The following is a 144,179-nucleotide window of genomic DNA, read 5'->3' as shown; positions in this document are numbered from 1 at the left end:
GCGGTGGGCGTACACCTCTGCCCAGGTGTACACCTCACCGAGCTTGTAGTCCACCGTATCTCGTCGTAGCTTTCTAATTTTTCTCTCATTCACCTCCTGGGTGTGTTTTGCTAGTTGGACCTTAATATCCTCCAATATCTTTGCCCAATCCTCAGGTGGTGTACTTTTAGAGAGCTCTTCAGTGACTGCTTCTATATGTTTTTGTAACTCCTCCAAAATGCTGGATAGTTCCTCTATTATGAGAAGGATGAGGTCTAAAGAACACTTGTTCAAGATCGCGAACCACTTTTCCTTGAACTTTACTGAATTTTTACAAAGAGAGGGCTTAAGGGCAATCCTTAAGCCCCGAGGAATTCGAAGTGCTCTATGGTACTTTACCAAAGTACTCGCATGTAGTCTTTGATTAATTGCCCGTTTTGAAAGGTAGATTAATTGTTTAATGCTCTGTTCTTTGTTCTTGTGAGTTGTGGTCTCTGATACATCCTCATTGATTAGAGAATAAATTCGAGACGCTTCCTCTGCGGAGAAAGCAAAAGTATCTGCTCTTTGGTCAGTGATATTGAAAATATCGTCGTATTGCATCTCCGTCGTGGGTGCCAAGCGAGTGGAGTAGGAAGAAAATGACAAAAATGATTTAATCTCGCTTGCACTCCATATCTCCTTAAGTTTAAAGTTGTTGCGTGCCCCAGGGTGTACCCTCCTTCAGAGTACCCTTTAGAAATGATAAATGCGTGACCCTCAACTGAGCAACGTCCCCTGGTCACAGCGTGAGACCCATACACTGGGCTGTAATAGTTTCACAAAATGTAATCCAAAACAAGTTCGAATTCTTTTCAGAAGTCTTTATATTTATTTCTTCATTTCACCAAAGTTGCGTCTTCAAAATCAAAATCAACGGTCCAGCCTTATGAAAATCACTTTTTGTGTGTCCAATGCATTTCGGCTAAATGCTAGCCTTCATCAGGGACTGGATTCTAAAAACAAATATGAGGATATATCAGGGACTTCAATGTCTTAATCTTAACTAAATTCGTAATCATAACAGATAAATACGATTAACGTAAAAAGCGGATTCAACCGATTGATTGTTACACGAAGTGAATCAATAGAATATACACAATGCAAAAGTGCGTCATTCAAACAAATCTCATGTACGGTCTGATTAAGAGACTGAAAGCAACAAGGTTCAAGTGTGAAATATAACAGTTAGCCTCCACCAAAAAAAACGAGCTCTGAGTGAAAGCAATAGTTAGGAAAACAGTACGCTACTAGATGAGGATACCGAGTGAACCAAATGGTCTAATTAGGAAACTGAAAGCAACTAGGTTCAAGTGAAAAGTAACATGTAGCTTCCACCAAGATAAATGGACTCCGTGTGAAAACAATAATTAGAAAAATAGTGCACTACTAGATGAAGATACCGAGTGAACAAAACGATAAAAAAACGCTGTAGCGTGGAGCGAACCCTGCGCATGCAAGATCCGATAGTATTATTCTGGCCGCTTACCGGTAACATTGAAATAGCGTGCCCGTAAGCCGCTTCACGAAGGAAGTTACCACGGCGTGTTCGAAAGCCCACGTTAAAACAAATTTACTGAACATAAACGACAGACCAAGGCCCTCTGTGGTTAGTAAAGATAAAAAACGGTTGAGAAAAGGTAGGAAAGTGGGTGAAAATAGGTAGCCATGATAGAAAGGAGTAACGCAAGGCATGTGTTGAGTGATAAAGAGTAGGGTGAAAGAATTAAGAAAAACACGATCTATCTAAAGAAGAGATTGAGTGGTGCTTACAATAATAAGAGATAAAAAAAGCAACTAAAATTGGAAAAGTTATGAAAGTACCCAGCTAACCAACGTTCCTGTAATCTGGCACAAGAGGAAGGTCAGTAAAATGCTAACATTGTTGCAAAAAATGAATAATTATAAAAAACAAAGTACATTCCAATTGGTTGTCTCATGATCATTCTCATGAATAGCAAAAAAAGGGCAATTATAAGAAAACATGCAGAGTACATATAGATTAATTATCTTATGATCATTTTCATAAATAACATTTGAATTCAGTCCTCTCATTCATTCCAGTTGGTTTCAGTGTTTCAAGTTTGAAAATCCAGAAATTTTCTCTTCGTAGCAAGTTGTTGTGGTTGTCAACACCCTCACTTTTTCGAACAATTTCAAGAATGGTAAATCTGAGTTGACTCACATTATGCGAAGCTTCACAAAAATGGGTTGCGACAGTAGATTTGGTCTGTTTGTTACGAATGTTAGACTTATGTTCGTTAAGTCTCACTTTCATCTTTCTTTCAGTCTTACCCACATATCCTTGTCCACAGGGACATTTCAAAAGGTATATAACATTCGTGGAATCACAGGTTGCTGAAACGCGTAATTTGATCTTGTAACCCTTACTAGGATGGGTGATTACATTCCCTCTAATAATGTTGTTGCAGTGACTGCAGTTGTGGCAAGGCAGTGTACCCTTAAAAACTTCCTCAGGATTGTTCGTACAAGATTTAATCATGTTCCCCAGATTCGTGCCTCTCTGGTATGCGAAAAAGTGAGGGTGTTGACAACCACAACAACTTGCTACGAAGAGAAAATTTCTGGATTTTCAAACTTGAAACACTGAAACCAACTGGAATGAATGAGAGGACTGAATTCAAATGTTATTTATGAAAATGATCATAAGATAATTAATCTATATGTACTCTGCATGTTTTCTTATAATTGCCCTTTTTTTGCTATTCATGAGAATGATCATGAGACAACCAATTGGAATGTACTTTGTTTTTTATAATTATTCATTTTTTGCAACAATGTTAGCATTTTACTGACCTTCCTCTTGTGCCAGTTTACAGGAACGTTGGTTAGCTGGGTACTTTCATAACTTTTCCAATTTTAGTTGCTTTTTTTATCTCTTATTATTGTAAGCACCACTCAATCTCTTCTTTAGATAGATCGTGTTTTTCTTAATTCTTTCACCCTACTCTTTATCACTCAACACATGCCTTGCGTTACTCCTTTCTATCATGGCTACCTATTTTCACCCACTTTCCTACCTTTTCTCAACCGTTTTTTATCTTTACTAACCACAGAGGGCCTTGGTCTGTCGTTTATGTTCAGTAAATTTGTTTTAACGTGGGCTTTCGAACACGCCGTGGTAACTTCCTTTGCGAAGCGGCTTACGGGCACGCTATTTCAATGTTACCGGTAAGCGGCCAGAATAATACTATCGGATCTTGCATGCGCAGGGTTCGCTCCACGCTACAGCGTTTTTTTATCGTTTTGTTCTCTCGGTATCTTCATCTAGTAGTGCACTATTTTTCTAATTATTGTTTTCACACGGAGTCCATTTATCTTGGTGGAAGCTACATGTTACTTTACACTTGAACCTAGTTGCTTTCAGTTTCCTAATTAGACCATTTGGTTCACTCGGTATCCTCATCTAGTAGCGTACTGTTTTCCTAACTATTGCTTTCACTCAGAGCTCGTTTTTTTTGGTGGAGGCTAACTGTTATATTTCACACTTGAACCTTGTTGCTTTCAGTCTCTTAATCAGACCGTACATGAGATTTGTTTGAATGACGCACTTTTGCATTGTGTATATTCTATTGATTCACTTCGTGTAACAATCAATCGGTTGAACCCACTTTTTACGTTAATCGTATTTATCTGTTATGATTACGAATTTAGTTAAGATTAAGACATTAAAGTCCCTGATATATCCTCATATTTGTTTTTAGAATCCAGTCCCTGATGAAGGCTAGCATTTAGCCGAAATTCATTGGACACACAAAAAGTGATTTTCATAAGGCTGGACCGTTGATTTTGATTTTGAAGACGCAACTTTGGTGAAATGAAGAAATAAATATAAAGACTTCTGAAAAGAATTCGAACTTGTTTTGGATTACATTTTGTGAAACTATTACAGCCCAGTGTATGGGTCTCACGCTGTGACCAGGGGACGTTGCTCAGTTGAGGGTCACGCATTTATCATTTCTAAAGGGTACTCTGAAGGAGGGTACACCCTGGGGCACGCAACAACTTTAAACTTAAGGAGATATGGAGTGCAAGCGAGATTAAATCATTTTTGTCATTTTCTTCCTACTCCACTCGCTTGGCACCCACGACAGAGATGCAATACGACGATATTTTCAATATCACTGACCAAAGAGCAGATACTTTTGCTTTCTCCGCAGAGGAAGCATCTCGAATTTATTCTCTAATCAATGAGGATGTATCAGAGACCACAACTCACAAGAACAAAGAACAGAGCATTAAACAATTAATCTACCTTTCAAAACGGGCAATTAATCAAAGACTACATGCGAGTACTTTGGTAAAGTACCATAGAGCACTTCGAATTCCTCGGGGCTTAAGGATTGCCCTTAAGCCCTCTCTTTGTAAAAATTCAGTAAAGTTCAAGGAAAAGTGGTTCGCGATCTTGAACAAGTGTTCTTTAGACCTCATCCTTCTCATAATAGAGGAACTATCCAGCATTTTGGAGGAGTTACAAAAAGATATAGAAGCAGTCACTGAAGAGCTCTCTAAAAGTACACCACCTGAGGATTGGGCAAAGATATTGGAGGATATTAAGGTCCAACTAGCAAAACACACCCAGGAGGTGAATGAGAGAAAAATTAGAAAGCTACGACGAGATACGGTGGACTACAAGCTCGGTGAGGTGTACACCTGGGCAGAGGTGTACGCCCACCGCAGACAAAACAGGCCATACACTCAAAGTACAGACACATCGTCGACTGGCAGTGATCAATCTTCTAGACCGAAAGCAAGTAGAAGATTCCGACAACAACAACAACGACAAACAGGTGAAGAACAGATCCAAGAAAGTTCGGCATCTGGTCAAAATTTGTCTCACACAAGTAGAGAGGAGCCTTTTTTAGAGGAGGGCCGGCAAGAAAAAGAAGACCCAGGAGGGGCAAAGGGAAGAGAAAAAGAACCACCAGCTACCAGGAGTGTAATGGCAGAAAAGAAAAGGGAGAAACCGAAGAAAACCGTGACCTGAATAATCTTGTCATCAACATTTCCAGCATTAAACTGGATCACATAACTGTTGAAACCTTACAGAAGGGCATGTCGTTTGTCCCCACGACTGAAACAAACAAGTTGGAATTAGAAATATCTTTATACAAACTGATGAGGAAATTACGCTTGAGGCATTTTTTTGATAACGTGGTTACCGAAAGAAGAGACATGAAAAATGATCAACTACTAGGATTGACACCACACAGCACCTATGAGGCTCCCGTAACACACAAAACACTGGATTCCTTTGAAAACCTAGTAAGAACAGATTTATCTAAACTAAGCTTCAAGAATAAAACAAGACAACACAACTTGACTCAGAAACAGATCCAAGTACTCCGCAAAATTGCGAATAACCCTCACATCATCTGTCAGAAAGCTGACAAAGGGGGAGCTATCGTGGTGATGAACACTTCTCACTATGAGCAGGAGGTGGAAAAGCATTTGGGGGACACTCACACATATTTACTTTTGGATTATAACCCGACAGACCAGTTTGCAAAGATCAAAAACAGTATCATTGACAAAGCCTTTGTTGACGGAATCATAAATGAAAAAACTAAAAAATTTCTGATCACGAACCATCCGAGAAGTCCGGCAATACACATGTTGCCGAAGATACATAAAGATTTGGTTCAACCTCCCTTTCGACCCATTGTATCGACAGTTGGGAGCATACACCAGCCCATAGGTCAACTGTTGGATAGACATTTGCAGGCAAATGTAATGAGGATGAGAACATTTGTGAAAGACACGACCCATTTTTTGGAAAGACTAGGTACGGTTCAACTAAAAGAAAATGATGAAGTTATGTTATGTAGCATGGATGTCAAATCCCTTTATACTTCTATTCCTCACCAGGATGGAATTGAGGCGATAGAGCATACATTGCTCAACACAGAAATGGATTCAGACTTCAAAGTGTTCCTTATGGAGCTACTTCATTTTACTCTCTTCCACAGCTACTTTGAATGGCAAGGTAAATATTATTTGCAGTTGACCGGGACGGCCATGGGAAACTCGGCGGCTCCGGTCTACGCAAATTTGTACATGGAATATTTTGAAACTGAATATATTCTAAATCGAGAGCCATGGAAGTCCAATGCAAAAATGATATTGAGATATATAGACGACATGTTCGTGATTTGGTCAGGTTCAGAACCTGAATTAAGGAACGCCATTACCGAACTCAACACACGGGATGAACGTATCCAATTCACATCTGAGATAGATGCTAATAAAATCACATTTCTCGATGTAGAAATACGTAGGAATGGGTTACTTTTTGAAACTGATGTTTATCGGAAACAGACAGACTGTTGCATTACAATAGTTTTCACAACAACCCATTGAAAACTCACTTACCTTACTCACAAATGTTGCGAGTGAAAAGGATTGTTTCATCTCCAGGTACATCAGAGATTAGAATCCATGAAATGGAAGAAAGATTTAAAAAAAGAGGATACCCCCAAAGAATATTGGATGAGGCTAAAGCAAGATGTGCCCAAAAAGACAGGAAAACTTTGTTGATTCAAGCTCCAAAAAAAGAGAACACAAGAATTGTGGTGGTTTCGAAATATTCAACAAAGAGTAAAGCTTTTAAAAACATCATCACTAAACATTGGGCGATCTTAGCTCAAGAAGTTGATTTCAACAAGATATTCAACGAAATGCCCCTTTTTGCATACCAGAGAGGCACGAATCTGGGGAACATGATTAAATCTTGTACGAACAATCCTGAGGAAGTTTTTAAGGGTACACTGCCTTGCCACAACTGCAGTCACTGCAACAACATTATTAGAGGGAATGTAATCACCCATCCTAGTAAGGGTTACAAGATCAAATTACGCGTTTCAGCAACCTGTGATTCCACGAATGTTATATACCTTTTGAAATGTCCCTGTGGACAAGGATATGTGGGTAAGACTGAAAGAAAGATGAAAGTGAGACTTAACGAACATAAGTCTAACATTCGTAACAAACAGACCAAATCTACTGTCGCAACCCATTTTTGTGAAGCTTCGCATAATGTGAGTCAACTCAGATTTACCATTCTTGAAATTGTTCGAAAAAGTGAGGGTTTTGACAACCACAACAACTTGCTACGAAGAGAAAATTTCTGGATTTTCAAACTTGAAACACTGAAACCAACTGGAATGAATGAGAGGACTGAATTCAAATGTTATTTATGAAAATGATCATAAGATAATTAATCTATATGTACTCTGCATGTTTTCTTATAATTGCCCTTTTTTTGCTATTCATGAGAATGATCATGAGACAACCAATTGGAATGTACTTTGTTTTTTATAATTATTCATTTTTTGCAACAATGTTAGCATTTTACTGACCTTCCTCTTGTGCCAGTTTACAGGAACGTTGGTTAGCTGGGTACTTTCATAACTTTTCCAATTTTAGTTGCTTTTTTTATCTCTTATTATTGTAAGCACCACTCAATCTCTTCTTTAGATAGATCGTGTTTTTCTTAATTCTTTCACCCTACTCTTTATCACTCAACACATGCCTTGCGTTACTCCTTTCTATCATGGCTACCTATTTTCACTCACTTTCCTACCTTTTCTCAACCGTTTTTTATCTTTACTAACCACAGAGGGCCTTGGTCTGTCGTTTATGTTCAGTAAATTTGTTTTAACGTGGGCTTTCGAACACGCCGTGGTAACTTCCTTCGCGAAGCGGCTTACGGGCACGCTATTTCAATGTTACCGGTAAGCGGCCAGAATAATACTATCGGATCTTGCATGCGCAGGGTTCGCTCCACGCTACAGCGTTTTTTTATTGTTTTGTTCACTCGGTATCTTCATCTAGTAGTGCACTATTTTTCTAATTATTGTTTTCACACGGAGTCCATTTATCTTGGTGGAAGCTACATGTTACTTTACACTTGAACCTAGTTGCTTTCAGTTTCCTAATTAGACCATTTGGTTCACTCGGTATCCTCATCTAGTAGCGTACTGTTTTCCTAACTATTGCTTTCACTCAGAGCTCGGTTTTTTTGGTGGAGGCTAACTGTTATATTTCACACTTGAACCTTGTTGCTTTCAGTCTCTTAATCAGACCGTACATGAGATTTGTTTGAATGACGCACTTTTGCATTGTGTATATTCTATTGATTCACTTCGTGTAACAATCAATCGGTTGAACCCACTTTTTACGTTAATCGTATTTATCTGTTATGATTACGAATTTAGTTAAGATTAAGACATTGAAGTCCCTGATATATCCTCATATTTGTTTTTAGAATCCAGTCCCTGATGAAGGCTAGCATTTAGCCGAAATGCATTGGACACACAAAAAGTGATTTTCATAAGGCTGGACCGTTGATTTTGATTTTGATGACGCAACTTTGGTGAAATGAAGAAATAAATATAAAGACTTCTGAAAAGAATTCGAACTTGTTTTGGATTACATTTTGTGGAACTATTACAGCCCAGTGTATGGGTCTCACGCTGTGACCAGGGGACGTTGCTCAGTTGAGGGTCACGCATTTATCATCTCATTGATCAAGACTGCCCTGACTTTGAAAAAGCAGAGATCCACTTGTATTTTGAGGTGAACCAGGGTACAGTGGCCTCAGTCAGAACTCTCTGGGCGGCCAGCAAACTTACCCTTAGGGGACAGATTAAGGGGTTGGTCTGGGGTAAGGAGGCACACAAACTGTTGTAGACTATGGCTCTTGAGACCCAGATCCTCTCCATGGAGCTGTGGGTGCACTGGTGGCCCTCGGCTAACCTGGACCGCAAGTTGACACTGGCAAGGCCTAGCCTACAACAGATTTCTCTGGGAGAGGCCAGACAGTGATTGAGGGCATCGATGCAGCATGTAGATGAACAGGGGGATAAATCCAGGAAGCTCCTGTACTGAGAATTGATCCAGCGGCCTATAGAAAATATATCATAAACAACGCTACCCAACTTCATAACCTATAAACAAAATTCTATACTAAAATTTTGGACCCATTTATAAACCTGACATATTTTGGGCCTACTGAATCAGGTGGTCAGATTAAATCTATATACACATTATCTACAAACTATATACATATTTATACATCTGCGGAAAGAATATTGTCATTAGAATAAAACTTGACCATTTAAACGACCACCATTGGCGACGTGATCTAGCTAATAGTAACCTACACTCCTGAATAACCAAGACCAGCTTGTTTATCAAAGTAAGATTTTATTTACTAAATTATGGTATATAAGTTGATAGTTTTATAAATGAATTTTATTAGCAATAAAGCAAGCATGATTGTAAAGAAATATGAGAAAATACAATTTAAGCAAGTAAATCAAAATTAAAGTGAATATATAAAGTTTAGCAATTCTAAAACCTAATTCCCTAACTGAGCTAAATAGATAGAAATTAAAGTAAAGTTCTTTGAGGATTCTTACGTGCTCCACGCAAAGTCCGTCAGCACTTCACCCTCATCGGAAAGTCAGAAAGCAGCAGCCAGCCCATCCCTAGGGGCATGACTTTTTATACCTTTCTACGCTAACTAAACTACTCAAAGGAAAGTTTTCAGAAATCTTCGACGTCCCATTGGCTGAGAGTGACAAGTGACATGTCACCCACTTTTCAAAAGTTCCATTAGATCATGTTTCATAAAGACCATTGTCTCTTCCACGTGAAACCAGGAGCTTCCTGAGTTTGCAACAAATGTTCAAATTTGTTCTCACTACGTCCAAGCAACTTCCGCGGATGCCAAGTTAAGGCTGACAAAATGTTCACTTTCGACCTTGGCCATGTCCGACAGAATGATGACAGCACATCAGTTTTTGCTTTGTGAATGCAGCTTTGATAAACGCTTTAATTCAGAATGGGCGTCTCGTGACTTTTGCAGAATTACAAGTCAGCTCTTTTCTGCGACTCAAGTGACTAGGCCCAAAAGCAGGCAACTTAAGCTTTCTAGTATAAAACAAACACAAGAAAAGTATTAATGTAAGAAATAATGTAGATTCTGTATCCACCCCAAGATTTACTAATTAATTAACCCACCCGATTAATCTAAATGTTATCTAGCCATTGCAAACAAATAAAGCAGCGTTTATATCTACCAGTCTCCGTTATTCCATGAGACTTATATGCACCTAGAATAGTAGAAATGACATCACACAGACAAGGAAAAAGCAAAACAAGCACATGCTTCTTTTAAGTTTGCAGCAGTTAATAATGACAAAAACGAAAACAATAAATTATTTTATTATTTTGCACGAACAAAAAGATGCAACAATTATGCACGTTTATGAGCACACATGTTAGTCCCCCCATGTGTAAAGTTTAATCTAAGTTGTATTAGCACGACATATCACAAATCATTAATATTATTACTCATGTTATGGAAATATGACTTCACGAGTTTAAACAAAATTTTGTTTTCTATCTCGCTCCATCAACTCCCTCATCTGGTGATTAACAAATCACCACACCAGCACTCAAAATTTTGATAATTTAAATTTCTAAGAAATCGATTCAAATTCATTTGTATCAGTAAACCTAAAAGTCTGTTTCTGCATAATCTTTGGAATTAGCATAACGCTCTCTATGTAACTCCTGTAATTCGATCTCTCTTTCTTCTTCTTTTCTGAGTTTATAGATTCTTTTCTTTTCTTTCAACTGTTTCTTTCTTTTATGTAACAAACAACCTATTTTGGTCAAAATAAAAATGAATACTATTATAATCAAAGGTGCCAGAATCTTGCCAAGAATTGAACTTCCGATATCATGAAACCAGTTTTTAATTGCTTGAAACCTTTTTGAAAGTTTCCCTGTAAAATCATCTTCTTCTAAAGGAATTATCTCTGAATGCATTTGTGTAATATTTTTAATATACATTTCAATATTCTTACTTTCATCAGGTATATATGTACAACAATGTTGTACATGTAAAATGCCACAGACTCCTCCCTCTTTTGCTAGGAGTATGTCTAAAGCAAGGCGGTCTTGTATTACCATAGATCTAATTGCAATAACTTCAACATTCACTAATTGAAATCCATCAGCTGTGTCAGTTGACAATCTATCAACTATAGTGGACAATTTTCTGATTCTCCCTGCATTTAGGGTTATACCAACAAAAGGTATTACAGCTTGAAAAATATCTCCCAGAACTTCAGTAAAAGTTTCTCTTTTAACTCTATTTACATAATTATGAATTTTAAACAATCCTTCTGAATCTCTGTCAACATGAAACACTTTAGGAAAAACAATTCCCACATAACAAGTTCCATACCAGTGGTCTGGAAGGTTGTAGTAGGCTTTGTCACCACAAACAAAATAAATCCCAGGAAAGATAGGATCTTTTCCACCTTTAAATCCCCAACCTCCCAAAATCTGATAAGTATCTTCACAGTTACTTGCACCTACAAAATAATTATCAAAAAGTGTATTATCTCTTCTAATGCAAAGTTTTCCACTAACTGGTTTGTCTATGTGAATTGCAATATTTTCAAGCATTTTGCCATTTAATTTCTCATCCTCTTTTTGCCAGAAACCTGACTTAGTCTGCTTGACTAATTCATTCCTCTTATAAATTGCTCTTCTCTCCTCAACCATATTCAAAAATTTCTTTCCTTCAGCACTTAATTTACATGTTAGATTATTCTTGTAAGCATACTCGTAAGTGAGTTCATTAGTAACAAGGAAAAATTCTCTCATTTGTTTTGCTTTCTTATGCTTATTTAAAGCATTATCAATCTTAATATTTGCAAAAATTTCATCATAATTTGAATAGTAATATTCTAAACGTCCAGTTTGATAAAATAAACTAGTTAATACATTACATGTTACAGCATAAGTGAGAGGAAGCATATTATATGTTACTCCCTCAGAAACAGAAGCAGGTAACTTAACGCAGACGTAGCAGTCTTTTGCATCCATTACCTTAACATATTCACTCAATAGTTTTGTGAATGTATTACTTGAGAAATCACCAATTGATTTATCTTGATGAATGTTAGGCTGATGATCAATAACTTTTGCAGACGCACTATGTTTAGTTTGGCTAACCAAAGCTTTGCTTGTTATGTTAACTTTGTGTAATTCTCTATTCATTTCCAAAGGGATAATCACAGCTAGAACCAACCAGAGCAGAACTAAAATGAGCAGACACACCAGAGTCATCTTACAGCATCTTTTAAAAACAGAACACTTTGAAGTGCTCTCCTTAACATAAGGCATTCTTGATTAATTTTAGCCTCAAAAAATAAAAATAAATTTTAAAATTCTAAATTTATATTTACACCCCCCTTTTAAAATATTTTTTTTTTTTTTTTTTTTTAAAACCCTAAACAAGATTTCTTCGACCTTATGTCATACATAAGTTTTCTTCAACTAAACAGTTTTTCTTCGACCTTGTGTCAACTAACAAATTTTCTTCAGCCTTTTGCCAATTTAATATTTCTGTACTTCAATCATTGTCACTAATTTCTTGGATTTCGTTTTCTTCTTCACTACTATCATATATGTCAATAACAGGTGGAATTACTAAGTAAGTCCACTCAGGAGATTTGTATTTTTGGTTTGGTCTTATTATTCTCTTCCCTTTTCTCGATATCACTTCAATTTTTCTTCCAACTCCAACTTCTTTTCCAGGACTCTTTTGACTACTAATTTCTTCAACTTGTTCTTTTGGCTTTTTGATCAATCTGACTCTCAATCTTCCACCTGGCCAGTAGTCTGCTTTTCTCACGTACTTCTTCTTTGGTTCAGAATTATTTGATTCTGACTTCCAAGTCCTTCTCTTTCTGTTTTCACTTTCACCTTCCACGTCACTTTCTTCAGTTTCGTAGTCTGAAATTTCAATTGACTCAGGAACTTCTCTATTCGGCAATTTCACTCCTTCAGGAACTTCACTTTGTCTTCCATCACTGGTACTCGGTAATTCGTCTTCCTCCTCTTCCTCAATTACCTCCAACTTCCCAGATTTCGGATTTCTGTTCCTTACTTCAGAGTTTGTTCTCTGCCTTTCGATACTCTCCTGGTCTGAAACTTCTTTTTGTTCTGCTTCTTTGTCTTCAATGGAGACAAACGAATCTTCAGTTATCTTTCCTTTTAACAGATTCTCTTCACCTTCAGAATCTATTTCAATTATTTCCAAGTCTTTTCTTGTCAAATTTCTATTCACTGGTACAGTTTCCAGATGTCGACTTTCTTGTCGATCTTCAGAATCTGGAATTATTTCACCTTCTGTTTCGCCTTCTGCCTCAGAATCAGAATCGTCTGTGGTATCACTTTCAACATCAGAACTCTCAGGAGTTGGTACTGGAATAGTATGACTAGGATGAATCCAACGTTTCAATCCTCTGCACTTTACAGCATTAGTAGTGATCAAAATTATCTGCCTAGGTTTCTGCCATCTAGGAGCTAGACAATTCCTTCTCCGATGTACTTTCGTTCTGACCCAATCGCCAGGTCTCAGATCATGTGTCAAAACCTTTTCATCTGATTGAGCTTCAGTTCCCACCTGATTAGACACAGAAGTTACCATATCAGATAACCTTTTACAGTAATCCAAAATTGCACTGTCATTTATGCTCAATAGTTTACCTACAGGTACAAAAGCTTGCCTCATAACTCTTCCCATTAAAATTTCATGAGGACTCAAACCTGTCTTTTTATCTGGTGTACTTCTTAATGACATCAAAACAAGTGGAAGAGCATCAGTCCATTTTATACCTGTTTCAAGACACATTTTTCCAATTCTGTTTTTAATTGTTCCATTTATTTGTTCAACTACTCCTGATGCCTCTGGTCTGTATGCACAGTGTATTTTCTGCTCAATGCTCAAAGCTTCGCAAATTAACTTCATCAGTTTGTTATCAAAATGGCTTCCTCCATCACTCTCAATAGTGACTGGAAAACCGTACCTTGGGATGATTTCTCTGAGCATTAGTTTTGCCACTGTAATTGAATCACAATGTCGTGTAGGGAAAGCCTCTACCCATCTCGAAAATAAGCACACAATTACAAGTACATATTTCAAACAATTGTGTAAGGGCATTTCAATGAAATCCATTTGTAATCTGGTAAAGGGACCACCCTCTCGACCAATTATTCCTGTCCCCACCACTGATTTTCTGTTTGGATTCATTTGTTGGCATGACAAACACCTTTGACAAAAGGATTCTGCAATAGTTCTAAACTTGGTATTGAACCATGTTTCTCTGAAAAGTCTAACCATAGAATCTCTTCCTAGATGTGCTGGACCATGATATAATCTGGCCATGTCAGCAATCAAGCAATTTGGTAAGACTACTCTGCCATCTTTGTAAACCCACACTCCATCTTCTTCACGTGGTCTACAATCTGATCTTAACCATAAGTCTTTTTCTTCATCTTCTGCTTCATTTTGTAAATCTCTAATCTCATGCCATGTTTCTACAACAGTTGTTAGCATTAACGAATTTGAATCAGTTTCTTTACTCCTCTCCCGATTGTATGAATAATTTTTCCTTGCGCAGTATTTAGCTGTTTCATCTGCGAAGGCATTTCCCTTGGAAATATAATCAGTTCCTCTAGTGTGCGCTGCACACTTAACAATGGCGATTTCTTTTGGCAATTGTATTGCTTCAATTAATCTCCTAATGAAAACTGCATTTTTAATTGGTGATCCTGCTGATGTCATGTATCCTCTCTGTGACCAGAGTTGTCCATAATCATGCACAACTCCGTACCCATACTGACTATCAGTAATGATGGTAACTCTTATATCCTTTGATATTTCACATGCACGAATTAAAGCAATCAATTCAGCCACTTGTGCTGAACGAACTCCTTCAAGACATGATGCTTCTTCAACATCTACGACTGTACAAACTGAATATGAAGCTTTTAAGACACCTCCTTCGGATCTTAAGCATGACCCATCTACAAAGTAGACAAAATCCGATTCAGACAAAGGTCTGTCTTTGATGTCTTTTCTTGGTTTAGTGCAGAATTCCATGACATCTAAACATTCATGTTCTGTTTCAATGTCATCAACAATTTCAGAATCAGGCAGTAATGTAGAAGGATTCAGATTTAAACATCTTGAAATCGAAACATTATCTGCTCCCAGTATGATTTTCTCATACTTTGTCAATCTACTACTTGTTAGATGTTGAGTCTTACCTCTTGTCAGTAATATTTCAACTGAATGAGGCACAAAAACTTTCACAGGAAATCCCATAATGATCCCCTCACTTTGTTCGAGGCTGATACTTGTAGCTGCAACTGCTTTCAAACAACCTGGTAATGCTTTAGCAATTGGATCAAGAACTGCAGAGAAGTATGCAATAGGTTTCTTTAAATTTCCGTGTCTCTGAATTAACACAGATAATGCACATCCTTCTCTCTCACTGCAATACAGTTCGAAATCTTTCTCATAATTTGGCATACCTAAAGCAGGAGCTTGGCATAAGCTCTTTTTCAGGTTCTCAAAAGAGTCCATCTCAGCATCATTGAGAATAATTGGATCTTTTACATCTGACTTTGTCAGTCTTTGTAGTGGTTTTGCAATTACTGAAAATCCACTTATCCATTGTCGACAGTAACCAACCATTCCCAAGAACATTCTGACCTGTCTTTGTGTTCTTGGTGGTAACATTGCTTGAATCATTTTTATTCTCTCTATTGTTACTTGTCTTTTTCCCTTTGCAATTCTGTGACCAAGATATTTTACTTCTTGTTTGCAAAACTGTAGTTTTGCTGGGGACACTTTATGTCCTTCTTCTGCAAGGCGATTTAACAGAATTATTGTGTCTGTTACACAATTTTCTCTTGTCTTTGCAGCTATTAACAAATCATCAATATACTGCACTAGCGTAGACCTGCCAGGTAAGTCTAGGTCTTCTAATGATCTTTTTAACAATTCGTTAAAGATTGAAGGACTTTCTGTATAGCCCTGAGGGATTCTTGACCATCCGAGGGTCTTACCTTGGAATCTGAAAGCAAAAATTTCATAACTGTCTGGATGTAAGGGAACAGTAAAGAATGCATTGCAAAGGTCAATGACTGTATACCATTCAGCATCATGTGGAATCTGAAATAAAATTACTGCTGGATTTGGAACCACAGGACAACATGGAACGACAATTTGATTAATCTTTCTCAAATCTTGTACGATTCTAAATGTTCCATTAGACTTTTTAACTCCCATAATTGGTGAATTACAAGAGCTACTCTCCATTTCCTTTAATACACCTTGCTTGATTAATTTTTCAATTATAGGTGTAATACCTTCAATTGTTTCTGTTTTCATTTTATATTGTGGAATGTTTGGAAATTCTATTCCCTGTTTCAATGTAATTTTTACTGGATCTACGTTTTTCATCAGACCCATCTCATTTCCAGTAAAATCCCATATTTCAGATTTCACTGTTTCTTTGAGTTCTTCAGGTAAATCTTTTTCTTCAAAGGCAGGAAACAATTTTGTTTCTTCTGCTTCCATCATCATCATTGTCATTCTGTATAAACCATCTTCCTCCATTGTTTGTAACTCAACTCCATCAGGAGAACAATATATTCTACAATTCATTTTACATAGGATGTCTCTGCCCAATAGATTTACTGGACTACTATTACAAACCACAAATCTGTGTTTATCTCTGTAGTTTCCAATTTCAACTGGTACTGGATCAGTTAAGTCAGTTTTAATTTGTTGATTACTTACTCCGACAACTTGGATGGTATCCCCAGAGAGAGGTAGGTTTTCAATTTCCACTGATCTAACAGTAGAACGGGTAGCACCAGTGTCCACTAGAAAAGTGATGTCTACATCATTAACTTTCCCGTTTACAAAAGGACCAGACTGGTCAACCTCAAGAGTGGCTCCAACAACACACTCTTCCTCCTCTCTCGGGCACCGTCAACAATAATCATCAGAATCGCTGTCTTGACTTTCTGCTAATAAAAATTGTTGTGAAGCATTTTGCATTTGAACCCTTTGCTGCTTTTGCTGTTTTTGTGGTTTTATTACCTGTTCACTTCCCTGAAATCCCACGTTTGGATTATTTTTTTGAACTCCCCCACAATTCGGAAAAGGTGGTTGTGGCAATTGGTCTTGACGATTATTCACCTGTTGTTGTTGTTGTTGCTGTAACTGTCGCTGAATATTAAATTCGTTTAACCCTTGTTGTATCTGTAGCTGTCGCTGCAGGTCAACACCATTCTGCATCTGTGGATTCAATAAGGGATTCTTTAAGTTTTTAGGAGGATGAGGACACTCGTCTCTCCAATGTCCAATTTCGCCACAATTAAAACAAGGTAATCTTTGCTTCAACTCCTCAATCTTTGGGCTAAATTTCTTTGGGAAATTATTATTTTTAAACTTTCCTTGTATCTGGTTTGTATTTCCAGTTTGAACGAAATTAGTGTTCTTATTACCCATGCTGGCAATCTGTTGCTCAGCCACCTTTACCTGAGCCCACATGGCTTTCTCCTTCAGCTTCTTCTGTTTTACTTCTATTTCATCGCTACAATACTATGCTTTTCTTAGAATATCATCTACAGATAGTGATTGCCATCCGACAATACTATTTCTGATCATTTCTCCAATTTCAGGTTTTAGTCCATAAACAAATCTATAGACAAAATGGCTCATGTCTTTTTCATCTAATTTTTCATAACCACTGTATTGTTTAAAGATTAACAGTAGTCTTTCATAAAAAGAATGAACTGATTCTTTTGTTTCCTGTTCTGTCCTTTCTATTTTAACCCAATCGACTTCTTTGGGTGGAATTTTGTTTTTCATCCAAACAATTACTTTTTCATAAAAATCCATTACAAGTGGATTTGGAGCACCTGTTTCTTTAATTCTCTCAGGTTCTGTTTTTGGCCAACTAATCGATATTTTACATTCTGTCCAAAGATCTGATGGAACAACAATATCAAAAAATCCATCTAAATCAATCCACAGAACTTTTGACACTTTGATGAATCTATCGACTTGCCTGTACCACTCAACTGGTTTCTCCCTTAATTTTGGAAAGTCATTTGTAAATAACAGAATGTCCTGTCTCGACCAAGGGACATGAACATATCCTCCACCTGCAATTTCTCTCATTGGAAATTGTTTTGACAATTTTTCCAATCTTTCATCTTCCTTCTTTTTCGTCCATTTTACTCTCCATTTATTCAGTTCTCCTAGCCTTTTGATATAGACAATCAAATCTTTAATGTGAACTATTCTTCCCATTGAGTTTAAACTCTCAATGTCACTTTCTGAAAAGTCTAATCTGTAATGCTTTGCAAAATTCTTTTGTTTACTCACATCGATTTCAAGTTCAGCTGCTAGATCCTCTAGTTGATCATATTTATTTTTTGTTTTCCACTGTATGCTTTTGCAAATGAACAGTAGTTCATCATCTCGATAGTAATTTAAACTATCTGGACCAATTGTTCCAATTATTAATTCTTCGATATTCGCTTTTAATTTGGCCACATCAAGTTTTGGTGTGGTTACCCTGACTTCAGGACTCCCTATATCTGATATAGCACCCATTGGTGTTTTTGGAGATAAATCCTCATTAAAGGTTAAATCAGGCATTCTCGATTTAGAAGAGTTTATTTCAGATAAGTCTGAATAAAATTTTTCAGCAGCCTTTTGAATTTCTGTATTTAAAGGAATAGTTAATCCAGTTTTGTTTGTTTCCTTTTGGTCAAATACGGGCTGAACAGGACCAATTGTTACTGGAACTGTCACAGCTTCCATGCCTTTTGTCATTCTTTTTATTAATTCTTCTTTTGATCTTAAATATTCATTATAATCAACATCTTCAACATTTCTTGCCTCTCTTGTATAATCTTTTGGAGGTTCTCTTGCTCTTGGAGCCATTGTAAAATGTCTACCTTCATTTCGAACATTCTCGAATTCTGGTCTTCTAGGAGTTTCAATGATTTCACAATTATTAGGATAAAGTTTAGGAGCTTCATTAATTGTAGGTGCACTCGGTGAAGTTTCAGTAGAAACCACCGGAGTAGACCATGATCTAGGAGGTCTCAAAGGCTGATTCTTTCTAGCAGTTGTATATATTTCTTCCATAACTGCATCCTCAGATTCACTTTCCATAGATTTCCCTGTAGGAGTACCCATTACCATTTCATGAATTAAATACAATCCTTCACTCATGTTTCCCTGTCTCCACATTCGTAATCTATCTTCATGAGTTTCTCTTCTCCAAGGTGGATTTTTAGAAGGTCTTTTAATTCCACTAGCTTCTCTTTGTAACTGATACATCTCGTCTTCCCACTCAACTAAAGCTTCAAATTGAGTTGGTCTCGGTTTCGGAACAAGAGCATTCATTTTCTCTCGTAAATTTCTTAAGACTTTTACATTAAATGAACCATCATCAGGCCAAGTTAAAACACCGTCGTTCTTAGTATAGCGTTTCCAACTATCGAACCATAAGACAGTATGATATCCATATTCACCTTCCATATACGCTGCAGGTGTTTTATACTTATGAAGTAGTTTACCACCTCGCGTTTCGATTTTCTTGTCAGGTGAAAATAAATTCTTAAACTTCTGAAATAATGTTGGCTTTTTCTCAACATGTTTAAAATGATAACTCATTTTTAAGAGTTAAATCTTAATTCACAAAATCGTTCGTAAAATATTTCCGGGATGTTCCGTAAAACAACCAATCCGTGCGCGAAATACACCAACAAGCCAATGACAGTTGAGCTACGTCACTTTTCTGCTCAACCAATAAAATTGGAGTTTTTCTGAAAGACCAATCAGCTCACAGGTCGTCAGAGACTCAAGGGCCAATCAGAATATAGCTTGTGACGTAGGTCACCCAATCTCAGCGCGGCTCTGTGACGTACACAGCAGCTGCGGTTTCTCGTTTCTCACTCCTGGCGCTTACCCCTCCTTCACAAAATCTTTTCACAGCGCCATTTTAAGAACACTTTTCAGTGTAAATTAATTCTTAACAATGACTATAAAGACAACATCTGTTCGTTTCACTATTTAGGATAGTTTACATACATTCAAGTATCCACACTTCGGAATAGACGGCGCTATTCACACTAAGGATAATATTCAATTGTTAGTAGAGTAACCTTACCCCACCCTTCTAACACGTATAATTATGAACTCGCTTTGCTCTGAACCCACCGCGAAGTGAAAGTTCTAAGAGTTCCACTTGAACATAAAATACAATTCAAACTCGCACTTTCACACTGAAATTTCCCTAATTTTCAAACACACATGAAATCCGTACAGGACTCTCACCTGTTTATAGAGATCATGCACCGTTAGCAAAATAACGACGTTATCCGTACAGGGCTCTCACCTGTTTATAGATATGAAACATGTACCCGTACAGGACTCTAACCTGTTTATAGATAATCATGCACCGACGCTAATTTACCCTTCACTCGAGCTCGGATATAACTAATACTTTTATCACAGTGAGTTTTATGGAAGGCGCTTTGTCCCTATTCTCATGCTGCTTTAATTTCTTAGAAAACCCTCACTTTACAAGATTCAGACCTAGCCCTAAAACTGTGCTGCTCGGCGACAACACTATGGTACACGGCGATACCTCTTGTGATACTCGGCGATATCACTACAAACAGAACAGATGGCTTGCGTGACTAATTTCTCGCCACACAATCTATACCGGTATAGCTTACAGATAGCACGAAAAACGAACTTAACATGTGTTAAAACATCGATCCTATTTCCATACCATAACACTTTAGTAACCCTTAGCAACCAACATATTACCTTGGTTACCCTTAGCAACCATCAATTTCTGCTACCAGAGAATTGATCCAGCGGCCTATAGAAAATATATCATAAACAACGCTACCCAACTTCATAACCTATAAACAAAATTCTATACTAAAATTTTGGACCCATTTATAAACCTGACATATTTTGGGCCTACTGAATCAGGTGGTCAGATTAAATCTATATACACATTATCTACAAACTATATACATATTTATACATCTGCGGAAAGAATATTGTCATTAGAATAAAACTTGACCATTTAAACGACCACCATTGGCGACGTGATCTAGCTAATAGTAACCTACACTCCTGAATAACCAAGACCAGCTTGTTTATCAAAGTAAGATTTTATTTACTAAATTATGGTATATAAGTTGATAGTTTTATAAATGAATTTTATTAGCAATAAAGCAAGCATGATTGTAAAGAAATATGAGAAAATACAATTTAAGCAAGTAAATCAAAATTAAAGTGAATATATAAAGTTTAGCAATTCTAAAACCTAATTCCCTAACTGAGCTAAATAGATAGAAATTAAAGTAAAGTTCTTTGAGGATTCTTACGTGCTCCACGCAAAGTCCGTCAGCACTTCACCCTCATCGGAAAGTCAGAAAGCAGCAGCCAGCCCATCCCTAGGGGCATGACTTTTTATACCTTTCTACGCTAACTAAACTACTCAAAGGAAAGTTTTCAGAAATCTTCGACGTCCCATTGGCTGAGAGTGACAAGTGACATGTCACCCACTTTTCAAAAGTTCCATTAGATCATGTTTCATAAAGACCATTGTCTCTTCCACGTGAAACCAGGAGCTTCCTGAGTTTGCAACAAATGTTCAAATTTGTTCTCACTACGTCCAAGCAACTTCCGCGGATGCCAAGTTAAGGCTGACAAAATGTTCACTTTCGACCTTGGCCATGTCCGACAGAATGATGACAGCACATCAGTTTTTGCTTTGTGAATGCAGCTTTGATAAACGCTTTAATTCAGAATGGGCGTCTCGTGACTTTTGCAGAATTACAAGTCAGCTCTTTTCTGCGACTCAAGTGACTAGGCCCAAAAGCAGGCAACTTAAGCTTTCTAGTATAAAACAAACACAAGAAAAGTATTAATGTAAGAAATAATGTAGATTCTGTATCCACCCCAAGATTTACTAATTAATTAACCCACCCGATTAATCTAAATGTTATCTAGCCATTGCAAACAAATAAAGCAGCGTTTATATCTACCAGTCTCCGTTATTCCATGAGACTTATATGCACCTAGAATAGTAGAAATGACATCACACAGACAAGGAAAAAGCAAAACAAGCACATGCTTCTTTTAAGTTTGCAGCAGTTAATAATGACAAAAACGAAAACAATAAATTATTTTATTATTTTGCACGAACAAAAAGATGCAACAATTATGCACGTTTATGAGCACACATGTTAGTCCCCCCATGTGTAAAGTTTAATCTAAGTTGTATTAGCACGACATATCACAAATCATTAATATTATTACTCATGTTATGGAAATATGACTTCACGAGTTTAAACAAAATTTTGTTTTCTATCTCGCTCCATCACTGGCCACTAGGGATACTATCTCTAGAGTAGTGCCATCGATTTGCAACGCCGAAGGTTGCCTCAGTGAACAGGCTCCAGAAGGAGCACAGGTCTTTGCATACTACCATCATGTTCTATACGCAAAGACACCCAGGCCTCCGTAAGAAGTTGCGCACCTGGTACTGCAAGATATTCCATTGCCCTTGATCCCCATGTCCCTGGCTAAGGATCTTGATCAACCGATTGCGTTGAGAAGATCAGGGAGGCGCTGTCTGCCATGAACCCGTGGAAAACCCCAGGTTATAATAGATTTCAACCTCAACTACTCCCCCACCTCCTCGTGCTGTACCATGAAGCAGCAAAACGCGGGGCGTTTCCGCCGGAGTTGTACACATCCACTATAGTCATGATCCCTAAACCGGGCCAGCCAGTGGATAGATTGTCAGGCCTAGCTCTCTTATCAATGCTGATGTTGAGGTGTTCGCAAAAGTCTTAGCTAATTGGCCCAGTCATACGTACCTTACTTAGTTCATCTGAATAAGTGTGGATTTATGTCAAACAGGAGCACTCGACACTGTATCCGAAGAGTCCAGATGGCCCTCTCTAAGGCCCACTGCCTCCAAGCTCCTACAGCACTGCTTCTAATAGATTTCAAGAAGGCCTTTGATGCCATCGACTGGTCCTTCTTAGAGGTAGTTCTACAAAGGGCAGGACTGGGACCTCAGTTCTGTGGACTGATTGGTCTACTCCACACCAGCCCAGCCGCCCAGATTAGGGTTAATGGAACCCTCTTACTGCCCTTTTAAATTCATAGAGGCACATACCAAGGCTGCCCCCTCTCCCCCCTTCGATTTTCCTTGGCGATTGAGACCTTGGTTCGCCTCATTCGATGCAACGATCGGGTGAAGGGATGGTCCTGGGATGGGGATCAGAAGAGTCCATAGAACTGTATGCTGACAACAACTTGGTGTTCCTGAGGGAACTTGCAGTCCTCAGGTCCACGCTGACTGAAAATCCTACGATTGTACAGAGAGGCCACCAAACTCCATGTCACACCCACCTTACTGCCAACCATAAACCACACGCCCACCTTACTGCCAACCATACTGTGGTATATAAAAGATGTTCTTGAGTCATGGATATATTTATAGTTGCTTTATTCAAGGTAGTTACAGATCCAGTTCTTATGATGGTAATTAAGAGACCCCACCAGGAGTGACCTCCTTGTCACTCAGCCTGCCTCCAAATGTCAGTAGGCTCAGGCATAACTACAACATTCTATGATGTCACTAGGATTTATCACATTGACATCAATAGAGCAACAAGGAAATACAAAGCTAAGAGAAAGGGACAAAGTCCCTGTACAACACATACACTGCACACCCACCTTACTGCCAACCATACACTGCACACCCACCTTACTGCCAACCATAAACCACACACCCACCTTACTGCCAACCATAAACCGCACACCCACCTTACTGCCAACCAAACACCGCACACACACCTTACTGCCAACAATACACTGCATACCCGTCTTACTGCCAACCATAAACCGCATACCCACCTTATTGCCAACCATACACTGCACACCTACCTTACTGCCAACCATAAACCGCACACCCACCTTACTGCCAACCATACACTGCACACCCACCTTACTGCCAACCATAAACCACACACCCACCTTACTGCCAACCATAAACCGCAGACTTACCTTACTGCCAACAATACACTGCACACCTACCTTACTGCCACCCATACACTGCACACCTACCTTACTGCCAACCATACACTGCACACCTACCTTACTGCCAACCATACACTGCACACCTACCTTACTACCAACCATACAATGAACACCTACCTTACTGCCAACCATACACTGCACACCTACCTTACTACCTACCATACAATGAACACCTACCTTACTGCCACTGCAAACCTATCTCTTACACTTCCTGGTGTGACCCATAACATGATAACCACACCTCTGTGGTCATCAAGCTCGACATGGAACCACTTTCCACATAGGTTCAAAACAAAGATAACCTATTTCCAACCACGCGCTCTACAAGGGCAGCGTGCTCTAATGCGAGCACACACTTCAGCGACTCACAGGGGTAGTAAGCGCTATGTAAATGTTACAATACTGTGCGCCTCTCTGTCCTGCGTTGTTGTGTTACTTCTAACCCATTCTATTCGCTTCTGCACTGTGATGTATCCTGCGTCACTTGATGTCATCCTACTTTATTTATTTATGCTTTTTTTTATAAAGCACGGACTTTACCCAAATGTGTTAGAGCGCTGTATAATAGAACCAGTTACGTTACATGAGAGAAATTTTACAAAATAGCAAGACACAGAATCGAACACAGCAGGCATTCACCCTATATGATGCACGGTCCCGCGAGGAATGCCCCCAGAGCAGCAGTGGGGGGTGGGAGGGATGGCAGAGGCGGGTCGGGGAAGAGGACAGACTGTGGCGGGGGGCTGGCTAGGTTGTGAGGGGGTGGACCCGTCATGCAGCTGGCGCACATCTGGACCCAATCTTTGGAGCCCCGCTGCGGACAAGCAGAAGCAGAGAAGTGGGACCTTACAAGCAGCGAGGCACGGGCCGGAGCAGGCAGAGAGGTAAGAAGAGAGACAGGACTCAGAGGAGCAGGAGCAGGCATATAGATAACGCGCGAGAAAGCAGGAGCAGGCAGAGAGGTAGGAAGAGGGAAGCCGGAGCAGGCAAGGAGATACGGGAACAGAGCAGGCAGAGGGACGGACGAGACAACAGACAGATACTTAGGAGTCTAGGAAGAACCAAAAGTAACGATGAAGTAAGGGAGATGTAGGCGCTCTGGCGCAGGTAGAAAAAAAGGGAAACAGAGGAGCCCCGGAGCAGGTATATTCGTGAGGAATGCAAACACATGTCCCGCGGTTGGAGGGGCAGGGTGCAGGTGTGAGGTCAGGCAGGAGTTGCTGAATTCCCTGAGGCACGAGAGTCCGCGGAGAGGGAACGTGGGAGGAGATAGAATACATGTGGCTAGCGCGGCCGACTTTGAAGCTGGGGAGCCAGGTTCAAGTCTGGCAGGAGGCTCAAACATCCTGTGAATCTGGGCAAATCACTTAATCTCACCGTGCCTAAAAAAAAAGAATGTGTCCGTCTGTAATGCAACTTGTGCTCATGTAAAGCGCTCTGATACCTTCGGGTCGAGTTCGTTCTATTAAAAACTGCAAAAAAGTAGGAAGAAAAGAAAAAACAGAGGGGCAAGAAGAAAGACGGACCAGCGTGTAACAAAGTGAAATAACCATAGAGGGAATATAAAGAGGGAGATAACGAAGGCAATTAGAGAGAGGGAGAGAAATCGAGAATTGTAGAAAGATTGGACAAAAGCACGAGAAACTGACGTGGCGAGAGAGGAGGGGAAGAGGGTAAGAATCAAAATTAGAGGGCGAAGTAACAAAGAGCGAGGACCGAGATGGGAGAGAAAGAAAGGGAGAAAAAAAGTACAGGAACGCGGAACAAGGAGCGTGGGACCGGACAGATAATACATTGGGAGACATCATGCTGGTAACGGAATAATAGAAATGTACAAATAAATCGTGTACATTTTAGAGGGGCAGAAGCGAAGGACAGTAAAGAAAAGAAGACAACAAGGGGTAAAAAGGATTTAAAGAAAGAGACAAATTAGACTGGTGCGACGTGGCAAAGGAAAGAGTGAGCAGACCAGACCTAGAAGAGGGAAGAGCAATCAGGGCAGACAGAGGTGGAGTGCAGAGGTAGAGAGAGAGAGGGGGAGGTGTACAAACAGATCGTGGCAAAGTAAAACAGCGTTGGAGCAAGGAATACACGAGGAAGGAGGCGTGGAGGAAGACCAGGTCTGGCTCCAGAATTCTCGATATGGGAGGGTTATGAAGAAGGCTGAGTGGACCATGAGGTTACATGGGGGAAGCAGGCAAAACCACCATAACAAGTTCTGTGGTCTGCTGTTAAGACTCTGAAAAAATCGGTATGTCTAAGAAGCCAAGGAAACATGTCTTTTTTCTTCACTGAACTCAGTTGTATCCCATAAGGATGATAATAAGGAGGTTTTATGAGGCCCTGGTGAAAGACTACTTGCGGGATTTCATTATTGATTCTGTGTGAAATTGCCTGTACCAAATGTTTCACTTTAATAGATATTGCAGTGCCAAAATTGAGAGCATCTAAATAAACCTTTTTCACTGGGTAGGACTGAGCTTTTTAAATCAGCATGGGTAGCACTAATCAAAGCAAAACGTTTTGTACCTATGGGGAGAACGGTACCCCCTAAGGCAGTGGTCTTCAATCTTTTTAATGCTGGCCCCACCAGTGACGGGAAAAAAATCATCGCCCCCCCCCCCCAACATTTTTCACAATTATTCTGTTTAGTTGGCAATGTTTAAATAGGTCTAGACTTATTATAACATTGCAGTTAAGTTCTATTACCCTTTTAAAACGGAATCAAATGCATGATTGCCAAGCTTAGTGTTCTGGTCAGGCAGGCCTTACTAACTGTAAATGTATTCACAGAAATGGAGGTGGGGGGTTTGGAGTCCCTTCCCTTTTAATACTTTCCCCCACCCAGAATATAAATGACAAAAGATGTTAGTGATGGCCATTTAGAGAGCAGCTTACTGCACTCATTTTTTTCAGCTGAAAGCAAAGCAGTTATTAGCTTAACCCCTTCTGCGCTCATGACGAGCTGAGCTCGTCATGAACCGCGGGGTTTTAAAAACTTCAGCGCGCAGCGGGAAATCCCGCCGCGCGCATGTGGTTAACCCCTTCCAAGCGGGGTGAATTCCCCCGTGGTGCGGTGGGAAGGGACCGAGCGTGGCGCCGCGGTGCTCGTGACGAGCCCAGCTCGTAATGCTGCACATTGGAGCTGTGCTCATGATGAGCTGAGCTCATCACGACTCTGCCCACTCCCATGGAACGCCCGCACAGGCGGGGAATTAGCCCCACGTGGGCCGTCCACGGCCATTATGACGAGCTCAGCTCGTCTTGAGCACAGCTCCACTGTGCCGCATGACGAGCTGAGCTCATCATAAGCATGCAAGGGGTTAAAACTTTTTAGGTCCCGCGTCTAGCGTTTAAGTGCGCAGCACTGCCCGCGCAGAGCGAGACCTCATGTAGGGGGTTCTGAAAGCTGACCACACGCTTGTGCGTGTGGTTTTTCTTTCGCCGGCTGCAATTGGCTTTAGAGTGTTTTTTTAAAAGAAATTCAGCACGCAATTTGGCAAAGGAGGGTGCATGTCCCACCTCTGCTCCGCCCATTCCCATCGGTGTCTATTACGCGCAGCAGGAGCGGCACAGACAACAGGCTCCCTTGCCCCTGCTCCTCTGTGGTGGGAGCGCACCACTAGTTCCGATTCCCGCTCCTCTGTGGTGCGTGCACACCACTGGGTTCGATTCCGTGCTTTTATTTTCTTTTGAAGTTGCATTAGATTCTTGTCAGTTCACAGTGTGATGACGCACTCTAGATGGAGGGAGAGGCGGCGGTCTTCTGTTTACCCGGGGATACATTTCTGGAGAGGTAAGGCGCATTCCACCCTATCTCAGGCTATTCTGAAATTTGTAAGGCGGATTGGTGTATATGAGAGCAAGATATAGCACTATGTATAGGACGCACAACACGTCCCAGCCATCTTTTAACTGATTTTCAAAATGAAAACCCGACCCGAAGTTATAGGAGCTCTACGCTTAACCACCACATACATTGCATGACAGCACATTAGAAAGAAAAAAACAGCATATTGATTGTTTAGAGTCTTGGGGATAATACTTTGCCCAAAAACACAGGGAATTGAGACAATGCTGAGATTAGAACCAGGCTCCTCATTTGCCCCATCAGCAGCTCTGGCCGCTACCCGCACCCCCTCTCCCCGGGAGACTTAAGAGTACGGACCACCTGCTCTATATTCCCGTTTGACAGTAAATGCCTACATATTCTTCCATAGACACGTGTGATCCTGAACGTACAGCGCTAGTATCGGGTCAGGATACAACAGCATTTCCAGGCGTTGGGTGGTGGCATTTAGGCGGGGTGAGGGGCAGGGGTGGTGTCTTCCCAGCTCGTTCGAAGATGGCGCAGCCCGACAATATCAAAACGTGGGACCCTGTACCACCTGCTATTGGTTGTGACTTTACTTACAAATGGGAGATGGAGGGTTAAGTGCATGGATTCTCCTTATATTACATATGAAGGAGTCTAATATTATCGTGAGTATTGGGACTACCTATGTCCCCTACTGCTTTTGTTTATCCCGTTCTAACATGGCGCCTACGTAGATTATGTAAAAATAAAAATGAACATCCATAAAATTTGGGGAAGGTGCTAGAGACTTCGTCTCACTGTAGTAGACAATCGAACCCCAATGTGACTTGGACTCCTTGATAAAAAGAATGGATGGACACTGGCTGCATGCATAGGCGTTACATGTCTCATGGAAATCTGAAGCACACCACCCCGTCTCGTTCAGCAGCAGGTGCGGCTGGACTGCTAGCAAGTTAGAACAAGCATTTGCAATTTGCAATGTAATAGGTCTCACATTTGCGAGACAATCTACTAGTATTGTAAATGACAATGCTTTTTATTTATGTTTCAAATCCCAAAACATAAATAAAAGGCATTGTCATTTACAATGCCAACAGCTCAAATGTACGTGATTGCGAGACCTATTGCTTTGCAAATGCATGTTTGGGATAGAGCCTGGCGCCCCGTGGGATTCACCTGAGGGTCCCCTAAGGGGACCCACCCCCAGTTTGAAGACTCCTGCCCTAAGGAATTTTCATGAAAACTCGTGAATGGTCATTTTAATGCATACAGGGCAAGTCAATTTGGTTAAAAAGGAAGAGGCTTTAAACAGGATTGCACATGGGACTTTCTGTCTCTCTCTAATAATTATTTACAGAAAAGGCATAGTGCATTTCAGGCACATAAAAAGGTGTGAGGAAAAAGCACGAAATAGAATGGTCTTTAAATGTACTTAGAAACAGGATGATTTTTAAGAAGTTGGTATGTATGAAAGTGATGATAAGTTGGGACTGATTCAACCGCATACAGAGTGGCAATTGAAGTATTCCCTGACGTAATTAACTCTGCTATGCCCGAGCAGCCTTTCAGAGACACCATCAGTAATGAATCCATACCATTACTCATCAATTGGTATTGTAGCATCAATATAGTCTTTCTGCATGCACCTCTTGTTGAGGTCTCAAGGCGTTCTCCAAGTGGGTTCCTTGGCAGGACCCAATCGTCCACACATGTGGATGGGTGTTAGTTGTGGTGTCATCTAAAGTGTAGAGTTTTCATGTTATGCATGATGGCCCTCAGAATGTCCTATAAGTGTGTCCCAGTAGCATGTAAATGGACCATGCACATAAGGCAGAATACAAAAGTGAGTGTGAGTGTTTTTCAAGGTCATCTGTTTTACTTTTTTGAAGACCTGCTCAAGTCTTTGTTGTTGATTTAAATACCCGTAGCTTTGACATTCATTTTTAGGTTTCAGCCTGCGATGGCTGAGCTTGCGCAGTCTCGCTGGCGAGATTTAATAGATAGAGAGAACATCACTAGCGAGGTTAAGCCCCACCCCTCTTCTCAATTGGCTGGCCTCCTAAACGGTGGCCAGCCATTGAAGAAGAGGTCCTAGTGACGTTCTTCTTTCTCTTTAAGCCCCGTCCTTTTCAGATTGGGTTTCTTGACTTACTGCTGAAGTAAAAGGTTTCTTATCTTCTTTATGGGTCCAGATGGCCCCATAAAGAAGATAAGGAACCTTTTACCCCAGCAGGAAGTCGCGGCGCCCAGTCTGAAAGGGACGGGGCTTAGACACAAAAGGCTTGTGTCATGGCGAGCGCTTGTTGTAGTCCTTTTCAACCCTTTAAAAGGCACCGAAAGAAAGTTCGTCGACAGGATCTACTATTCAGTCACGGAAGTGGCAGCGCTGACGTGGCTGGGGCATGTCGCTCCTACAGCCGCAGAGTTTTATCAGATTAGACTTTTTGACCCCCATCAAGCATATGCTCGAATATGGCGTATGACGTAACTTCACTGCCTGTCCCCAACTCCGGGACCCACCCTTCAGTTCCTGACAGCCGCTGGAAGTGTGTGGTTGCCATGTAACTTCCTGAGAGGCGGGAGCGGGGCGGAGCGTTGCTTGTGTATCCGTCCATCCGGGACTGTGTCCGTCGGTCCTGTCCGTGCCCCCCTCCCGTGGTCTGTCCATGCCCCCCCTGGTGTCGTGTGTGGGCTCCCCCCTCTCTTGTTTGTGACCCCCCAGTCTCTGTTCTGCGGCCCTGGGTGTGCCCGGCTTAGGGAAGGCAGGATGTCGGTGGCCGGGCCGAAGAAACAGCTTTATAAAGCCAGCCAGGTAAGGGATGGGGCAGAGGGGCACGGGGGTGCCAGCCCTGGGGCAGAAGGGCAGGCATGTGGGCCATTGGGGAATGCTCACGAGCATGGGAGGCAGGCTCAGAGAGGAGGTGCCAGCAGGGGAGCAGAATCGGGCATCACGGAGGGGACTGCCGTAATGGGGTACAGGAAGGGACCTAACATTCCATAACATCTGTCCCTAGGGACAGATGTTATGGAATGGCAAGTGGGTACCAGCCCGAAGATGAGACTGGACATCATGAGGACGTATGGTGTGGCTGAGGGTGCCAGCATAAAATCAACGGCTGGGGGCATCGCATGGGACAAAGGCTCAGGGTGGGCAGGGCACCACCTTAGTGACAACATCTGGGGTCATGCCTAAATAAAGGCCTCAAGTCACTGAAGGTGGCAAGGCACTAAAGGTATCTACACAGCTCTGCCAGTTGCCTGATGTGGCCTTAAAAAGACAAGTGGGAATCGGGCCTTCAAATTAAGTTATCTTATGAGTCGCACAACAGGTGGTGTATCAACTTATGACCACCTTTCTAGAAGCCGCTTCTTTAAAATTTGAGGACATGTATTTTTAACAGTTTCACTTTGCATGTATTTATAACATTAGACTTCGTAGGTGCAGTGAGTGACATTCTTAAACTTAGATTTAATAGAGGAATCTACGACAGCGTTTGCATAATTGAGGCAATAAGTGCATTTATTTTATTGTCTTCCTCCTAAATGCCAATAGTAGTACAGTTAGATGCAAGCAAACATTCTAGTCCACGAATCTATATTTGTTGTTACTATAGTGTGCATTATGATCAGAATCACTTCAACCCGTTACTCGGTTCAAGAAAACAATCCACTTTAAGTTAAAGTGGTTTATCCTGAACGTCACAGTTTGGTCAAGTGTGAAGCTGGTAGTTCAGTTCAGGTTTCCAAGTTACAAAGCCAGCTATTAAGGCTATTAAAACCTGTGTCTAGGTTTTACAGAAAATAGCAATGCTTTGTGGATAGTTTGTCCCCCAAGGGCTTCCTTACTGTACTCTGGCAACAAAGCCGGTTGGTAGTGTATAGAAATGACTTCCTAAATCTCCTTTAGTATGTGAAGGAGAATTTTGTCGAAACGAGTTAGCTAAACCATATGGGAATCAATTGTGAAAAGGGGCAAAGCAGGCAGAAAAGAAAATGAATATCTGTAAATTTAGTACACATCACACTACTTGGATTAAGCGGGCGTCACTGTCGTTATTCACATTACAATAATGAGTCGAGAAGGCCCAAGTCGTGTCAGTAAAATAGAAAAGCCTGTGTAACGTCATTATGACACCGAAGTGCAAGTGCCCTGCTATCCCTCGACTCGTTGTCTCTTTATTAGGCTGCTGAATTTAAAAGCGTTATTTCAGTAGAAGCAATAAGACACGTTTCGAGGTGATGTATGCTTGTAATGCATTCGAGGGTCTCTCTTTCGGTTAACAGGCGGCTGAATACGTATCATTGTTTACAAAGCTGCATTATGGTGGAGGGAGGGACGGAGAGAGAAAGTGGCTGTGTGTGTGTGTGTGTGTGGCTCTGAGTGTGTGTGTGTGTGGCTCTGTGTGTGGCTCTGTGTGTGTGTGGCTCTGTGTGTGTGTGTGGCTCTGTGTGAATGTGGCTCTGTGTGTGTGGCTCTGTGTGTGGGTGGCTCTCTGTGTGTGGGTGCAAAAGCAATAGGTCTCCCATTTGCGAGAGATTAAGCTATTGGCATTGTAAATGACAATGCCATTTATTTAACTTTTTTCAAAACCAACACATAAATAAAAAATGTGTCATTTACAATGCCAATAGCTCTAACTTTTGCAAAGGTGAGACCGTTGCATTGTAAATGCTTGTTCTTTATGGAGCCAGCCAAGTTTTGTGTAGCATGACAAGAGAAGGTACCTCCTGAAGAGAATATTGTTGGAATAGGTCCTGGCACAAAAAAAGCTTAAAGAGTTGTTAGGCAAACAGTAAACCATTTTATTGAGCCTTACACGTTGCAAAAGGAGCCTAACATCTAGTGCAATGTTATACTAACCCACAGCGTAGCTGGCGGCGCGGGACTAAGAGGAGGTCCACGGAGTTGGGAACAAAGTCAGTGGAACTCCGCTCCACCACCCGCCTCCACCCCCCTATTAACAATTAATTAGACATTAATGAAAACTAAAAGAAAAAACACTTACCTGTACTGCAGCATTCCTGGGCTGCCCTCCTCTTCCTCGCCGTCTCTGGGTGATCCTTCTGAAAACTGCGCATGTGCAGTTTTTGCAGGGGTCTCCAAGAGACGGCGAGGAGGAGGGCAGTGCGGGGACGCCGCAGTACAGGTAGGTGTTTTTAGGTTTCACCTGGCCGTAGCACTGCGCAGCACTGCTCGCGCAGGGCGAAATCTTATGATCCTACAGTGTGGGGCTTTGTCCCGCCTTCTCTTCCATTGGCTAGCTCCATAAATGGAGGGTAGCCATTGGAAGAGATGGTTGTCAATTACTCTTTCCCCCGTCACGACGCGATTCGGGGGCGTTTCTGTCTCTTTTTTTAAGTCCCGCCCCCCACACCCTCCCTCTCGCCGAGGTCCACGGCTTGATGCGATCCGTGGGCGTTTCTGTCTCTTTTTTTAAGTCCCGCCCCCCACACCCTCCCTCTCGCCGAGGTCCGCGCTGAGGAGCGCTTCTTTTAATTTGCTTAGTCCCGTTTTATTTATTTATTTCGAGGGAGCCCACCCCTCATCTGTTGCAGTGTGAAAATCACCGCCAGTCGGCCCGGGACAACCCCCTGACGTCCTTCCCCGGGCCGCGCTGTGATTGGCTGCCGGCCCGGGACACCCCCGTGACGTCATTCCCTGGGCCGCGCTGTGATTGGCTGCCGGCCCGGGACCTGACTTGTATTGAAGCACTTTAGGAACAGGTCAGTGTCTGCCTGTCAGTGTGATCAGTGCTAACGTAGAGTACAAGTGCGCCTTCTTTCACTACTTGAGCGGTTAGAGTACTCTCTCTAGGTATCATCACGTGCTGGTACTGTGCCACGGGTACTCGCAGCTGCCTAAGCTGTTTGAAGCACTTTATGGACACGTCTTGTTTCTGCCTGTCATTGTGATCAGTGCTAACGCGGGGGTATGAAGGGAAGAGTGTCCCAGAAGGAGAGATCGAAGTACCCTGAGTATTGAGTAGGAAGTGCTGTGTCATCAGTATTTAAGTGCTTTTTAAGTGCCAACTGTTACGGAGAGCCACGCTATACCTACAGCTGCCCCAGCAGCGTGCAGCACTTTGCGTACACTGCTTGTTTCTGTCTGTCACGAGGGCCTATGCTCATGTGGGGCAGGAAGGGCGGATTATGCCAGTACTTGTCAGGTAGCGGTGCTCTCAGTACCAAGGAGAGCTGGGACTGAGAGCTCTGCGGTACCCGCATCTCATGCAGCACTTTATCCGCACTTCTTGCTTCTTCCTGAGATGTGCATCAACTCTGCCGTCGGGTCAGGGAGGGCAGCATCTCTCGGTGCAATCGAGGTGCATACACTCAGAGACGCCCACTCTGGAGCCCGGGATTCATGCAGACGCTCATCCTGTCTCTTATCGGCCCCTTCTCTTTTCACCGCGGCGCACGGAGAGAAAGGCTTTGCGCAGGATCACAGCGCGCTCACATGGGGGAAGCCGGGATCAGAGGTGAGTTCCCATGACACGGCAGCGCACAGATGAGCCAACGGATCTCACCTCTGCCCATTCAGTGATGTGAAGCATACCGAAAACTGGCAGGGCGCCCCTGCCCGCCTCTTTGGGGCAAGGATACCCCAAAGATTTGGAACTGCCCTATAAAGTGGAATGCGTGGGTTGAGGACAGCATAAGGGAAGCCTTCGCAGGTGTTTAATATTCTAGGAAGAGAACATAGATGTGACTGTAACAGAGAGCAGACTTATCGGGCCTATGGAGACAAAAAGGAATGTCACGGCCCACTTTTCTTATGTAACCCCTAATACTGTGTGGCTGACTCTTTCTAAAAAGTCACACTGTTGGCCGATAAGGGGCGTCTGGCGCAGTTCAATAAAGTGATCTATCCAGGATCACACTGCTCCACAAGGTAGGTAGCCGGTAACTCAGGCGCTAGGCGGACCCTGGCGCCCCTGTCCAGCGACGCTCCTAACAGGTGCTGCCCCCGCAGCGGGGGCACGCGGGGCGCTTGGCACACTGACAGCGCCAGGGCAGCGCCTGGTGCTCTGTACTGCGTTCACACCTGAGGAGCCAGTGCTGTGGAAGGGGCCTCTTCACGGGCTGTTTTAGAAGAGACATTCACTCCATGGGAATGCCCGGTTACTCACCCACCATCTCCATGTACTGCACGCAGGTGTGTGTCTAGTATAAAGTGTCACATCACTGAGTGCCGGTATGACAGAGGGGAAAGACGCTCGTTCCGAGTCCGGTGATGCGCCTGGCACTGTTTCCACGGCGGGAGGCACAGGCGCTCCGAGATTAGACTATTGTATAGTGGTATTTACACAGCTTTTATTGCCCTTGGTTGGGACGGCGAGGTCTTAACTGCACCAGTAGCAGCAGCCGGCACTGCGCGGGCTGTCTTCTTGGGAGGGGGTCCTTTCCGAAAAGAAAACTTGCATTTCTGACTGAAATACCCATTTCTGGTGGTGGAAGAACGTGTTCTCTATCCGATAGAATACTACAGTCTTCCGCTTGCCTTGGGCTCCTTTTCACGGCCTTCCATCTCCCTTCCATCTCCCTTCCATCTCCTCCTTTATATGCTCCTACACACTTCCATCTTTCCATGATCCTTCTCTCTTCCTCTCCCCTGTTTTATCCAAAGAGCTCACAACAACCCTACATGTATTTGTTTCTTTGATTTCTTTTTTTAAGTGCTGCACTTAGCGTTTTCCCGTCTCGGCACTTTCGAGAGCAGGGTTTGTCCAGTCTGCCGCTGTTGCACCAGCGTGCAGCCTTAGTGAGCCATGGCAAAGGGAGTGCGCCAAGCAAGTTCATGTCTGGCTTGCACCCTTAGAGCTACCTGCCTGTGACGTCGGACTGACTGCTGGGCTCCACTGCAGATTGTGCTCGAGCTTTCAGTGCCAGGACTGATCCGAAATAACCCAGGTCTGAATGGAAAAGTCGCCTCTTTCCACGTGCTGTTTACAGTGCTTTAAGGCAGAGACCCTCTGGCAGGAAGTGCTACATACATTATTACACCGCGAGGCCTGGGGCACACGATGGGCGCTGGGCAGATGTTCAGGGCTGTTCACCGGAGAACTTTATTGGCACTGCGCCCCGAGGCAGACAGTACGATGCATTCCTGATGAACCAACCGTTGTTATGTATCTCAGTGGGTTCTGGGCTGTCGAGGGAGCATAGCGGGGGCTTGTGGGGATGCCGTCAGGAGGCGGCACCTGTGCAGTCCTTTCAGAGGTGGTCTTACCACTGTCCGTGCCATGCCTCCTTGCTGAGAGGAGGTGCCCAGACAGGGCGAGTGTGCCCACGACATGCGTGCCCGGCACAGGGACACACACCTCCGTCGTCAGGGGGGCATAGGGATGCCACTGACTTCCAGGGCCGGCGGCAGAACTCTATCGCCGCGACTCTGAGGGTCAGCCTCCCCCTAGGCGGCCCTTTCCCTTCTCCCCATGCACCACGGCTCGCAGGCGGCCGAGGACCGGCCTCCCCCCGCGTCGCTCGGGTGTCAGGGCACGGGGTGGGCCAGAGCCCCTCTCTCTCTGCTGCGGTCGCTGCAGTCAGCAAGACTCGGAGGGCATCTGCTCATAACTGCCCCAGGAAGGGGCTTTCAGGTCATTAACTCGCCCTTAAAAACCTCATAAAAGCATCACAGCGAAGCCAGAGTTTAACCCGAGCCTCTTCCGCTGCCCCAGGGCCTCGGGACGGCGAGCCAGGCGTCTGACAGCTACGACCCTCCTTGCTGACGCTGTCCGTCTCTGCAAGCACCCCGGCCCCTGACTCTGCAGACAGCACTCAGACTCTGCAGACACCTCCCCAGATTCTGCAGACACCCCTCAGTCTCTGCAGACGCCTCCCGAGTCTCTGCAGACACCTCCTCAGTCTCTACAGACACCCCCTCAGACTCTGCAGACACCTCCTCAGTCTCTGCAGAGCCTCCTCAGTCTCTACAGACACCCCCTCAGTCTCTGCAGACATCTCCTCAGTCTCTACAGACACCCCCTCAGACTCTGCAGACACCTCCTCAGTCTCTGCAGAGCCTCCTCAGTCTCTGCAGACACCTCCTCGGTCTCTGCAAACACCTCCTGTGTCTTTGCAAACACCCCCTCAGTTTCTGCAGAGCCTCTCCAGTCGCTGCAGACACCTCCTCAGTCTCTGCAGACACCTCCCCAGTCTTTGCAGACACTTCCCCAGTCTCTGCAGACACCTCCTCAGTTTCTGCAAACACCCCCTCAGTTTCTGCACAGCCTCCAGTCGCTGCAGACACCTCCTCGGTCTCTGCAGACACCTGCTCAGTCTCTGCAGACAGCTCCTGAATCTCTGCAGACATCTCCTCAGTCTTTGCAGACACCTCCTCAGTCTCTGCAGACACCTCCTCAGTCTCTACAAACACCCCCTCAGTTTCTGCACAGCCTCTCCAGTCGCTGCAGACACCTCCTCGGTCTCTGCAGACACCTGCTCAGTCTCTGCAGACACCTCCTGAGTCTCTGCAGACACCTCTTCAGTCTCTACAGACACCCCCTCAGATTCTGCAGACACCTCCTCAATCTCTGCATACACCTCTTCAGTCTCTACAGCTACCCCCTTAGTCTCCACAGACACGCCCTCAGATTCTGCAGACACCTCCTCAGTCTCTGCATACACCTCCTCAGTCTCTGCAGAGCCTCTTTAGTGACATTTCTGGTGGCTTAGGCCGTTGTTTTAACAAACTAGGAAAAAACAGTTTGACAGAAATGCATCTTTTCCGTTATGGATTCCAGGACCAACACTTGGGTGTGTGTGGGTGAAGCCCTGTGTTGCCATTCTCTTGCTAAGCGTGGTGGTTGTGTACTGCTTTAAGCTTGGCGCATGCAGGAAGTAAGGCACTTTGTGGTGTCTATGTAGTTTGAGGGCAGAGAGTGGTAATATACCTCGCGTGCAACATCTAACTGGCTCCAGAATGCTCTCTCCCCTGACCATCGGTGTACCGTGAAGGGCCGGCGCGAACTGGACCTCTAAGTTCCCCTCTAGTCACGCTCCCGCCATTGCTTGTTTCGACCTTTTAAAATGTGGCATCGATGATGCACTTAGCACGATCGCCGTGAGCGGCAGCGCCTGGGGCCTTAGTTCTTATGACGTTTATTTGTCGAGGTGAATATAAAAATATTGTCTTTGGAGTTTTTTGCTTTCGGCGCGAGTTACCTCCATCAGTCAGGCGGTACATGAAAGACCCCGGCATATTTGCCATGGTGTGGACAGGGTTGCCCAAAAGCTTAGCGATACTGGACGCCCCTCCCCTTTCCGATTTCCCGGCTTGGAGTTAAAGCCTTGTTGGCGGCCAACCCTCCCCCACTTACTGCTGGACATGCCATGCGTTCTGGCCAGATCCCTTCACTGTTGCTCCTTTTTACTTCAAAAACAGACTTTTCCTTAGATTTTTGCCGACTGTGTTGGTATCCGTGCAATAAAACGCTATACCACAAACCATTATTAGCACAAAATGCAACTTTAAAAAGGTTTGTAACATCATATGCCAAGTAATTCCTATGGAAATACACTAACCTAATTAATCAAACTAATGCATGAAAAATTCTGATCTCCGCTGTCCTTAAACTACCCCAAAGTATAAATATTATTTATTATATTATACTCTGGGTGTGTGTGTGTGGCTCTGGGTGTGTGTGTGGCTCTGGGTGTGTGTGTGTGGCTCTGGGTGTGTGTGTGTGACTCTGGGTGTGTGTGTGTGTGTGTGGCTCTGGGTGTGTGTGTGTGTGTGTGTGTGGCTCTGGGTGTGTGTGTGTGTGTGTGGCTCTGGGTGTGTGTGTGTGTGTGTGTGTGTGGCTCTGGGTGTGTGTGTGTAGCTCTGTGCGTGTGTGTGTGTGGCTCTGGGTGTGTTTGTGTGTGTGTGTGGCTATGGGTGTGTGTGTGTGCCTGTGGCTCTGGGTGTGTGTGTGTGTGTGTGTGTGACTCTGAGTGTGTGTGTGTGTGGCTCTGGGTGTGTGTGTGTGTGTGTGGGGGGGGGGGCTCTGGGTGGGTGTGTGTGTGGGGCTCTGGGTGTGTGTGTGTGGCTCTGGGTGTGTGTGGCTCTGGGTGTGGCTGGCTCTGGGTGTGTGTGGCTGGCTCTGGGTGTGTGTGGCTGGCTCTGGGTGTGTGTGTGTGGCTCTGGGTGTGTGTGTGTGGTAGTAATTGCTGTCTGCTGAGCTCGTCCGTAGGGTACAATAGGTCTCACATTTGCGAGAGATTAAGCTATTGGCAATGTAAATGACAATGCCATTTATTCATCTGTTTTCAAAACCAACACATAAATACAAATTTTGTCATTTACAATGCCAATAGCTCTAACTTTTCCAAAGGCGAAACCGTTGCATTGTAAATGCTTGTTTCTTTTAGTTTTCATTAATGTCTAATTAATTGTTAATAGGGGGGGTGGAAGCGGGAGCTGGCCAACTCCGCTCTGCTGCAGAGTGTGCAGAGATTTGCCTACTCCGCGTTCACCGCAGAACACGGAGTAGACAAATCTCTGCACACTCCGCGGGCGGAGCGGAGTTCTCCGCCCGCACCTATGTTATACCACCAGTAAATCACTATATGGAGTCCACCCAAGAGCGGTGAGACCCTGACCACTGAAAGCTCTTTCACACCACCACTAGACAGACTGCTTTATTGAATCCACCCAGGAGCAGTAGAAGGATATAGCCTGAGAGAGATGCGGGGGAAATAACTAATAGTTTCAGCGCCTTGACATGGCTAGTAAGAGCTACATTCATTAATACCCATACCATACCACCTCCTTCTCATTAGGGGCTTGAACACCCGCACCAGGCTCAGCTCCTCTTGTAACAGTCCTCGGAACTATGGGGTCCTGGGGGGCGGCCGACCACAGGGAGGTTTGCGCGCCCCCCTATAGTTTGGGGAATGGAGCAGTCCAGCAGCAGCTCGCCACCTATCAGGGGTGTGGAGGCCCGCCAGGGGCCAGGAGCCAAGAGCACAGCTGCGCCTGAGAGATGATGTGAAGGAAGGAGCAGCACGGGTGGAGGGAGGGAGCTGTAAAAGGGAACGAAAGCGGAGCGGGAGATAGAGGGTGGAGGAGCGTAGGGAGTGAGCGGGAGGAAAGAATAATAATAATAATAATCCACATTTGTAAAGCGCACAATCACCCGTTAGGGTCTCTAGGCGCTGGGGGCCGTCGGGAAGATTAAGCAAGCTATTGCCCAGAGTCACATGGTGCTGAGCTAACCTGCCGCCGGAGCCGGGGATCGAACCCTGATCCCCAGATTCCAGCGTCAGTCGCCCTGGCCGCGGCGCCACACCTCTTCCAGAAGGGACGAAACGGAGAAAGATAAGCAGAAGGGGACGTGGAAAAGATGGGAGGAGTGAACTAAAAAGAGAGGGTTGTGGAAGAGGGGTGCACGAAAAGAGCGAGACATAGGGAAGGGTTAGTAGGAAGGGATTGAAGGGTAAGGTAAGAGAGAAGAGGGAGTGTTTGAAAGGATGGAGAAAGAGGGTGCAAAAGGGAAGGAGAGAGACGGAGAAGGGTAGGATGAAATGGAGGTTGGGGGAAGAGAGCTAGGAGGGAAGGAACGAAGAAAGGGGGAGAGGGGAGAGGAAGAATTAAGGGAGAGACAAATGGTTGCGCAAAAAAAGGGAGGGAGGGATTACATGGATGGGGAAGAAAATGAGAAGTAATAAGGGAGTGGATTCGAGGGAGAAGAAAATGGAGGATGCCTTGGACGACGAGGATCAAAGGGAAGGGTCATCTAAAGGAAAAGAGTCTGTAGATTAGGGAGGGTGAGTGAGATGGGAGTGAGGAGAAGAAAGGATGGGTTGTGCAAGTTAGACGGATAGATGAGTGGAAGAAAAGAAGGAAGGAGAGAGCGGGATGGGGGGGAAAAAGAGATTGGTTAAAGGGAAGAAGATGTGAGACAGACGAAGGGAGAGAGAGGGTTGGAAAGGAGAAGATATAGAGGGGAAAGGGGAGGTAACAATGAAAGAATAAGAGCAGAGAGGAGAGGTTGCACGAGAGAGAGAGCACGAGGAAAGGGTTAAAAGGAACGGAGAAAGGAGACATACAAAGAATGGAGAGAAGGATTAGCAGGAAGGGATATAAGGGGAAGGTGGCGAGAGAAGTGTGAGGGAGAAAAGGAAGAGGACAGGGTAAAAGAGGAGAGGGTAGACGTAAACGATTACGACTAACAGGAGGGATGGAAAGAGGCGAATCAAGGAGAGAAAGGAGGGAGAGGGCAGAGAGGAGGATGGAAGGGAGAAAGTTTGAGGGAGAGAAAGAACGTGAGGTAGAGAGAGAGAGTGAGAGAGAGAGAGAGTGTGTGAGGGAGAGAGAGAGTCGGTTGAGCAGCCAAAAGGGAGAGATGAAGGGAAAGAGATGAGACAGGTAGAAGTAGTAAGGGAGGATATTAAAGGGACTAGAGAAGAGGACTCGAGAAAAGGAGAATTAAAAGAAAGAGGGAAGAGGTATGGAAGGGAGGGAGAAGAGTGGGGCGGCTGAACAGGTGAAAGGGACGAGTGAAAGGGAAGTCAAGGAAAGAGACAAAGGGAAGAAAGGAGGGAAGGGAGCAGGGAACTGAGCTGGTGGGTGAACAAGGGTAGACGAAGGGACAGAAATGAAAGGGGATGAACGACTAGAAGAGAAGGAGGGTGTGATGAGACGTTACAGGGAGTGATGTGAGGGGCAGAGAATGAAGAAAGGATATTTTCGAGGGCAAGAAAGGGTTCAGGCAGCAGGGGATGGTAACAGATTAATAACCTTTAAAGCCCTTGGAACCCAGCAATAATGCTACACAATCGCTCAGGGAGAACCATCTAGACACTATTTTTTCTGTACTACTTTTCGTAGTTTTGATTCTTCATAGCTCATAAAAAAGTTATCATCTCTTGATTCCCTTATTCTGTGTATACAATGCCGGGGAAGGCTTTTGGGGTCGAAATCGTGCTACCTTACTTCATCCTAAGAAACGTGAAGGGGAGGGAAGACACTGGCAAACATATCAATTACAACGAATGAAACTTAAAACAACCTTAGGCCTAAAGGAGAACGCAACTAGCAATGGGACTCTGTACTACTAGTACATGGCAATTGGGAGAAACGGCAAAAGTGCCGGAATAATTTTCACTAGCCTTGCACAGGTGACTGCCATCACAGGAACCCTCTTCAAAGTCAAACTTTTCTGAGGAAAATCATGTTTGAGTTTAAAAGGAGAATCTGTAGTGAAGGTTAAGGACTGACAAGGATGTCAAGGAGGGTCCGTGAAAAAAACTCTAGCTACTACACCAAACGTGAATTGAGAACCCTTAACAGGGCCACTAGATGTATGCAGCCGGGGAGGGAAACATCCTTTACAACGCAACTTTTACCACGCAGTGCCTTTACGACGCAACTTTTACAACGCAAACCATTACAATGCATTGCGCTGGGGGGCGCTCTAGGATAGGGAATACATTTAATTTACTGTCCAACACCTTCCCTAGTGTCCACGGGGACTGGAGTTAGAATAGTAAATTAAACTATTCACTATCCAGCGCCCCAAAGCACTATGCGTTGTAATGGTATTCGTTGTAAATACCGCGTTGTAAAGGCATGCGATGTAAAAGTATGCGTTGTAACGTCATACATCCAGCAGGGGAGGACCAAATCATGTGGTGGGGTTTGTTAAATTATGCGGCAAGAAAATGCAAATTATGCGGGATATTACGGCATATTTTGTATTTGTATTACCTCAATATATTGGACTCTTTACACATTGACACTATCTGGGCAAATGTTTCACCTCATTAGTACTACTTTGAAACACAAATATAAACATAAACAACAGAAAGACGAGCAATCAAACTTTTCCAAGGGCCTTCCACTGCTCGGCATTGAACCGTCTGCGCTGGAAACACTTTGTTTTGTTGAGATCTGCAGATTATGCAGCAGATTATACCACAGATGATAGGTTATATAGCAAATATGGCACATCCATAATGATTCTGAAAACGTCACGGCCTCAAAATTGCATAATTTCAGATGCCATGACCTTGTGGAGACTACATACAAGTACACTGAAAGCACAGCAAAGCAACCTTGCACTGACCTACATTCAGACCCCTTTCTGCTACTTAAAATTACTTTTTTGTAGCGAGTGAGGTATTTTATCAGGACACTATTTAGAGAAAACTGCCTACCTACTAAAACAAATAGCTCTAAAAGACCCTACACCATATTAAGGATGAAGTGTATCTGGACAGAGCTAACCATTTAGTCCTCTATTGTAAAACCATCAACCAGAACCAGTGATATTTCTGGCGTACCTCAAACTGAAGGAGTAGATCCAATGTATCCTAGATTTGCCCCTACTCATGGCTTGAGGCTCCCAACTTGCGCTGAATCTCAGCTAGATGAGCTGCTGATAGATCAGTTTCTCTGCCTCAGGCCCAACACCACTTGCTCGTTGCTTGTTTTCACAGGACTCTCAAAAAACTCATTCCTTCTTCGCAATGTAAACATCATTGTTGTGTTGTCTGAAAGTACTGTAGTGTAGTTCCTATATTCCCAATAGGCTCTGCGCATTGGAATAATATACACTATAGATTTGACATAGGACTGAGGTCAGTATGTCTCTATCGAGTATACTAAAATTAATTGTGTGTGTGCCAGCTAACTCAGAGGTCACTAGAAACGTTCTCAGATAAACAAGAAGGGATTAGTTTCTGACAACCGCATAAACATGACTGCTTTGTTTCCCCTAAAACCGAAACATATCTTCAGGGTCATGGAAATAATAGATAACTATTTTACTCAGTTAACCGTGCATGCTTCGTTTCTACAGAGTTGCATAGAAATAGAGAGACAGGCGTTTCAATAAAAAAAATTGGGTTTATTAAACAATCTTGTTTCTCATGCAAGAGATATGAACTGTTACAATCGTTAGACAGAATGCGAAGTATAATGTGTACAGCGTAAACAGTAAAATAAAATAATACTGTAATAGCATTGTCTGTTGGTATGACATATATAAAAATACATACATAAATAAATAAGGCTAAAATACTCAACTGGTGCTTCTAAAATAAGCCTACCCCAATGTACCTAACCTAGGTCTAGTACCAGGAAAGCAGTAGGTGTTGTCTACATATAGTTTTAGTTCTGCCAAGAATTGCCAAAAGTTTCTCTAGGTTCTAATCAGCTCCATACCTTTAGAATGAGGGAGGTTGGTATCTCTTTCACGGGACTAGATTTCCCAACACCCCGCAAGGGGAGTCAGAAACACTGGAGCTGGATTCTCGGCAGGAGGATGACAGCTTCTGGTCAGTGTGTCAGTTGGAGAGTTGGCTTCCTTCGGCACTTGCTGTAGCGAGCTGCGTCATGCAAGTAGGTAGTCGAACTGCACCGAACCACACCGTGCTTTGCTATAGCAAGTGAAGGTATATTTATACCTTGAAGGTGTTTAGGAATGCCAGTATTGATGTAAAAGTCTGGCATATGAACGTCATGGATGAACCCCTAAGGAATAGATGTTCATGCATAATAATGAGTTTCTTGGAGAAATCAATATCCAGGCTAGGGAAAGTCCCTTCTGCTTCAGAGTCTGGTTTTCCAAGAAATCGTTGTGACGTAGATGAACGGATGGAAGTAGCCATGCCTGTATTTGGGTAGCATGGGCTATGCCTAAATAAGGACTGGTTTTCTATGCCTATATAAGGGCAATGTGAATTGCATCTACATAAGGGCATGAATCGGGAAAATTTATTCGGAATCTAAATCGACATACAACAGTACCCGCACACGTGCTCTTTCTAATGGTTGTAGAAAGGCCTTTAGTGCCAGTCAATCCACTCTAACTTCCAGAAACTATACATGAAGACTGTGTTCTTGTCTTGTTGATGGCAATAAAATCCAAATGAGCTCCCCAACAGATGGAAAGTTCACCTATCACTGACGAATTGACGATTGACGAATGGGCGGTATTTGGCTCCCCATTAACATGTTCAAGGTGACATTCCACCACTGCGATTTGAAAATCAGGACTGAAAACCCAATTATGTAAGCTGATGGTAAGATAGATTCCACTGAGGGTTTGGATCCCACCATAATTGTTTCACCTGGAAGACAGCGGGTGGCATCAAGACAGGGTGCTTTAGAACCAACTTGGTTGGATGAAGTTGTGCACTAGTAGAGCTAGAGAACCAGACTTCAGAGGTCAGTAGTCTAGGTAACAATAGATATGCATGCCCTGATGCTGAAGGTTGGCAACTACCAACACAGTCATTTTTGTCCAAATCTGGTCCGTGAAGGAAGCCCAAAAAGAATGACAGTCAAACTGAATTTACTAACCTCCGCCACAAACCTGAGTGGCACAAACCTTTGTGACAGTTCCTGATGGGAATGTGAAAGTATGCATCTTAATGGCCTAACAATACCACCAAATCAATCCTGTTACTCCAAGGCCTATCGAACCAGCAGCAGCACCACCATTCAGAATTTTTTTTGCAAAGAAGACGAGGATGGAGATGATATCTGCCTTCCTCAAGCCATTAATTTTCCCCTTGAGGCCCTTATTATGAGTTCCCTGTTTTAGGTGCCCGGATACCAGGGTCAGAATCTCTGATTCTAGCCAGTACCGCTGTGCCTTTATCTGAGGAATACAAGTTAGATTTCCTGGAATAGGGAATAACATGCAGATCTGTGAGTACTGGGTTTATTTCTGTGTGTTTTCTCTATTTGAAGGAATTTAAGATGCCAAAATCTGCATCCATTTACCACTTAATTGGAGCAGGTTGTGAATTGAGTGCAGGGGCTACTTTGGGGCTGTGCCATGGGTGGTGAGGAGTGGGTGAGCGCTAAATTATAGGGGGAGTGTTTGCTGCTACCCACCATTGTGCAGGTGGATGTTTGGCAAGAGCCAAGCACAGCAGTTGCCAGTGGTCCCGTAGCTCAGAGTCTGCTGTCTCCTGGCCTGGGATTACCATGTCCAATGTTTGTGGATCTAGTAAATACATGCCCAGAGATACCAGAAGCTGTACCAGTCCAGAGCGGAATCCCCCAGGTTTATTGCTCCCAGGCGCAAGGAATGGGGGCCTAAGAAGGAGGTTGAGCCTGTTGCTTTGGTTTTTGGAATTGGTGACTGTGACCTATATGTAATTTCCTCGAAGTCGAGACTAATCCTAAATGTTGTCCCAGTGATGACGTGTTAGTCCATATTTAATTATGTTGGTGAAAATCTCACTGTCGTAATTAATTCAATATTAAAACAGTAATGGGTGAAAAAATAATGGGTAAGGAACAGGGAAATTAAAAGAGGTAAGTGTAATAAAATGAGGATCATTGTAAGGAAGAGTTAACCTAACAAGCATTTGCAATGCAATAGGTCTCGCATTTAAGCGAGTTTAAGCTATTGGCATTGCAAATGACAATGCCTTTTATTTATGTTTTAAAAACTAAAACAAAAATAAGAGGCATTGTTATTTGAAATGTCAATAGCTCAAACTCGTGCAAATGCTAGACCAATTGCATTGCAAATGCTTGTTTATAAGATTGAGCCTGGGCAGCGCATGTGCTGCTCTGAGCCATGCTGTATTGGAGTATGTACTTGAAGCCCTGCCCACTTTCCAAACATATTTGTCATTGGCTTCTGTCTTTGTCCTTCGGAAATGCTGGCTTCTGATTCGCTTTTAGGCTGGTTAATCCCTCCTTCGTACCGCCTTGTTTTCATTTGTAACCTCCCATGAGGACTGGCCCTTTTACTTCGGTTGTTCCACAGTACAACTTCTTTAGTCTGCGAGCACTATTTTCTTAAATGAGATTCTCTTACTGCAGGAGGGTCTCTTGTGCGCAGCTGTGAACACTGGCTTGTTAATTTAACTCATAGCAAAGGGGGGAGCTCTTCAGGGGCCATAGGGAGACAGAAAACCTCCTGTGATTCTGGGCAAATCACTTAATCTCCCCGTGCCTAACAAAAATGAATGTGTGTACTCATGTAACGTAATGGTGCTATGTTAAGCGCTCTGATACCCGGTTCGGGTCAAGTTCGCTCTATATACAAGCACCCCCTTTTGTACCGCTTTTGGCCGCCATAAGTGTGGCAGGGTTTGCTCAGACGCGAGTCCCTTGCTCACTTTGCCACTGGATTCAAGCAAGCCGGGCTGAAGACGGCTGTAATGCCAGAAACCAGTCCTCTGAAGCTTGTTTCCGGTCCATGGAAGGCATGGCTTGGCAGTTCGGGCTGGACTGTTCCCATGAGGAACAGGGTCAGACTGATTTGCATATAGCCATGTCTGAACTGGGGTGGCAGAGTGGGCTAAAGAACGGTGATGAATTAAACACAGATCTTTTGACTGGGTGTGAGTGTTTGATTGGTTCAGATGCTCCGTCCATTACCACCCCCTTTTGTACCGCTTTTGGCCGCCATAAGTGTGGCAGGGTATGCTCAGGATTCAAGCAAGCTGGGCTGAAGACGGCTGTAATGCCAGAAACCGGTCCTCGGAAGCTTGTTTCCGGTCCAGGGAAGGCATGGCTTGGCAGTTCGGGCTGGACTGTTCCCATGAGGCACAGGGTCAGACTGATTTGCATATAGCCATGTCTGAACTGTGGTGGCAGAGTGGGCTAAAGAACGGTGATGGATTAAACCCAGATCTTTTGACTGGGTGCGAGTGTTGGATTGGTTCAGATGCTCCGTCCATTACCACCCCCTTCTGTACCACTTGTGAAAAAAAAGCACTTCCACCTCCCCCCTAATCAGGGATAGCAAGCGCTATATAAATGCAAACTTTGCACTATCCTTCTCAATCCAAATAACTGCCTTGGTTCCCAAGTAGTGTGCTACTCGCCGAAAAAGCACTTCAACACCCTTCAAGGGTAGCAAGCGCTATATAAATGCATACCTTTTACCCTCTTCTATCCCTCCACTATCCTTCTGAATCCAAATAACTGACTAACATATACACCACTCAAATTACTTTCATATTTTCACTATACTAATTCACCACCAATCCTTAATGAGTTTTGAAGAAGCGTGCCACTTGCCGAAAAGCGCGTTGATGCCTCGTCAGGGGTAGTAAGCGCTACGTAAATGCAATTACAATACAATACCTATTGCATTGCAGATGCTTGTTGCTACTGGCAAATAAGTCTGCATTCCCTGTTCAATTTCGTCAGGTCAAATCTGCTAGAATTTACTGGGGGAGAGGGGGTGTTGGTATTACTCGCGCATGCGGAGTTCGGAGCAGTAAGCACAAACATCCGCATAGTATTCCACATTAAAGACAAAAAACGCGGAACAGGTGCTATTTATCACAGCCAATACGGTTCAAACCCCAGGAAGTTGTCTTTTTTGGGGTGGGATAAATACAAACAAGTGTGTGAGGAGTAAACAGTTCCAACTAACGTGCATACATCTGTCCTCGCGTTGTTGAATGAATAAAGCCAGTGGCTGAAGAGAGCAGGGTCTGTTGGGAACTATGTTCCCAATTCCCAATCGGCTTTAACTTTACACATAGTTCTTGTTGTCTCGCCTCCAAATTCGCTGACCCCACCCCTATTCCACTCATCATCGTTCCCATACAATGTTAAGCGCCTCACTCTATGAATGAAACAAATGTATAAAGCACCATAGCAGCCCGAAGGCGTCCTGGTGCTAGAACGGAATGCCCTGAACGCAGGCCTGAAAACACAAGGAGGCAGGACCAGTGCTGGGTGAAAAGCGAAGACTAACTTTTTTCTTTATTTATAATAGCATGAAAACCCCGTGAAAATGACAGTACAGGAGAGAGGAAGAACCCGACAGAAAAAAACCGTAGATGTCTTCTGTTAGTATTAAAATAAATAGCGCCTTTCCAGAGTGACACTGACCCATGCCGCAGTGCCTACACTTGTCTGGTGACTGGCCGTTTAAGTATGACACTGGGCATGTACAGGAAGTGCTTAACAATTGGTTTTCTTAGAGCTATTTTTGGCGCTCCTCTTTGCTATGCCATTATGTTCCAGGAACAGACTGAGCACACACGATCTTTGTATGTTCAATACTCTCGTTAGGAGAGTCCCAAAACATTATTTTTATCAGCACAGCACACCCATGCCAAGCACTGACATCACTGCGCAAAGCCTCCAAGGGTTGCAAAAACCACAGTGAAGGAAGGAGGGGGGGTGAGATTCCAGCAGGAGGAATGTTTAGTTCTAAATGTAAAGATAACTTTTTGACCATTTGGTATTAAATTGGTCCCGCTCTGTTTTACCCAGGCACTCCTCACCAGTGCTTAGCTAGTAATTATGCACAAAAAGTAAATGAAAAGTTGGGTATTATTAGCACACACAAAACGGGCGCACAAACATTTGTGCACATGACCCCCTTATTTCCGGCAGCCTGTAAATTGGATTCCAAAGATACATCGGAGTCGGAGGCTGTAATTAGCGCCAAGGTATTCTGTGCCCCAATGTACACCTAAAGAATAAATAAATGTAATGATCTCTGAAGGGTAGAGGGCTGGCTGGGTGGACCTCCACGGGATTTGCAGGTCACACCTGATGTCAGCAGCGAACACCGTCGTGCAGTACAAATAAAACATTGCTTTATTCACAAATTAGTCCCAGGACTACAAAAGTGGGAGAAAAGTGCAAATAGAGTGTAACATTTTAATTTGTTGGTGGCTGTACACAGATAACCGCCTTCCAATGAACTGCTTGCTGTCACGTGCTCCGGTTTTCAGGGAGGCTGCGTAGGCTTTGGTGGGCTGTGCAATGTAGCAAAAGGGGGCATGCATAAAAACAAACCTGCACAGTCTCTCCTGACTTTCACTTCGCTCATCCCCTGCCCTGTGCAAGTCACGGGGTCAAAAGTTCCCCCAGGGCCACCGTACTCATCCAGATTCCCCTTCACCAGCCCAGTCAAGGCACAATCACTCCTGCCTCTCTGTTGCCCCAGAGGAGCAGCATGCATAAAGCATGTCATCGTCTGTGACGGGCCTTAATAAAATCACATGTAAACAAAATATGTCTGTACGTTAAGGCCTGGGAAGCATATGCGTGTTTTGCGACTATAGGGGACACAAAAAAGCGTGAAATAAGTTGTCAGATTCGTGACAAACTCACTATAGACGCAAATCACATACGTCAAATTCGGATAACTAATAAAGTTATGGTCTGGAATAAAGATATATGATAACGTTTCGGTAGCCATACCCACAAAGATACAATGCAAGCAACAATACTACCCGTGCAAATTGGTGACTGGGATGCTTAGGTGAACAAAAGGAAGTGGGCAGTTGGTACAGAACAGGGCCGGTCTTAGGAATTGTGGGGCCCTGGGCGAAATGGAAGATGCGAGGCCCCTCTAATTTTCATGTGACATCACATCCGGGGCCGGCGGTGGGGCCCCCCTGAGAAACACACACACTCTCGATATTATTAGACGGACGGAAGAATGCACTGTGCTGTGCTCACCACTGCGCAGCGCTTTTCCCCAGGCCATCATCATTTATTATTCTCCGGCGGGGCCCCCCTGAGCGCGAGGCCCTGGGCAGCTGCCCATACCGCCCATGGCTAGGACCGGCCCTGGTACAGAAGACTAGCTTTCAGTGCCACAAAGGTCCCTTCTTCAGAGGTTATTAGCGTTCAGCTTGAGGCTTATGTCTTTCCGACAGCTGACAAGCGTACTTCTATCACCTCACGAACAACAAAAGTCTATCACTTCTGAACTTCCTTTGTTGGTCAATGAAACCGAATATTTCTCGAGCCAGTGGCAAAGATTACCATGGAGGCAATAGCCCCAAAGTGGGGTGTGGGGGTAGAGAAAACTGGCAAAAATGCATCATTGGCGGGTCGCCAAATTGGGGCATTTGAGGGATTATCCCTAAGGCGCCTAGAGAGAGAGAGGACGACAGGTGTCCGCCAAAGGGTTCCCTCTGTCTTTGCTGGAAAAAAATAGCCATCAGTGAGTGACTAAAGCTCCACGGAGAGAAAGCACCAGAGCAGCCACCTTTCTTACACACAGATGGAACTCGGCTATAATAAACTTTCGAAGGGAATAAACAATAGGCCACCACCACTGCCTGCATTCTGCCGGCCGACATCTATCTAATGCCAAACAAAACACTTGGGCCTCCTTGGTGTTCCTGCTCACAGGACTGACTCGCCGAAAACATTTACGTAGTAGGTCAGACAGACATGTGCAAGATCAAATATCCCAAAACCAGCATTTGTTTCTATGCAACATGTATGTTGCGTGTGTCCTTTCTGAAAACTAAGGTATCTCCAAAGAAATCAAGCAACTTTACTCTATGTTTGGCAACTTTACATGCGTTTCTCGATTCATTTGTAAACCCTGTTTTTTATTTTTAGTAAAAAAAGGGGCTCTGTTAGTCTCAGCAGGGATTACAGTGGGCCCAGGTCCTCTCACCACAGCATCACTCACCTGCGAGCCCAGGTAGCGCTTGAGGCACTCTTCGCACACCGCCTTCTTGCAGCAGGGTAGGGGCTTCAGCTGCCGGTCCTCCAGGCAGACCCGGCAGCAGGCGAGCACCAGCCATCCCAGCCCCTGCTCCGGGTAGAGGGGACTCCCCGACTCCAGCAGACCAGGGAAGAAGGGGTCGGCGGGGGACAGCGGCGGCGGCTCTGGGCCATCCTGGTGCCCGGGGAGGTCATTCTCCACGCAGTAAACGCTGCACTGCACCAGTCTCTTGGGCTCGGCGGGCGCCGGCTGCTCCTCGGGAGTCTCCGGCAATGGCGGGGCAGGGTCTGGGGCACCCGGCTGCGTGGCCCCTTCAGGCTCCCCCTGCTCCCCACTGCCCTTCCTCCAGCGCTTCCGCCGCCTCCGCTGCTGCTCGTCTTGGTGCCTCCGCCGGCGCCGCGGCTCGGGCCCCAGCTCCCCGCTTGCAGTCACCGCCGCGCTTCCGGGTGCCACCCCGGCCCTGTCCGCGACCTCAAGGGCACCCCGGGGCAGCCGAGAGTCCCTGCCCGGGCTGCACGTCTGTCCCGTGCCTCTCTTAGGGGTAATGTTGTGTTTGGTTGCGTTTTACTTCTAGTCCGCGTTCCTGTTTCACTCCGAGCAGGGCTGCAGGGATTGCGTTTGCTGATCTCTTTTTTTTTTCTCCCTCTAAAGGGGTGGAGAAGCCAGCCAGGAGCTGCAGCATAACAGAGAGGGCAAATCAGCTCACTTTTTAACTACTGTAGCAAGGAAACTCGAGTCGTGACTGACCATAAACAAGCGGGAGGCGGCTCGCGCGCAGCACGTCTTCTGGAGACGTGCGCGTTCACAGAGCTGAGTCGGCTCGTGCACAGGGCAGTAGCGGCTCTATCTCCCTTGCCAGTTAACACGGTGACAATAGAACTCGCCGGCGGGAGCGCTTCGCGCTCCAACGCCAGCTCGACCTAAAAAGAAGGCAAGGTATAGTTTACTTTAAAAATGTGTACGAGGTTAGTACAGGATGCAAACAAATCGAAAAGAGAGTGTAGAAGTAATGGGCAAGATTAATAAGGATTTAAAAAAGGGGAGTGGCTGGGGCTTTACCAATAAGTAGTAATAGTGAAGAGAAATTTGAAATCAAACCCAGAATACCAGAAACCTTGAATCTGATTAGCCAGAGCACCAGCACACTGGACTGGCCTATAAAGCAAACTGGCAGTAACAGATGGACCAGTGGGTTAGTGTGGATTCCAATTTTTTAGACGTTTGTTGGTGCTGTTTTACGGCTGCTGGAACTGTTTTTGCTCATGATTTCACCGATATTACTACAAATATTGACTGTAGCAAGCACATGGATGCAGTCTTTCGTACCTTTCAAAAAAACGACACATTGTGGGGCATATTAGCAACAAATAGCGATAATTGTCGCTAAATGTCCATTTTTTTTAATCGCTGCCTATCCCTGGATATTATCGCAGAGATAACGTGCTATTAGCAATGTTTATATCTAAAGCGATAAAATATCCGGCGATAGCGGCTCAATGCGTGAATATCGCTGGAAATCCAGCGATATTCAGGCATCATCGCTAATGGGGACTTAAGCTGAATATCCACCTCCCATTGGATATACAGGTTAAGTCGTGGTCTGAGCAGGCGTTAGGTTCTGGCGATATTCGCGATTAGCGCGATTTTTTTAATCGCTTTGCCTGCCTTGCTAATAGGCGATAGCTGTGTTAGCAACTGCTTTCAGTCGCTAACAGGTTGGGTACGCCCACTTTGCATGTCATTAGCGATAAATATCGCTGACATGCAAAGCGGGCCCCAAACCTGTAGCTATCGCCTATAAGCTGTCGCTAACTGCTGTTAGCGACAGCTTGTTAATAGGGCGATAAAAATATCGCTGCTTTAGCGGGAAAAAGTCCATCTAAAGCGACAATATCACCCTTGCTAATATGCCCCTGTGTCTTTACAAGTTCAAAACTGCCCCGATTTGCAAATGTGGGGCATTTTTTTTCGCTATCTTATTGGCCAATGGGGGCACTTTTATTTTGTTGCTAGCCTATTTCCTTCCCCAGTCTGACCCTTAGCACCAGGCAAAAGAAAACGTAGCTGCTTCGACTTAATGTCCTAAAACTCTGGAACTAGACCAAAAGAGGAATTTCACCATTCTCTGGAACTCTTCCAGCACTTCTTAAATCTGTCTGTAACATTCCCCGAGAGTTCAAGTAAGTTAGCAACAGAGAAAACGTTAAAAAAAAATATATATATGATAAAGCTCAGCAGCTCCGAATCCCACGTCTACAAAGGCAGAAAAAAACATGGAACTGAGTACAATGACGGCCTGGGTTGCCTTAGATTTTAGCCACTATCTTGCTTTCCGTATAGACTTGATGAGTCTCACAGCGCCACCTGGTGCTGGAGACAGATATCTACAGAACAAAATATCCTTAAAAAGGGTTCACACAAGGACTTTACACTTTACAGGAACGAGTACGTGTTAAAATATACACTTTCCAGATACTTAATAGGTTTATTTTGCCACGCTAGGCCTGACGTGCCAAGTACTGTCCTTGTTGTGTGGATGTTCAGGGGCTTGCATTCTGATTTGTCCTTGTTGAGTTTGTACCCTGAGACCTGGGCGTACCTCTCAATTGTGTCTGTCAGTGCCTGCACTGGCTAGACCCAAGACAGGACTACACACCGGCATGGTTAACACTAGAACAGGGGCTGCTAAAAGGTATGAAACCCATCACCCTCCTTACGGCCACCAAACACCCGGCAATAAAAGACAACCCGATACTCAGAAACACAAAACGAGCTCTGCTTAAGATTGACAAACTGCTAAACACGAGCGTTAAAGGAAGGCCTTTTGAATCAATCTGGCATAACCCATCCCTAAAATACAGGGGTAAGGTCCTAGACATGCATGACTGGTACAGCCAAGGGATATCCACAGCCAGTGACCTTAAGAAAAAGGGCGCCGACGTAACGTTCGACACCCTGAAAGGGGAGTACAACCTAGACAGCGTAGAACTATACAACTTCCTGAAGATAAAGGTCGCAATAAGGAAGGCGAACCTCAACACCCAGACACCCTCGATAATACAGCTGGCTAACAGCCTGAACACGCTGGGACACCAGGTAGCACACCTTTACAAGATCCTAAGCCCCAAACACACCAAACTCAATGACAAGGTCATAAACTTCTGGGGGGAGGCAGCAGGTCAAGCACTTAGTGAGGAAGTGAAAACAGAGCTATGGAGGTCCACTAGTCGGAAAAAAGTGACAGCCACGCTGAACCAGACAAAATTCTGGCTCATACACAAGGCATACTGGACACCAGCCCGATTAGCCACCGTAGGCATTAGAGACAGCGACGTGTGCTGGAACTGTGATAAAGAAAGGGGAGACTTAGAACACCTTCTACTAAAATGCCCAAAAATCAAGGACTTCTGGGGGAAGATCAGAACACTTATCCACGAGATCACAGGCACAGACATACAAACAGACCTCATAGGCCTAGCCCTAGGGTTCACGTCCCAGGCAATCACAAAGACGGAGGACCGAGACCTCATAGATCTCCTGCTGACAGCCGCAGTCAAAGTAGTCCTAACTAACTGGAAGGACACATCAAAGGCGGCTCCACAGGCGTGGCTCAACTGGGTCACGTTCCTGAGGGGGGCGGACAACATAACAGCGAAACACACACCGAAGACGCACAAGCAGTCGACCATGTGGGGATCTTTAGACCACTACCTGTCATCACACAAGCCGCCGTAGGCGTGAACGTGATACATCTGGGGTCACGGGCCGAAATAGGCTAGTGCCAACAGAGCACCGAGTACATCTCCTACTCAACCTATAACCTATATCTCTCTCCACTGTCCCCCGGGGTGGCGCGGGGAGCAAGACGCCTGGTCACAAACGCCAAGGAACACCAATGGGCGCAATATGGACTACCGGACTATGAGACTTTGGGACTATGAGACTACGAACTGGCGAATGATCTCAAGAGTATGGAATGCCCCCCCCCCCCTCTTTTTTTCTTTTTTCTCTTCTCTCTCTTCTTTTGTCGCTCGTGAAGCAAAGAGCACTGCGGACTTTGTTTGTGGCTACACCTGGGGCAATTTCAACTGCGGAGCCCTCTGAAAATCATTCCCTGCGACCTGGGAGCACACCTGCTCGGTCACCAACGCTGTTTGCTGTAGGGGGATAGCTACTGACGTCACCGGCCCAGGGAGCGGGACTGCGAGGACCAGAAGTGCCTGCGCCGTCCACCGCGCGCACCTGGTTCCTCTTCCCGCCCCCTTCTCCCTCCGACCTCCCTGCAGGCTACAAGACTCCTCGCGGCCCCCGCTGGCGCGGGTGCCGCTCGTGAAGCAAAGAGCACTGCGGACTTTGTTTGTGGCTACACCTGGGGCAATTTCAACTGCGGAGCCCTCTGAAAATCATTCCCTGCGACCTGGGAGCACACCTGCTCGGTCACCAACGCTGTTTGCTGTAGGGGGATAGCTACTGACGTCAACGGCCCAGGGAGCGGGACTGCGAGGACCAGAAGTGCCTGCGCCGTCCACCGCGCGCACCTGGTTCCTCTTCCCGCCCCCTTCTCCCTCCGACCTCCCTGCAGGCTACAAGACTCCTCGCGGCCCCCGCTGGCGCGGGTGCCGCTCGTGAAGCAAAGAGCACTGCGGACTTTGTTTGTGGCTACACCTGGGGCAATTTCAACTGCGGAGCCCTCTGAAAATCATTCCCTGCGACCTGGGAGCACACCTGCTCGGTCACCAACGCTGTTTGCTGTAGGGGGATAGCTACTGACGTCACCGGCCCAGGGAGCGGGACTGCGAGGACCAGAAGTGCCTGCGCCGTCCACCGCGCGCACCTGGTTCCTCTTCCCGCCCCCTTCTCCCTCCGACCTCCCTGCAGGCTACAAGACTCCTCGCGGCCCCCGCTGGCGCGGGTGCCGCTCGTGAAGCAAAGAGCACTGCGGACTTTGTTTGTGGCTACACCTGGGGCAATTTCAACTGCGGAGCCCTCTGAAAATCATTCCCTGCGACCTGGGAGCACACCTGCTCGGTCACCAACGCTGTTTGCTGTAGGGGGATAGCTACTGACGTCACCGGCCCAGGGAGCGGGACTGCGAGGACCAGAAGTGCCTGCGCCGTCCACCGCGCGCACCTGGTTCCTCTTCCCGCCCCCTTCTCTCCTCCTCTACTTTAACTCCGCCCTGAACGCGAACGCGGGACGCGTGCGGACGAAGAAGCGGGCGAAGACCGGGCAAAGAGCGGGCCGTTCGAGGCCTAAGAGGACTGGACTGGCCTACCCCTCTTGGTGTAATATTGTTTGTATGTACTGGTATATAAATCACTAACTGAGGGGATTTAGATCTATACCCGCCACAGTGCCCTAGTATTATGGATCCAAGGGTCACTCGTAGCAAATCCTCGAAACGTGGGTCACTAGTCAGCGGCCCCATGGATGATTTCATAACCCGTACTAATATAGCTATAGACGAAGAGATATCTAAACTTCAGACCCGGGTTTCGTTAGAACTAGACGCCGCAAGAAGAGTGTCTCAAATAATTGCACTGTCTAAAAGATCTTCTCTTGGCCACATAGCCACCTCTGTAACCCCTGAGCGCCCAGCCCGCCCTAACTGTATAGTCGCCCAGGTAGACATCCATCACCCACCGACCCCGGTTATTTCCACACTTGCCACAGGAAGTAGGGTTGAGGATAGTTCATTAACACCTCTTAGTAAGCGCATCCCTGCTCCTATTGTATCTCTCCCGAATTTGACTCATAATATCTCCGGTGGGAAACAACCCAAGAGGAAGCGCAATTCCCGCTCAGCTTATTTCCGTAAGAAAGCGAAAATAGCAGTTCCAAAAGACCTGCCCACGAATAACATCACAGCTTTCACAGCGGGAGCTGAGTCCACCATTAACACCCAGTCATGTAGTGAGGGACAGGGAAAAAATCCATCTAATTCCCTTCTGAATACCACAATAGATGAGGTCTCTGAAGTAGATGGGCTAACTAAGAACAATAAAGATTTTATAGAGGTGGTTTGGGACACTCTTAAAAAACTCTTGTCTCCTTTGGACCTAAGATTGTCTAGGATCGAAAATAATTTGCTAGAAATGGAGAAGAGCATTATTGCTCTAGCCACTCTTGGGTTGAAAAGTCTGGAAAACCAGGGCGTTATTGCAGTTGACCCGATCCCACAATCTATTGTACCACAAACTAATCCAGCTTCCTCCTTAGTACCACTCACAATAAAACCTGTTCCCAAACCAAGGACAGTTACGGTGGAGCAATCTCGTACCAAACCAAAGCCCTCTCCACGAGGCTCCACTGGCAACTCGCAAAATTCCACACTCAAAATAGTAACCAGACCGGTTTCTAGTGAAACCCCGGTTGTCCGAGCCAAAGATAACTTTAGAGGTGGCTACATTGACCTTCCCCCAGAGGCAAACGACTATGTCGTTGTCTTGACGGGTGTTCCTACGTTAGGTAATGGTCAATTCGAAAATCACTGGTCCCTCACGAATAAAATAATGCACTGGTTAGATGTTAACAGACCAATCCCCAATGGTAGAAGAAGTAGGGTATTGATGGTTCGCAGAACCCCTTGGGTAGGGCCAACGTCAAAATCCAGTCCAGGGGACTGCATAGTAGTGACTTTCGAAGATCCTCACACGGCGCATCACATTTGCAGCTGGCCCAGTAATGGTGATTCTTTAGTTAAACCCAAGCCACTATCCTTTTTCTATCCTCCCCGACCTAGTTGTAACCAGGGGGACAACTGGTCATTGGTTCAGCATCATCAACGGCCGAATAATTTCAGGGGACATAGGGAGACCCTGCTAAATTGGAATGGCCTCTCTACCTATAATAGATTCGGCGGTCTAGAGGAGGTGGATTGACTCTCTGTGCATGCAGTCAAGCAAACAAGAAGGGCACCTCCAACTTTGCAAAGCCATCATCCCACCGATTGTCTTGCTTCTGAATCTGTATCAAGCCAAACAGGTCGATTTACCAACCTAAGGGCTGACGGGGTGGAAACGTCATTGGATTTAACAGCAAATTGTATGAGGGAAGAGTGGCCAAATCCGCCTTGTGTGACCCTTCCTGTATCTACTACTCTTGAACAATTGGATAACACCTGCCTTGCCCCTTATGTGTCTTTCAATTTCCCCCAAATTGAGCCACTTGTGACGCCTTTAAAATCAGTGGGTGCGGCTGTTTCCCAAACGCCTATGCCTATTGTCCCCACCAGAGTCTTCCCACCATCTGACTCTGTCCTAAAAATCCTATCTTGGAACGTGGCTGGTCTTGGCCGCAATTTTGACATCCCTGAATGGAACGACTTTTTGGAGCCCTTTCACATCTGTCTTCTACAGGAAACCTGGTGCTTGGAGCCAAGACACCGAGTGGGATTTACTACCTTTTTTATCCCAGCAGCCCAGGAGCAAGGGTCCAAAGGTCGCCCGTCAGGTGGTCTTATCATATGGATTAGTATTGCTTTAGGCTGCAGGGTGAAAGAAAGAAACACCCAATCTTTGGATCTCCAGTGGCTAACGGTAACACACAAAGGGGGAAGAAATATGGACATTTTTAACATCTACTTGAGGGGTGCCAAAGGCGGTGCATCCCATTTATCATCCACAGGTTTAAACCGCAACCTGGCTGCCTGTGATGCAGATTCGAATATATTACTTGCAGGGGATTTCAACTGCTGCTTCGAGCCTTTGGCCAGTGAAGACATTTTGGACACTTTTGATGAGGATAACAGGAGAGGTATTCCGATTTTGAACCTTGACCCTATCCCTAAATGGTCGCAAAACGCAATAGAGATTAATGCCTTGTGCATGGAGCACAACTTGCGACCTACAAATGGCCGATCTAAATCTGACCATATGGGTGCCCACACTTATAATAGACAAGACCACACGTCTAGGATTGATTACATCATGCTCAATTACAATCTTTGGCCATATCACCTAGACATGGAGGTTATAGTGTCGGTCGATAGCGATCACAACCCCCTATCGCTATCTATCACGGCCCCTTGGCTGGTTGGAAGGCAAGGCTTAACCGGTCACAAGTGGAAATCCTCTCATGAAGTGGTCCCCACAAATTGCAGCAGGCGCTTAAAATGGGCAAAAGTTTCAGCTGATGTGACAAGGATGGCCCAAGCTGGTTCAATTTTGGAAGAGGTGGTGCCCCGGATGAGCACTTCAAGTCAAAACGACAACAAGATTTTACCACTATTTACTGAGACTGTGCTCGCGCTGAGCGACTTATTTATGGTTCCTCGAACCACTCGAAGGGGTCCCTCAAAAGCCTTGCCTAAACAGTCAGAAAAATGGTACACCCAAAAATGTCGTGAGGCCAAGAAGGAACTTGTTGAGACTCTAAAGTCCAAAGATGCGGTTGCTATTAGGGCTGCCAGAAATATTTATAAAAGAATCATAACTGAAGCCAAATGGACTTATGATTTTAACTTCTGGGGAGAACTAGTAGAGGCCAGTACTAGGAAGGATGCTAAGAGGTTTTGGGACCTATTAAGATCTAGGGAAAAGCCCATTGACCAGCAGCTAACTTGTAACATCGCAGGGGGAGCATGGTTTGACCACTTTTCGCAACTGTACTCCGTTCCCTCAGGCCTATCCCAGGTAGCTTGCCCATACATGGGCTTAACTAGTAATCTCCCGTGCCATGATGGCCTATTTACCACCTTAGAAGTAGAAAGAGCAATCCAATCCATCGTCCCGAACAAAGCAGCAGGACCAGACGGAATTCCGGGAGACCTAATTAAGAACTATCCATTTCATTGGAGTAGATTAATTTCCTCGCTTTTGAATGAAGTGATGTTGGGCGGAGTCTTTCCCGACTCTTGGAGGGGAGCTGAGGTCGTACCTATTTTTAAAAAAGGCTCCAGGGACGACCCAGCAAACTACCGCCCAATCAGTTTATTAGATTCTTCCCAAAAAGTGGCAGGAAAGGTGGTATTGGGCAGGATCATCGAGTGGGCAGACAATAACCATATCCTATCAGATCTTCAAGCAGGCTTCAGGACAGGGACGGGTACAATCGAGCAGACGTTCCGTCTTCTAATGATCTATTGGAAAGTGGTGGTGCTGGGAGGGGGCAGTCTGTATCTAGTCTTTATTGACCTGCGGACTGCTTTCGACCTGGTACCACGCACGCTTCTATGGAACGTCCTCGATGGGTTAGGCCTTCCGCCCTATCTGCTGTCACTGCTTGTAAAATTTCATGATAGGAATTTTGCCCAAATTAGATGGGGTGCACAGGGAGAGAAAACATCTCGTATCTCCGTGGACAGAGGCGTTCGCCAGGGGTGTGTGCTTGCCCCCACTCTGTTCTCTCTCTATATTAACGGAGTGGTGGAGCATCTTTTACAACAACCATCAGATGCACCCACCCTGGCTGGAAGGAAGATCCCAACGCTTCTGTTCGCGGACGATACTCTCCTAATTTCAAAATCACCAATGGGCATCCAATTGTTGCTTTCCAGCTTTCAAACCTTCTGCAATGAAAAGGGTTTGGCCATAAATATAGGTAAAACCAAATTTTTAGTTCTTAATCCGCCAAAAAAATCTGTTCATCCTCCGGTCCTGGATTCTGTCCCACTTGACCGCGTAAAAGAGTTTGATTATCTGGGCATACGCATCAGTGATACCATGAGTTGGAAAGCACACCATCAAAAAATCTTCCTTACTCATAAAAGGGTGGCAGGTGTACTACTCAAGGAGCAGCGAGCATCACCATTAAAACCTATTGGGGCCCCCCTAGATATCTATAAGGCAAGGGTTGCAAGTGCGGCACTTTATGGTGCTGAACTGTGGGGCACTCAAAAAATTGACACTCTGGCCCATCTCGAGAACAACTTTCATAAAGATCTAATGGGTTTGCCCCACAGCACGCCAACAATCCCATTGCTGTTAGATGCAGGTACCCGGGCAATCTGCGATCAAGCGAAACTACGTCCACTCCTGTTATGGTCCAGAATTTGGAATGTGCAGGAATTAAGTAGTTACGCAGACGCCCTAACTGATATTTTGTCCCTACCGGGTTCTCATAAGATCATCTGGCTTAGGGAGGTTAAAAAGCTGCTATACAACTTGGGCCTAGGCGAGGCTTGGTCCAACAGATCTGCACCCTCGAAACAATATCTAAAGAAGGTTTATTGGGCATGGGTGGACAGCGAGAGGGCCCGAAGCACAAATCATTGCAAATCTGTAGCCCTGTTTCTGTCAGTCAAGGAGTTGCCGTTAAGGGAATCTTATCTAGACACCATTCAGAGCTCAAGGGACAGAGCATTGTACATCAAGTTCAGGTTGGGGGTACTTCCATTATGTGAGCTCACGTCCACTTGGAAACCGCCCGCTCAAACTGTACCCTATTGCCCCTGTTGCGATTTAAGGGTGGAGTCTGTGTCCCATATGTTGTTCGAATGTAGTGCTTATGTAGTTCCGAGACGAAGGTGGTTGAAGCCTATTTGTAGAAGTCTGGGAACTCGTTCTCACTTGGAAGCCCTGCGTATTTTACGTACAGATCCTAGACCCTTCTTTTCTATTTGTATGGCAAAATTTTTGGGTTGGGCTTGGCACCTAAGAACTGTAAGGAAAATGTTAATCCAGTGAACGATATAAGCTGTTTTGAATATGAAATGTTTTTATGTGATGATTATTGTTAAAAATGTATTTTTAAAAAAAATGTGTAAATGCTTTTATGATATGTTTTTATCGAATAAAGCTATTACTTACTTACTTACTTACTTACTTTTCTCTCTTTTCTTCTTTCCACTCATGTATAAGCCTCTTCCATGTATGTAAAATTATATTTTTCTATATACAATAAAGAATTTCAGAAATAAAAAAAAAAAAAAAAAAAATATACACTTTTCGGTCTGTCTGGCTGGCAGAACACCAACATGCCCTTTAGCTTGTATTTTTGAATTATTAAGTAGCATCCATTTTGACATTTTGAACAGAACTGTTGTACACAGCATCAAGTGTTAGAGATAGCATCTTGATTGGGGGTGGTTAATAGAAAATGGGTTGGCATGTATGAGGGAGCTGTGCACACTGTTTATCAATATAAGCAGTGGAGCGACATACAGTTTAATATTATAATTATTATCTAATTTTATAAAGCTTTTAATTACCCACAATGTATCCTGGAGCTAAACCATTGTGCCATTTCTCGAACGCAGACAGAAACCAAGGAGGCAATTAGAAGAGCCTTTTCGAAATCAACATGATTAGAGATACTGCAAAGGTGTCGCAGCAAGGCCTTCCCTGGTTTAGCCGGCAGTGTATGAAGTTTTGGCATGACCAACTAACCGTGGCACATCTCAAAGACAAGGAAGGAGAATGACCTGGAATATGTCTGCGAATAAAGGCAGGGAGCTTAGTAAAGTTAAAATAAGCACTGGCAAAACCAACAGGTCGGCATTAACATTTTTAAGAGGTGAATACTGGCACTTTTATATTTCTAAATGCTTCCTTCCCTGTGCTTCTTTCATAAATGCTTGGTGGTACACTGCACATGTAATCCCTGCACTCCCTGAGAAGGGGGCACGCCCTTTTGTGGGGGAATATTTCCTCTCTAACCAGAACAAAAACAGTTTCCTTTCTTGGTCCTCAGAGTCTTTGAAGGAACGCTTTACAAATGTCACAGCAAGGAGGCTTTATGCTTGATGTACAGGTCATGTAGACGCTTGTGTGACTATTTACAAACGACATTTTATAGCACATATTTTAGTACGACAGTAGTATTAGTAGGTTACTATAAAATGTTATTCACAAACCTTGTGTGGAAACCTCCGCCTCGCCTATCTTTTATGTCCAGGTATCTCAGCCCAGGCTGTGGCGATCTATCTTATGTAGGTATACATTTTACAGTGGCGTAGCAAAGGGCCCTGCAGTGCAGGGGCCCCCAAGCTCCAGGGGGCCCCTCAGCATAGTACCCTGGCCTGAGAGCTACTAAGTGAGTCCCATCTTTGTACTTTGCAAGGGGACCTCTTCAAGTTTTGTTACGTCACTGACATTTGGGTGGTAAATGTGGGAGGGATGGGAGTAGTGGCTGGAAAATTGGGAATACTTGGTACCAGGGACGGCTTCTCTGTAATAACGGAGCATAATCACCCCACTGGTCAGTCAGCGAAAAATAAAAATGCCAGTTAAACAATATTATAATTTTATTTTCCACTGACTGACTCAGCCATGGAATCTAGGGTGGGCAGGGCTGGGTCATGGCAGAAAGGAGGAGAGTTATACACTGTAAGTCCGCAAGTCGATTTGGCCAGCTGTCTTAGGACAGCCAGACCGACATGGGTACTTACATTTCCCCTAACCCAGCTGTGTTTCACAGCCGTTTCAGCCCGCTCAGGACAATTCAGTAATATATAACAAATATGCCTAGGTATAGATGAGATCTTTCTGGGACTCCCTCAAACACGACATACAGTAGAACTCTAAACTAAAGCTTTAGGGGGAGAAAAGAGCTTAGTACTTCCACCTCTTTGGCTGAAGTTTTCGAGTTTACGTTGTTTCAAATGACGTAGATGTGCTACTAAATAAACACTAATGTTCAGCCTAAAGCCATTAGAATACTGTTAACTGTTGTCTTTGAGATGTGCCACAGTTAGTTGGTCATGCCAGTAGGAGAATCTATGAACGATCCAATGGTGGAGAAACGTGGCAACTTGTAACAAGACATGATGTCATCAGACTCGAGACAGGCCTCTTCGATTTATGCACTAGGAGTCTGAAACACCATCCCCATCAACTTCAGACCTGCCCCTACACTTCTACAATTTAAAAAGGGAGTGAAGACCCATAACTTAACAAGCATTAGAAATGCAATAGGTCTTGGGTTTATTTGAGTTAAAGCTAATGGCATTGTAAATGGCAATGTCTTTTAGCCATGTGTTATGGAGGGTATACAACCTTTACAACGCAACTTTTACAACGACCTACCATTACCACGCATTTTTTACAACGCAGGATCCATTACAACGCATACCATTACAACGCATGTATTTACAACGCAGGTACCTTTACAACGCATACCATTACAACGTAAGTATTGGTAAGTATATCATTTTATTAAAAATATTATAAGTTTGGGTTTTTGGGTAAAGGGGTATTTTTAGGGTTCAGGGTCAGTTTTCAGTTTTTGGGTAAAGGGGTATTTTTAGGGTTCAGGGTCAGTTTTCAGTTTTTGGGTAAAGGGGTATTTTTAGGGTTCAGGGTCAGTTTTCAGTTTTTGGGTAAAGGGGTATTTTTAGGGTTCAGGGTCAGTTTTCAGTTTTTGGGTAAAGGGGTATTTTTAGGGTTCAGGGTCAGTTTTCAGTTTTTGGGTAAAAGGGTATTTTTAGGGTTCAGGGTCAGTTTTCAGTTTTTGGGTAAAGGGGTATTTTTAGGGTTCAGGGTCAGTTTTCAGTTTTTGGGTAAAAGGGTATTTTTAGGGTTCAGGGTCAGTTTTCAGTTTTTGGGTAAAGGGGTATTTTTAGGGTTCAGGGTCAGTTTTCAGTTTTTGGGTAAAGGGGTATTTTTAGGGTTCAGGGTCAGTTTTCAGTTTTTGGGTAAAGGGGTATTTTTAGGGTTCAGGGTCAGTTTTCAGTTTTTGGGTAAAGGGGTATTTTTAGGGTTCAGGGTCAGTTTTCAGTTTTTGGGTAAAGGGGTATTTTTAGGGTTCAGGGTCAGTTTTCAGTTTTTGGGTAAAGGGGTATTTTTAGGGTTCAGGGTCAGTTTTCGGTTTTTGGGTAAAGGGGTATTTTTAGGGTTCAGGGTTAGTTTTGGGTTTTTGGGGTACAGGGGTATTTTTAGGGTTCAGGGTCAGTTTTGGGTTTTTGGGTAAAGGGGTATTTTTAGGGTTTAGGGTCAGTTTTGGGTTTTTGGGTAAAGGGGTATTTTTAGGGTTCAGGGTCAGTTTTGGGTTTTTGGGTAAAGGGGTATTTTTAGGGTTTAGGGTCAGTTTTGGGTTTTTGGGTAAAGGGGTATTTTTAGGGTTCAGGGTCAGTTTTGGGTTTTTGGGTAAAGGGGTAAGGGTAAAAAGTAAATATAATTAAATTTAAATTACATTAAATTAAATTGATTAAATTAAATTAAATTACATTAATTAAATTAAATTAAATTAAATTAAATTAAATTAATTAAATTAAATTAAATTACATTATATTAATTTTAATTAAATTACATTAAAAAAAATATTATATACTTACCAATACTTACGTTGTAATGGTATGCGTTGTAAAGGTACCTGCGTTGTAAATACATGCGTTGTAATGGTATGCGTTGTAATGGATCCTGCGTTGTAAAAAATGCGTGGTAATGGTAGGCGTGGTAAAAGTATGCGTTGTAACGTCATACATCCGTTATGGAGTGTATGCATGTGGTGTGTAGTGGAATTATGTGGGTAGGATTGGAATTGTAGCAATGGTGGCATGCTGCGCTTTAGATGAATATGTTTAAAAGTAAAGTGCACCATACTGCAATTGCTACAATAGTTAATTGTGGATGCGTTAACAATTGATGTGTGCACTGATGGCTGGTGGTGTGTGTGCCTGTAGAAATTGTGCACTGATGGCTGGTGGTGTGTGTGCTTGGTGGAAGCGTGCACTGCCGGCTGGAGGTGTGTGTGTTTGGTGGAAGCGTGCACTGATGGCTGATGGTGTGTGTGCCTGATAAAAGCGTGCACAGGCGGCTGGAGGTGTGTGTGCCTGGTGAAAGCGTGCACTGATGTCTGGTGTTGTTGCCCGGTGAAAGCGTGCACTGACGGCTGGTGATGTTTGTGCCCGATGAAAGTGTGCAGTGACGGCTAGTGGTGAGTGTGTGGTGGTGAGTGTGTGGTGGTGAGTGTGTGGTCTTATGTGTGTGGTCTTATGTGTGTGGTCTTATGTGTGTGGTCTTATGTGTGTGGTCTTATGTGTGTGGTCTTGTGTGTGTGGTCTCACTCTGCACTCACTCTGCACTCGCACTCACACTGCACTCGCACTCACTCTGCTGCACTCACTCTGCTGCACTCACTCTGCACTCACTCTGCACTCACTCTGCACTCACTCTACACTCACTCTGCACTCACTCTCACTCTGAACACACTCACTCTGCACACACACTCACTCTCGGCAAACTAATCAATGAGGCATGAACTGCTATCTTCAGCGAGAGAAATGAAAAATAAACCAGGGATAATCCCCTCAGTTAAAAGGTTATTCTCTGCGATAAAAGCTATTTTGTTAATTGATTTACTTACTGCTGTGGTGAGATAAAGAGAGGGAACAATTAGAGAATTCCAGTAGAAAGGATTTGAAAGGGCAGTGACGACTTAACATTTTATGCTGTTTGATTGACAATGTAGTTTAGTGCAATGTAGAAGTACTCCAGCATTCTGAAAGGAGAGGTATTCCATTTCGCATTAGCGCTACCAGTTAAACAATAGAGGATTAAAAAGAGCACGCTCCCAAAATTGGTTTTTGTCTAATTAAAATTTCACCTCTTCATCATAATTTGCTCCTCTCTGAGCACTGCATGAAAGTACTGACGGATACAAGGCCTACCAATCTAAACCGGACACCTTCTTTAGAGGAATGCACAATTATGTCGTGCCCATACAAAATACTGCATCTATTTGGTATTTTCATTTATCACTCTGCCACACGCATCACACCAAATATTTCCCTTTGCTGGTTCAGTTCGTATTACTGTCAGGTTTTAATTTCCGGTTCTGAAATAAAAGACGTGTTTCTTCGGCCGCCGACGTTACAAACGCTCTCGCCTGCTTCCTTCGATCACAGGCGCGAGCTCCTGCTAATTTAATGACGTGACTCATTCAAAAGAGCAAATCCAACATCCTTGAAATAGCCACACAGCAAAGATGAAATCATATGTCTGCAAATACGATAGGGGGCTACCAGGGAGTTTTTTTTGGGTGATACTGTATGTATAATTGAGCGAGCAAAATAGTATTTAGACCTCACAAAGAGCGAAATTAATTTCATCATGAGCGGCATATTTGAATGGAGCTTATGCGTGCACGCGAACCATGTGCTTATCTGTACGGTAAACAAAATAATATCCATCGACGATACCGCGGCCGTGACGGCCGCGATAGCTTATACGTGCACGCAAACCATGTGCTTATCTGTTCGGTAAACAAAATAATATCCATAGCTCTCGCCAGCCCCTCGTCTGCATCTACTCCCCGGATAGCCGCGGGGCTCCAGCAGGACGGAACAGGGACCGGGTCTTAGAAAGGAATGCACGCTAGAGGGAAAAAACAAGCTCACGCGCCGCGCGCCTCTCTGCAGACTCCCCCTGCATTCCAGAGAGGCGCGCGACGCGATCCGGTCTGCCAATGCGACGCGATCCGGTCTGCATTAATGCTGTGGAGACAAGACCTGGCCGCGCGCACAACGTTATCCTATGGGGAAACGCTGCGCGCGGCCAGGTCTTGTCTCACTTCGGCGTTCTCAGACTGCTGAGACGCCGACTATAGTTCTCTGGCCAGAACGCGCTTTCAGCGCGTTACTAGCCGAGACCTAAAAAGTGCACTACCTTTTTAAGCAATACAAACCCCAGGTTACCTTGGGTTGTGTAAAAAATCTTACATTGTATACCAGGACTCATGCCTGTTTTCACAGCTTGTTGGAGATGGCCCTTCTGAGGGAGATTTCCCTAAAACTTTTTGCCCTTCTGGTTTTTACCAAACTTTGGACTCTGGGCACTTTCCTACAGTACCCCAGCTGGAAAGTGTGCATCCCCTTCCTACACATGCCATGATAGGGTGCTTACTTGGTTAGTTTAGGTGTCGTACCTGTGAGTGCCCTGCAAAAAGGTACCCCACATACCCAAGTACTACCCTGGCTAGTAGTGGGACGCAACACTGATTGTGCCACCCACCGGAATAGCTTAACAAACGTACTATGCTCAGGTTGGCTTTCCTCACTCACTCAATCAATCAATTCAATCTTTATTCAGGTACAAAAGTATCCATGAAAGTGCATACAGAAATAAATATTTAAAACTGTTTTTACACTTTTATATCATCATCATTCCATAATAGTAAACTCAATAAGATTACAGCATTGCCCTATCATTAAAACTAAAAAATTGTCATTGTGAGACAGTCTCACACAGCAGTTTTCAAAAACAAACCAACATGGAAAATACATTCCTCGATGTTCAATTGGAGCAGTATACTATACACATCTCTAAAATCAATAGTACAATGCCTCTTGATCAAAGATAATAACATGTGTACAAAAAATAAAAACCACAGAATAATAAAAAGTGTAATGTAGATAGGCCAGATCTCCTGTTACACAGGCAAGGGCAGGGATCTAATTTTGATTGAAAACATAGTGGGAAGCTTAGCAAACACTGAACAGTGCCTTCCCGGAGGTGAAACAACAAACTACACTCCCATTGGCCCTAGGAACTTGTTAGATAACTTGGGATTGAGATGTTCCCTCCCATATTTACATTCAGATAGGCTGTCACTCACGGCTTAACAGATTCATTCATCAGCCTCTCAGCCTGTAATAGTTTAACCAAATAGTCTGCAACTGTTTTTTGCTAATAGTGTGTGGACCACCAAGATTCTCGAACAACTGTTCAAATCCTGCCTTGCGCAGGCGGGATTCTACATAGCCAGGTAATGTTACTGTCTTTGTCACAAGAGAGGCAATGTTTGATGACGTCTCTAGTGAGACCAGCCTCTGTATTCTCCATATGGCGAGCCATAACAAGGGGCGAGCACTGCTAAAACCTTCAGAAAAAGGGATATTCAGCTGAAGTTCGTGAAAGAGATGGGGGCCCCTAAAATTCTTCTTCAGAATCTATGTTCTTCCGCTTGAATTAAGTTACACTTGTCATACCCCAGACTTCAGCCCCAAAAGTAGCAAATGGGAGACACAGCATCTTAAAAATCTTCAGTAATGGGACAAGTGCTCCCCCCTTCCTGGTTGAGGTAGGCTAAACAAAGAACTGATTGCTCTGGAAAATGTATTTCCTCTATTTCCACTATGAGCTATGTGTGCTCTCCAGGAGCCGCTGTCAGCCAAAACACATTCCCAGATGCGAAAAAGTGCTTGAGCATTTTAGACTACATTTGCCCACTATTAGATATGCCAAGTGATGCTTCTTTGGGTCACATGCTATAATAAAAGATTTATTGAAATTAGTGAGTAAATCCAGCGATGCCATGAAGTTTACAAAACCGCATACTAGCTATCGGAGGCACTTCGGGGTACAGGCCATTAACACAGTATCATCAGCATATAGTAGCGATGGTAAAAAAGAGTCTTTAACTTTTGGGACATTAGGGGTAGTGGTAAGTAAAAAAAAGGATGAAGATCATTTATATACAGATTTAATAAAAGCGGGGCTAAAACACATCCTTGTCTCACGCCGCTACGGATATCCACGTCTCGAGACACCTCCCCCTGAATGTTGATTCTTATTCTAGCTGTCATGCCCATGTGCACATTTGCCAAAAAAGTGCACCAGTGCTTCGTCCATTCCAAGGGTTATGAAGGTAGAAGACAGCTTCTAACGGTTTACGCTGTCGAACGCAGTAGTTAAATCCATGAAAGCTAGATAAATTGGGGAATTTTGGGCAATAGTGTATTTACTTATTAACAAGATAAGGTTGAGACACTGCTCTACTGTCCCGATGTTAGAATTAAAGCCATTCTGACTGGGATAGAATACTAATTTCTTTTCCACCTAATCCTTTATTCGATTATACAAGACCCTGCCTGAGATTTTTAAAGTTGTGTCTATTAATGATATAAGCCTATAACAACTGGGCTGAGAGCAATCACCCTTTTAGAAAATGGGCACTATAATAGATGTTGAACATGTGAGAGGTGGGGGGAGGGGCAAAGGCAAGGGTATTAAAAACATTCAGCAAAGGAGGCGCCCAGAATCCATGGTTATATTTGAAGAGATCTCCTCACTCATTAGTCAATCCTGAGGTCTTTCCCTACCACCAGAGTGGCCCCAGAGTAAGTCCAGAGAGGTGGAGCATGGCCAGGTAGACATCTGTGTGTTTGCTGGCCGAGTAGGGACAAACTTCCCTGTGGAATTTCCCTACATAGGGGGTCGGCTCTCCCCATGGGACACCTCCCGGGTGAGGCTGATTCTCTTAGTGGGGCATAAGGGCCTTGGGCACTTTACTACTGTGAATTCAGTATGAAGGTGCACGTGAACTTCCTACAGCCATTAGGAAGTGGTGCTTGCCTGAGGTTTCTAAACATAGGTCAGATCTGCCATTGCATGCCTACGGGTGCACACTCTACGGTGGTTGTAAATGGTGTCCAGTCTGACATTGCAGGCCGGTGTGAGCCCTTGCACCTACGTTGTTTTTAAACCTGTGACCCGCCTGCACTTGCAGGACATTCTGCGCACGTGCACCAAGGATGTGCTTAAACATGTGTCCAGCCTGCCATTGCAGGCAGGGGTGCAACTTTGCACCGATGGTGTTTACAAACATGTGTCCAACCTACCGTTACAGGTCAGTGTGTGCGCCAGTGCGTTTCTTCTCAGGCTGGCCTGCTTAAATCAACAGCCATCCTGAGAGGACCTCTCACTACCACCAGAACACCCAGAGGTTACGTCTTAAGGGGTGAAGCGAGTGGAAGGTGAAAGGCAGGGCAGGTACACACATGTGTTCCCTGCCCAGGTAATGAACAATACCCATGTGTTTTCACTACCTATGAGGTTTGCTCTTCCCATAGGATAATATGGGGAAAGTGTAGAAATTACTTAAGGCTGCAATAGTGGATGGTAGTCGAGCAGCCTCATAATGTTTCCTATCATTGGATTCACAGTGACAAACCCTTTCCATCGGTAAAGGTGGTTTTGTCATGACTAGTGTAGAAATGCCCGTTCTAGAAAGTAGGCCTTTCTATGCTCTAAAACTCTTTGTATGCCTTTGTGCGTGGCTCCAGTCCACACTGGAGGTTGTGGGAACACATCTGGGCATTCCCTGCGACAGCTATAAAACACTGGGCATGCAACTGGAACGACAGACCTTTGCCATGTGACGACCTGGCTGGATAGATTGCCGGAGGAGGTTTTGATACTTGGCCACAGGAGCCAGATCGTGGCCCCATTTAAGATTAAAATCTGCATTCCACAGCCTCATAGTAGACAGGACTGAAATTTAGGGGAGACAACTGTGGTTCAAAGCCAGACCCTCTGAACCATCCCCAACTTCAAAGGCATACTACAGTATATCTACTGGTGCCATACTTCAGCAGAGCAGAGATACACTTGTGGGGAAATGGGTCCAGAGAACCTGGAGCTGCGTGGTGCAAACTGCCAGAAGAATCTGTTGTGCACAAGGAGGATTACTGCCATTGAAAGGGACCGTGTGCCCTTTCTGAATAGTGGCTGGCCTGAGCTGACTACCTGCTCCTGGGTGGCACCCTGAAATGTGCTCTCCAAGGGCTTGTTGGCTTGCCCCCTGTTCTTTCGGAGGTCTCCAGGACATCAAATATTTCCTACGAGGGACCCCACCCTCTACTTGTAACACCAGAAGAACAGTGCCCTCTTAATTGCTCACATTGTCTGCTGAATTCCAACCGGTCGCGAGACCTGAGCATGGAACTAAGAATTGTGCTAGGAGACCAGATTGCCCTGTGCAGAGCCACAGAAGTCTTTCCCACATCTAAGGCATCTAAGGCATGTGGCCCCCGCATCGTGGGAATCTTGGCATGCATAAGTGTCTTCTTGGTGGTGAGTGGATTCACAGGTTGCAGGATCCAGAGTGATCCAGAGTAGCCCGCTTTGTTGATCGTGCCGCACCTCCCTTGTGCGACACCCCATCGGCATGCTCATTGCGTGCGGTGTCCGATTCACAGGTTGTGACCCTCGGAGGTGGGGGCGTAACCATACTAGTGCCTCATTTTACCTCGTGAGGTATTGCAGAACTTGCATCTGTGTGTGTGTCCAGAATTGCCTGATGCAACCAATATCAACGTCAGCTGTGCCTCATTTCCAGGGAGATGCAGAATTTGCAACTTTTCATTTAGTGTAATCAGAATTGTCTGGTACGACCAATATCAGCCTGCACTGGATGATGTGCTCCATTTTTAATGAGGTGCTGAAATTGCAACTCTTCATATGTGTGACCAGAACTGTCTGGTGTGCCCTGTATCAATGAGCACCAGGCATTGGGCCCGGATTGCATGGGTGCGACTCTGATTGACTTATACCTGACGGGGTGCCCCTTGTCCCGAGAGGCTCCCCTGCTCCATTCTCCATTTGATTGTTCCCTTTTTAGCCCTCAGTGGAGCAGACCAACTGCCCTCTCCTCACCTGGCCCTCCAACGACATTGTGTGGCCAAGTAGTATTGCCAAGCTTGGGTCTACATGGTGAGAGTTATTGACTAGGCTGGAGAAATGCTTGCGAGAATGATTGTAAGCTGGTCAAGGACTGCATGACTCCCCTGTGCTTTGCAGAACTGGGCTGGTGCCAGAAGGTCCTTGTAGAACCCTTTTGAGTGACCGACTATTGCGCCCTATGGCTGCTTTTGCTCTGCATCCTGAGTGGTGGCCAAACCCCCATTTGGCGGCTGCCTCCTAATTGGCCCTGCTACCTACCCCCACCTGCTTCCCTGGGACCATGACTAAGAGTGACTTTGACTGTGTGTGGCCTAGGGTCTGGGGAGGAGGTTGGTTGACTCCAATCTGTGGGTGTAGGATAGTCTGAGTGAGTTGGAGTGTGAAGAAAGGCTTGGCCTTGGGGTCTGGAGTGTGTTCTCGACTGACCTGTTGGATATCAGTTGCCACACATTAGGGTGCTGAGTGCGTATGTGTGCGTTCCATATAGACCTGCCTGATATCTATTGCACCCCGTATCAGTGCGGAGTGAGTGTCTGTGAGGCAGTGATTGTCTGCAGACCACCTGTAATTCACGACACTGGCCGTCAGTGTTGCCTTACACGTTGATTTTTTGCCAGAAGAGCATTACTTTTAACATTGGCTTTAACGGTGTGGCCTCGGCTGCGGTGCTGCCAAAAAGTGTTATAATTCCTTCTATACATATTTCTGATATCGTTGTGACCAGGGGTGTAACCTATAACTGTGTGGTATTGAATTATAAGAACTGCTGGGGTGGGCCTGGAGTGGACAGCGTGTTGCACCGCATAAAGGTGCTGGGGGAGTTGTAGAATAGGATCTTTCCAAAGTATCAAAGTATGCATATTACTAATGTCATTTTAAACACGTTTTTTTTTTTGCAGAGTTTTATATAGCGCGAACTAGACCCGAACCGAATCAGGTATCAGAGCGCTTTACATAGCACCAGTTACGTTACATGAGGACGGACACACATTCATTTTAGGCACGGGGCGATTAAGTGATTTGCCCAGAATCACAGGAGGTTTTTGGCGTTGTTACCGAGACTCGAACCCAGATCCCCAGGTCAAAGGTCGAGCGCCCTAGCCTAGTACTGCTAGTAATAACTCCAAGTGTGAGTTATGCCCAGAAAAAAAGATGTTCAAGTTGTGTTGATTATTGTGTGTGTTGAATACAAACGTTATTTACATACATCACATGAGAAGTCTCTTTTATGATGCTCAAGAAGAAGAACGGTGACACAGGCCCTCGTCAGCAGCAGACTGGACTATGGTAACACACTCTACACAGGATTCCCAGCCAAACCCCTACGAAGACTACAACGCATCCAAAACGCCTCCGCCCGACTGATCGTCAACGTCCCCCGCCGCAGCCGCATCGCCCCCCACCTGAGAGACCTACACTGGCTCCCCATCGACAAGAGGATCACCTTCAAGCTCCTCACTCACGCACACAAAGCACTCCACAACGCCGGACCAGCCTACCTGAACAGCAGACTCAGCTTCCACACCCCCACCCGCCAGCTCCGCTCCACCAGCCTCACCCTCGCCGCTGTCCCCCGCATCCAACGTATGACCTCCGGCGGCAGATCCTTCTCCTACCTCGCCGCCAAGACCTGGAACACCCTCCCTACCTACATACGGTAGACCCAAGACCTACTCGCCTTCAGAAGACTCCTCAAGACCTGGCTCTTCGAACAGTAGCAGCACCCCCGCCTCCCATCAGCGCCTTGAGACTCTCACGGGTAAGTAGCGCGCTTTGCAAGTACTCTGATTGATGCTCAGTGTATTTATTGTGAGTGCTGTGCCAAAGCTTTACACATTGACTCTGTGATAAGCCTGACTGCTCAATATCATTCTACCTAAGGGTGAGCGCAGATTATATAGTGAGCCTAATCACCTGCCCCTGATAGGGAGAAGTAAGTTCCGCCTGGCTAAGGCATCGCCTCAGCCAGCTAGAAAGTGCCAGTTCCAACACTGCTCCACTGCTTTCAATAGGTTTGGATTATACAACTACCGCTCAATACATGTACATATGTATAAAGACATACATATAGGGGTTCTAAGAATAAACACACAATATTCTTAATCTGTGTCTTGCTTTCATCTGACAGAGGAAGAATACAAACACAGTAAAGAAAGAGATGAACAGAGACAGGTGAAGAGACAACAGGGGAATTATGAAAAGTAGAGGACTTGAGAGAGTAAATGAAAGCAGGAGTAAAAAGTACCCACAAAGCCGTAGCAGTGTGAGAAAGGACAGAATGAGTGATGAAGTGGAGGTATTACATTTGAAGAGCTAGCAAGGTAGTTTGTGGGTCTTTCAATTCATTCTAGTTTTCAAAATCATACAGTGCATTAACCTGCATTAGTCCATGTGAAGGGTTAGAGGAACGTCCACTCCCACATAAGGTTATCCTATGTGGCTATTTTGAGGCACTCTTTACTTTCTTAGCACTTGGTAATGTTATCGCTCAGGAAAAAGGATCCCTTTCATCGGAAATCTCTGAATATAAGAACCCAAACCTTAATTTATGTATTTTTCTATCCTTAACAGGCAAATTAAGTGACAGAAATCACAGATAGTCTCTCTGAAATCATTAAAAGCAGAATATTTCCACAAATGTGCAAACCATCCAAACACTTTAACAGAATAATGCTCTATTTGAAAAATCCATTAAAATAAAGAAAACATGCCTACAAGCAGCAGCATTTTCTAATTTTGCTGTGATTAAAAAACATGCTGACAATTAACTATTCCTAATGTACCCCTGATTAAAAGCACCACTGCTTTTCACATTTTTAAAACTTCAAAACAGAGGAAAAGTGTAGCCGCCAACACAGGGCCTGAAAAGCAATTAATTTTTTAAAGTAAAATAGTGAAAGGCACTTTACTCCACTAAATTGGCAACTATGCTTTTAGTCCGTATGGAGATAATGAGCATACTACTGATTTATAGAGAATACGGAATTCAAAGAATTGAATTATAGATAGGCAACTTTTACTTCTCCATCACAGGATTCTTTCTGATATCTATAAATCGTGGACTGGTCTGGGCCTGCCTTCAAGGTGGGGACCAATAATATAGCAAGGTAGAAGGTTAGGTACTGTAGGTTGGTCCAGCAGGTTATCCTTCGTGGAGTCAGAATCAATACAGCAGTGTTCAGCAAAGGGTATGAACAGAGATCCGGCAGACATAGCTGCTTTGCCTCTGGGAGGTGAGCCATTGATGTGCCCAGCAAAGATCTGTTTGCTTCTTGGTAACAAGTCAGAATAGAAGGCACTGCAGTGTCGACCCAGCAATCAGTGGTCGGGTTCATGGATGCCATTCTTGAGAAAACCACTCCATAATTGACAAACCTCTATTTAGACTTTAACTGCCTTAAATTCTCTGGGGCTCATTTATGAGCCCTTGCGTCACTTTTACACCACTGGTCACTTTTTGTGACGCACCAGCGGAGTAAAAAATGTGCCTTGTTGCACCATATTTACAAAGTGACGCATCTAGGTAGATGAGTCACTTTGTAAACCCCTGCGCCACATTATACCTGCCCAATGTATGCAAGGGGGCGTTTTGACGCAAGAAAGAGTCATACAAGTGACTCAGTGAAATCTATAAGATTTCACTGCGCCATTTCTTGGACGCTAATGCGTCAAAATCTTACGCCTGCCTCATGGCAGGCATAAGACTAATGCAGGCACTAACAACATGGGACTTGCCCATGTGAAAGTACACATTGCTGGAGTTGCGTCACTTTTGTGACACACTCCAGCAATGCGTCACTTTTGCGCCTACAGATACGTCAGAAATACTGACGTATCTGTAACTCCTTGCGACATGATGCGTCATACTGTAAATATGACGCATCGTTAGTGTCGCAAGGAGAGCGCAGTGAAAAGTGACGCATCGCTGTTTTCACGCAGCGATGCGTCACTTTTCATAAATAAGGCCCTCTGTCTTTTCCCATCAAACATGAAATATATGAAGAGTCATTTCGACGAAATACGGTGGATCAAGAAAGAAGGTTACAACTTTAATCATATAATTTCTAAGAAATCGGAGATGTCTTTAGGAAGAAAGATCGGTGGGTGCTTTAGGAAGTGTTACTCATTAATCTATACGGTTATTCAGTGGAAAGAGCCTAACAAGCCCATTATCTAAAAAAATGCCCCGAAATCACCTGCACTCCAAGACACAATATGGTTTTCCAAGGAGTCAAAAGTACTGTAGGTTAGTTCCATTAATTACAGAGTGGCACCTCAGTCGATCATAAACCCCCTATTTGAAGCTGAACTCTGAGTGAGAACAGTTTTTGCCATTTTGGATTGCGAATAGTGTCATTGCGTGTGGCTTCAGAGTATTCCACCTTGGCCTCCTTGCTAACAGAGCCCCAGAAAACCTATTCTGGAAAGCTCTCAGCTTGGAGGCCACTGAGGCATCGGCAATGCCTTTGGTGGGGCTGCCACAGGACGCAAAATTGCTCTCTAGCTACATCCACGCTAAACAAGCACAAGGTAGGACATTCCCTACATATAGTTTACTCAGTATGGGGGGGGGGTGGTATGGCTGCCGCGGGCACAAGTTCCCTGGCCTGGAGTATTGGTAGGAGGCACAGGGTGACATATACAATGGAAGAAAACTATAACGTGCTTAATTGGTAAAAAAAAAAAAAGAAAGTACCAGGACAATACTCGGGAGGCCACCGCAGCTTGCACCTCCTACTGCCACTGTCAGCACTGCCAATGACAGTACCTACACAACTATTAACCATCACACTGTTACAAGTGTAAACTGTGAAGAAGTGTAGTTCAGACTGTTCAAGGCCCCCAAAGCAATAGAAATGGCTTGGCGGCAGGTATTAGATGTTTTAAATGCATATTAAAATACTAATCAACTGTTGTCCTGCTCATCTTTAAATTACATAAACAGTGCCACCATGTGGCAGCTGTTATAAGTGCCGGCGTTGCCAAATAAGTCCGGTGCCGAGCACTGGAGACCACCAGCTCAAATCAAGCTCTGACTATAACCAGCCAGCAGGAACACTTTAGCGCATGGGAGAGATACAGAAGTGAGCGTGACCTTATCTTGGCCAGCAGAGGGCACTGCAAGGAACGGTAGAGATATGCATACGTGGGGAGAAAGCTAACTCAAGTCAGGAGGGAGGGAGCACACAGGGGAATGGGAGAGATGCAATGGGAGAAAGAACTGTGACCCAATGTCAAGATGAAGTTACCTCCTCTTTTCTCCAATTTCTCTGGGATTCTTCCCACTCAATAATTTTTCGTCCTCATTCCCTTTTCACCCCATTCATCTCTCTCTTCACATATTACATGTCTGAGAGTCCCTCTTTCCCCCAGGTCATCATGGGACTTGCTGCCTTCCTGTGGCCTTTCAGTCTTCTCTTCCTGACAGCCATGATCTGCGGGGCCCCGTCCAATGAGCCTGTCACCGACGACCCCCTGATGGCCTCTCCCCGTGTCTGCCAACGCTGCTGTGACTCTGTGGACCCTCAGCCTTCAGCTACGACTCAGCCCTCTTCTGCCGCCCACTCAAGCCCTCAGTACCTTCTGCCAGAGGTACGGCCCTACATCGACATCACCATCTTAAAGGGTGAGAGCTTCACTTGGTGTTTATTTGTGGGGACATTTAGAATATAAAGTCATCTTTGTGCTTTGTGTGGCAACCAGGACATTACAAGCTCAGACTTCCAACCTAAGGTAGGTGAGTTTTTTAAACAACTATGGCATTAGAACAATGGATTAATGGGGTGTATGCTAACTACATTATACTCCTGTATGAATTGTTTGTAGTGAGGATGGGGGGTTGCCCGGTGCCCCTGGGGCTCAGCGGACCGCTTCCGTGGATGGAAATGGACGCATTATGGCATGGGAGGGATGGGGGGTGAGCGGTTTGGGGTGGTTGACTGTACTGGGGGAAATGTAGTTTGGGGTACAAAAGGTGCCTTTGCTATTGCATAGGGGTGTCCTTAGGGGTTTGATCCTTGTTTGTAGGCCAATATGGGTACTGACGGGGGCTTTTATTTTGATTCAATTGTTTGCTTTTGCCAATTAACTTCCGATACTGACTGATGTGCACTGTTATGGAGCTGATTTTTACAATAAAAAGATTTCCCCCAAACAAACTATGGCATTAGAAATCAAATCTCCACCCGGGGCGTGCGCGTGGGCAGCATATCGGGAACTAAGGCTGAGAGCATTTCATTTCACTTTTCCTGAAATTGTCATCCCTAAAGTTACTGATAGGAGGCAATCTTTTTGAGCGGGCAAAGATGGCGACTATGCTCCAGAGAAGTCACGTTTGTATTGTGCTATATTTATGCATGCTTCATAACCATTACAAGGCGCCAAAGCGGTTTGGCAGATGAGAGGATGTGCTTGGTTGTAGTGTGTTCTTAGTAAAGTGTACCGTAATCATGGATGACGGCAAACAATTCTGCTCTTATTGTGTTATATTTTGCACATCTGGCTGGTCAGTAAAGCAACAGGAGAAGGATATAAGGTGGCCCTCGTTGTATCGTCATACATCCAGATATAAAATGCTGCATTACAATCACCCTCCATCCACATCCAAGGATTACTCCAACATCCACTCTAAAATGTGTGCACTCCTCCCAGATGGCACAAACACAGGACTACAGAGAAACTGGATGACTAGAAATATGGCCTGCATTATGACACATGGCACTGAAAAAAGTCAACATGAACTTATCTCTTGAGCTAATTTCCTCTCCATGCTCGTATCCTCAACAACCCAACTACATCATCAACTACCTCTTCTCCCCAGTTCTCACATCTCTCATTCAATCTCCTCTTTCTGCCTCAGACTTTGGCTCATACTTGTCTAAAATTGCAATCATGAATATACTCACCTCATTATTAGCAAACCCACCACGTTCTTCCTAGTCCGCTCCTTTAACTCCATGTAATGTTATCTACATACATATTTACATTGCATCCCACGCTTCCTGCACAAGTGATCCTCATATTGAAATCAGCCAGTTCTTCATGTCCACCATCTGGTCCTTACAGCCCCCATATCGTCAAATCATCAAATTTCTCATCTCGAGGTTTGTCTTGCTTAATTTTAAACTCTATCTTCAGCTTCTCAGATCTGGCTATTACAGGTGGTAGTGTGCGTGTTAGATGGGTGGTTGAGAATGCATCTGAGTGGTGGTGCGTAAGCAGAATGTGAGTGTGGCACACACGTGTGGGCATGGAATGTGTCAATGGACGGCTTGAGACAATTGCTGAGCTAGATCCTGGCAAGAGGAATACATATCTGGAACCAGTCTGTGTGGTGTTTTGTCTTTCGGCCTCATGCACTAACTTAAGTCAGATGTGGTAAACTTTCTGCTAACTGATCAACCTTATTCAACCATTGTAGGAAAGTAGGATCTGCTTTCATGGTTCCCTTCACTTTTTGCTGGTGTAATTCTGATTTCTGACTAGTCTGACTGGGATCCTGCTGATCAGGGCCCCAGTCACTGTGCTCTCTCCCTAAAGTGTGAGTTAGTACCTTTCTAATTGGCTACTGGTTTACCCTTCTAAGTCCCCAGTATATGGTACTGAGTACCCAGGGCATAGGTACACCGCAGGTCTCCCATGGGCTGCATGTATTGTGCCACCCATGAGAGACCACTCAAACTGTGACTACAGGGCTGACAGTGCAACCTGTGTGAGCTAGTGCTAGCACCACTCACAACAGATATACGTTTCCTTATATCTGAAGTCTCTGCACTAAAAACCTGTAAGTAACCCCTAAAGTAGGCCTTTCAATCCTGAATGTAGGGTGATTAGTTATAAGTGTGAGGGTGCCCTGCATGAGCAGGACACCCATTACAAACCTAGGAGTCAATTCTCCTGGCTTTGTAAGTGCAGTCAGCCCTTTTATACATATAGTGGACATCAAGTCAATTACGGGAAGTCTAACTATATTTTGACTGCACCAAAACTGGTCATGTTTGGTATCAAGCATGTTGAAATCCTACCACAACACTAATTTTAGTGTTGGATGTAAGATCCCATGTACTGGGCCCCTAGGAAGCCCCCCCCCCTGTATTCCTGGTACTAGCCTTTCAGGGTCTAACAGCAAGTTAGTGTTGCTGCCGACCACAGACACGATTCTGCACTCCAGCTGCTGAGCCAGACTGGGGCAGGGGAAGGTAGAACATTAGGTTTCCTGTCACTGGGATGTGTGGCCATCTCCCAGACAGGATTTAGTGTATTGGGCTGAGTGGGGGCACTTGCCAGAGACACCAGACTGCTTTGAAGGGCATATTTGGTGCCCTCCTTGCATACTCGAGTTGGAACCAGTTCAGTGAGCTTTTGGCTCCCGCTCTGGGGCAAAACTGGACAAAGGACATGGGAGTATACCCCCTTATGTCCAGCCCCTTCTCTGGTAGGGACCCCTGAATCGTCCCAACCCTTTCCTTTGGGTACTTAAGGGCTTACATGTGGGTGACTCTTCAGATATGTCGTGGGACAAGATTCAGTTCCAAAACCACTTCATCTTCAACCGTCTGGACACGTTGGACTTCACTTTGGCAACCAAGACTGTATCCAGAAGACTCCTGCTGCTCCTGGTCTACTCATCCTGCCAGTCTTCTGCGTTGTTTGCTCCTGTGCTCCATCCAGGTTCTTCTACAGGCCTGTCGGTGTCAAAGACACCTAAAGGAATCTCCCTTGGAGTGAAGGAGTGACTCCTCTGCATCTGCAGGCACCACAACTAAGCTGACCGGTCTGCTGCTCCTGACGTCCTCCGGACTTCGCAAGGCCCAGCAACACAGGTGGTCGTTCTGCAACTTCCTTGAGCCTTCACTGTCTTCTCAGCGAGTTTGAGGCCAGGATCCCTCATCAGAACCGCTGGAATAGAACCCATGTGCACCACGTCGACTTGCCGCTGCAAAGGCTCCAAGTAGCTCCAGCTTCCAGCAACTCTTGCTACCAAGATCTTTGTCCTCACGCATCCTCTGCACCGTGGGCCTGTATTGTTGGTGAGCTCTTCGAGGCCCTCTTGCGACTCCTTTTCCATTGCCTGTGGGACTTGAGGGTTTTCTTTGGCTCCTGTGGGCTCCCCTGCTTGCTCGGGGTGTGCTCTGTTGCTGCTGCCAAGGCTTGTTGGTGCTCCCACCGGACACAGACCCCCTGGCTCTCGACTTCCAAAGTGGGACAGCTCGTGAAGGGGTCCTGGTCTTCCACAGTGTCGCCTGGTCCTCATAGCTGCAGCGACAAGGTCACCGTCAACCCTACTGCATTTTCTGTCATCGGTGGTCATTGGTCTTCTGTGCCTTCTGGTCACTCCTGATTGGCATAGACTGTGTCCCCTCTGCTTGCAGGTACTCCTCTTCAAGAATCCACCCTTGGATTCCACTGGACTCTTTCACCTTCTTCGCCAGCAGCATCTTCACTGAAGTCCTCCATTGTGATCTACAGTGGTGTCCGATGTCACAACGCACCTATGCATTCGGCTTCCCTGGTGTAGGTATCCTGTTTCCTGGGATATCCATGGGTGGAGTGACTCTCCAACCTTCCATCTTCCATGGGGTTTCTACAGGGTTCTCAGGTAAGGGTCCTTCTTCTTGAAAACTGCAATTGCGACTTCCGCATTGACTATCATTGAGTACGCAACTGGGCTTCCACTCTGCATATGGCCTCCGTGGGGTTCCTGGGTACTTTTTAAACACAAGTAGGGCTGCTCCTAGTGGGGTGACCAACAGGTGCTTTGAGATGCGTGATTGGTGGGGGCATCTCACAAAAAGTGAAGGACTGGCCTCACACACCACCTGGTGTCATGCTTCATCATAGGCCGTCCTCGTCCTCTAAAAACTCAGTTTGAAAGAGGGCGGGTATACACCTGACGACAGGGATGCACGTCTAAACTAAGTGGGGGCCCGTGGGTAGTGAAAGTGATCTAAAAACCATTACAGTTGTCATAAAGACAAATTTTAATAAACTGTGCAACTGTATGGTGTTCAAAGAAGTGTGCAGTGACTAGGGAAATAATTATCCCTTCATCGTGGTATGTGTGGTCAACATGTTTCTGCCTAATGTCCCATGAGGGTACATGGCATTCTTCAGGACATAATGGGCTCCGTCTTTATAATTAAATAAAGATCAACCACTCTTTGGGGTGTGAATTATCGTTCACCCCACTGCTATGGGACTCCAAGTCTAGCCTGTAGAAAAATGATAAGACAAACACAGACATAATATGTAAGGGTGGGCGTAGTTCGCGAAGTAGCACTACGCGAAGCTACGCGAAGCTACGCGAAGTGCACTTCGCACTACGCGAACTTCACGTAGCACTACGCGAGCTGCGTAGTGGCATGTTCGCACTGTGCAGGATGCTTTTTCAATGATTGCACAGTGCGAACAAGCATCCGGCACTGTGCAATCATTGAAAACGGCATGTTGCACAGTGCGAGCATAGTTTTCTGCCGCTCGAGTAGATTTTTACTCGAGCGGCAGCTTTCTCAAACCGAACTGGTAGTTTCTCATTGCGAGCGGTCGCGAGCATGCACGACCACTCGCAATGAGGAACCTGACCTACCCGCGTTGAGAGTCTCGCCGGGATGTCATTTTGCTTGCTCGCGGTCGCGAACATGATGTTGAGGACCGCGAACAAGCAAAAAATGACCGCTGCACTACGCTACGCTGCGCTACGCTACGCTGCGATACGCATGTTTGCACTGTGCTACGTGCAGCTCGCGTAGTGCGAAGTTGCGCAAACTTCGCAAACTACGCGAGCGTAGCGTAGTGCTTCGCCCAGGGTTAATAATATGTAGGTTTTCACTGGTTATTTTACAAGTAACCATCCATCACCACACTGCTTAGCGTGCGTGTTTATTAAAAGTGCATGACATGTGTCATTCATACGCATGTGCACACCTTTAAAAAATATGAGAGAGAATGTCTCTCACAATTTACCCAAGAACTTTAAACTACTTTCTCCATGGGAGGCGTGGGGGAGGGCCCGTCTAGTGACATTCTGGGAAAGTAGGGTAAAGCAAACAAAACCCGATGATGATCCATCAGGTTTAAACATAAATGCAAGGTTTTTTTCCAAAAAAGGGTTTTTGAAGAGACAGAGAAATGCCCTCCTTAGGTGTTTCAACCGCATCCACACACGCACCAACACTCATACTCTTACTGTATCTGGGTGCGCCTTCCGCCGAGAAACCTAGCTGTGTCCTCTCCGCCTCCCCGTCGATGAATGGAAGTGGACTTGGCGGGGTATTATATAGTCCTCCATCATATATAATTAGTGCCAATTTAGGTATATTGGTAGCACCTTGGTAGGATCCGGTGTCCCCGCTATCGGACGTGTTTTGATTGTCTGTCAGCCTGACTATGGGTGTGCTAGGGGTGTACCCGTATCCCTAAGCTTGTTGTAAGCCTGACTGCCTGGCTCTGGTCGCCTCCCCGGAAGTGAGCGTAGGTAGCTTCCTGCCATGGTCGCGCTCGCAAAGTATGAGTGTTGGTGTGTGTGTGGATGCGGATGAAACACCTTAGTGGGCAAGGACGGCCTATGATGAAGTATGACACCAGGTTGTGTGTGAGGCCAGTCCTTCACTTTTTGTAAGATGCCCCCACCAATCACGCATCTCTAAGCACCTGTAGATCACCTCACTAGGAGCAGCCCCACTTGTGTTTGACATTTCTCTTTGGAGGCTGGCTGGCTCCAAGCACCCAGTGCCTCTAGTTCCCATCCCCAGTTACATACCAGGGCTAGTGTGTTCTACGTTCCTGGGTACTTACCTTGAGTGGGTCCTTGGGGCCCCGGCTCTTCTAAGTCATGTGGGTCCAGTCTCAACTTCGGTCGCAGTTCACATTCCACTTTATTGGTATATGGTTTGATCTCCCCCTTGAGACCACATTGTATTTGTGCTACTTACCTTTTCTACTATTGAAGTATTGCATGTATTGGGATTATATATATGGGTAGGAGATATACCAATCTGTTAGTGAGTGTTCATAATAAAAACATATTTTTATAACTGCACTGTGTGGTTCTTTTTCACTTGATCTACACTATTTGATTAGTACTGGTAAAACAAGCTGCTTTACACTCCTTCTGGACTAAGCCTGAAGGCTGCTCTCCACAAGTACCAAATAGAGAGCTTTCTATGGTTGTTTGAGACCACTGAAATCACCATAAGAGTTGTCTTGATAAGTGCAGGGTGATTCATTTAAATAAGTGTGCACAATATAATAAACCACCTCCTACATTGATGTGCAGTGATTGGGATGTAAGCCATCATTGTTTTACCAGCTAATCTAGGTGTGGATTAAATTAAAAAACATCACTAGCATTAGGCACATATAAAATAGTTTTGTAGACAAGTAGGTTCTACTGAACTTTTAGATTGGTCGTTAAGGGTCTAGCACAATTCTTTCTGCAATCCCAGGAAGGTTAGTTTTCACTAGGGTAGGTAGGTACAACACCACACTACACATAGACACCATTTCATTAGTTATGGAACCCAATGGGCCACAATCCTCGAGATACAGCAGTCTTAAATTCCAGGAACCTAGGACCCTGGGTACCTCTAGAAAATTGAAGACAGTTTGTAACCCCACCACTAAGTATATCTTAGAGTTGCTTATCCTAGATAACCACCAGAATCCTGATAGGTCAGAGGAACAGGACATAGTGGGTGGGGACACTCCAAAAAATGGGCCAAGAGAAGTTTCCATTGTGACCTTCATTCTGAGCATGACCAGGAGGAGTGTGATGACTCCACCATGGTGAACTTTGATCCCCCAGGGAATAGTACAGGTGATAAGAGGGCGTCCCTAGAGGTAGGCCTACCTTCGATTCTCCTGAGAGGATACAGAGGATACGGGGGGGTCTAGGTCCTCCACTGCTAATTCCAATGCTTCAGAAAATTCCATAGGGACCTCCATCACTAGCAAGAGGGAGGACTCTTTAGAGAGGGAATACTACCTGATCACACTTGAGAGAGTTAGACTTAAGCTCAGGCAAGAACTGTTGGCCCTTGATAAAAAGACCCTGGAAGTCCAGAGGGCTAGGATAAAATTGGGACTAGAGTCTCATGGTGGCAGCACTAGTGTACCTAGAATCAGAGAATCCTCCTTTGATAGTAGGGACCTGAGAAGGATAGTATCTCCTTACCAGGAGGAGGTTGGTATCCATAAATGGATCAATGCTTTAGAGAGGGCCTGCAAAGTTCAGAAGGTCCCTCAGGGGCAGTGGGCAGCTATCCCATGGCTCTCCTTTGTAGACACAAGCTCCCCACTGACCCTGAACAGTATAGAGGTAAGTTCAGGCATACTCAGAAGGCACACACTCAAGATTGGGTGATTTCATAGACAATGCGATTAAGGCTCTAGAAGGCTGGCTTCGTGGAAGCAAGGTATAGGAGTATGAGAGATTGTACAATTTGTTGAGGAAGGAACACGTCCTTAATAATAATGATCATCAGAATCAACAACTGCACCAGTACATGGTAGACTCTGATCTGACCTCTACCCAAGAATTGGGAAAATGGGCAGACAAATGGGTAAAGCAGAAAAACCATGGAGGTGTAGGTGACCAGAAGAAGCAAGAACCTGCATCTGTGGTGAGTCCCAAAAGTCTAAGAAGGGTAAAAAGAAATGTTGGTGTTACTCATTTCAAGTAAAAACCCATTGGACAAGGGATGCTGATTGTCCTAAGGCCAATACCAGGAAGCTGCTACCACTACCCCAATGGCAGGTACGCCCCCTAGCACCAGTACAAGTGCTAGTACAGCAACCAAGGGATTAGTAAGGATAACCTTGGGTTCTGAAGTGGGTTCTGATCTAGTCAGAACTCCCACTCAGGCTGTCCTTGTTTGTAATGGTGGCGTATATCTTGTCACCTTAATAGTAAGTCCCACTAACTTGGGCAAGTACAGAGAACAACCTTTGATCAATGGAAATGAAGCTATGGCTTACAGGTACACAGGGGCCGGATACACAATGGCGACAGAGAAACTTGTGTCCCCTGAACAGAACATATATGGTCAGTAATACCAAGTGACAAACGCTAGCAATGTCAGGACTGATCACTCCTTGGCATATGTGGATCTCTGCTGAGTAGTGGTAACTGGCCCTAAAAGAGTTGCGGTTTCTCCAGACCTACCTGTGGATTGACAGCCTGGTGTGAAGTGGACTTCAGGACACATGTAAAGATGAAGGGCATCTCTGCCAGTGCATTTGCTGTCACCAGGGCTCAGGACAAACAGCTGAGCACTGATGGTACACTGGATCCTAGAAACATGGACCGGCTGGCTCCTAAGAGAAGGAACAGAAAGGGCAAGGATTTATTCTCCTCCCAAACTCCCAGTGAGGATCAGTCTCCTGATGGAGATGATCTCAGTCCCTGCGAAGGAACTGTCCCAGAGGAAGTTGGGCCTGACCAGGCAGAGTTCTTGGGGGTAGGGGGCCCTTCCAGGGCAGACTTTAGTTTGGAGAAGAAATCCTGCCCCTCTCTTGATCAGCTCAGAAAGCAAGCTGTTGCTGAGGAGGCAGGGAATGCCAATGGTTCCCATAGGATCTATTGGGAAGATGGGCTCCTGTTCGCTGAAGGTAAAGACACCAATCCTGGTGCCACCAGTAGGTTGGTAATACCTCAGATGGCCAGGGGGTTTCTTCTGTCCCTTGCACATGACATTCCCCTTGCAGGACATCTTGGGCAAAGCAAGACTTGGGACAGGCTTGTCCTTCATTTCCACTGGCCCCATATATCTGAAGACACCAAGGAGTTTTGTCGATCCGGTATCACTTGCAAAGCCAGTGGCAAGTCAGATGGCACTACAAAGCCCCCCTTAATTCCACTCCCAGTAGTTGGGGTTACCTTTGATAGGGTAGGGATAGACATTGTTGGTCCTTTAAAGCCTCCCAACAGCATCTGGATATAGTTATATCCTAGTGGCGGTGGACCATGCCACTAGGTATGCAGAGCTATTCCCCTTCGGACCACTACAGCTCCTGTGGTGGCTAAAGCACTTCTGGTTTTTTTTTCCGGACTGGGTTTCCCTAAGGAGGTTTTAACAGACAGGAGTACAAACTTCATGTCTACTTATATCACTGCAATGTGGTAAGAGTGTGGAGTGAACTACAAGTTCACCAAACCCTACCATCCACAGTACAAGGAGCTTGTTGAAAGGTTAAAAAAAACCTCAAGGGTATGATCATGGGGCTCCCAGAAAAGCTGAAGCGAGAATGGGATGTCCTAATTCCCTGCCTCCTCTTTGCCTACAGAGAGGTTCCACAGAATGGGGTCCATTGTGTCTGGTTAAGAAAAGCTGGGAGCAGCCTCTCAAACCTCCTAAACAGGATATTGTGGACTATGTCCTTGGCCTGAGTTCCTGTATGGCTGAGTATTCGAAGAGTCAAGCAAAAAACCTAGATGCCAGCCAGAAGCTTCAGAAAGCTTGGCATGACCAAAAGGCTGTACTGACTGGTTATCACTAATTGAAAGACTCCCTTTCCTTACCACACATTCACTGACACATATATTACATTCCATATGACTTCTAATAGAGAGGTAACATTTTTATCACCAGTTAACATGCAAATATTGTCACTAAACACTTACCCCTGTATTATGTAAAAAATGCAGATGTATTACACATTTGTTTGTATATAAAATTGTACCATAGTATAAACAGTACTGAATGGTGCTGAGTTAAAAAAAAGAGAGGATTCTTACATATATAAAAAATCCCAGACAAATGTCTTGCTATCAAAATACAACCACTACATTTCAATTTAAGTCACTTTTTCTGATAATTCTATAGTGTTGCAGGGATTCTGCACAAACACAGAACTATGCGCATGATTAATGGATCTTGGTGTATAGGGACTGGGTCCTCCTAACACCGTAGTACCCACGAGCCCAGGACCGACTAGCTAAAGTGTCTCACTTGCTCTCCTACTTATTCACAGAGAAACAAATGATTAGACACCCCAGAACACAACACTCCCAGATCTCTCAGGAATCGCGGTAACAAGACACACCTTTTCGCTCTCACTCTTGTGCTTGTCCACAATAGGATCTGACAGAGACACAAAACAGTTTAAATATTTATTTTAACAAACGTGCCCTAATATGCAGCATACGTGCCACAACAAGCAGGAAAATGCATAGTGCAAATATAGTCAGCATAGCAGCAAGCTCATAAATCATAAAGGGAGATGTCATCATGGAAAGACAACAGAGCCTAACCTCCCTCTCTTGCTAAGAAGCAGTATTTTTATATGTTAGACAATCTCTCTGCTTTGTCAGCAGACCCCATACTTAGCCTATAGATGGTAGATCTACATCATAGGTACTGTTTTGCTCTTCTCCCTGGAAAAAGGCCTAAGGTCAGGCCAGAACAAAATAACAAGGGGCATTGTTGTTCGACCTTGCACATAATGTTCAGTCAAAATCCCAGGAACATGCAGAGAGTGAACACAGCTATGAGTTCTCATGTGAAAGCAGCCATAGAAAATATTGCAAAAATAGAGACGTGTAGTAACATGCGCAAAGCAGCAGGCAGGCTGCGACGTGCTCTTGCTAACCTAGTGAAGATGACAATGTCCAAATGGGCCACGTGACACCGTATCCTTGGCCAGATCGTTAGCCTATGCTAAGACAGAAATCAGAGATAAGCAGAGGCAAAGCGTCTCAGTGGTATTCCAATGAAGATATTCATGAAGCCAAAAAAAACATTTGATTGCAAGGTTTTATTTGTCAACAATTTTTGTTTTCAACAGGGTATTCAAAAAGCCATCCATTCATAGTTATTCTTCGGAAATAGAAATGTTGCTGGAAAATCAGAATGCTATGAACTCCAGAACAGTGTCAGTTCCTTCCATATTGAAAAGGACTGCCATCCAGTTGAGTACATTGAACGAGCACACATGCTCCTCATATCCAGAGGCTGTTAGGAGCATCTCAGGGCAACCCGTGTTAACTTCGACGAAACTCCAATCAATGAGGTGCTGTGTATGAGCACAGGTACTCAAGTCTGCTGTTGGTCCATGTAGAGGATCGCAAAGCAGACGCCTACCCATGGAACATACCTGGTCATGGGCCTTCAATTGACCCAATAACAGATCGTAATCCAGGGCAGCGTGTGTGGTATTGGAGAGGCAGACATCCAGGGCCCACTGAAAAGGGCACCAGAGGCAGTGGAACACAGATTGCACGCAGGTGAAATAGGCATAACGGAAATTCAGCCAATAGTCGATGCCAAAAGACTTCACTGGCAGGGAACCAAAAAGATGCCGCATTCGATCACAGTACAGTTGCAAATGGACCAGGTTTGGCAGCTTCAAAGATCGAGCATTCATTGCGAAGCAATAATAGAACAAGCATGCCGCAAATCAACAGGAGCACCAAGGAAACCCTCCGAAATGGCTGGAAAATTTAGAATGCATAAAGGCCGGTATTACTCTAAAAATAGTCTGAAAGGAAAAAGCAAGGCCGGATCCCACGAGTTTAAAAAAGTGGGCAATGCCTTTTGTATCAGGCGCATTCAATATTTGGTGTATTAACTCTCCAAAATGGAGTGGGAGATTCGTGTTTAGCAGCGAGTGTATCTCACTTGCGGTTCTCGCCCACCTGCAATTCAAAGGTCTCTCTAGCTAATGTGAGAGCCACTTCTTGTTGAAACAATAGCGCTTTGAATCTGCTTAGTTTATTGAAATCTGCTTTCAAAGTTGGAATGAAAGGGCAAAGCAAGCTCATCTACAATCCCATGCGGGGTGGAAACAGGCCACTGCTGCAACATGTAACATGTTGGGAAACTGTTACTTTATACAGGATGCCCACCCATAAGCCGCAGCAGTCATGGTTATTTATAATAAGATAACTGCCATTAGTAAGCAAAGTTAGTGCGGGAATAATAGCTGGGACAGGGGTACCTTTTAAGAAACAAGCCAGATTAGGCTCCTTGAAGCTTAAACTGTTTACATACTAGGGAATGTCCTACTGTTGAATCACAATCCTCCCCTGTAAGGAAAACTTCCTTATTTGTGCAGTGACATCTGGGGGTGAAAGGTAATGACCATAATTCATGAATATAAGTATTGCCGAGGGGCTCAAATGTTCCAACTGGATAATGTTTCTTTCAAGCAGTGAACTGCAAAAGTGAAATAGGTAATGAAATAACCACACGTATTAACCACACAGCTGAATCAGTCTCCGCCACAGAAAATGGTAATTGTTCTAATTGTTCAATATGTAACAATGTGTATGTTGTATCTTTCGTGGACATTAGTTTCTGTTTATCAGTCAATTAAATGGCAAAAACAGTGCAGAGGCATTCAGATAATCCCAAGGCACTTTTCCACCCTTGAGTGTTTGCAAGGAACAAGCAAACTGCTTAACAGAACGTAACTGATTTTGACCATGAGACAAAACAGACACTTCATGTCGAACAATGTCAATGACGGATGATACAATATTATCCAAAGTATATATGCAGGAAGACAGCGTATTAATGCTGATATCTATCTAGAACTTTTTCTAAATTAGCTTGGTCAATTTGGCGCAGACGCACCGCAGCTTCCATCTGCGATAGTTTCCAAAATTCATTATATTCCGAATAAATAAAACATTTTGTTATAGGGGTTTTAGGACCTAAAAGGAAATCAGCAAGATTAATGTCACCTGATAAAAGAGAAAGGTGTTGTTTTACAGACAACAGTGTGGAATGTTACAACCATTGCTGACACAATTTACCCAGTGAATATGTGGTAACTGTATGGGAATGTGTGAAACGTGGATCAGGTCTACTTTGCATAAACCCTTTCGTCGTATTCAGAAAACACAACTGACATGCATTGGAGCTCATTGGCCACAGTAACCATCCCAAGGGATCAAAAATGGAAGAGTTGAGGGTGTCACTTTGAAACATGACAGCTAAATCCTCAATTGTGTAGTTTGTATGCGTTTGGTGTGCGTCATAAGCAGCTAATAATGGAATAGAGGGCGTATTTAGATATTTGGCCATTGCTAGACCCAAACAAGTAGTAAATAGTACCGTCTCATTTAAAAATAAAATCTGGGACGTTATCAGATGCAATGATTCAGGGCCAGATGTAGGTAGGGTTTTACCGGTCGGTAACGGCCGAATTCGGCCGTTACCGACCGGTAAAAGGAATTTGAGATGTAGGGGGCAGAATCGGTAATTTTACCGTTCTGTAATTTACCGATCTGTAATTTTACAGAATCTGTAAATATACCGGTCGGTAAATTTACAGAACGGTAAAATTACAGATTCTGTAAAATCGATATGTAGGTGGGACTCTGATGAGTCCCACAAGGCCTAAGAAATCGGTATTTTGCCATCAAATTCAATTTGATGGTGAAATACCGATTCAGGTGAGCATGCAAATGTGTGCATGCACACCTGTGCCATATGACAGGCAGACCTGCCCTTAGGGCAGGTATGCCTGCCATATGGCCCCCGAACCTTTTTTGGGGGTGCTAGAGGGTGTCAAAGTGACACCCCCTGCACCCTTGCCAAAAATCTGTATTTACCGATCGGTAAATACCGACCTGTAATGCCCCATTCATTCCTATGGGCTTCAAAGCCCATAGGAATGAATGGGGCATTACAGGTCGGTATTTACCGAATCGGTAAATAACGACTTTTAAAGAATCGGTAAATCCACATCTGGATTTACCTACATCTCGGTACATCTATTTTACCGACTCTTAAATACCGAATCGGTAAAATTCGGTATTTAAGTGTCGGTAAAATAGATTTACCTACATCTGGCCCTCAGTGCCCTGCACCTGCCAATCTTTAGTACCCCAAATGGATTTTAAATCAATGGTGTCTTTCCGACGCTCATAACCCTTTACAGACAAATCATTCCTGAAGGACATGGAGTATACTAATTTAGAGTGTGTCAACATAAATTCAGTGCGGGACAATACATTTAATTTATAAAAGTAGGACTGAGGGCCCGAAAGATTATAACCAGAACAATACATACATTTACTCTGTTGGGTCTTTGAAGTCCCCTGTAAAGGTGTTGGGTAATGCTCCCACTGGGTATAATTAAAAAACGGTCTCTGAGTGTTGGACTTGTGTGAAAAATGATGACCATAATGTTGGTAACAGAGTAAATCAGCACACTTTACAGAATTCAAATACAAGTGTTAAGTCTCAAATGCAGTGTAGTATTTCAAATCCGAGAACAAAGAATGAACAGCGTGAACATCCCAGTCATCAGAATGTATGTCCAGCAATACCACATTAACTGAGGAAACGCGGAAAAAGTATGGAATGTTTAAAATTTCGATTGGGCCATGGATATCATATGATACTTTATCCCAAACAATGCCATCAGCAATAGGGAACAATGATATATTGACAAGCGCTTGATCTCTTTTCTTTTTATGTGATGATGTATGAGGGGCCAAAACTCCATCAACCAATTTCACAGCAGATCGTTCAGGTAGATAATGGCCATTAATGGCCATTAATGAGTATGAAAAATACAGTCACAAACCCAATCCACATGAAGCGGAATATCATCGTAAGCACCAGCCAGATATATGTCCAGGGCGGGACCAGGTAAGTCTTTTTGAAACAGGAGATGAAAAGACAGTTATGTGTAGGGGTCTCTGCAACAGATGATGATGAGGAAGATGAGGCAGAAGAAAAAGCTATTACTGTCCATATAATAACCACTGTACCCCAGCTGAAAGAACAGGGGTTGTGCTGCATTGGATGGTGCAGGTATGGGCCATGGATATCATATGATACTTTATCCCAAACAATGCCATCAGCAATAGGGAACAATGATATATTGACAAGCGCTTGATCTCTTTTCTTTTTATGTGATGATGTATGAGGGGCCAAAACACCATCAACCAATTTCACAGCAGATCGTTCAGGTAGATAATGGCCATTAATGGCCATTAATGAGTATGAAAAATACAGTCACAAACCCAATCCACATGAAGCGGAATATCATCGTAAGCACCAGCCAGATATATGTCCAGGGCGGGACCAGGTAAGTCTTTTTGAAACAGGAGATGAAAAGACAGTTATGTGTAGGGGTCTCTGCAACAGATGTTGATGAGGAAGATGAGGCAGAAGAAAAAGCTATTACGGTCCATATAATAACCACTGTACCCCAGCTGAAAGAACAGGGGTTGTGCTGCATTGGATGGTGCAGGTATGGTACTCTCAGGAATGACCTCAACTGGAGGCAAAGCATACTCAATATCCGCAGTTGTGGATGTAGAAAGAAAAACGGGTAATAAATCAATTGAAGTTTCCATCTCCCCCTCCATTAGTTAGGGAGTTAGGGAGTAGTCGAAGAAACAGAAGCCATCGGATTCAGTGAAAAATCCCGGCGTGGAATGCTAGGAGACATACTATTTAGTATCAGCCATATGGTGTAGCTTGACATGTTCGATAGAAATGTAATGATTCTCCTTACAACCAGGTAGCGGAAGCAGGATCACCGTATGTGTGCCTTTTGAACAAAGGACTCTGACCGGTGCACGGTATGAGGGATCAAATTCTTTTTTGTTCTCCACTTTTTCATGGGCCAGGTCTTCAACTTTCGGAAGCCAGCCAGAAACCAGAATCAGCACCGCCAGACCCGTGGAAGAGGGCAAATGTGCTTTTTGCTTTTGAATTACAAGCTTTTTGTAGAGCCTATAACATACCACAATGGTCATCTACATCAAAGGTTGCGGCAGCCGCCACAACATCTGGCATACACATTTTAATGCCAAAGTGCCTTTTGTTTGGGGTCCCCCCACCCAGAGATCTTCTAGGGAGATTATTTAGTGCACATTGGACTCCATAGAGACGTGTCAGCCAACCCCTGCCAGTACCTAAGACTCTAGCTGTCAAAGATTGCTTTAAGTCATGATTCATCCGCTCACAACAAAATTGCCCTCATCCCTATATGGAGACGAACATTGAACCTGCAGCCCCAGAGACCTCATCGCATCCCTGTAAGCCTTAGAGGCAAATGCAGGTCCTTGGTTAGAATGGAAGTTGCCACAGGCAAATGTTCCGACAAAGACAAGCAAATCTTTTATGAAAGTTTGTGCATTAGCACTACGCTGCGGCCAATCCGAAAGGAATCTATGCACGAATCCACTGCATCCAAGATATGTTTAAAAGCAGTGTCAGATGTCAAGAGACCGCAGTGATCAAGATAAATACAACCAAAGGGTTGATTTGAAATGTAAAGTTGAGTATGTGGTGGACGTATAACAGTAGATGGCTTAATTTGTTGACAAATGTCACAAGAAAGAATATATTTACGTGGCTGTTGATGTAAACCACACCACCAAAAACATTGCTGTAAAAGTGAAATTGCTGCAGTTACTCCGGCATGGGCAGAAGCCATGCCTTCATGAGCGACAATGATCAAAGAAAGTCTGCTGTCCTCGTTGGGAATCAGCCGATCCCCAAAGGACAGGATAGTTACAAATGGAACTTGATCAGGAGACAAGTGGTATGTGTAACGTGAAGGGTAACCTTTGGGAAACTCTGTTCCCTCTTTCGTCGCCGCAAAAGCTGCTAGAATATCATCAATTTTAGTCATAGACCCAGTGATTGCTGCTACTGCACAAGTGGCTACTGTCGATTTGGCTGCCTCATGAGCCAGCGAATTACCAACAGCATGTGCTCCCATGTGCTGATGGCCCAAAGTATTGGTAAAATGTGAGTGACAAACGTTCCTTAGGAGCGGCCACTCAAAAATAAAGCGTTTTATGCTTAATTGTGCTACCTTTAGAATCACGAAAATCAGTTTGTGTCCAGAAGAACAAGTTGTCATTGAAGGATTGTGCACAGTAAAATGAATTGCACACAACAAGTGTAGGAACCTCGGGGTCAGCAAACTCAACTTGTGCAATTTCCAAGAGACTGTGTGCACCACGGAGGAATTAAAATCGCCATCAACAATCTTCCCCGCCACAGTTGCGCGGGCTGCCGAAAAAGCATGTTTAGAACCAGTGGCTGGCTATGCCAGATCCATCAGCGTAAATAATACATTTGTACTGATCAATTGGGAGCAATGAAAAGGAGGAGGGTGACCATGTTCATACTGCAAAAACTCTTGCGTCTGCAAAGAAGGATCAAAGATAAAATTTACATTAGCCGATGTCAATGAACTAGCCCATCGTATCCAACGGGGATGTAAGGTTTTGGAATTGGGGATGCTAGCTTTTGTAACTGCTTCTAAAGCAGGTAATGGCGAGATCATAAAAATGCGTTTACCCTGAGCAAGAGAGCGCTCCTTAAGCATTGCCATCTGCAAAGAGGTCAAGATTTTTTCAGTAGAGGAGAAACATATCTCTGCAGGAGTATACAAATGCCATTGAGAAGCAACGGGGACCGTGTCCCCTTCATTGAAAAGTAAGGAAAACCTAATGCTCCTGGTACAATACTTATGACCAAATTTGTAGAAATGTCTTGTGTTAACAAGAAGTTGGTCGCAAGCAGATCAGACTGCAGAGACTGAAGAATCGCAGTATGTTCCGGAAGCAAACCGGAAGCGGAAAAAGAAGGTTGTATCAATGAGTAAAGAGGTTTTACACGCTGGGCATAATCAGGAATGTATGTCCTCCTGAAATTAAAAAAAACGCAAACACACCAGGGTTATTCTTATATCCCATAGGCAATCTCGCATATCAGCGCTGATTGCCCAGCACAATGAATCGCGGCTCTCAGGAGCCAAAGAATGACTGAAAAATCCATTGGAAATATCCAATGTGGTTTTGTATTTATTCCGAGGAATGTTATTCACGAATGCAGAGCTATGTGTGTTCTGAACCGCAAAGGTGCGAACATGACTGTTGAAATGTCTGTAGTCTAAAACCATACAATATGAACCATCCGGTTTCAATATTGGAAAAAGAGGGTTATTCATTGATGAAACACAGGGTTCAATTACACCCTGATATGCCAATTGGATCAAGATTTCACTTACGGATGCCTTACCATCTCGTTTGATTTGATACTGTGGTTGGAGCTGAGGTGTTGTACGTAAAGGATTCACATGAACTGGGGAACCCTCATGCCAACCTGACTGATGCGATATTACGCTGGGGCTAAGGAAAATGCCCATTTTGAGGCATAAGCCTTTTATCATCATCAGGAACATATTGCTAAAAACTAGGAAGTATAACATCTTCCCCCCTAGAGGAAGCTAGGACAAAAGGGGGAGGCCAATCCACCTCTGCCAATAAAATATCATGAGAAGAAGAGAGGTTTTCCCAAAACACTGCTTTAATTGTTCGTTTAATATCACCTTCAAATCTTGAGAGTTACTTCTTAAAGTCTATCTGGAGGAACAACCCTAGTATCAGCTGTTTCCACAGTAATAAAAGTGTCAGTTGCTTTCACCTCCAGATGCTGGTGGAGTGTCTGCCACACTATGGTATCCTCCACCGCGCTGTCCAGGAGGGTCACTGCCCAACTCCTGTCGAGGAGCAGGGTTCTCACCGTATGATGCATACTTTGCAATCAATGCAGCAATTATTTTCTTCTGAAATGGGGCACGATATTGAGGTGGATCCCCCTGCTTGACTTTACATCAAACTGGCGCTGCGGGTCGCGTATTGCTTGCGCAGACTTACCTTCTCTGCGATCCTGACGTCCCCCTCCACCGAACTGTTGATTCGTCGATTCCTGAAAGGAACGAGGAGAACGAGGATCAGGAACCTGAAACCTCTTGGGCGTCTTAATTTTAGATCGGTCGCGCAAATCGTATCTACTTTAAGAAGCGTCAGGTGGATGCGAACCTGCATGAAAACCAGGCTTCTGTTGTTGCTGCCACAGATTTGTATTCCAAGACTTTTTAGGAAAGACTGGACGACCATCCTTTTCAGGAGGGGGATTATTCTGTACCTGAGTAAAAGGTCCTACTCCCAAACGATTGCGTCCTAATGAGGTATACACCTGCCACTGACGATCAACGACCGCCAAAGCCGATAGGCGTTGGCGCACTTGTAAGCAAACTGCCTCTTCGTTGACCAAAATCATACTGACGAAAATTGGGAATATGCCCACTAATCTCATCCCCAATTCCAGGGTTGGACCAACCCTTGTTCATCCTGTACCTTCTTTAGTACGCTCGGTAGAACGCTCATCGAGGGGGTGCCAAAGCACAGTGTATACACTGAAGCAAACACTGAGCATTTCTGAGGATGTTTGCCCATCACTAAATAAACAATGATGGGGCTTATAACAAGGCCACTGCTGTGTCCAGGTGGAGGAGGCGCAGCTCCAGCCGGAGCTACTTGAATCGCACGTGACATAAACTGGATCACACTTCGGTGTATATGTATCAGTGTTGTATGTAACTGATGTAGCTCTGCAAGTGTAACATTATGATAATTTGGATGTGGTGTAAAACCTGCCAAAACAGGCCAAGTGGCCCCATTGACTGATAAGGGGCCGAAACGGACCACAGAAACAGGGTGAGGAAGGGTGCCATTAAACCAGATGGTTTACTCCCAGGCCGTCAACTTCAAGGGCGATAAGCCCACGTCACTGCGGCTGCTGTATATTCATGAAACAAATTATCATTTCCATCCACTCCCAGAAATGTAACTCAAGAGTAAAAGACGGTAAGCTGCGTCTGCTCCTTCAACAAAGATGAAGGTCGGCCCCACATTGGGGACTCCACGTTGAGTCAAGAATGCTGTAACCGCCGGGCGGTTAGGTGCCCTAATAGCGACTGCCATAATAAAAATGGATAAAGGATAACTAGGAGAACAGTAGCACAAAATTGGGTTCAGAGAGAGAAACAAATCCTTTTAAACTTCAAGGTTGAAAAACCTATAAAATACAAATGTAGGAGGCTAAGGCTTCACACCACGGACATCTCCGTAATCGATGAGAAGGTATTATAGACAAGCACAAGTGCTACTCAGAAGTTTTGCAAATAAGCACCAGACCAAATGTTGGTGGCGCCCTGTTGCAGGGATTCTGCACAAATACAGAACGTTACGCAGGATTATTGGACCTTGATGTATAGGGACTGGGTCTTCCTACCACCCTAGTACCCACAAGCCCAGGACCGACTAGCTATAGTGTCTCACTTGCTCTTCTACTCACTCACAGAGAATCAAATGATTAGACACCCCAGAACACAACACTCCCCGATCTCTCAGGAATTGCGGTAACAAGACAAACCTTTTCACTCTCACTCTTGTACTTGTCCACAATAGGATCTGACAGAGACACAAAACAGTTTAAATATTTATTTTAACTAACATGTCCTAACATGCAGTATACGTTCCACAACAAGCAGATTAGTACAAATATAGTCAGCATAGCAGCTAGTCCATAAATCATGAAAGGTGATGTCATCATGGAAAGACAATAGAGCCTAACCTCCCTCCCCTAGCAAAGCAGCAGCATTATTATATGTTAGTCGATCTCTTGGCTTTGTCAGCAGATCCCATACCTTAGCCTATAGATGGTAGATGTAGATCATAGGTACTGTCTCGCTCTTTTCCCTGGAAAGGTCCCTCTCCAAGTGTGTGCTACCTATTTGTGTATCGCACTAAAAACCAAAGTATGTTGTCCAAACAACAGCTGCATCAGTATGTTTTATCTAAGGGCTAAGGTCTGGCCAGAACAAAATAACAAGGGGCATTGTTGTTCGACCTTGCACATAATGTTCAGTCAAAATCCCAGGAACACGCAGAGAGTGAACACAGCCATGAGTTCTCATGTGAAAGCAACCATAGAAAATATTGCAAAAATAAAGACGTGTAGTAATGTGCGCAAACCAGCAGGTAGGCTGCAACATGGTCATGTTTAGTGAAGATGACAATGTCCCTATGGGCCACGTGACAGTACTAAAAATTCTCAAGTAGTTAAAAACCAATAATAAAATGTCTCAAATATTTAATGTCAAATTTCATCCAAACTATAACTCAAAATTATTGGCGCAGTGTTTGGGTGGTTTTATTTATTATCTCCACCTTCTTCAAGACAAACAATTATAATAAAAACACATGTCTCTATTTATGCCGGGAAAAGTTTTTTTCTTTCCTAAACTTTTTCTGGTTTAATCCTCATTTGGGTACAGTATTTCTTTCTTTAACCACTCTTTTCGTATTCCAATCTCCAATATTTTTCTCATAGGGATGGATTCAATGTTATTAAGTAGACCTGTCAATGGTTTATTTACCCAACTTAGTTATTAATGTTGTAGTGGGAACGTGTTCATTTGTTCTTTGTTTGAAGTACAAATATGCAAGGAGCCTTCATTATTTAGCTCACTGTTTCAGAGGTATCACGTTCGATATCCATCCTCGTGATCTTCAGTTTTCACAGAAAGATCCTCTCTCGTTGTTTAGGGTTTTCAAATTCAGATTTTCAGAAATAATTGAGATTGGAATACGAAAAGAGTGGTTAAAGAAAGAAATGGAAAAAAAAAACTTTTCCCTATCCCCACAGGACATGTTAACTATTTTTGGCATTTGGACTCATCAAATCGAAAATATTGAGAGGCTACTCACAAAGGTACATTTACATGCAAGTAAATACACACATTTAAATGTACTTCTTCACCTCTGAGTAACTTTAAAACTTTTGGCTATTCATCATTTGCAAGCGTAAAGTTACTCAAAAGTGGAGACTTACATGTCCCCACCCCATGAAGCAGGGTGTGGAGTCAGTAAAAACATCATATACGACCTAACGTTACTATTGGTATTGACTTTACTACCGTATTTGACCTTCCACACACTTGGCAGACACCTCCACAATCAGAGTGGGGAACTCCCTATGGGAAATTATGGACACATTTTGAAAAGTTAAAGCTAGAAAAAATGAAATCTTTTCAAGTTAAACATTAATGTAAATTAATTTTATATATGTATTTTAAATGTATGCAATCTTGGCATTTGAACTGATTTAAGAGGTTGATGTTTTACCAATCTCTATCTGCAAAGCACACCATTAGAGAATTACTATGAAAAAAAATCTATTTATTTTAAATGTGGATTATGCTACCACACTATTATATAACTAAACTTCAAATGAAAAATGTATTTAATGTAAGTATATACATTTTTTTAAATGGGAGATTTATTTAAAAATACCCATCTTAAGTGAAATGTATATATTTATTTATTACGTATTAGAAGTTGTTTCAAATTATGTGTAACGTTAATTTAATTTAAATATAAAAAAATTGAAATTTACATTTATTTTTAAATTGAAAAAAATCATTACATTATTAAAAAAGAACATTTATTTATAATTTCTATTTTGTTTTTTTAACATTGATATATATATATATATATATATATATATATATATATGTTTCAGCAAGAGCGCAAGCGCTTTGATGAGGGCTCACCACAGCGGCCCGAGCCTCCGGCCTCTGTGTAGAGAAGTAGAGAAGATAAGTCCGACGCGTTTCGGGGCCTGAACACGCCCCTTAATCATGGACTGATGAAAGAAAATGCCAAGTTCACCTTACAATGTTCAAACACATATTTATTTGATCATGGGCGTCGTCCGCCCTAAGTGGGAGGAGTTAGCAGCGCCAGGACTTCTGGGATTTGTAGTCCTGTAAGGTGAGTAATGCCTTATGCCCTTAAGTAGGTTTGGCATTCCTTCATGTTTAGCTGTCCTTTGAAACCTTGAGTAGGTGGCGAAGGAAATCTCCAGCTCTGCTATCAATTCAGGGGTCGTTGTGCTGACAGGCGACTGTCGTTTCCTCGCCTCAGCCTCCAGTGGCAGAGAACCCTTGATCCGCCCTCGGAGTGGAGCTCCTCATCCCGGCCATGGCGGGCCGTTAGTAAATGTTTCAGCAAGAGCGCAAGCGCTTTGATGAGGGCTCACCACAGCGGCCCGAGCCTCCGGCCTCTGTGTGGCACCCAATACAGAGCCTCGATTCCCTCCTAAGTAGAGAAGATAAGTCCGACGCGTTTCGGGGCCTGAACACGCCCCTTAATCATGGACTGATGAAAGAAAATGCCAAGTTCACCTTACAATGTTCAAACACATATTTATTTGATCATGGGCGTCGTCCGCCCTAAGTGGGAGGAGTTAGCAGCGCCAGGACTTCTGGGATTTGTAGTCCTGTAAGGTGAGTAATGCGTTATGCCCTTAAGTAGGTTTGGCATTCCTTCATGTTTAGCTGTCCTTTGAAACCTTGAGTAGGTGGCGAAGGAAATCTCCAGCTCTGCTATCAATTCAGGGGTCGTTGTGCTGACAGGCGACTGTTGTTTCCTCGCCTCAGCCTCCAGTGGCAGAGAACCCTTGATCCGCCCTCGGAGTGGAGCTCCTCATCCCGGCCATGGCGGGCCGTTAGTAAATGTTTCAGCAAGAGCGCAAGCGCTTTGATGAGGGCTCACCACAGCGGCCCGAGCCTCCGGCCTCTGTGTGGCACCCAATGCAGAGCCTCGATTCCCTCCTAAGTAGAGAAGATAAGTCCGACGCGTTTCGGGGCCTGAACACGCCCCTTAATCATGGACTGATGAAAGAAAATGCCAAGTTCACCTTACAATGTTCAAACACATATTTATTTGATCATGGGCGTCGTCCGCCCTAAGTGGGAGGAGTTAGCAGCGCCAGGACTTCTGGGATTTGTAGTCCTGTAAGGTGAGTAATGCGTTATGCCCTTAAGTAGGTTTGGCATTCCTTCATGTTTAGCTGTCCTTTGAAACCTTGAGTAGGTGGCGAAGGAAATCTCCAGCTCTGCTATCAATTCAGGGGTCGTTGTGCTGACAGGCGACTGTCGTTTCCTCGCCTCAGCCTCCAGTGGCAGAGAACCCTTGATCCGCCCTCGGAGTGGAGCTCCTCATCCCGGCCATGGCGGGCCGTTAGTAAATGTTTCAGCAAGAGCGCAAGCGCTTTGATGAGGGCTCACCACAGCGGCCCGAGCCTCCGGCCTCTGTGTGGCACCCAATACAGAGCCTCGATTCCCTCCTAAGTAGAGAAGATAAGTCCGACGCGTTTCGGGGCCTGAACACGCCCCTTAATCATGGACTGATGAAAGAAAATGCCAAGTTCACCTTACAATGTTCAAACACATATTTATTTGATCATGGGCGTCGTCCGCCCTAAGTGGGAGGAGTTAGCAGCGCCAGGACTTCTGGGATTTGTAGTCCTGTAAGGTGAGTAATGCGTTATGCCCTTAAGTAGGTTTGGCATTCCTTCATGTTTAGCTGTCCTTTGAAACCTTGAGTAGGTGGCGAAGGAAATCTCCAGCTCTGCTATCAATTCAGGGGTCGTTGTGCTGACAGGCGACTGTTGTTTCCTCGCCTCAGCCTCCAGTGGCAGAGAACCCTTGATCCGCCCTCGGAGTGGAGCTCCTCATCCCGGCCATGGCAGGCCGTTAGTAAATGTTTCAGCAAGAGCGCAAGCGCTTTGATGAGGGCTCACCACAGCGGCCCGAGCCTCCGGCCTCTGTGTGGCACCCAATGCAGAGCCTCGATTCCCTCCTAAGTAGAGAAGATAAGTCCGACGCGTTTCGGGGCCTGAACACGCCCCTTAATCATGGACTGATGAAAGAAAATGCCAAGTTCACCTTACAATGTTCAAACACATATTTATTTGATCATGGGCGTCGTCCGCCCTAAGTGGGAGGAGTTAGCAGCGCCAGGACTTCTGGGATTTGTAGTCCTGTAAGGTGAGTAATGCGTTATGCCCTTAAGTAGGTTTGGCATTCCTTCATGTTTAGCTGTCCTTTGAAACCTTGAGTAGGTGGCGAAGGAAATCTCCAGCTCTGCTATCAATTCAGGGGTCGTTGTGCTGACAGGCGACTGTCGTTTCCTCGCCTCAGCCTCCAGTGGCAGAGAACCCTTGATCCGCCCTCGGAGTGGAGCTCCTCATCCCGGCCATGGCGGGCCGTTAGTAAATGTTTCAGCAAGAGCGCAAGCGCTTTGATGAGGGCTCACCACAGCGGCCCGAGCCTCCGGCCTCTGTGTGGCACCCAATGCAGAGCCTCGATTCCCTCCTAAGTAGAGAAGATAAGTCCGACGCGTTTCGGGGCCTGAACACGCCCCTTAATCATGGACTGATGAAAGAAAATGCCAAGTTCACCTTACAATGTTCAAACACATATTTATTTGATCATGGGCGTCGTCCGCCCTAAGTGGGAGGAGTTAGCAGCGCCAGGACTTCTGGGATTTGTAGTCTTGTAAGGTGAGTAATGCGTTATGCCCTTAAGTAGGTTTGACATTCCTTCATGTTTAGCTGTCCTTTGAAACCTTGAGTAGGTGGCGAAGGAAATCTCCAGCTATGCTATCAATTCAGGGGTCGTTGTGCTGACAGGCGACTGTCGTTTCCTCGCCTCAGCCTCCAGTGGCAGAGAACCCTTGATCCGCCCTCGAAGTGGAGCTCCTCATCCCGGCCATGGCGGGCCGTTAGTAAATGTTTCAGCAAGAGCGCAAGCGCTTTGATGAGGGCTCACCACAGCGGCCCGAGCCTCCGGCCTCAGTGTGGCACCCAATGCAGAGCCTCGATTCCCTCCTAAGTAGAGAAGATAAGTCCGACGCGTTTCGGGGCCTGAACACGCCCCTTAATCATGGACTGATGAAAGAAAATGCCAAGTTCACCTTACAATGTTCAAACACATATTTATTTGATCATGGGCGTCGTCCGCCCTAAGTGGGAGGAGTTAGCAGCGCCAGGACTTCTGGGATTTGTAGTCCTGTAAGGTGAGTAATGCGTTATGCCCTTAAGTAGGTTTGGCATTCCTTCATGTTTAGCTGTCCTTTGAAACCTTGAGTAGGTGGCGAAGGAAATCTCCAGCTCTGCTATCAATTCAGGGGTCGTTGTGCTGACAGGCGACTGTCGTTTCCTCGCCTCAGCCTCCAGTGGCAGAGAACCCTTGATCCGCCCTCGGAGTGGAGCTCCTCAGCCCGGCCATGGCGGGCCGTTAGTAAATGTTTCAGCAAGAGCGCAAGCGCTTTGATGAGGGCTCACCACAGCGGCCCGAGCCTCCGGCCTCTGTGTGGCACCCAATGCAGAGCCTCGATTCCCTCCTAAGTAGAGAAGATAAGTCCGACGCGTTTCGGGGCCTGAACACGCCCCTTAATCATGGACTGATGAAAGAAAATGCCAAGTTCACCTTACAATGTTCAAACACATATTTATTTGATCATGGGCGTCGTCCGCCCTAAGTGGGAGGAGTTAGCAGCGCCAGGACTTCTGGGATTTGTAGTCCTGTAAGGTGAGTAATGCGTTATGCCCTTAAGTAGGTTTGGCATTCCTTCATGTTTAGCTGTCCTTTGAAACCTTGAGTAGGTGGCGAAGGAAATCTCCAGCTCTGCTATCAATTCAGGGGTCGTTGTGCTGACAGGCGACTGTCGTTTCCTCGCCTCAGCCTCCAGTGGCAGAGAACCCTTGATCCGCCCTCGGAGTGGAGCTCCTCATCCCGGCCATGGCGGGCCGTTAGTAAATGTTTCAGCAAGAGCGCAAGCGCTTTGATGAGGGCTCACCACAGCGGCCCGAGCCTCCGGCCTCTGTGTGGCACCCAATGCAGAGCCTCGATTCCCTCCTAAGTAGAGAAGATAAGTCCGACGCGTTTCGGGGCCTGAACACGCCCCTTAATCATGGACTGATGAAAGAAAATGCCAAGTTCACCTTACAATGTTCAAACACATATTTATTTGATCATGGGCGTCGTCCGCCCTAAGTGGGAGGAGTTAGCAGCGCCAGGACTTCTGGGATTTGTAGTCCTGTAAGGTGAGTAATGCGTTATGCCCTTAAGTAGGTTTGGCATTCCTTCATGTTTAGCTGTCCTTTGAAACCTTGAGTAGGTGGCGAAGGAAATCTCCAGCTCTGCTATCAATTCAGGGGTCGTTGTGCTGACAGGCGACTGTCGTTTCCTCGCCTCAGCCTCCAGTGGCAGAGAACCCTTGATCCGCCCTCGGAGTGGAGCTCCTCATCCCGGCCATGGCGGGCCGTTAGTAAATGTTTCAGCAAGAGCGCAAGCGCTTTGATGAGGGCTCACCACAGCGGCCCGAGCCTCCGGCCTCTGTGTGGCACCCAATGCAGAGCCTCGATTCCCTCCTAAGTAGAGAAGATAAGTCCGACGCGTTTCGGGGCCTGAACACGCCCCTTAATCATGGACTGATGAAAGAAAATGCCAAGTTCACCTTACAATGTTCAAACACATATTTATTTGATCATGGGCGTCGTCCGCCCTAAGTGGGAGGAGTTAGCAGCGCCAGGACTTCTGGGATTTGTAGTCCTGTAAGGTGAGTAATGCGTTATGCCCTTAAGTAGGTTTGGCATTCCTTCATGTTTAGCTGTCCTTTGAAACCTTGAGTAGGTGGCAAAGGAAATCTCCAGCTCTGCTATCAATTCAGGGGTCGTTGTGCTGACAGGCGACTGTCGTTTCCTCGCCTCAGCCTCCAGTGGCAGAGAACCCTTGATCCGCCCTCGGAGTGGAGCTCCTCATCCCGGCCATGGCGGGCCGTTAGTAAATGTTTCAGCAAGAGCGCAAGCGCTTTGATGAGGGCTCACCACAGCGGCCCGAGCCTCCGGCCTCTGTGTGGCACCCAATGCAGAGCCTCGATTCCCTCCTAAGTAGAGAAGATAAGTCCGACGCGTTTCGGGGCCTGAACACGCCCCTTGAACATTGTAAGGTGAACTTGGCATTTTCTTTCATCAGTCCATGATGATAACAGCTCGGGCCGCTGTGGTGAGCCCTCATCAAAGCGCTTGCGCTCTTGCTGAAACATTTACTAACGGCCCGCCATGGCCGGGATGAGGAGCTCCACTCCGAGGGCGGATCAAGGGTTCTCTGCCACTGGAGGCTGAGGCGAGGAAACGACAGTCGCCTGTCAGCACAACGACCCCTGAATTGATAGCAGAGCTGGAAATTTCCTTCGCCACCTACTCAAGGTTTCAAAGGACAGCTAAACACGAAGGAATGCCAAACCTACTTAAGGGCATAACGCATTACTCACCTTACAGGACTACAAATCCCAGAAGTCCTGGCGCTGCTAACTCCTCCCACTTAGGGCGGACGACGCCCATGATCAAATAAATATGTGTTTGAACATTGTAAGGTGAACTTGGCATTTTCTTTCATCAGTCCATGATTAAGGGGCGTGTTCAGGCCCCGAAACGCGTCGGACTTATCTTCTCTACTTAGGAGGGAATCGAGGCTCTGCATTGGGTGCCACACAGAGGCCGGAGGCTCGGGCCGCTGTGGTGAGCCCTCATCAAAGCGCTTGCGCTCTTGCTGAAACATTTACTAACGGCCCGCCATGGCCGGGATGAGGAGCTCCACTCCGAGGGCGGATCAAGGGTTCTCTGCCACTGGAGGCTGAGGCGAGGAAACGACAGTCGCCTGTCAGCACAACGACCCCTGAATTGATAGCAGAGCTGGAAATTTCCTTCGCCACCTACTCAAGGTTTCAAAGGACAGCTAAACACGAAGGAATGCCAAACCTACTTAAGGGCATAACGCATTACTCACCTTACAGGACTACAAATCCCAGAAGTCCTGGCGCTGCTAACTCCTCCCACTTAGGGCGGACGACGCCCATGATCAAATAAATATGTGTTTGAACATTGTAAGGTGAACTTGGCATTTTCTTTCATCAGTCCATGATTAAGGGGCGTGTTCAGGCCCCGAAACGCGTCGGACTTATCTTCTCTACTTAGGAGGGAATCGAGGCTCTGCATTGGGTGCCACACAGAGGCCGGAGGCTCGGGCCGCTGTGGTGAGCCCTCATCAAAGCGCTTGCGCTCTTGCTGAAACATTTACTAACGGCCCGCCATGGCCGGGATGAGGAGCTCCACTCCGAGGGCGGATCAAGGGTTCTCTGCCACTGGAGGCTGAGGCGAGGAAACGACAGTCGCCTGTCAGCACAACGACCCCTGAATTGATAGCAGAGCTGGAAATTTCCTTCGCCACCTACTCAAGGTTTCAAAGGACAGCTAAACACGAAGGAATGCCAAACCTACTTAAGGGCATAACGCATTACTCACCTTACAGGACTACAAATCCCAGAAGTCCTGGCGCTGCTAACTCCTCCCACTTAGGGCGGACGACGCCCATGATCAAATAAATATGTGTTTGAACATTGTAAGGTGAACTTGGCATTTTCTTTCATCAGTCCATGATTAAGGGGCGTGTTCAGGCCCCGAAACGCGTCGGACTTATCTTCTCTACTTAGGAGGGAATCGAGGCTCTGCATTGGGTGCCACACAGAGGCCGGAGGCTCGGGCCGCTGTGGTGAGCCCTCATCAAAGCGCTTGCGCTCTTGCTGAAACATTTACTAACGGCCCGCCATGGCCGGGATGAGGAGCTCCACTCCGAGGGCGGATCAAGGGTTCTCTGCCACTGGAGGCTGAGGCGAGGAAACGACAGTCGCCTGTCAGCACAACGACCCCTGAATTGATAGCAGAGCTGGAAATTTCCTTCGCCACCTACTCAAGGTTTCAAAGGACAGCTAAACACGAAGGAATGCCAAACCTACTTAAGGGCATAACGCATTACTCACCTTACAGGACTACAAATCCCAGAAGTCCTGGCGCTGCTAACTCCTCCCACTTAGGGCGGACGACGCCCATGATCAAATAAATATGTGTTTGAACATTGTAAGGTGAACTTGGCATTTTCTTTCATCAGTCCATGATTAAGGGGCGTGTTCAGGCCCCGAAACGCGTCAGACTTATCTTCTCTACTTAGGAGGGAATCGAGGCTCTGCATTGGGTGCCACACAGAGGCCGGAGGCTCGGGCCGCTGTGGTGAGCCCTCATCAAAGCGCTTGCGCTCTTGCTGAAACATTTACTAACGGCCCGCCATGGCCGGGATGAGGAGCTCCACTCCGAGGGCGGATCAAGGGTTCTCTGCCACTGGAGGCTGAGGCGAGGAAACGACAGTCGCCTGTCAGCACAACGACCCCTGAATTGATAGCAGAACTGGAAATTTCCTTCGCCACCTACTCAAGGTTTCAAAGGACAGCTAAACACGAAGGAATGCCAAACCTACTTAAGGGCATAACGCATTACTCACCTTACAGGACTACAAATCCCAGAAGTCCTGGCGCTGCTAACTCCTCCCACTTAGGGCGGACGACGCCCATGATCAAATAAATATGTGTTTATTTATTTATTTATTTTATTTATTTTTACCATTTATTGAGCGCACTGTTACCGGGCAGGTGTCCTGGCGCTGAAATGATGTGCTTTCTCCATGCGATGTTAGTCCCTATAGATTGAAAAGCCATGTTTTAGTGTTCTTCCTAAATATCATTAGGTCAGTGCTTTGTTTTAGGGGGAGGGGCATCTTATTCCAGATATCAGCTGCTCCGGAGATAAAACTGCGGCCTCCCCATCGAACTTTCCTAATGCGATCAGTCTTGACAAGCCATTTGTTAGATGATCTTAAATGTCGGCCTGGCTTGTACAGCTGGAAGTGTTGTTGAAGGAAAGATGGACCTAGTCCATTCACTGCCTTGAACACTATGCACAACGCTTTGAACATCATACGTTTCCGTACTGGGAGCCAGTGCAATTTCCTCAGTTCCCCGGAAACGGAGGCAAACTTGGGTAGACCCGTGATTAAGCGAACAGCAGCATTTTGCAGCGTCTGTAGCTTATTCAGGATCCCTTGCTGTGCTTGTAAATACAGACTGTTGCAGTAGTCGAGGCGTGACAGCACTAATGCTGTCACGACAGTTTTCCTACTGCTAATGGAGAGAAAGGGGAGAATTTTCCTTATTGTTTTTATTATCCAGTGGACTGAGGAGGAGAGGGCATTGACTTGTGCCTTAAAAGTAAGTTGTTTGTCAATGAGTATCCCTAGATTTTTTACTGTCGTGGCAGGTATGGGAAGATCTCCCATTTCTTGAGGCCACCAGTTGGGGGTCCATAAGTTGGTCTCATTGCCAAAGAGAAGAACCTCCGTCTTCGAAGAGTTCAATTTAAGGCAATTCCTGGCCATCCATGAGCTTACTGCGGTCATGCAGTCCTGAAATCTTGCTGCTATTCCCTCCTCTCGACCCGGGAGCAGAGATACCACAATTTGTGTATCATCTGCATAAGATGTAAGTTCAAAGCCAAATGACCGAATCACCGGGGCGAGGGAGGAGATGTAAATATTAAAGAGGGTAGGGCTCAGGGAGGAGCCCTGGGGAACCCCTCCTGGGAGTGTGAAAGGAGTGGATTCAAAATCTCCCAGGGCCACCACCTGAACCCTATCCGAGAGGAAAGACTTCAGCAAGCTCAGCGCAACTCCCCGCACTCCGCAGCCTTCAAGGCGGTCCACCAAGATGCTATGGTGGACCGTATCGAAGGCCGCGGACAGATCGAGAAGCACCAAGACCGCCCGTCCGCCCATATCCATCACCTCCCTAATTTCTTCCGTGGACTTAATGAGGGCAGTCTCAGTGCTGTGGCCCCTCCCTTGCTGAAACATTTACTAACGGCCCGCCATGGCCGGGATGAGGAGCTCCACTCCGAGGGCGGATCAAGGGTTCTCTGCCACTGGAGGCTGAGGCGAGGAAACGACAGTCGCCTGTCAGCACAACGACCCCTGAATTGATAGCAGAGCTGGAAATTTCCTTCGCCACCTACTCAAGGTTTCAAAGGACAGCTAAACACGAAGGAATGCCAAACCTACTTAAGGGCATAACGCATTACTCACCTTACAGGACTACAAATCCCAGAAGTCCTGGCGCTGCTAACTCCTCCCACTTAGGGCGGACGACGCCCATGATCAAATAAATATGTGTTTGAACATTGTAAGGTGAACTTGGCATTTTCTTTCATCAGTCCATGATTAAGGGGCGTGTTCAGGCCCCGAAACGCGTCGGACTTATCTTCTCTACTTAGGAGGGAATCGAGGCTCTGCATTGGGTGCCACACAGAGGCCGGAGGCTCGGGCCGCTGTGGTGAGCCCTCATTAAAGCGCTTGCGCTCTTGCTGAAACATTTACTAACGGCCCGCCATGGCCGGGATGAGGAGCTCCACTCCGAGGGCGGATCAAGGGTTCTCTGCCACTGGAGGCTGAGGCGAGGAAACGACAGTCGCCTGTCAGCACAACGACCCCTGAATTGATAGCAGAGCTGGAAATTTCCTTCGCCACCTACTCAAGGTTTCAAAGGACAGCTAAACACGAAGGAATGCCAAACCTACTTAAGGGCATAACGCATTACTCACCTTACAGGACTACAAATCCCAGAAGTCCTGGCGCTGCTAACTCCTCCCACTTAGGGCGGACGACGCCCATGATCAAATAAATATGTGTTTGAACATTGTAAGGTGAACTTGGCATTTTCTTTCATCAGTCCATGATTAAGGGGCGTGTTCAGGCCCCGAAACGCGTCGGACTTATCTTCTCTACTTAGGAGGGAATCGAGGCTCTGCATTGGGTGCCACACAGAGGCCGGAGGCTCGGGCCGCTGTGGTGAGCCCTCATCAAAGCGCTTGCGCTCTTGCTGAAACATTTACTAACGGCCCGCCATGGCCGGGATGAGGAGCTCCACTCCGAGGGCGGATCAAGGGTTCTCTGCCACTGGAGGCTGAGGCGAGGAAACGACAGTCGCCTGTCAGCACAACGACCCCTGAATTGATAGCAGAGCTGGAAATTTCCTTCGCCACCTACTCACGGTTTCAAAGGACAGCTAAACACGAAGGAATGCCAAACCTACTTAAGGGCATAACGCATTACTCACCTTACAGGACTACAAATCCCAGAAGTCCTGGCGCTGCTAACTCCTCCCACTTAGGGCGGACGACGCCCATGATCAAATAAATATGTGTTTGAACATTGTAAGGTGAACTTGGCATTTTCTTTCATCAGTCCATGATTAAGGGGCGTGTTCAGGCCCCGAAACGCGTCGGACTTATCTTCTCTACTTAGGAGGGAATCGAGGCTCTGCATTGGGTGCCACACAGGGGCCGGAGGCTCGGGCCGCTGTGGTGAGCCCTCATCAAAGCGCTTGCGCTCTTGCTGAAACATTTACTAACGGCCCGCCATGGCCGGGATGAGGAGCTCCACTCCTAGGGCGGATCAAGGGTTCTCTGCCACTGGAGGCTGAGGCGAGGAAACGACAGTCGCCTGTCAGCACAACGACCCCTGAATTGATAGCAGAGCTGGAAATTTCCTTCGCCACCTACTCAAGGTTTCAAAGGACAGCTAAACACGAAGGAATGCCAAACCTACTTAAGGGCATAACGCATTACTCACCTTACAGGACTACAAATCCCAGAAGTCCTGGCGCTGCTAACTCCTCCCACTTAGGGCGGACGACGCCCATGATCAAATAAATATGTGTTTGAACATTGTAAGGTGAACTTGGCATTTTCTTTCATCAGTCCATGATTAAGGGGCGTGTTCAGGCCCCGAAACGCGTCGGACTTATCTTCTCTACTTAGGAGGGAATCGAGGCTCTGCATTGGGTGCCACACAGAGGCCGGAAGCTCGGGCCGCTGTGGTGAGCCCTCATCAAAGCGCTTGCGCTCTTGCTGAAACATTTACTAACGGCCCGCCATGGCGGGATGAGGAGCTCCACTCCGAGGGCGGATCAAGGGTTCTCTGCCACTGGAGGCTGAGGCGAGGAAACGACAGTCGCCTGTCAGCACAACGACCCCTGAATTGATAGCAGAGCTGGAAATTTCCTTCGCCACCTACTCAAGGTTTCAAAGGACAGCTAAACACGAAGGAATGCCAAACCTACTTAAGGGCATAACGCATTACTCACCTTACAGGACTACAAATCCCAGAAGTCCTGGCGCTGCTAACTCCTCCCACTTAGGGCGGACGACGCCCATGATCAAATAAATATGTGTTTGAACATTGTAAGGTGAACTTGGCATTTTCTTTCATCAGTCCATGATTAAGGGGCGTGTTCAGGCCCCGAAACGCGTCGGACTTATCTTCTCTACTTAGGAGGGAATCGAGGCTCTGCATTGGGTGCCACACAGAGGCCGGAGGCTCGGGCCGCTGTGGTGAGCCCTCATCAAAGCGCTTGCGCTCTTGCTGAAACATATATATATATATATATATATATATATATATATATATATATATATGTTTTAAAGTTTGTACACATTCATTGATTTTAACATCATTTCCTGTGAAGTTTTATTTTAAATCCCTGCCGCCGTTATTTTCTATGGGAGCACGTTCTAGGACCTTTGAGTGACAATGGGTGGTGCTATCAATCAATCAGGGTTGGTAAAGCGCAACTACTCACCCGTGAGGGTCTCAAGGCGCTGGAGGTTGGGGGGGGGTGGCTCTGTTGAGTGCTGGCGTCACCTGAAAAGCCAGTTCTTGAGGTCCTTCCTGAAATGAGGCAATGTGGGAGATTGCCGGTGGTGCAGGGGGAGGGTGTTCCAGGCTTTGTCAGCGAGGTAGGAGAAGGACTTTCCTCCTGTTGTAATCTTGCTGATACGTGGGGCGGTGTCCAGTGAGATCTGGGCTGATCAAAGGCGTCTTTTGGGTGGTTGGAAGAAGAGGTGGCTATTCACATATGCAGGTCTGGTGTTGGGAAGGGCCTTGTATGTGCGGGTGAGGAGTTTGAATGTTATTTTTTTTTCGAATGGAAGACAGTGGAAATCGTGGAGGTGTTGGGTGATGTGACTTCGACGGGGGATGTCGAGGATAAGTCTGGCTGCAGTTTTCTGGACAGCCTGGAGTTTGTGAAGGAGTGTCTTATTGATTCGGCGTAGAGAGTGGTGCCGTAGTCCAGGCTGCTGCTGATAAGTGTGTGTGTGTGGCAGTTTTTCTGGATTCGGTTGGGATCCATCTGAAGGTCTTTCAAACCACATTCACATCCACATTTGTAAAGCACGAACCATCACCCGTAAGGGTCTCTAGGCGATGGTGGCCGTCGGTAAGATTAAGCAAGCTATTGCCCAGAGTCACATGGTGCTGGGCTAATCTGCCGCCGGCACCGGGGATCGAACCGTGATCCCCAGACACCAACGTCAGTCACCCTGGCCGCGGAGCCACACCTCTCCCTGCAGAGGGTGTTGAAGCAGGTCGAGGAGACAGCATTGTTGTGGCGGTTCATTCTGAGCGATGAGTCTAGTCTGATGCTGAGGTTTTGTGTGTGGTCTGTCTGGTGAGGGATTTCTGCGGGCGGCGAGCCAACAGGAGACGTTCTATGCAGAGGTGGTGGAGCCAAGGATGAGGACTTCTGTCTTTTCTGAGTTGAGTTTCAGGTAGCTGTTCTTCATCCAGGTTGCAACAGCTTTCATCCCCTCTAGTAAGTTGTGTCTGGTGATGTTAGGTTTGTTGGTGAGGGAGAGGATCAGCTGGGTGTCGTCAGTGTATGAGACAATATTGAGCCAGTGGTTTCTGACGATGGTTGCGAGGGGAGCCATGTAAACGTTGAAGAGGGTGGGGCTGAGGAAGGAGCCCTGAGGCACTCCACAGTTGGTCTCTGTTGGTTCCGAGAGGTGGGGAGGGAGTCTGATCTGCTGAATTCTGCCGGTGAGGAAGGAGCGGATACAGGTGAGGGCCTTGCTGCGGATGCTGGGGTCATGGAGTCTGGTGGCTAGGGTGCGGTGGGAGATGGTGTTGAATGCTTCAGAGAGGTCCAGGAAGATGAGGGCTGGCTGTTCACCCTGGTTGAGAAGGGAGTGGATTTAATCGATGGCGGTGAGTAGGGTGGGCTCAATGGTGTGTCAGAATCTGGATTGGGGAAAAGTCCAGGACGTTGTTAGCTTCTATTAAGATTGCTAGCTGGGTGTTGACCCCTTTTTTGATGATCTTGGCTTCAACGGGAAGCAGGGAGGTGGGCCAGAGTTATTAAGGTCCATCGGGTCCACGGAGGGTTTCTTCAGAAGGGGGTTGACTTTGGCGTGTTTCCAGTCGTCGGGGAAGGTGGCGGTCTCGAAGGGGCAGTCTATTGTCCGATGTAGTTCGGGTGCGATGACAGAAAGATGTGGTGTGGGTAGGGGTCTGAGGGTGCTCCAGAGTAGATGCTTTTAATGGTCTTAACGGTGTTTTCTGTCATGAGAAGGATCCATATGAGCAGGGTCTATTGGTGGTGTCACATGAGGGGGAGCTGGAGCAGTGAGGTTATCTGGTTGTCAGCGTTGTCCTAGATCATCTTGATCTTTTGGTGGAAGAAGGTGCTGAGTCTGTTGCAGAGGTCTTAGGAGGGTGGGACGCCTGTTGTTTCATTGTAGGATTTTGCAAATTCTTTGATGATGAAAAGAGTTATTTGGTGTTGTGCGCGTTGGTGAGGATTCTGTCTTGGAGGGATTTCTTCCTTGTGGATTTGATGAGTTGGTGATGTGCCGTGGTGGCTGCTTTGTAGGCGGCTCGTGTTTCCGGGATTTCGTTGTTCCTCCATGTCTTTTCAAGTTGTCTGCAGGAGCGTCTGGATTCGTGGATTGCAGGGGTGAACCAGCTTGCTTTCTTGATGGCTTTCTTAAGGGAGGCGAGTGTGTCGTCGCAGTTTGTGATCCAGCAGCGGAGGTTGCGTGATGCGGTGTTTGCGTCTGACGTAGTCGGTGGTGGGGTGCTGATGAGAGCGGAGGTGAACTGGTCTTCGATTACTTTGTTCCAGCTTCTGCGGGGGTGGCGGTGGGCATGCTTGCGTATGGAGGGTTTTTTAAAGGAGAAGTGGATGCAGTGATCTGTCAACAGGAGTTCTGTGGTGTGACTGTAGGAGACTCTGTTTCCTCTGGTGAAGACAGGGGTCAGGTGTGTGTCCCGCTGTGTGCTTGGGGGTGGTGACGAGTTGTTTCAGTCCCACGTTGGTGAGGTTCTCTAGTAAGGAGGCAGTGTTTGAGTCATCATGGTTATTAAGGTGGAAGTTTAGGTCTCTGAGTAGGATGTAGTCAGTGGATACGAGGGCTTGGGATGCGAGGAGGTAAGTGATGGTAAAGGTAAAGGGAGCACGGGGCCGGGCGGCCTGTAGATGAGGGTTCCGCGGAGAGTCGTTTTGGGGTTGGTCTGGATCTGGAAGTGGAGGTGCTCCATGAGGGTTGTTGTGTCGTCCAGGAGGGTGGACATGCGAAGGAAAATGAAGGAGAGATTGAGGAGAGTGTGAAGTGAAAAAGTGAAAAGTGACAGAAGGGCAGCACTTAGTGGTGGGCCTTAGCAGATTCTTAACGCAGGAACAAATGATCTGTAGTTATATCTTAGAAAAGGTAGCAATCGTAGCCCCTCCCTCCACTTATGAGCTCCAGGTATAGTCCAGCTCTGTGCTGGAGTATTCTAATGACTGTTTCAGGTCCTTTAAGGCTGTAATAGCTATTGAAATGCTGTTTTTTAATAGCAATGGTCTTGCTCTTTTGTGGAAGGGTAAATGTCCTGCCCTAAATTCCTCCCTAGCCAACCCCTAACCTCTCCTTACTCAATACCCCTTCTCTTTAGCTGGAAGTATGCCCAATTTTCCAGCCACTCCATCTATCTCTACCACGTTTACTACTAAAAGGTATGCCTATGTGTTTGGGCATCTCTGCAATCAGGGCAGAAAGGAGTGGCATAGGAGGAGACCTTCACACTTAGGTATGTTAACAGTATTTTGTAGTATGTTAGTAGTACCACTGTAAAAACAAACTACAAAATGTTGTTTGTGAATAGGCCCCTGAATTTCCACTACATCGACCTGAAAATATCCTTATCAAAAGTACAGATGGTGTATACTTTTTATTGAAATGTGAAAAAAATGTGTTTTGTAGCAATACATATGTGGGGTCTAATTTAATATTCTGTGTAGTCAAAAAACTTAAATCCGTTACCTATTTGAACTGTTACTGTGCATAAACATTGCAAGTGGTGGTTCATAAATAAATCTATTGTTTTTTTTGCTACTTTGGGGAATTTGTATCTTGATGAGCAAAATATGTGGCAGAGCAAACGTAACCATAATGAGAAACGGAGGGAACACATGTGCTTGCTGTTCCCTCTACCTGTGACGTCTTCCCCCATCCAAAGCCCTAGCCATTGAGTGGCACAAACGGGCATGCTTGAGCACCGGCCAACCTTTGAGAACCTATGATGCAGCCCATCACACATTTGTTCTGTCTTCCCGTTATCTGTTCAGTGTTACAATGCTACTCTCTTTCTTCCAGGAGACAGGGGAGACATCGGAGACCGAGGGCCACCTGGCAAATCCGGCAAAGAAGGTCCAGCTGGTCCACAGGGATCCCCAGGAGAGAGTGGCAGCAAAGGACAGAGGGGAGACCCTGGGGATCACTGCAAGCATCAGTATGCTGCCTTTTCAGTGGGTCGTAAGAAGGCTCTTCACAGCAGCGAGTACTACCAGACATTGGTCTTCGATACCGTCTTTGTCAACCTCTATGAGCACTTCAACATGTTCAAGGGCAAGTTCTACTGCTTCGTGCCTGGCATCTACTTCTTCACCCTTACAATCCATACCTGGAACTTCAAGGAAACGTACATGCACATCATGAGGAACGAGGAGGGCATGGTGATTCTCTATGCCCAGCCCAGCGACCGCAGCATCATGCAGAGCCAGAGCCTGATGCTGGACCTCAAGGAGAATGATGAGGTCTGGGTACGACTCTTTAAGCAGGAGAGGGAGAATGCCATCTACAGCGATGATGTGGACACGTACATCACCTTCAATGGCTACCTCATCAAGCCCAGCCTGGAGCCCTGAGCAACGTGTCCTTCTCAGATCCTATCTCTCAAAGACCACGTCCAGTCTGGAGCCGAAATACAATCATTTCCAAGTAGGATCTCTATTTGGAACTGAGTGCATCCCTGCTCACAGACCTTTTTTTCTAAGGAACAAGCTAAGCCTGGAAACCTGTTCACTTAGGGTCTTCCACATTTGTATCCAGACCTGTCCAGATGCTTGGCCACAGCCCCCTCAGACCAGACTCTACCTGAAGCCTGTCTTGGCCATCAGAGGACAAATTCTCCCACTAAGGACTGAGATCAGAATCAACATTTTCTGAGATTGTGTTTAAAGACCAACTACAGCCTGGAGCCTGTTGTCCATATCCCTTCTTCTCCATGGCCACGTCCAGCCTGAAACCCTTTTCTTAAGAATTACCTCTTGATGATGCATTCTTTGGCAGGTTTGGGTGTCCAAGGGCTGACCATGTGTTCCATGCTTGATTTTATGTTAATGGGAAACATCAACTTGGATAGAAGTTCTTTAGTATATTGGTTTTCTTATGATTGTTGTGTGTTCTTTGCTCACATTTATGAGAGCAATAATATTTAGAATTGGTGTTGATTCGCCCTAGAGCTGCAGAGTTTCCAGAGATGAACACTTTTTTGCCAGTCACATCTTGAATATGAAGACTGGTTCTCTTTAAGGTTTGCGATCTGCCTTGGATTGGTATTTTTAAAAAGATCAGTACCAACTTGGACAGTGCTTCGGAGGCAGGTTAGTTCTCTTATGATCTGGGTGCTTTCTTTCATATCTTATTAAGTGTCAATCCCATCTTGGATAAAGATATTTGGCTATGCTGTTTCTTATTATAGTAGGCTTTCTTCTCTCTGGGTTTACATTTTCTTTACTATCACTTGCATCTTAGATAAGGATACTTAGATAGGTTAATTCTTCTTATGCTTGGCAGGGCGTCCAGGGCTGATATTTTGTTAAGTATCATTGTTCCCTCAAATGCTGGGCTGGTATTTTGGGATTTCTAAAATGATGGATCTTTCTAGGATTAATATTAAGGAAACGACCAATCCATATTGGAAGGAGCTACTGTGTCTGGTTAATTGTCCTTAGAGTGTCCTTGCTTCTCAATATGGGTATTATTTCAATGCAACTCCCATATTGGATGTGGGTTATTTGGCAGGCTTGTTCTCTGAAGGATTATTACTTGTTGTTCTAATGTTGACATTTTCTTATCTGGGAAACAGGGTACTTTGACATTACTTTCTTTTTCCTTTGTGGATGATGAACTTTCTATAAAATACATTTTCCTAAACACCAGTTCTAACTTTGATGGGGGTGAGTGTGACTGTTATTTTAATTACAGGTGGCTTCCTTTCTAGGACAGGCATTTTACTGATAGCCAATACCATTTTAGACAGTGTACAATGTATGGCTGAACCACTTTGAGAGTGTTCCGGAGATGTGAGGATCCGGAAGGGTCCCTTTTCATGCTGAAAACTGTTCTCCCAATGGCAGCGAGAGGAAGAAAAAAGGTAATGTGTTGTAATGCCTAGTGAGGGAATACAGAGCAGTTAAGGGTGGACAGCATCGAAGAATCAAGATTTAAAAAACGTATGATTGTTGCTATTTGGGTGAACAGTCCAGGCAAAGTTGGAAGGTACACTGCCATCTGTGTACATTGTGATTCAGGCTCTATACTGGACGCCATGCTGACACCCTTAATGCTGAGGCTGAGTGTTGGCGTTACGCTTTGTTCTTTTCAGATACGGTTGCATGCCAGAATGGTGTTAGCATATATTTCTATCAGACAATATTTTGGTTACAATATTCTGGTACCATTCACCACACAGCACTAAGAAGAATAATAAAGTGCCGTTCTAAAGAAGAACGTTGCAGCTGTGCAAAACATATATAAAAAGTGCATTTTCTAGAAAAAAACAGTGGCCCATGTAGGGCTGCAGGTATTCTGATGTGTGTTCTCATGATAACTGGGGTTGTGAGAGACATGCTGTTATTTCAAAGTCAATTTCATCTCAGTCTCTCCATCTTTTCTTGGCTTGTTCACATATGGTTTTGTGTTGTCTGTAGGATTGCTGATTACTTGGTCAGTGGCTTTATCCTGAGGATGACTGAATTAGGTTACGTTTTTGTCATGTTCAGGCACTTTGGCTAAGGTTGGTGTTCAGTCAAGAAGATAGAGATTGTAAGAATTACCGCCCCATCTCTTTGCTTCCTGTCCCAGCAAAAATCTTGGAGGCACATCTCAATAAGCAGCTTATGGATACTGCAGATCGGCAATCTTGGCTCAATGAATCACAGTTTGGATTCAGAAGGCATCATGGCACAGAAACGGCCCTGGTTTCAGCCTCGGATTGCATCCGGCTCACGGTGGATGAAGGGCAGGGAGTTTTGCTAATTCTCTTGGACCTGACAGCAGCATTTTACACCATCTCTCCTATGTTGCTGCTGGACAGACTCCGGAGTCTTGGTATATCCCATAAAGTTCTTGCCCTTTTGTCCTCGTTCCTGACAGGGAGATCCCAAAGGGTGAATTTAAAATCTTTTCACTCTGACTCCTACTCACTACCTTGTGGAGTCCCGCAGGGGTCTTCCTTGAGTCCCACCCTTTTTAATCTGTATGTGGCACCCCTCGCTACAGTAATCCACTCTTTTGGATTAGAGGTGGTGTCATATGCAGATGACACACAAATTATGGTTACCGTCCCTAAGGGGTGTGACTCATGGTCAGAGAATGTCTGAAGCTGTATGTCTGGAGTAGCAAACTGGATTGTGGCTAATTTCCTTACGTTTAATGGGGGAAAACGGAGGTGATGATATTCGGAGCAGGGACAGTTAAATGGAACAGTAACTGTTGGCCTCAATCTTTAGGATGCTGTCCCGTCCCTAGTGAAAAGGCCAAGAATCTGGGAGTCCTGATGGATACAGAACTTAGCTTTAAGGCTCAAGCGAACCGTACCATTTCCACATGCTCCTGGCTTATAAGGATGCTTAAAAAATCTTCCCTTTCATTCAGCATTCAGCTAGGATCCAGGTAGCTCTGGCTCTTGTAATGACCAGATTAGATAACTGCAATGCCCTGTATCTGGCCGCTAGTAAGGGCTTACAACATAAACTTCAGGTGCTACAGAATGCATCGGCAAGACTCATTCTGGATATCCCCAAAAGACAATCAGTTAAAAAGGGACTGGAATTCCTACATTGGCTCCCCATTGAACAACGTATTAGTTTTAAAGCATTGTGTATGGTCCATAAATTACTGTATGCCTCCTATCATCCACGACTGAAGACCATGTTTAAATGGTATTCCCCAGGCCGACTACTTCGCTCCTCGCATCATATGCAACTTCTGGTACCTAGGACCAAGTAGAAGAAGTGGGGGGAAAGGGCTTTTTCAGTGGCATTGTGTAAGCTCTGGAATTCTCTACCTTTGGCACTTAGATCTATTCCTCTTCTGCTCCCGTTTAGAAAAGCCATTAAGACCTGGCTTTTCGCTGGGAAACGGTGAGCTGTAGCTCCTCCATTCCACATCTGGATGTGTGCTATTTGCAGTCTCTCTCTAGCGCCTTGATGCCCTCGGGTGACTGCTGCGCTATATAAATATCAAAATCAAATCAAAGTTATATTGATGGTATGCTGATGTCCTACTCAGTGTGCATGTTTAATGGAGCATCAGATTAACTTTGAGGTTTGCCATGTTTTAGAAGTTCTTGGTCATTCGTGGATTTGTACACATTTATGGTTTATTGTCTCTCGTTGATCGGCATCTATTTAATGATGCAACTCATTTGTAGCTTGCTGAGCTACTTTAAAGTTTGTAATCTATTGAAAAATGAAGAACGTATAATGATTCATCCTGACTTTTTTCTGGTAGGAAGGGATGCTGTTCAGAACCTTGATATTAAACATCAGTTTCAATTTCAGGTTGGTCATCTCCTGGAAAGTGCTGCAGACTTATGGTTTTGTATAGCCTTTAAAGTATGTTTCATATAGGTGATCAGTAACTTCTCTCTTGCAGATTATTGAACAATTCAGAGCTGTGTCTTACTAAGGCCGTTTAATTTTTTTCTCAAATATTTTGATGAATCTTTGAGGTAGGCCAACTCTTGCTCGGTTGTTGTCCGCGATGTAGTTATATGATGTCTAAATGATCCATGTCACTGAGATGATGACTGACCACTAGTGTTTGCTGATCTACAGAGTTGCCATGTTTTCTTAAACTTTAATTTCATCTTGAGATCATCCATCTCATAAAGGTCGTGTTCACTTCTTTTAAAGTTGGCAATCTTATGATGAGCCACACTCACATGATGATGTTAGTTTTGCAGATTAGAGTCTTTCTTAGATTTGTGATTTTTTGAGTAGCTAGTAAACCTTGAGATTCGATTTCTCTTAACATTGGTTGCTTACTAGTGGCTTGAAGCATCCTTTCAGGCTTGCATTATTTTTTAGATTGTTGTCTCTATTTGATTACAGCTGATAAGCTGCCATCTTGCTGCCTTAGCCTCTGTCTTGAGGGTTGGTTATGTCTTGAGGCTGGCCATCTCTTACGGGTTCTTCTTCACTCTGCTTGGCGCTGCCTTTAAACTTTACTCTCTGCTCAATGAATGTTTCTCCATTGGGATCTGTTGTCTTGTTTATTGGAGTTCAATTATTGGTTGGGATACTGACTTAGCTCTTAAGTTCTCTCAAATATTAGCATTGGGGCGAAGCGACGGAGTCCGAGGAGGCATTTCATTATGGTGTGCACTTCTCTGCAGGACTGCCCTGACTTCTAGAGGTGTGGCGCCAGGGCGACTGACGCTGGCGATCACGGTTCAATCCCCGGCTCCGGAGGTATTGCCCAGCACCAAGCGACTCTGGCCAATAGCCCGTTTAATCTTTACAACGGCCCACAGTGCCGAGATACCCCTTTGGGGTGATTCGTGCGCTACACCAGTACTGGATTTCTATTTACTTCAGTTATGCATGCAAAATTGCTGCACTGGGTTTCCCACCAGGACTGTGTTTTTAAAACAATGCACACTCTCTTGAGGGTTCATATTCTCTCCTGAAGACAGATGACAGTAACAATACCTTGCAACTCAGTGGTTCTCTTTCTTTTCTAGTATTGATTCTGACAGGTACACCCCTTGGTGCCTAAAAACAGCACTGAGGTGGCATTAGGAACTCTGACTTAGATCAGGGGGTTATGCGCCAGGAAATCATGGACGTTAATATCACCCTATGGGAATATTGTATTGTATTGTAATTGCATTTATATAGGCCTTACTACCACTAACGAGGCATCAAAGTGCTTTTTCTGCGAGTAGCACCCTACTCCGGAACCTTAAAAGGATTTGTGGTGAATTAGTATAGTGAAATATGAAATTAATTTGAGTGGTGGAAATGTGAGTCTGTTATTTGGTTTATAGTGGAGGGATAGAAGAGGGAAGGGTTTGTATTTATATAGTTATTGCTGCCCCTGATGAGGTGTTGAAGCTCTTTTCAGCAAGTAGCATGCTACACCGGAATCCAAAAAGGATTAGTGGTGAGTTAGTATAGGGTAATATGAAATTAATTTAAACGGTGGACATGTGAGTTTGCTATTTGTATTGAAAAAGGATAGTGGAGGGATAGAAGAGTGAAGGGTTTGCATTTATATAGCAACTGCTACCTCTAATTAAGTTTTGAAGCGTTTTGCGGTGGTTAGCACGCTCGTCCGGAACCCAAACAGGATTAGTGGGGAATTAGTATAGAGAAATTTTAAATCAATTTGTGCGGTGGGCATGTTAATCTATTTTTTGCATGGAAAAGGATAGAGGAGGGATAGAAGAGGGTAGGGTTTGCCTTTATATAGTGCTTGCTACCCCTGATGAGGTGTTAAAGTGCTTTTCGGCAAGTAGCCCGCTACTCCGGAACCCAAAAAGTATTAGTGGTGAATTAGTATAGGGAAATATTAAACTAATTTGATCAATGGACATGTGAATTTGTTATTTGTATTGAAAAAGGATAGTAGAGGGATAGAAGAGTGAAGACTTTGCATTTATATAGCGCTTGCTACCCCTAATTAAGGGCTGAAGCGATTTTTTGCGAGTAGCACACTAGTCTGGAACCCAAACAGAATTAGCGGGGAAGTAGTATAGGGAAATATGTATTTAATTTAAGTGGTGGACATGTTAGTCTGTTATTTGGATTGAAAAGGAATAGTGGAGGGATAGAAGAGGGAAGCGTCAATAAGGGTTATTTGTGTGGTTGTTTTTTGGAGTTCATGGCAGTAGGAGAGGGTTTAGAATGAGTAAAGGGAAGGTGGCGGGGTAGAGTCAGAGGGAAGGGTTTTTAGAAAGGCTTGTTTGGGAGATCTGAATAGTAAAAGAGGTACTGTAGCCACAGTATCAACTCACACAATATATTCATGGTAAGTATATAAATGTAGGCATAGATTTACTGTTTTAAAGTCCACATATGCTTCCCCTTCTATATACTAATATGTATTGTCAAGGCACACTTTGACAATAGAGACATATATATCATCAAGATACACAGATGTGGTGTTAAGAATAGTAAATCTATACTAATCAATATTTTAGCAATTATATTTTTGCAAAACAATTTTACATCCACAACATTATATTACCATAATGGATCGGAATCCCTTCCGCAGCCTGGCACTCCCAGCTTATTATCCAGGCATGCAACAGAGAGCAACAGGCCACAAGTTTCAAGTGTACCTTTTCGTACTATGTTGGTAGACTGCCATGGATATATATTGGGGGGCAGTCAACGAATCAGAGTTTTGGCTTCCCTTTCTAGTCTTACATCACAAACACTCTTTACAACCATTCGCGAATCTGCGAGGGAGCAGCCTAGCCTAATGCCTGGTCTCAAAAGGCTGTCGACAGTTCTGAGATACCCTAAAAAAGACAGTCTTGTGACATTCAGAGGAAATTTCTTTCGGGGCCTCACAATGCAGAACGACGCTCTCAGCAGAGGCTGGCACTTCAGATGGATGGAGCTCGGTCCAAGCAAGAGAGTCAGCATCCCTCTATCAAACAGAATGTTGTCCACTGAGACCCACTAACCTTTAACCTCTGGGAAGAGACATGATTGGCCGAATCTCACTTCTGGTGCTACCTCAATATCTAGTTCTCCAGAGACCACATATCTCAGTCCGGGGTTTTCGTCTAAGACAGTAGTAAACTGGATTTTGTAGCGGTGGTTCTCTTTAATAGAACCAATTACACTAACACACCTATAACCAATGATTGCTTAGGGAAATCCAAGAATTAGAATATATGGTCCACTGCCCACGGGCGAGCCCCTCTCCTTGACGAAGATGCTGGATACACGGGAGAGGTGCTACCACTCTTGGACACTGATTTGGTGGAAGGAAACACAATTTAAAGACGTTTACAGATTCATGTTTTTGCATACATTTTAATTAAAGTATATATTTTCACATTTTGAATAGCAGACTTGAATCCGTTTGAGTTCTTTCTCCATATTTCTCTGTCTGCTTACACTTCTGCCCGCCCGTCCAACCGTTCTTGTCTCTCTAGCTGTGTATCTCTATTTGTATTGATCTCCCCTCCCACCTTGGCTTGGCCTTCACATATTTTTTCTGAATTCTCTTTACTCCTTGTCTTTCGAGTCTTCCTCTTTTTATCACCCACTGTCTGACACTTGGTGAGTTTTATATCGCCGTTTCTTTCTTTACTTGCTTTCTATTCCACTCTTCTTTCTCTCCCTCTCTGACTGTCCCCCCTTTCTCTTGGAAGGGCGAGATTTTGATCGATACCTTATCACTATTGACCTAAACCTCGATCTGGTCGACTGAACCTTTGTTGCCTGTCTTTGAGGAAGAAAGTGCATCCATTAGCAAGTTAGTTCACCCAATAAAGGACTCTGCTCCCAAAAGATCACAAACAACTTCTAGCTTTCAAAAGTTTATTGTAAAGATATGATAAGCTGCAAATACAGGCATCTCAGAATGAGATTCACGAGATACACAGGTCCAACTACATACATGTGCTCTCTGAAAGCCCTCAGACGAGCAACGGAAATTACTAACACAAGTTCTAAGAATAATAAAGCTATCAGCATTGACGCATATCTCTCCTTCATTTAAGTTGGAGGAAAACACACAGGTTAGGCTGTCCCTACCCTGCTCTAGATGGTATCCCTACTTAACCAAATCCCAACCTTACAAAGGTGTCAGCAGTGAATGACCCACAAGGGAAGTCACTCACTCTAAGTCTCTTGGTGAAAACCTATAGTTCTCCAGTCATGACCCCTCTCTGCCTACCCATCCGCTCTCTAAAGGGTCCTCAGGAATCTGCTCTAACTCCACCCAGGGGTGCTGTCCCTAATACAAAACAGTCAACAACATTTGAGACGCCCCTCATGAGACGCCTCTCACGTGGTGTAGCTTCTGGCTTTTTCCATGCTGCTTTGTATTGGGCCTCATACGTTAGAGTTGACCTTGCTTCTCAGACTCTTCTCCGGCCCGCTGATACCCCTTAAACATTCCAGAACCCTCCTCCATGTCTGGGCCGTCTACTGAACAGACCTCTATTCATTCATTTATAATTGGATTCCCCCTTTTCTCTTGCAGACAGACATCTGCAGCCAAGAACCCAACTCTCATAGACTTCCAAAAAGATTTCGCAACATTTCTCGGCCCAGACATGTACGTGTAAATCAATGTTAAAACATTTCAGGCCTACAATATTTCTCATAATGATTATAGCATTCAACTTCTTCATTAATTAAAGCATGTTAATACTCTTATTCTATTATTCAGTAAACACATCTATAAATCATGGCCCATTAATGCAATGGCCAAAACATTATTGCAATCTATGTCGTGAAAAGAAACACCTTCTAGCTTTGGCCCTGAGGCCTACCACATTCTGCGTTTAACCACATGCCATCTTACATTTTAGCAGCTACACGACATGGATTCAGGAATAATCACATCTAATAAAATCATATAGTGCCACACATTTCTGTATTAGTTCCACTTCTACTTAAATCTCTACATTAGCTATACATTCAGAATATAATTGCAGATACTACTAGCACTCATGGCATTTCTCCTCATGATTTGTGCTTACTACAGATAAGTGTGATGCACTCATACATTTAGATCAGTTTGCGCTCTCTCAGTTCCCCCCTTTGATGACCTCTCGGGGTCATCACTAACATTTAAACTGCAGTTATTGCTGGCATAATTTGTCTCTGCGCTTCCAGAGCCCTCAGACTCCTGTACTGATTATCTTGTATGGCAGCCAATCTCTGCAGCTGCTCTCTTTGGGCCCTTTCTGACCTTCTTGCTCTGTACCATTTGAATGCCCTCACCAATCCCCACAATATAATCCCACAGATCAATATTATGATGATAGGTTTTAGTATATACCACACAAAGCTTTTGCCTAAGGTGGAGATCCACCCTCCAACTTCACTCATTCCGTGGCCCACCTTTTCCCAGACATTTTCTCTACTCAAGTCTTCGATCTCCTTGTGAATATTAGTTATGTTCTTAATAACTTTCTCAAGGGGCTTTGAATTGTCTGGAATGTAAGTACAACATTCCTGGACCTTCAAAGCCTTACAGACTCCGCCCTCTTTTGCTAGTAGGACATCTAACGCAAGACGGTTCTGAAGAACCATAGCCCTTATCGATTGCATCTCTCCTTCTACCAGCATTAAGGACTGAGCAGTGCTGGCAGACAACCTGTCGACAACTGTTGCCAGTCGTCTAATTTTAACATCATTAAGGATTACTCCTAAAAGAGGGAACATAGCTCCAAAGACATCTCCAACCATTTCTGCATCTCCTATATCTCTCCTTCCCCTCGATGATGTCTTGCCCTCGATGATCACTAAGTCTTGTGCATGATATATTTTGGGGAAGACAATTGCTAGGTAACATGATCCATACCAGTTGTCAGGTAGTCTCACGTAGGCATTTCTTCCACATACAAAATACACATTTGGAATCACTTGCATTCCCTTCAGGAAATCTTTAGTATAGTACTCTATATTGAAAGCATGTTCACAGTCGACTTCTCCCACGTATACATTTTCATAATACGTTTTGGCTCGGTGAAGACATAGCTTTCCTCTCTGCGTCTTATCTAAAGCTATTGGACCACTACTACCCTTTCTCTTGTGTGCCTTCTCTTCCTCGGTCCAATCTGTTTTCCATTGTCCTGATTTTTTCAAAATCTTTTGTCTCCTGTAACGATCATCCACCTGCCCTATGAACTTCTTCTCGACTTCTGACACCTTGCATGTCAGGTTATTTCTACGGGCATGTGAAGTATCTAAGGTAATCCAAGGAATGAAGAATTTGGCCAATCTGTCTTCACTCTTCCAGTAGTCCCATTTGTTCATCTGCTTATAATTTGGGACTTCTGGCAACACTGAATCATAGTTGGAGAAATAGTATTCAAAACTGTCTCTCTCATAAAATATACTAAGCAATAAGCTACATGTAATGCCATATGTCAGCGGGAGGTGATGATATCTAATGCCTTCATCTACAGACGCCGGCAACTGCATGCAGACGTAACAGTCCTTAACCTCCATGGCATCCACGTATTCATATAAGAGTTTAGCATAAGCATTTGACCTAAAGTCTCCTTGGGACTCATCTACGTGTAATCTGCGGGCTTCTGCAGCTAATAACGCTTTCTCTTGAGTGTTTTCCCTTTTCTCACCAGCAACAGTGGGTGTAAGCGTTTCTACAGATTTCACATCAGTTACCTTCGCCTCTTCCTCATGTCCCTTTACATAAGAAATTGTTACCACTAAAGCTATTAATATTATCACTCCTACTATTAGTGTACCTATTATACATTTAGCTCTGCGGTTCTGGGTGCCGGCTTCCATTTCGTCAGACAATATGGCTCTCTCTTATCTTAGCAAAAAGTTCTTTTCCTCTCGTTCCTTTACAGTCTCTTTTTAATCCTTTTGTCTTTAGAATCCACACAACTGGAAGCTGACAACCTTTTTCGCAAAAGTCCTTTAACAGTTCAATAAAGACAACCCTAGCCCTTCTCCATCAACTCAAGGGAAGTTCCCTAATATTCTCTGCTTCCTGGGCGCTAGGTAATCTTCTTTGTTTCTGCTCGCTTTATTTACAAAGTCCTTTAACAATCTACTATCAAGTTTGTACCTGCAGCTTCGATAGCAAAGTTCAGTATTTCCAAACGAAGATTGTGCTCTTCATGGGCTGTTATCGTTGTACCAAAGTCGGGGAATTGCAATTCTGAAAGAAACATGTGTTTTAACTTGCTGAGGCGGGGAGGTCTGGGGAGCATGAATGTTAGTGACCCTTCTTGTTCGACTCCGGGTACCAACAGTCGTATTTCCACGGTGACGATGGGCTCAGAACTGGACACCACCACCGCTCGAATCCTCCCTGTCTCCTGCTTCAAAGACATTTGTCGCCAGATATGTCCACTCAGGTGTGGAGTATCTTCTGTTAGGCACACGCACTCTTCTTGACCTTCTTCGGTCCGGTGCTTCAGCGCCCTGAGCACCTTCTTCCGGGTCTGAGTCTTCTGATATCGGAGGAAGGGTTACCTCTGGAGTTGACCTCAGGCTAGAACTCCTTCTTTGCGGCCAATTAGCTTCTCCACGTGCCCTTCTACTCCTTCTCCTTCTTGTCTGTTCTCGCTCTCTGTCAGACCTGTCAGTGTCTGACTCGTACTCCCAGCTACTTTCTCCTTCTGTAGCGTCGTCTGTTTCGCTGTTGTACTGACCGTCCTCAGCTTGGTCAGACTCGTTCCCTGCTTCCGCTGGCACCTCTTCAGCTTGGCTAGCCCCCTCTATGGCTTCTCGGTCCTCTGCTGGACGTCTATCCGAGAGAGGAGCTATTTCTTCCCGAGGTGCTGGAACCCTTCGCGTATGTGACGCGTGGATCCAATTGGGCAGGCCTCCCACCTTCACAGCCGTATTCGCAATCAAGATGATCTGGAAGGGCCCACGCCAACGAACATCCAAGCAGCTTCTTCTCACATGTTTTTTCACCAGGACCCAGTCCCCAGGATACAGGTCATGGCACGGGCCCTGGCACGATGGAACCTCGGCAGCCTGCACCTGAAGGGACACAGAACGAATGGCGTCAGACAGCCCCTTACAATAGTCCAGGATCATATCATCTGTGATATTTAACAGTGCAGTAGTTGGGACAGATGGCAGCCTCATTGCTCTCCCCATTAACACCTCATGGGGTGACAACCCCGTTCTTCTGTCTGGGGTACTACGAAGGCTCATGAGAACCAATGGCAGGGCGTCAGGCCAACTCAGGGTCGTTGAGGAGCACACCTTGGCAATTCGGGCTTTGATCGTGCCATTGATCTGCTCCACAATTCCTGAGGCTTCTGGTCGATAACTACAATGCAACTTTTGATCGATATTCAGAGCTGCACAAATCATCTTCACAAGCTCGCTGTTGAAATGTGTTCCCCTATCTGATTCCAAAGAGGCCGGCACCCCGAAGCGCGGAATGAGTTCCCTAAGCAGTAACTTGGCCACTGTGAGGGTGTCGCACCTACGTGTAGGGTATGCCTCAACCCATCTGGAGAACACACAAACAACCACCAGGACATAGCGGAGGCGGTTGCATCTCGGCATTTCAATGAAATCTATCTGCATTCGATTGAATGGACCTCCAGACCTTCCTATGTGACTCAGTGCAACTGGTGTTCTTTTCCCTACGTTCAGCTGCTGACAGGTCACACAACGCTGGCACACTGCTTCTGCTGCTATTCTAAACTTAGGATTGTACCAAGTCTGTCTAAACACTCTCAGCATAGCATCTCTCCCTAAGTGTACGGGACCATGTATGAGTCTGGCCATTGGACTCACCATCTCATTGGGCAACACTGCTCTGCCATCTGCTGAGACCCAAAAATGGGACTCACCCATTACACATCCTGCCTTTTCCCATGTTTCTTTTTCAAAATCAGGAGCATTTTCTTGCATGTTTGACAGTTCATCCCAAGTATCAACAGTTTCCAATATCATGGCTAATTCAGTTCTTACATTTATTCCACCCACTTCCACCTCTGTGAAAGAGTACCCTTGTTCTGCGCAATACCGCGCAACTTCATCAGCATATCTATTGCCTTTCGAAACGAAGTCCTCATTTCTGGTATGTGCGGTGCACTTTACAACTGCGATACCTGCTGGGCATTGCAACGCCTCTAACAACAGGCGCACAAACTCTCCATTGCGAATGGGAGAGCCTGAAGAGGTCATGAACCCTCTTTGAGACCATAACTGCCCGTAATCATGAACCACCCCATAACCATATTGGCTGTCGGTGTATATGGTGACTCGAATTTGATTGCTTGCCAAGCAAGCACGTGTCAAGGCAATAATCTCGGCTACCTGAGCGGAGTGTACTCCTTCCAGGCACCCAGCTTCCACAACTCCAGTAATTGTACAAACAGCATAAGCTGCTCTCAACTGCCCAACTTCGTCCCTTACACATGAGCCATCGACAAAGAAAATTTCATCTGGGTCAGTCAGTGGCTCATCTACGATGTCGGGTCTGGGTTTGGTGCATAGTTCAGTCACATCGAGGCAGTCATGGTCTGTACATTCATCATCATCCTCGATATCATTTGGGAGTGGCATCAAGGTGGCAGGGTTCAAAACAGAGCATCTCTTGAGGGTCACATTCTCTGCAGCAAGAATAACTTGCTCATAGCGTGTGAGCCTGCTGTTGGTCAGATGCTGTGTTTTGGTCCTGGTCATCAACAGTTCAACAGAATGGGGCACGCACACCTCTAACGGGTGCCCCATGACGATATTTTCACATCTCTCAATGCTGACACCCGTTGCAGCAACGGATTTGAGACATCCGGGCAACGCTGCGGCTACTGGGTCTAAAGTAGCCGAGAAATAAGCAACTGGTCTACGGGCATTCCCATGGATTTGGACTAACACAGACAACGCGCAACCTTCTCTCTCACAACAGTAAAGAAAAAATGGTTTATTGTAATCAGGCATTCCCAATGCCGGAGCACGACACAGGTCCTCTCGCAGCTGTAGGAATGCCATCAAACAGTCTTTGTCCCATGGTACCGGATCGCTCACCTCCTTGTGCGTCAGTTTTTGCAAGGGCTTTGCTTTCAGTGAAAAGTTCGCGATCCACTGTCGGCAATAACCCACCATCCCTAGGAACATCCTGACCTCTCTCTGTGTCTTAGGCGCATTCATTTTCATGATCGCCTCTATCCTGTCTGGTGACACCTTTCGTTTGCCTTTCTCTATTCGGTGTCCTAAGTACTGCACTTCTGTCAGGCAGTACTGCAACTTTCCCGGGGACACCTTGTGCCCATTGGCAGCTAGGTGATTTAACAAAGCAATAGAGTCCTCCCTGCAAGCTTCTTCTGTTTCTGACGCCACAAGGAGGTCGTCTATGTACTGGACCAGAACTGACTTCTGGGGCAGCACTAGACTTTCAAGATTTTTCTTCAAAAGCTGGTTAAAGATCGATGGGCTCTCTGTATACCCCTGAGGGATACGACACCATGTTAGGACGCGATTTTCCAGCTTAAATGCGAAAAGAAAATGGCTTTCTTCGTCCAAAGGGATCGAAAAGAAAGCCTGACAAAGATCAATCACAGTGAACCACTCAGCTTGGAATGGAATCTGAAACAGTATCACTGATGGATTCGGTACCACTGGACAACACGAAACGACTATGTTATTAATCTTTCGAAGGTCCTGTACTATCCGAAATTTCCCATTTGGTTTCTGCAGACCCATAATCGGGGAGTTGCATGGACTACCCACGATTTCTTTCAGTATTCCCTGTTTAATCATGGACTCGATCACGGGCTTTATGCCTGCAATCGTTTCTGGAGTCAATTTATATTGGGGTGTTCTTGGGAACTCAGCATGCGGTTTCACTACAATTTTCACTGGGTCCACCCCTTTGACCAATCCTATCTCTTCCCCAGTGAAATCCCATACTTCTGGTGCCACTGTCTCTCTCAAGTCCCAGGGGAGCTCATCTACTGTTAAAGTAGGGTACAGCTCCACGCATATTCTTGAGTTTGCAACTTTGAAGTCTGCATCATCATCATTGGTCAATACCTCCACTCCCTGAGGTGTACAGTATATAGTACAATTCAATTTACACAACAGGTCTCTTCCTAGCAGACACACAGGACTTGAATCGCAAACCACAAACTGGTGCTCATCGCTGTACTTCCCTATTTTCACCTGTACTGGTTCTGTCAATTGGCTGGTTATTCTCCTGTTTGCGACCCCTACCACTTGTATGGTCTCTCCAGACATGGGCAGGTCTGGAACTGCAGCTGATCTGATCGTGGATCTAGTGGCTCCTGTGTCCACCAGAAATGTCGTGGGGCACCCTGCTACTTCTGCTTCAACATAGGGTCCCCTCTGGTCCACCTCCAAGGCTGCCCCGAGGGTGCAGTCTTCTCTTTCCACTCTCTGTCCGGTTAATGGGTCCACATAATAGCACTCTTCTCCTTCTACAAACAGGGGCATCTGTCTATAGGTCTTACCCATAGTCCCTACTCGAGGAGGTTGCGGGAACTGGGCTCGGGGAGGAGCCCCCCCCCCTTTGAGCACCTTTCCTTGGTATGGCGTCACCCCTCTTGTAGGCGCGCTCTGGACCTCTTCCTCCTCTATCTCTTGCTCTCCTATCTCTACATTGTAGGGACACTCGCGTTTCCAATGCCCCACCTCGTTACACTGGTGGCACCTAGTCGTTTTCTTCAAGGCAGCTATGTCTGTTCTGGGTCTAAAGGTGGAACTCTCCTCATTGCCCTTGTTCTGACTGTACTGCTTCTTTCCTCCTGTACCTGTTCCTTGCTGCTGTTGCTGCTGTCCCCCCTTCCCTGCTGCCTGCATCTGTACCACCATCAACTTTTCTTTTAGTTTCTTAGCCTTGGAGTCTATCTCATCACAGCAGTACCTGGCATACCTCAGTATTTCGTCTAGGGGTTTACTTTGCCAACAAATCGAGTGTTGCTGAATCATTAAACTAATATCCGGTCTCAGTCCCAGGACGAACTTGGACACGAATTGCCCTATGTCTTTTGGATCCATTACATCCAGGCCGCTATACTGTTTAAACGCCTTCAGCAATCTCTCGTAATATTCGTGGACGGTCTCTTTGGGTTCCTGTCTGGTTCGGTCTATTCTGACCCAATCTATGTCTTGCATTGGCACTTTCTCTTTCAGCCAAGTCATCACTCTCTCGAATTTTGCCATCACAATCTCGGACGGCCCATTAGTCTTAGCATCTCTCTCCGGCTCCGTTGTGGGCCACTCAGCGCTAACCTTGCATGCTGTCCACAGATCTCCTGGTACTACAATGTCGAACAGCGTGTTCAGATCTATCCATAGGACCTTTGAGATTTTTACAAATCTCTCGACTTGCTTGTACCACTCCACTGGGTTTTCCCGCAATTTGGGGAAGGAGGTGGTAAAAGCAGCTAAATCTCCCCTACTCCAAGGGACATGCACATAGTTCCCATTTGCGACTTCACGCAAAGGGTATGCTTCTATTCCCTGCAGCCTTCCTGGTGTCATACCAAGCGTGCTTCTCCTGCCGGTCCCTTTCTTGGACCACCTCTCTTCCCACTTATCTAGTGCCCTCCATGTCCTTATTCCAGTGATCAGTTCCCTTATATGCGTTTTCAGCCCAATCGTTCTCCTCTCATCTAGGTCTCGATCTGTGTAATGTAGCCTGTGGTTACCCTGTAATGCTTTGGTTCTTGACAGGTCCACCATATATTTGCCTGCTAGTTCGACTAACTTCTCATGGATTGCTCTCGCCTTTCGAGTGATGTCCTTTGCCATATACAGTATTTCATCCTGCTCATACATTTCCATTCTTTCTAAAGGCAGGGTACCATCTATCATGTCATCCAGGTCTGACCTTAAGCTGGCGACATCGAGTCTCTTTGCTTTTATCTCAGCTCGCAATATGTCTTTCGAAGGGGGCTCACTGGTCTCCCTACCATCCCAACTTCGAGCTCTACGTTTGGGCTCGGGAGAGTTAATGAGTACTCTCCCTTGCTCCCATCTCTCCAGGTCCCATGCTCGGCCATCCGATCTTGGAAGGTGATGGAACACGGGCCTGTTACCCCCACTCTTTCTCTGCCCACTCTCTTCTTCTTCTCTCCTTTCACCGTACGCCTCTCTGTTATTTTCCCTCTGGTCGCTACTCTCCCTTTGCCTAGTATCGCTCAGTATCCGATACGATCCTTCCTGGTTCCCCATATTCCCTGGGCTGCGCTCATTTCCGTCATCACAGGGACTATGGTGCGACCTCTCACAACTCCCATTCCGTTCTCTGGTGCCGGGCACACAGTGTGGACACTTAAAGCTGTTTCTGTACTCTTGCGCTCTCCTCTCCCCTTCACTGAGTATTGGGCACGCCACCCCTCCACTCTCGGGGCCCCCGTTTTCCAGGTCTGTTCTACCTCCACTCCGGGCCCAATGGGTGACTCCCCTACTATCTCTCTCTCTACAGTCCCACTCCGGGCTGCTCTCCCCAGCCCCGCAGTGAGTCCGAGCTCTGCTGTCCTGACTTTCCCTTTCAGCTTCTGCAGCTATGATGCTCTTGTGAGCCTCCACTGCCTCATCCCACTTCTTCATGTACTCATTTAGCTCTTGAAAGGATTTTCGTCCGGTTCCCCTCAGATCCGCTGGCCATCTAGGGCCCCCAGGATCCCCTCCTGGGTCCCCTGCTGTGTGCATCGGGGTACTCCACTCTCTCGGTATCGGCATCTGACTTGGGGAATTGATCGTATCGTTCCTCCTTGCCGTCTCTGCTCTTTCTCTGTCCTTCCGTACCCGTTCTTCCCCTCTTGCTCTCTCTTGGTCATATATCGATATTATAGGACCTATGGTAACAGGTACCTGTAGTGCATCTGGTAATCCGTAGGATGTGGCGCACTCCGTTTCCGGCGCTCTTTGTACCACAAACCTCCCGACTACCTGTTGCACCTGACTAGGCTGGGACAGCTCTTTCTTTGCCTCTGGATCCCACTCTGAACTGGGAAGCGGTCTATGCTCTCCTGCATTGCCCCCCTTTTCTCCTTCACTATGCTCGACCTCTCCCCCTGCTCTATTATACGGGGGTGGCCTGTCTGTCAGTAATCTGTTTATCAGGCTGTCCTCTGTTTCGCTCTCATCATCTTCTTCTAGGGGGCTTTTATTTACGGGCACCTCTAACACCGGGTACAGTTTATTTACTTCCATATTATGCACTCTCCATCTTTTAGCATCCGCATCCCACCTGGCATCCTGCACTGCCCTTACCGATCGTTTCACCCTTTCTTGTCGTCTGTTCATATTCTTTTCATGCGCTGCCCTAATCCATGCTTCAAGGGCTTCAAACTGGGTCGGTCTAGGCAAGGGTCTCATTGAGGTCATGACTGATTTTAATCGATGTAACACCTCTAATCTGAACGTCCCGTACTTCGGGAACGTCAGTTCCTCATTTCCTTCCGTAATCTTACTCCACTCTGATATCCAAAGGATCGTATGCAACCCAACATTCACTGCCATGTAACGAGCTGGCGTACCCTCCGGCGGGGCTTCTTCCCCTTCATACGATCCCCGCTTCTCTTTTTTAAACACCGCTCTCAGCCATTTAAAACACTTCATAATTATGCGCACAATATCCAGCCTCGCTACTCTGTTTACTTCCTGATGACAATCCACCAATCCTGTCGCGGCTTTGCTAACTTGGCCTATCGCAGCGCGGTCTTTCTCCGGTCGGCCAATCACAGAGCGACACTTTCTGACGTCTTTGCTAGCTGGCCTATCACAGCGCGGTCTTTCTCCTGTCGGCCAATCGCGTCGCGACACTTCTTGACGTCACTTTTCTCCGCTTCGCAGCAGCACCCCTCCTTTCTCAACTCGTCTCCCGGTCATGCATGCGTCCCATTCATACACCGAAAAATGACTACTTCCGACCAAGCGGTCACTTCCCTCGACTGTACGTCCACAGTCTATATGTAATTGTCAACACAACTGACGAAATGTCTATCGTCTCTCTGATAGGTTGCTTACACACACAGTAACTTCCGACCAGCGTCCGTTACTCACGCACTCACTCTTACGTTCCCCCTATCTCGGTCTTTCGGGTGATCAATGGTACCTCATGACCCCCTTCACACTGTTTGACAATTACTCTGGGTGTCCGATACACCCGAACCACTTAAGCTCTCCTTGAACTTAAGATTTCCACCGGTTGCGCGCGCTCACAACCTGTTCCACAGTCACTCTACAGACATTCAACTCCGCCAGACATTACAACATAGATACAATACAAAAAACACCGCAATCTAACACGCATGACCCTTTATACTCACTCTCGACCGATACTGCTGCTTTTTCTGTCTCACGTCATCCGGATCTTCTTCAGCGGGCGGTTCTTCCGATCATCGATTTCTAGGGGCCTTGGGGTAAGCTAACCTGGCCTAGGTCACCGTCCTCAAGAAGGCAACCATCCTCTGCTACCAACTGGAAGGGCGAGATTTTGATCGATACCTTATCACTATTGACCTAAACCTCGATCTGGTCGACTGAACCTTTGTTGCCTGTCTTTGAGGAAGAAAGTGCATCCATTAGCAAGTTAGTTCACCCAATAAAGGACTCTGCTCCCAAAAGATCACAAACAACTTCTAGCTTTCAAAAGTTTATTGTAAAGATATGATAAGCTGCAAATACAGGCATCTCAGAATGAGATTCACGAGATACACAGGTCCAACTACATACATGTGCTCTCTGAAAGCCCTCAGACGAGCAACGGAAATTACTAACACAAGTTCTAAGAATAATAAAGCTATCAGCATTGACGCATATCTCTCCTTCATTTAAGTTGGAGGAAAACACACAGGTTAGGCTGTCCCTACCCTGCTCTAGATGGTATCCCTACTTAACCAAATCCCAACCTAACAAAGGTGTCAGCAGTGAATGACCCCCAAGGGAAGTCACTCACTCTAAGTCTCTTGGTGAAAACCTATAGTTCTCCAGTCATGACCCCTCTCTGCCTACCCATCCGCTCTCTAAAGGGTCCTCAGGAATCTGCTCTAACTCCACCCAGGGGTGCTGTCCCTAATACAAAACAGTCAACAACATTTGAGACGCCCCTCATGAGACGCCTCTCACGTGGTGTAGCTTCTGGCTTTTTCCATGCTGCTTTGTATTGGGCCTCATACGTTAGAGTTGACCTTGCTTCTCAGACTCTTCTCCGGCCCGCTGATACCCCTTAAACATTCCAGAACCCTCCTCCATGTCTGGGCCGTCTACTGAACAGACCTCTATTCATTCATTTATAATTGGATTCCCCCTTTTCTCTTGCAGACAGACATCTGCAGCCAAGAACCCAACTCTCATAGACTTCCAAAAAGATTTCGCAACATTTCTCGGCCCAGACATGTACGTGTAAATCAATGTTAAAACATTTCAGGCCTACAATATTTCTCATAATGATTATAGCATTCAACTTCTTCATTAATTAAAGCATGTTAATACTCTTATTCTATTATTCAGTAAACACATCTATAAATCATGGCCCATTAATGCAATGGCCAAAACATTATTGCAATCTATGTCGTGAAAAGAAACACCTTCTAGCTTTGGCCCTGAGGCCTACCACATTCTGCGTTTAACCACATGCCATCTTACATTTTAGCAGCTACACGACATGGATTCAGGAATAATCACATCTAATAAAATCATATAGTGCCACACATTTCTGTATTAGTTCCACTTCTACTTAAATCTCTACATTAGCTATACATTCAGAATATAATTGCAGATACTACTAGCACTCATGGCATTTCTCCTCATGATTTGTGCTTACTACAGATAAGTGTGATGCACTCATACATTTAGATCAGTTTGCGCTCTCTCACTCTCTACCTTCATTTCCCCGTTTCCCCCAAACAACTTTCTCTTTCTCGACTTTTCTGTGTTTTCCTTATGTCTCTTGTCCTCTTTTAACGCTTTTCACTGATTCCACCCATTCATCTTTCCCTTTAGTTGTCTTCCTAAGCAGTCTCAATCTATCTCGTCTCCCCCATCTTGCTTCTCTCCCCACCTCTCTGCTTTTCTCTATCACTAGCTCCATTTCATCCCACACTTCTCTTTTTTTTTTTTTTACTCCAGTGCCTTATTCCCTATTCTCAATTTGTTTTCTTCCCTTCTCCGCCACCTCACCCCACCCCACCCCCTCGTTCTGTGGGTGTGTTTTTTCTTTCGTTATTTCCAGGACTCTTACGTACGAAACAGCAAAACTTCCACGTGGCAGCCCCCTCAAGACACGAACATAGATCTGATTTCCACATATCTCATGGTTTTCAGTGGAACGTTTCTTTTTGCCGGGCTTTGAAATATGTGCTGAACTCGGCGAAATACGACGACAGCGCTGAGGAGAGAACATGAGAGAGGCCCGGAACGAGAGGGGGTGACGGGTCTGGGAGAAAGAGAAGGGAGAGAATGTAGGAATGTGTGTGTTTCCGCGGGCACATTTAATATACGAAAGTAATAATGCACAAATGTGACGCTCCCTTGTGAATTGTCGTGTAATCATTTTGGAAATGTGGATGTTTTTTAGTCAATTAAATCCCTTTGAATCTGTTAAAGGGAAACAGGCGGGGAAAGAGAAAGGGGGAAGTCAAGAAGAGCAAGCACGAATGCGTTAAATAAAGAGAAGTTAAAACAGATATGTAGAACAGGAAAGGGAACAGAACAATTAGGAAACGACTCAGAGAATGAGAAAGAAGAAGAAGACGAACAGACAGTTAAGTGATGCAGAGGGAAAGGAGTAAGAAAAGGAGAAGAAAAGGACTCAGGAGATTGTGTGAGATAACGGATGTATGACGTTACAAAGGATACTTTTACAACGCCTACCTTTACATCGCAAGTTTTATAACGCATACCATTACAACGCATAGTGCTTTGGGGCGCTGGATAGTGAATAGTTTAATTCACTATTCCAACTACAGTCCCCGTGGATAGTAGGGAAGGTGTTGGATAGTACATTAAACCTATTCCCTATCCTAGAGCGCCCCCCAGCGCAATGCGTTGTAATGGTTTGCGTTGTAAAAGTTGCGTAGTAAAGGCACTGCGTGGTAAAAGTTGCGTTGTAAAGGATGTTTACCGAGATAACAATTCAGATAGATGGGCAGACACCCTAAGGAAGAAATGTGGCACGTCGACAAAGAAAGATGGAGGGAGAAAATGTAAAACAAGGGAGGGTAGGTGGAACAGAGCAGGAATGTAAAAAGCAACCACGGGATTCGTGTAGACTGTCAGTGCCAATGTGTTTCCTCCCATACACATCGTATCTCTCTGCATCTAGGGTCAGACTGACTTGTATTAAGCAGGGCACGTGGGAGGTTGCATGGGCTCGCTTGAAGCTTTAGAATCTGCAAGAGGTGTTCAGGGTTAAGCTGGGGTTGCTTAAGGGGGGCAGAGAAGAGATCAAGGTATGTTCCAGTGCAGGCTTTTCAGACCAGCCAATCTTTTAGATTTAATCACATTCAAGCTTCAGAAAGCAAGCTCTAGCGCCATGCTGACTATGGAATTATAGGGCGCAGCCTGATGATCCTGATGGGGTGAAGCATCTGGAGGAGAAATACTAACATTAACTGAAGTGTCGGACTGGGAAAGAAAGAGATCCGGGCAGCAAAATATAAGTAGCCCACATTAGAGAACTGAATAGCTCAAAAACAGTTGCCCCCATTTGCACATCGGTGCAATTTTAAACTTATAAAGACATGCCGTACATGTGCTTTGCAAATTATGGGAAACTGCATGCATTGTGCTTGCGTCAGACAATGTTTGTGGTAAAATCATGGAAATGAACAGTAAAAACTGGCCCACTAGGCCTATGGCCCAAGAATAGACAAAAAAAGATCCATATACTGACCGATCAACCGAGCCTTTCTAGCACTGCCAGACTCCCGCAGGCCAGCCCGACTGTGAATCTTAATAACCCTGGGCATAGTTTGCGTGTCCTTTTCTTTGTAGCGCTACGCTTAGCTACGCAAAGTGCACTTCACACTACGCGTAGCTACGCAAACTGCACTGTAGTGCACTGTGCAAAATTCTGTTCGCACTGATTGCACAGTGCTGGATGCTTGTCCGCACTGTGCAATCAGTGCAAACCACATCCTGCACAGTGCAAGCGGTCTTTTTCTGCCGCTCGAGTAGATTTCTACTCGAGCGGCAGCTTTCTCAACGCAGACTGGCAGTTTCTCATCGCGAGCATACGTGACCACTCACAATGAGAAACCTGACCTCCCCGCGTTGAGAATCTCGCTGGGAAGTTTAGTTTCCGCGCTCCCGATCAGCAACATGATGCTGCTGATCGCGAACGAGGAAAACGTCTCGCCTGGTTGTCATTTTGCTTGCTCACGGTTGCTAACTTGACGTTGAGGACCGCGAGCAAGGAAAAATGACCGCTACGCGTGTTTGCACTGTGCTACGTGCAATTCGTGTAGTGCGAAGTAGCACAAACTTCGCAAACTAGTACTTTGCCCAGGGTTAATTATTAACCATATGGGACGAGGCCCCTAACGTCTTGAGAGGGTAGGAGAAGGAAAGGTAGGCAAATGAGTCTGGTTCAGTGGCTGGTCTAAGAATATTGAGCGTTTTTTTATGTCATATAGTAGTTATGTCTGAATCATATGAGTCAGTGAATGTGGCTAAGGAAAGGGAGATAATTTTCCTATTAGTGGTCTGGGTGGTACACAGATAAATTGGAAATTGAACAGATGGACAGTACCACTGACCACCATCCTACCTTCTAAACTTAACTTACACGTCCTGGACAACAGTTTGCCCCAGAGGAGAGACGGCATTCTTGATAGGTTACTTTGAATGGCTAAATTTTTTCTACACATCTGAACCTAAACGTGTCAATAGCATTCAAAGCCTGATTTAGTGTTTGTAAGGTTACTCTGCCACAAATGCAATGGATATCCAGTCTGCCGTAAAAGTGCCACATAATGTACTTATGATAAGTCAAGATGGATATCTGTCATGTTGCAGTGGAGGTAACTAAACTCTAAATCATGCCCTTAGGTTTCACTTTGGCTAGGAGATAAGCCATTCCTGGGAGAGGAACCCAATTGCTGATGATCGTCGGTGGACTCTGACAAGGAAGAGGACTCCTGCTGATCTTGGAGTAAGTGTGACAAGTAGATCACGATCCCACGACGGCACCGGGTTTAGCAAACAGCTGATAAACTTGGCAAATGGGTTCCTCTATGCAATAGCGTAGATGGCGAAATGGAGATTATCCAGTAATTAGTAATTCGACGCCCGAGTGTGAGTTAAACCATGATTTTTTAAAGGGATCAATACCCTGAGGAAGGTCGCCTTGACCCGTGGGGGTATCTGAAAAAGGCCGAAACATGTTGGGCACTGATCTCCTGGCGTATCCTATTGACTTTTAACCCCATCGAGGGTGACCAAGAATTAAGGTAACCTCCGATTCCCCTCAGATAGTTTTAACATTATTTGTGTTTTGCACTTTATGATCCCTTCTTGAGGAAATAACTCTTTCCCTATTCTTTTGTCTGTTTATACTTTCTTTCCTCACCACTGTATATTCAAAATATTTCTTTTCCGCTTCGCCCAGTGTGTTGTTGTGCACCTGGGCGTTAGATGCGGCCCAATGATGAAGTATGACACTGCCAAGTGTGTGAGGGCAGTATTAGGAAATTAGATTTCTTTCCTCCGCCCCCCCTTCCTTTTCCATTTCAGACTGGAAAATCAGAGTAGTCTGTAGTAGGAATATGTATCAGTATTCTTTTGGCAAAAACTCACACTGTAGTCCAATAGCTCTTTTTAGTTTTTCTGTCCTTTTCTTTATATTGAGTAAAAAGCTTTGGAGGGGGAGTTAAAGAAGAATTATTCCCTTGTCTCTCCTTATTGTGATTTTCCCTTACAAGTCAGTCACACAGAAATGTAGGTGCTAGACCATGAAGGCAGTTATGGATGGTCTGAGAGTCTCAAACCCGACTCTTGTATTGAACTAGTGACCCGTGATTTTATTTAAGCCAGACTTTTGTATGGCTGAACCTATCTGCACCAGCATCCAGTCTATATTGCTCTGATGCAATGAGAGCAAGTAACTTTATATTTGGGTAACTGATGGTGAATGGAATTTCCATAGTCCAGCCTTGTGCCGAAGGCTTCATTACTTACAAGACGTTTGCTCTCCTGAGAAAAGTAGGGCATTCCTTTGTGAAATCACTAAAGTTAGTAGCAGCAAATAGAGATAAAGACTGAGATATCCGGAATTCAATGGTCTATGATCTGTGGTCTGTTTCTTATATACCAAAAACAAACACCGAACCCTCGGTGCTTAAAATAAAAAGGTGAAAGGAACCACAAGATAAACCATAACACCGTACACACTGATACATTATCATGAGCTAGAACTAGATGCATGTTAGTAATTCAAAATCAAGATAAATTGGTGGTAAATTTCCCTTCCAGTTTGAGCCAGTGGCTGCTCATACATGCCATGACCTCCAGTATACATAACTGTAACGCTTACAAATTACCTAGTTTCAATAAAAGTTGGGTATCACCAGCACACATGTTAAATTGGAGGCAAAGCAAGATGATCATCTTAGCAAGAAGCACAAAGTAGACATTGAACAGATAAATGAGGCAGTAAGTACATTTGTGCTTAAAAAAGACTAAAGAATCCGGACGAAAAACTTTGCAAGTCAACTAACTACCTTCTACAGCAAAGAACCAATACTATGAAGCCAAAGTCTGCTCTTCGACCTTAAAAAATGAAGTATAGTGGCTAGAGCCTAAGTTTGGAAATATACACCTTGAGCAGCAGTAAACTGAAAAACAAGAGTGGTTTGACTCCCTGACTTAAAGAGATGATCATCCCGGTCCGTTTGTCTCAGTAGACCTGAAATACAGTCAAAATTGACTAACTTTTAACAGGAGGATCCAGTTCATCAATCCACCTCCTCAAGTGGCCTGACCTACGCAAATGTGATATTATCTCCATGAAACCAGGCTTTAATCCTTCCCCTGAATTTTTTCTCCCTCAAATCCTAACTCCTTTTTTTTTACTTACATATGCTTAGCACACATTTGGGATTCTTATAAGGACTTTGGGACATCTAGATATTTTCCAGTCGAATATATGAACCTTGCATGTTATTCTGCATTTTGTTCAACTACCATGAGAATTTAACTGTGCTTAATGGGCTCTCCTGCAAGATATCAAAAGTTGGGAAATTGTTTTTTTTAAAGCCGGCAAATTCCCTGTATGCAGGATTTCTTCAGTGAATTTAACAACAGATAGGACCTAGTAGCAGCTGAACCTAGCATTCAGTATACCAAGGAGTATCTTTACATTTAGAAGGGGAATCAAAAGAGGGAATGCGAGTATCAGAACCCCATGCAGAGGGCTACAGGGCAAGAAGGAGCTACTAGGCCCGACTTGTAATGCATTCTGAGCAACAGGGCAAAGTACTCCTTCGGCACTTGAATCTAAGTAGTAGCAAAGGTCGAGCAGTCCAAGGCATCTCTGGAGGGGAGGTAGATCCAGAGAGGTAAATACAGGCTCACAACTCAAATTATGTTCAATAAAAGCAATAAATGATTGTCCAGTCAAATACTTGCTTCTATGAACAAAGTAGTATTTACATACAAATTCAAAATAAAATGTGGAATACACAAACAATATACACAGTCCCCTGTGGTTGGGGCTCTAGGGTTTGATAGGCAGGTCCCTGAGTCTCAGTCACTTTTCGCTAATGGTAGCGGTTATTCCCCATTCACCGAAGGCATCAATTAGGTTAAGCCCCACTAGTAGTCCGAGTCACAGTCGTCCCACTCTGACTCTTTCAAAGTGAAAAGTGTTTCAGGGCCCGAAGCATAATGTGGCAGGACAAATTACCCCAGGGTCTTACGGTCCTAT

General features: G+C 45.2%; 1 protein-coding gene across 1 annotated transcript; it reads left to right on the top strand.

Annotated features, from left to right (window-relative positions):
- Positions 1–24,911: 24,911 nt before the first annotated feature.
- Positions 24,912–117,573, top strand: C1QTNF6 (C1q and TNF related 6). The gene is made up of 3 exons (XM_078657813.1): positions 24,912–24,966; positions 78,010–78,262; positions 116,670–117,573. The coding sequence occupies exons 2-3, from the start codon at positions 78,016–78,018 to the stop codon at positions 117,218–117,220; spliced, it is 798 nt and encodes a 265-aa protein (XP_078513939.1). The 5' UTR covers positions 24,912–24,966; positions 78,010–78,015; the 3' UTR covers positions 117,221–117,573.
- Positions 117,574–144,179: the final 26,606 nt, after the last annotated feature.

This window comes from Lissotriton helveticus, chromosome 1_1, assembly GCF_964261635.1.
Source record: "Lissotriton helveticus chromosome 1_1, aLisHel1.1, whole genome shotgun sequence".
Lineage (NCBI taxonomy): Eukaryota > Metazoa > Chordata > Amphibia > Caudata > Salamandridae > Lissotriton > Lissotriton helveticus.
Note: the sequence above shows the minus strand (reverse complement) of the source record. Positions and strands in the feature narration are given on the sequence as shown.

What these genes read in the sequence shown, in the direction of transcription:
- C1QTNF6 (XM_078657813.1), top strand. Translation starts at nt 78,016, where the DNA reads ATGGGACTTGCTGCCTTCCTGTGGCCTTTCAGTCTTCTCTTCCTGACA. An exon ending in CGACATCACCATCTTAAAGG is followed by an intron (nt 78,263 to 116,669) that starts GTGAGAGCTTCA and finishes TCTTTCTTCCAG; the next exon opens with GAGACAGGGGAGACATCGGA.